Here is a 121,896-nt window from a genome sequence, read left to right as displayed (position 1 = left end):
CCCTTCCTTACACCTTATGCAAAAATTAACTCAAGATGGATTAAAGACTTAAATGTAAAACCCCAAACCATAAAAGCCCTAGAAGAAAACCTAGGCAATACCATTCAGGGCTTAGGTATGGCCAAAGACTTCATGACTAAAACACCAAAAGCAATGGCAACAAAAGCCAAAATTGGCAAATGGGATCTAATTAAACTAAAGAGCTTCTGCAGAGCAAAAGAAACTATCATCAGAGTGAACAGGCAACCTACAGAATGGGAGAAAAATGTTGCAATCTATCCATCTGACAAAGTTCTAATATCCAGAATCTACAAAGAACTTCAACAAATTTGCAAGAAAAAAAACAACCCCATTAAAAAGTGGGCAAAGGATATGAACAGACACTTCTCAAAAGAAGACATTCATGAAGCCAACAAGCATATGAAAAAAAGCTCATCATCACTGGTCATTAGAGAAATGCAAATCAAAACCACAATGAGATACCATCTCACGCCAGTTAGAATGGCGATCATTAAAAAGTCAGGAAACAACAGATGCCGGAGAGGATGTGGAGAAATAGGAACACTTTTACACTGTTGGTGGGAGTGTAAACTAGTTCAACCACTGTGGAAGACAGTGTGCCTATTCTTCAAGGATCTAGAACCAGAAATACCATTTGACCCAGCAATCCCATTACTGAGTATATACCCAACGGATTATAAAATTTTCTACTATAAAGACACATGCACACGTACGTTTATTGCAGCACTATTTACAATAGCAAAGACTTGAAACCAACCCAAATGTCCATCAGTGATAGAATGGATAAAGAAAATGTGGCACATATATACAATGGAATACTATTCAGCAACAAAAAGAATGAGTTCATGTTCTTTGCAGGGACATGGATGAAACTGGAAACCATCATTCTCAGCAAACTAACACAGGAACAAGAAAACAAACACCACATCTTGTCACCCATAAGTGGAAGTCGAACAATGAGAACACATGGACACAGGGAGGGAAACATCATACAATGGGGCCTGTCAGGAGGTGGGAGGGGGGGGTAAGGGGAGAGAGAGCATTAGGACAAATAACTAACGCATGTGGGGCTTAAAACCTAGGTAATGTGTTAACAGGTGCAGTAAACCACCATGACACATGTATACCTATGTAACCTGCACGTTCTGCACATGTATCAAAGAACGTAAAATATAATAATAATAATAATAATAAAGAGCCATCCATTGAATGAACAGGAAGGAGAAGCAGGGTTGGGGGAGGCGACGGTTCAGGAACTTGTCCAGAGCATCGTATGTCTTCACTGGTTTATGGCAAAGTAGAAACATCTCAGAAGCACAGGGTGGTTGAGCTGAGGCAAGGTGCCAATTCAGGAAAGTCAGCTGACTTGACAGATAGTCAAAGTTAATGGCTTAGACCCAATCCAGGTCAAGGTTGCCGTATCGGTGGGCATTTAAGGCATAGAAGACTTATTGTGGAACCAGCTCTTGGCATCTCAGCTAGAGTCTGAGGGTGACTGAGGAATTTTATACTTTGGTCAATGCTTCCTAATTGACTCTAAATATTTTAGAATATGCCTTTATTTTATTGGTCTCCACCTCAGTCTATGGACTGTGTATAAGAGTCATGTTTTCTGATCCAACTGGAAATGTTCAATAGTAGATTTCTTCTTGAGGTCTAGCAGGTTCATCTTGGAGACCTCATTGTATTCCTCCTTCCTCATCTTCTAAGGGATTTGTCTGGTTTGAGCCATCAGTGAGGCTTGGTCAAGGCTAGTTACAGACTCCAACCTCAACCTTCCTATTTACTCATAGAGTCTCTTCTATCAAGTTGGAAGAAGAGACCTCACAGAGAATAGAACAATAATCCAATAGAGCCAGTTTTACTAATTCCAGCATTGGTCCAAGGAATGCTGCTCAAGGATATAAAGTCCCAATTTTTCTACACAGTGTTTTTGCCTCCTGCCAATCTGACAACTCGGACTTTTTAAAAATATTGTGATTCTCTTTTTTAATGAGTAAAGGAGTAGAGCTCAAGCTATACAATCACCTAATTAAAAATGATCCTCCCTATTGCCACTACATACACATATAATAGCACTATCTATACGACTTCCATCCTTTGTTTTCCTCCATGGCACTTACCACCATCTGCTACAGTGCACTGATAATTACATGTTTTACTAATTTATTTCTTTATTATCTGTCTCTTCCCACTAAAATATAAGCTCCAAGAGGGCAAGAATTTTTCTCTATTTTGTTCACTGTTATATCTTCAGCTGCTTAGAAAAGTGGCTGGTGCATAATAGATACACACCATAAATATTTATTGAATAAAGACATTGTTCAGCAACTCAGTAGTAAGGAGAAGGAAGAGGGAAAGAAGCTCAGTTGTCTACCTTGCATGTAGCATGATTTATTTTCATATGGCATATTTCATCTGTTTCTTTGCCCATCCACAGAATGTGATGGATAGAGATTAGCATCAACTGAAAAAAAGGTGGAAAAATTTTCTACAAGATGAGATTTGGAAGCTATGATTCAAGTTACTATGGTAAGAGACATGAGAGAAAAACAGCATGATTATTGTAAGTCAGGCATTGGGCTAAATGCCTTATATGTGTTGTCACTGAATCCACCAAATGACCCTGTAAAAAGGGTATTGTTACTACCTTCTTATAGATGAAGAAAATGAAAGGCCAGGTGTGGTGGCTCATTGCTGTAATCCCAGCACATTGGGAGGCTGAGGTGGGTGGATCACCTGAGGTCAGGAGTTCAAGACCAGCCTGGTCAATATGGTGAAACCCTGTGTCTACTAAAAATACAAAAATTAGCCAGGTGTGATGGCACACACCTGTAGTCCCAGCTACTCAGGAGGCTGAGGCAGGAGAATCACTTGTACCCGGGAGGCGGAGGTTGCAGTGAGCTGAGAACACGCCACTGCACTCCAGCCTGGGTGACAGAGCGAGACTCCATCTCAAAACAAAACAAAAAATAGGGGCGGAAATTAAAGCAAAAAAAAAAAGTAGGGGCCTCAATCAAGCTGCTTCTTCTCCCAAGGTCATGCTATTATTTACTAAGTAGCAAAGGCAAATGTTGAACACTGATTAGTCTTTTCCCTGACCCAGATATTTCAGCCCACAATTAATGTTTTAGGCAACAGGAGAAATGAGGACACTCCAGCATTGTATGAAAAGAACCATCTTTATGTTGCAACTACCATGATGCCAAAGCTCATTGATGACTGAAAGTGGGTGTCAAGGAATGAGGTAACAGCAATGGAAATCTCTCCAGTTGGTTTCATTAATAATTTTTATTTTAGGCCAGGTGCGGTGGCTCATGCCTGTAATCCTAGCACTTTGGGAGGCCGAGAAGGGCAGATCACCTGAGGTCAGGAGTTCAAGACCAGCCTGACCAACAGGGAGAAACCCCACGTCTACTAAAAATATGAAATTAGCTAAGCATGGTGGTGCATGCCTGTAATCCCAGCTACTCGGAAGGCTGAGGCAGGAGAATTGCTTGAATCCGGGAGGTGGAGGTTGCAGTGAGCCAAGATCACACCATTGCACTCCAGCCTGGGCAACAAGAGTGAAACCGTCTCAAAAAAGAATATTTTATAAAAACGTATTATGAAATTTATTCATCTATTTCTTACTTTAATACCACATCAATTCTTCACTCCTACCCAATGCTGGCCCATCTGTGGCCATAAGGTAGCACTGATTTTCCCATAGCTGTGGTTATCAGAATCCCTAGATGGTGAGATGGAGGATATTGTTCTAATCGGGATAGCAAAATGGAATATTCCATAAAATAATAGTATTCTAGGATATAAATATATACTAACATATAAAAATAAGTATTGTGGATCAAGAGTCAGGAGATGTAAACACTCTTTAAAATGGGTCAGCAAAACACAGAGCTGGTAATTCTAGCATTGCTAATTTATTCCACAGTCTGGAGGGCTCTGAACTCAAGAGATTAGAATGCTATCAAGAGTCCATGTCATTCCTTGAGGAGCTGCTATTTCTTAAGTGTGGTCCTAATAACTAGCCATTAACTTCAGCAAAGATGAGATAGTCAAGTAGTCACAGACACATGCAAAGAGGCCAGAATACTGGCTAAACAGAGAAGCTGTTTTGGCAGCCATGTTGGATGCATTTTTTTCCTAAACAATGTATCAAGAGAATTAGGATGAGATGATTATGACTTGGAGTTCTCAGACGTGCCACACGTGTTAACAAGTCATCACATTAGTACATCACAAAAATAATATACCTAAAGTCCTGAGACAGAAAAATAATGATTGCAAAGACAGAATGGCGTGGCAGAATATATGATAATTATTTTACAAGGTATAAAATTCTCTTTCCATTTGTGCCCCTCTATGACACCCAATGTCCCAGATAAGAACTTATTAACACCAGTGGTGCATGATTGTAAGCTTCAAGGCTAGGGACTACTTTGGAGAGATCAGATCTCTGGAAAGGTAGAAGGACCAAAGTGAGGCTCAGAGGGAATCTTGCTGGTCTGGTCTATAGTAAGAGAAGGGATCTTAACTGGGGCTTTGAAGTTTTGCTCTAGATTATTCTATAAGACTGGTCCCATGCCCACGGATGCTGATATTTATTTGATTGAAGGACTCCTTTTCTGTCTCTATATATAGAACCTAAGCAAGTGGTTAGTGAGGGAGATCGGGGGGAAGATATGAGAGGTAACAGAACCATCTCATTTCAAAAAATTACAGACATAGGGAATGGGTAAGTTATTTAGCAAATTTTCAGGTGCTTAATATCTGAGCTTCAGAGAGGACCAATCTAGAAGTCAAAAGTTGAAGGGTAAGGGCTTCAATTTCATGCCGCATGAATACAGGCACTTGAAATTATAAGAACTTTTCTGAGACCTTATAGTTTATCACATTTTAAATAAGAATGCCTTGGTTTTTTATGATGCCATAGAAGTAATATCACAATGAATATATAGAAAGTAGAAGCTAAGTTGTGTAAGAGCTTCACTCCTGCTTCATTCTTTGCCACCAAAGACCCTCCTAAGATTTATCAACCTGTCTTCAATGTCATCAGGAGTCTTCTTTGGCTGCAAAATATCTTCAGTGCCTAGAAATTACACAGCGCAAATTCTAGAGAAGCCTTGCATCTTTTCTGAGGACAGTTAAAATGTGGAAGATGTTAATAATATTAATTTGGATTCCATCCAGAAAGGAATTGGGGCCCTGTTGCCTTGAAATTTGGATATTGCCATCATGCTACAAGATGTTATTTTTATATCTCAGTGATTACCAATGGTTTTCAACATTGGCTGAAAGACAGACAAGGCCTCAGCAACGTCTACAAGGATGAAGTCATGAAGCAATTATAAAAATTGGAAATTTGAGAACATTCCTGGAGGAACTCTCATAGTGAGTGTCTTTCTCTGCTTAGCCTTTTCACTGGATTTGGCAGTTGGCATTGTCCAAAGGTTTTTTTTTTCCTAGTTCAACGTGGGAATAACCCTAAAATTAGCTGGAGAGCAGGAGTAAGTTACAGCTCACTGGGTAGCTTGATTATGTCTGAAATCTCACTCAGAATCTTACCTGAATTTATTTGGTCAAGAGGTCCTTACCCAAGTTCCATATAAATTCAATATGAACCTGAAATTCACAGATAGCTTCAATACATTCATAAATTGTTTCTGGAAGACCCAGGATATTTGGGAGCATAGGTCACTATGGAGATATTTTTGGTAGTGTGAATTTATGCCTGAAAGTAATACTCCCCTTTGAAAACTGGAGAAATAACGACAAAGTGAAAAACTCTTCATATATTTATTTCTCAGCTGGGATTTCAACTCTGGCAGTCTTCTAAGGAGAAAGCTGCTGATAATTTTTTTAAAATTTCTTAAGTGAGCCCAGACAAAACTGCCAACCCATAAAATCTGAGCTAAATAATTGGCTGTTGTTTCAACCCATGCAGTTTTGAGGTTATTTGTTATGTAGCAAAAAGCTACCTGATGATATCTTAATAACTTCAACAACCTCTTTCCAAATTGTCTATTCAGTAAAAATGCCTTTGAGCTGCAAGTAAGAAAATACTCTGACCCAACTGGCTTAAACAATGAAGAAAACTGATTAACTCACATTAATAAAAGAGGATGGTACTGGCACAATGTATACCTACGTAACAAACCTGCACATTCTGCACATGTATCCCCAAACTTAAAGTAGAAGAAAGAAGAAAGAAAGAAAGAAAGAAGAAAGAAAGAAAGAAAGAAAGAAGGAAGGAAGGAAGGAAAGAAAGAAAGAAAAGAAAGAGAGGAACAGAGCTTAGGAAATTTAGGACTGACAGACATGAAATCTGAAGTAAAACATAAGGTAATTGTATATCTCAGGTGTCATCTATAAAATGTGCTAGAGACCTATGCAGTAGACATTTGGCTGTCCATATGTACATATATATTCTTCTAGAGTCCCAGCATTAGGTCTACTGAAGAGACAAACTTTGAATTTCTAGCATTGCTGTTTATATTTCACACAGAGATAGGTGATTTTTTTTCTCAAAATAAGATACCAGAAACATTCTCTAAATCATTTGGTTTTAAAAATTGTTTAAAAAGTAAAATATAGTTTTGTCCTCTCAAAAAAATAAATATTAAAAAAAGACCATGGTACATTAAATGGGGTATTGGTTGATTTAATGCCGTTAAGAAATCAAAGACTCAGTTTTCTTCTCTTTCCACTGTGCCACCCTCAGCATGTTGACTTCTGCACTGATGAAAGATACTCTCATGGTTACAAGATAGTTGCATTCATTTCAGACATCACATCTAGAAATGACAACATAGAAAAAGAGAAAATATTTCTTCCCATAAATTTTTCTCTTTGAAAATGCATTTTAAGAGCAAGGAAAGTTTCCCAGGGGACTACAATAATTAGCTTAGACTAATCAAGATTTATATCTGACCCATAATAAAAAGTGATAGATATCCAACTAAACTTGGTTCTACCTTAAGAACGTAGAGGGGATGTCTTTCATACAGTCAACAAAAGTAGTGCTTGTTCTACCCACTGCAGAAGGGGCTTTTAGGGAGACATTTTCTGTAGAGACTTCATTCCAACCACGAAGTTCAGGTTCTTAAGAACTTCAGACACAGAAGATAGAACCTGTGAGATCAACTTTAAGAATTTTGCCTCGGTCATTGGGGGAGCTTCCACGTTAGTATCAATATCATGCTGATGTCTCTACCTACTGACTACACATGAAATAACCAGATAAGAAAGGACAAGACGTGGAGGAAATTCTGAAAGGAGAGATAGTTCCCCAAACCACTACCCAATTTTGTACAGGTATATAGAGTACCCCAAATGGTGTTAACAACTACTTGCCCAATTTATGAGGTGAATGAGAAAATGCAAATCATGTAGAACATGTAATTTATGGCTAATACATCCTTGTGCTATTGAGAAATTTTATTCAGATGGCACAGATACAACATAATGTGAATAAGCTTTGATTTGAATTATAAGACCTTTTATGATTTCAGAGATAAAAGAGGTCAAAGTGGGCTCAAGGAGACAGGCAGGCTTTCTGACAGAGATGAGACTGAATTATACAGACTACTACTACTTCTAGCAATAATAATATCCAAACTTTGTTGAGTGCTTATTATGTGACAAACAAAGTTTAACTGCTTTACATGTGCTCTCTTACTAAATCCTCACAAAACTCTATGAGGTAAGTAATAGTATCATTCTCATTTTTAGATGAGGAAACTGAGGCACAGAATAAAGTTCACAAAGCTGGAAATGAATGGAAATGGGATTTGAACCTTAGCAATCTGGCCTCTACCCAGACTCTTTGTAGTCAGAAAGGGTGTTTTGAGAGAATTCTTATCAGAGGCATGAAAGAGAGGGACAGTTAAGCCATAAGGAAACATGAAAATCTTTGGTTCCATGTGACATCAAACTTGCATGAATTCCAAACATAATTTGGCCTTGCATTTCTTATACTGCATTTTTCTTCTTGATTTTTCACTGAAAGGAGACAACTGGTGCTCTATTCTATCCTGGTAATAAGTTATGTTTTTCTCAGTAGAGTCAGAATGTTTAGGATAGAGAGTAATCAGAGATCACAGACTCACAGATGACAACCTCAGTTGGTATGGCAGTAATTTGTTCTCTTCAAAGTGCTGTATCAGCGATATAGAACAGTGGTTCTCAACCAGGGTGATTTTGTCTCCCAAGAGACATGTTTGGTTGTCACACTGAGGAGAGGGTACTACTGCATCTATTTGGTAGAGACCAGGGATTCCATTAAACATTATACAGTATGCTCGACAGACTCCCACAACCAAGAATTACTTGGCCCCAAATGTGAAGTACCAAGATTGAGGAACTCTGATCTACATACTGTTATGAACATAGTGTTCTCAGGAACTAACATGTGTGCATGATTCCACCTCCCCACATCTCAGTGGGGCAAGGGGAATAGTAAATCACCTATTCCTAGTAGCAAAGCTGCCAAGGCATTCAAGCACAAAATATCTAATCCTTTCAGACACATGATATACATTTATAAGCTGTGGTCTCGATAACAAGTAGAAGAAATCAGAAATAGGCCGGTCATGGTGGCTCACTCCTATAATCCCAGCACTTTGGGAGGCCAAGGTGGGCGGATCACTTGAGGTCAGGAGTTCAAGACCAGCCTGGCCAACACGGCAAAACCCTGTCTCTGCTAAAAATATGAAAATGAGCCGGGCATGGTGGTGGGTGTCTGTAATCCCAGCTACTTAGGAGGCCGAGGCATGAGAATCGCTTGAACCTGGGAGGCGGAGGTTGCAGTAAGCTGGGATTGCACCACTGCACTCCGTCCAGCCTGAGCAACAGAGTGACACAAGAAAGAAAGAAAGAAAGAGAGAGAGAGAGGGGGAGGGAGGGAAGGAAGGAAGGAAAGAAGGAAGGAAGGAAGGAAGGAAGGAAGGAAGGAAGGAAGGAAAATATCAGTCCAGATAATGAGCCCTGGCTAGAACAACACAGTGGGGATAACTAAAACTTCAATTATTTACTATGTGCAGGGAACAAATGTACCTTACCTCACTGAGTGCTCACAACCACATTAGAGGAAGTTGTTATTTTTCAAATCCTTAGCTAGGTTAGTAACTATCTCTGTGTCATCCAGTAAGAGAACTGGGGTTTAATCTGTCAGTGTGTTTTCAATTGCAACCCCTGCCTCTTTCTATGGGATGTGGTAAAGGTTCAGAAGAACTAGTAAGGTTGTTAAAGAAAAAAATAATTACCATTTTTAAAAATAGATGAATTTGTTGACCACATAAATGTCTTCTTTTGAGAAGTGTCTGTTCATAACCACCATGGCACGTGTATACTTATTAACAAACCTGCACGTTCTGCACATGTACCCTAGAACTTAATGTATAATTTTTTTGAAAAAAGAACTCACTTGAACAACAATAAAAAAAGAAATAGATGCTGCTTAAAATAACTATTCCCTGCCAAAGCAAATTATAATTGACAATTATTTGAAGAGATTTTACACATGTAAGTAAAGTAAATCTAAGTACAAAAAAAAATAGATGCAAATGACAGAAGTACTTTTGCCTTGAAATTTGTTGACCTCAATACATAGGAGATATTTTTGCCCAGATAGCTGTTTCTTGCAAGAAAAGAACAGGAGGAAATGTACTGAAAGAACACAGTGAAAACTCATGTTTAGTCTTCAGGGAGAGTCGCTTCACAGTTTGATACATTGACGCAGACTATTGAAGGCGGTTGTGTAATCTGCGTCTCTGGAGGGTTTACAGAATAGATGCTCTGCAGAGGAGGGTTTGAGTGTGGCCCTAATCAAGGACAAGGACATGGGCTGCCAGGGTTCCACTCAGCCGCTTCTCTGGGAATGATCCCTAACCATAGCCTAGTGTGGCCTCTTCCCCCGCCCCTCCACCATGCCCACTCCCACTCCATGAGGACCTCAGTTCAATAGGCAGTCTAGCCCAACTTGCATTCCACCTCTAACCATCTGGCCTGGTGGGTCCTCTCTCTTTTCATTCCCAACTCTCCCAGGACTCCATCTCTCCAAGCCCTTTATAATGTTAGTTTTGAATTGTTAGATCAAATTGGTAGATACAAGGTTGTTCATTGTACTATTCATCTAACTTCTCTTTATGTATGACAACTTTTATAATGAAAAATAGTAGGGGGTTCACAGGGGTTGAGAAAATATTGTGTGGGGCCTGGTTACCATTTGGAGACTTTGGCTTTTACCCTGGGAGAGGCGAGGAGTCATGGAGAAGTTTGAGTAAAGGAATGATATGGTCTGGTTTTCTGTTTTAACATGATATGTCAGGGCTTTCTTTCTCTACTTAAACCAGGATCAATACCAGGAGGATGAGGAGTGTTGTAGTTCTGGACACAGTCTTGCCAGACTCTGAAATATGCCCTGAATTACTCACAAGAAAAGCAGAAACAGCTGGGCACAGTGGCTCACGCCTGTAATCCCAGCACTTTGAGAGGCCAAGGCAGGTGGATCACCTGAGGTCAGGAGTTCAAAACCAACCTGGCCAACATGGTAAAACCCCGTCCCTACTAAAAATACAAAAATTAGCCAGGCATAGTGGCACATGCCTGTAATCCCAGCTACTCAGGAGGCTGAGGCAGGAGAATCACTTGAACCCAGGAGGCAGAGGCTGCAGTGAGCTGAGATCGCGCCATTGCATTCCAGCCTGGGCAACCAGAGTGAAACTCTAACTCAAATAAAAAAAAGAAAAAAAACAGAAAAGCATAAACAACATATGGCTTAAATCAAGGTATAGCACAGGAATAGCCAAAAAGCAATTGACCAGAGTGGTACGTAAATGCTAAAGCACAACTTTAATCCTCATTTTAAAATGTCTAGTTGTGAAATACACCCAAATTGTCTAAGATTCTGACTTCTCTCTATACCACTGCCCATGGTTCTGTTTGGTTTGGATAAAGACTCACTCTGGCGACCACACTGCACATTATTCAGTCATGAGTTTGCATACATTTCAATCCCAGTTCTTATTCTCCATTGAGTATACATTTGGCATGGTGAAGACGACATTTTCAAGTTAGTCCAGGAAGAGGAGTTGATGACTGCTCTAGTCCATTTGCATTTCTATGAAGGATTACCTGAGGCTGAGTGATTTATAAAGAAAAGAGGTTTTGTTGGCTCATGGTTCTGTAGACTGTGCAAGCATGGCAACAGCATCTGCTTCTGGCCAGGATCTCAGGAAGTAAAAGCTTTTTGGATCCCGACCCAAATGGTGAAAGGGGAGGGTGAGCATGAGTGTCACATGGGAAGAGAGGGAGCAAGAAAGAGGAGGAGGAGAGATGCCAGGCTCTTTTTAATAACCAGATCTTGCATGAACTCATTACCATGCGGGAAGGCACCAAGCCATTCATGAGGGATCTGACCCCATGACCAAAACACCTCCTACTAGGCCCCACCTCCAACGTCGAGGATCATATTTCAACATGAGATTTGGAAGGGACAAGCATCCAAACCATGTAAATGACAAAGTATTTTTTAAATGGGCATAAGGTAAAAATAGAACAATAATAATTTAAAATACATACAAAAACAATCAATCACTACGAATCCTATAACACAACCTATGAACGTTTTTAAATGCTCTATGATTTCAGGCAAGATATTTAAATTCACTTAGCCTCTGTTTTTTGTTTTGTTGAATACAATTAGTAGTACTTTCCTTATCCCTTTGGATGGATATCATATCTCTTTGGAGCTCCATCCAAAGGGATAAGGCAATATTCTGAATTGCAGTGAGAGTTAAATGAAATAATGAAAAACAGTAAGAATTAATGAATAAAATGAGACCTGTGAACATAATTTTTACATAATTGATACAGTGATATTGAAACTACTCAAGTCCACAAAATAAAGGAAAAAAAGATTTAGGAAAAATATTTTACTTTATATATAAATATTCATATCCTCAATGACTAAACCTTGGAAGTTAGATAACCTATCCATCTGGAAAGACACATAGATCTGGCAGGAAGATGGTAGAAGGGAATACATAGATATATAAGGTATCTATTTGAATTCTCAGCACAAAGATAAAAAGAACTATGAAACTATGAGAAAAACTGCCATGTACATTGATTTCTAACCCCCACAATATGCTCAACTTCCCACCTCTTTCCCCACAAAAGGACTCTAGCATAATGCTTGGGGAGGTTTTGTAAATTGTGTTTTGTTTGCTGCTCTATTGAAATGTGCTGTGTCAAAGCAATGTGTTCAAAACTGTAACCTGAGGCTTTCTGCAATCATTGCACTACTAAAATGAACCTTGGTATTCCCCCTTTATAGCTGTGCAGATGATAATCTAGCAAGCAAATATAACATGTGATGAGAATTTAATATAAGCCTTGATCACTCTTGCAATGATGGCAGAGATATTAACATTGGCAAACCTTTACCACTTTTGAGCAAGCAGATTTTAGTTCTTACATTCATTGGTTTAAATTTTCTTTAGATCTAAAAAGAGCACATCATGTCACCTGGAATTGTCCCAAATGAAAGCCAAAAGGCTTACTATAGCAATACATGTTCTACTGCTGGCTTATGACTCTGTCCTCTCAAGGACCTTTGAGTTCTTACTTGTAGAAGCCCCAAACAGTGAAGAAATAGAACACGTGATTCATCCCCCATATACCTGGCAAATAAGTCAGAGGCACCAATCTTCAATGTAAGAGAGTCTAAGTAGCATTAGAATTTGACCAATGCACAAAGTTTTACCATATTGACTACTTAATTTAACAAAATAGCTTGTCCATCCACCAGATAAACTTTTTTAACTAAATTGATTGGGAAGCCAGTTGATTCAATAAATGTCAACTGGTGCAATGATAGTCCTGGTCAGAAAAAAAAGTAATCATTTTAAAACGGTCATCATTACCTGATTGGATGGAAGTTAATACTGGTGTAATTCGCTTTTCAGTCTCCCTCGCACATGCGCCCTCCCCCTCTCTCTCTCTCTCTCTCTCTGCAGTTTGTTCTTTGTAAGTATACTAGTAGAGTTTTGCAGTGTCTTGTTTAATTTATTTATGTTGAAAATTGAAATAGATACATTATCTACACTCCCTAGCAGAGCAGATCTATGTGTGGTTGCATTTTTCCAGATGGATAGGTTATCCTACTTCTAAATATTTAGCCATCATAGGAACAATCATATATTCATATAGCAAAATTCTTCCCTTAAGTAAACCCTTTCCTTACTTCTTTATGGCCTCAGATTGAATAATTTCAATATCAATTTTAATAAAGAAAAATTTCGCTTACAGAGCACATTTTCTTCACTAATTTTACAGTTTAATATTATTTCATACTACTCTCACAATAAGTCTTTGGGAATATAGAACAAGTATTAGTTCCCTTCTGAAGAGAGTCTATTTATATCAAGTGGAAACTAGTTCTTTCACTAGATTGCCTCCTCTCCACTTTTATAAAACCTTGCTCTCCTGGGGCCACTCAGTTAGTAAATGGTAGTGTTAGGATTCGAATTCAGGCAGTGCAAGGTAATGCCGTACATATGCTGCATATTCATCTACTCCCAGTGGGATCTGGGATAGCATCCCATCACCAAACACTTGAATATTTCTGCATTCAATAATATGATGGTCTCATTAAGCACAATAAATAAAGACCATTACACATAATAAATGAAGATCATAAAGATCATTATGTCTGCTCAGGTCAGGTGTTGCCACCAAAAAGTTTTCAGAGGTTTTTGGATTTTAGAGTTGCATATAAGGGATTGTGGATATGTTTTCCTCTGGCCCTCATGCTCTTTTTCACTATATGAAGCAACAAATCATTTAATGTTCAAATAACTACCTACACACTTTTTTTCTCTTACTTCAAAGCTTCTCTGGATAGCAATCAAGCTATTGGTGGTCAGCAGACAGAACCATGAACCCCAAGTATTTTTTCCATTGTCTTCATTATGCACAAAATGCAATTCTCTTCTTTCTTTCACTGCTCAGAGCTCAGCTACACTTTACACAATATTACTCATATTTTTTCACCTGTTTCTTTCTTTCTCTTTCAACTTTTTCCCTAGCTTCTTTAGAAATGCTCCGACAGACAGAGAAGAAATGAAAGGATGAGGCCATATCGCAGAAGCCAAGAAGGCAGATTGTGTCAAAGAAGTTGACAGGGTGCCCTACGCTGCAAAATGCTTCAAAGAGATTTAGGAGAGTGAGGACCAAAAAGCTGTGACCTTAACAACCAGAAATTCACAGTGACCTTTGAGGAAACAGTTTTCTCAAGGTGTGGAATGGAAGTCAGAATGCAAAGGGTTGATGAGCAAGTGGTTGGTGGTGAAGCCAACAGCAAATATAGACCTATTTTTTAATTAACCAGGGTCAATGTCCTTTAAAAGTCTTCAAAATGCCTGTAAGTTTCCTTTACTAGTTCCATGTACTTTCTTGTTTTCCCATAAAAATCTATTTTTTTGGCAGAAGAGGATGGAAAAAAAATTAAAAATTAAAAACGCTGCTTTTCCTTAAGCACTGACAAAATACAAGCAAAGCTGAGTCTTATTAAATTGTGTTCTCTTTGCTTGTTTTCATTACACTGCTGGCATTATAACAGTTTGTATTCTAATATTTTATGTATAGATGTGCAATATTTCAGCTATATTGTGGGATAATATGCTACTGTGATTTGGCCTGATGGCTGTATCATCATCAACCTATTTATATAGGGAAATATCTTTCCTAAATTCCAAAGGATTGATCAGCAAACTAATAGCTTGAAGCATACAAAATTGCCATTTTGTGGGTCAAAGTGATTATAGAGCAGTAATTTCATATGGTTCTACCTCACAAGTTTTCAAATGCAAACTTGATACAAACTGAATATTATCAAATACTTCATTATTCATAAAATGTGGCAGGCTATAAGCCACTGGAAAATGGAGTCCAGGGGACTCCAAGAACCATTAAGACATGAATCTTAATTCAACTTTTGCTAAATTTTGCAAATAAGGGCCACCTGTTCATTGTAGCAAGGCTCTGGACAATGGCACCTTCCAGGCTTGCTTGCCTCTGGTGGCTAGTGCTCACCTCTGGTCTATGTCATGCCCAAGAGCTCTTGTTCCACCCTTTCCAGTGGTCTTGGGTATGACCTACCTCTATTGTTCTGGGATCCTACTGCCAGACTGGGTCACAAGACATCAGACACTTGAAAAAGTACTCTCTCTGGATCTGATTAAATGTCTTCTTTCATCCAACACCCACACTCATATTTACTTTATGTATTCACCAGTTTTAAAAATATATAAGTGACATCAAGGGGTAATTATGGAAAAATTACATCTAGAGACACAATTGATCATTTTTTAATTGACCAAACTCTCCCCTACTGCCCAGTACCACTATAAAGACTTGCACCAACTACTTGCCTGCCCCTACTGCCCCTAGTGTGTTACAATAGTTTTTAAAAGATGGATGTTTTGCATTATAAATTGGCTCTTATTCTGTGCCCGTAACTGATAAAAAGTCCTTTTAGAACAATGTTATGAAAATAAAGAGCAGAATGATTTAATAAATAACACCTAAAAATTATTCATTCAAGCCAAAATTTTCTTAAAAATAATGATATTCTTAGTAATGAACTTAATTTTATCATAATTAATGAATGGGTCCCTTAAAGGACATTCTTTCTCTGTTTATATTATCTAAATCTAGCATGGTATCTTCAATAAAGTAGTGGGACATTCAATAAATTTTTAAGGAAGGGAAGAAGAAAGTAAAGAAAATGTGCATTTCCTTATGTAATTGATGTAACTAAACTTGAGAATATTTTATACAGGAAAATAAGATGCAAAATGGGAAACAAAATATTATGTTAAGGGGCCTCATGAATTGAAATAAGGACTGAAAATTTGGACTCTGGGTTTCCTTTTGCTTTTCAGTTTTTAATCTGTGTCCTCTCCTATTCCCTATTTCTCATCCAGGAATGATGATAAATGTACATAATCTATGAATGATATCTGGAATCTGATCATTATCATTCTGTATGCAAAAACTTGCTTAATTCTTTTCTATTATAATATTTTCTAATGGTTAATTCTTGTGAAAAACATAGATGATGAAACTACACCAAAAAAAAAAAAGTTACCTGCATTTACATTTCTTCTGTGAAGCAAGTCCAGATATCACTATCCCAGAGCATTTTTTTTTTCCTGTAGTGAATTGGTTTTCAGACAGTTCTGTCCTTCCAGTTTCATCCAGTAGTTTTTGCTAGGAACTTGGAAACTGGAATGACAGCTATATTTCCACTTCCTTTAAAACATTTTGTTTCCAGTACATATCACCTCACAATGTGTTCCCTCATGGCACATTACAGGATCATTAAATTAAAAGTGAGAGGTGTGGTTGATGATTGACTGCTCTCTAATTACCCAGAGTGTTTGTCAAAGGCAGTAGGCAGGAGATATAAGCTCTATTTTGCTGTTGCATTGATCGTCAAGGTTACAGAACATCTCCGCTAGCATAGAAAACTTTCCCAACAAGGATGTTTAGTGGAACAGACCGTCCCCAGTGGAACAAATTCCCTCCCCATCAGAATAAACAGTGAAGAAAATCGTCTTGTATCAAAATGGGTTTGTCCCATCCCTTCAAAATAAGAAACATCAAGAATCAGTGTTTCTTGACCTTCTTTTCATTATTGTAGCCTTTTAGACCTTTTTCATAATAGCTAGCCCATGAAACTATAATACCTTAGATATACTGTTTATCTGCTTATGTACTGCGATCCTTTGGAGAACTACTGATATGATCTAGACCTATGTCTCATCAAATGTCATGTTGAATTGTAGTCTCCAATGTTGGAGGTAGAGCCTGGTAGGAGGTGGATGGAACATAGGGGTGGAATCTCATGAATAATTTAGCACCATCTTCTTGGTCCTGTTCTCATGATAGTGGGTAAATTCTCATAAGATCTGGTTGTTTAAAAGTGTGCAGCACCTACCCCTTGGTTTCTCTTTCTCTTTCTCCTGCCATGTGAGACACCTGGCTCCCTTTGCCTTGCACCATGATTGGAAGTTTCCTGAGGCCTCCCCAGAAGCAGAAGTAGCTATGCTTCCTTTGCAGCCTGCAGAACTGTGAGCCAATTAAACCTCTTTTCTTTTTAAATTACCCAGTCCCAGGTATTTCTTTATAATAGTGTGAGGATGGACTAATACAACTACAAACCACTGTAATATCTCAAATTTTTTCTCACCACCAAGAACAATTTGCACCCTGTTGAGAATGCATATCTTGAATTATGCTTCCTAGCACATGCTGATTGAATTCAGGTGATGTTTCACCAGTTAAAGACTTCTATATGCGAAGCCACACTATTCTCCTGAAGTATACAACTCAAAAGAGCATAAGATAGAAAATAATTATTTAGTAAGTCACATATTGTCAACCAACAGGTCAAATCTCATTCATTTTCTAAAAATAAGGAAGCCTACTGTAATATTAAGTAGCATATGGTTCCCAAGTCAAAATGGTCTTCAACTCAAAAATATCCTACCTACATATTCAAACTCCACTTACAGAGAGAGCAGCAGGCTTTGCTCCCAGAAGGGATGAAACTATGAGCTTGCAACAGCTACCACTTCATGAGCTTGTTTATTAGCACACATTTATTGAGCTCTGACTACATAGACTTTCAGCTTCACAAGAGCATGGATTATGTTTGGTTTTGCTCCATGCTGTAGGATAAAGGAAAGAAAGAAGGAAGTGAGAAAATAAGGAAACAGAGATAAGGCACTATGCTAAGTGACTTGAACACTACCTCTAAAAATATTTTATTTAGTGTGAAGATACAAATATATAAACAAGTAAATAAAATGAAGTGTTACAATCATTATAAATAAAAATGTATAGATATAATCAAATTACAAAGCAATAGTTAATTCTATCTGGTTGGAGGTCAAGGGCAAAGTGAAGTGGGTTACAAAAATGTTTATGGAGACAAGACTGCATTAGGACTTTTGTGAGTCTTAAAACACTTTTGCCTTTGTGGTCCCCTTCCTCCATAGAAAACATGTTTAAAAATAATAATTATAGTACAATGAGATGAGTATAATTATTTGGGTGTTCTAGAAGCACACAGCCTGGATGTTTGGCAAAGACTTCCTGAGATCAAAATGTTCACATGACAAAGACCCTAAGAACAAGTTACAAGAGTGGCTGAGAGGTAGTGTAGAGAAAACAGACTGTTCAAAAGCTGGGAAGTGAGAGATCTATGTATGATTGGCTGGAAAAGAGAGAGAACTTGTGAAAGATGAAGTTAGGGAGGGAGGTGGAGGCGGAGTGGGCGTCAAACTTTAGCAGGCCCTGTGTTAAGGGGTCTAGCTTCAGCCTAAGGATAATGAGAAGCCATTTAAAAATGTCTACATTAGGAACTAACAGGACCAGGTTTATATCTGTCTAATCCTACTCTATTTGTTATCTGTTGCTGCGACAAACTTAACAGCTGAAAAAAACATGCATTTATCATCTCACAGTGTCCAGGGTCAACAGTCTGCGCACAGCCTAACTGGTTCTTCTGCTCAGGCTGCAAAATGTAGGTCAGACTGCATTCTTATCTGGAGATTTGAATGGGGAAAATATCTGCTTTCAAGCTTACTCCAGTTCTTGTCAGAATTCATTTCCTTGTTGTCAGACTGAGGATCCCAGCTTCTTGATAGCTGTTGGCTGGAGACTGTCCTTGGTGCCTAGAGGTCACCAGCAATTCCTAGAGCAAGCCTGTCTAACCTGTGACCTGCAGGCCGCTTGCAGCCCAGGACAGCTTTGAATGTGGCCCAACACAGATTTGTAAACACTTTCGGGAATTTTTTTTTTTAGCTCATCAGCTATTGCTAGTGTTAGCATATTTTATGTACAACCCAAGACAATTCTTCCAGTTTGGCCCAGGGAAGCCAAAAGATTGGACACCCCTGTCCTAGAGACTGACCACATTTTCTTTCACATGGACTTTTCCAACATGGCCACTTATTGAATCAAGCCAGCAAAGAGTCTCAAAAACAAATCTGCTAGCAAGACAGACTCAGATACAATATAAAGAAGTAATTGCAGGAGTGTGACATATCATCACTTTTATTGTATTCCATTCATTAGAAGCAAGCCACAGGTACCATACTTACTGAAGGGGAGGGGGTTATATGAAGGTGCGAACACCAGGACATGGGAATGATGGGGGCCACCTTAACGTCTGTCCATCACACTTTTCCTTCCTGACTACTTAAAGGTGTATCTCCTGAGAGCATGTCCCAATAAACCTGCTGTATGCAGCTAGAGTTTGTATGCAAGGAGGCACACTGGAGGCAGGGAAGTGAGTTAGAGACTACTGCCGTGATCTTAACTATGGGTGATAGCAGTGGGAAACTGAGTAGCAACTTTTATTTTCATTAATAAATGTATAATCATCATTCTTAGAATTTAGAATTATTCATGGCCTATCTGGAAATCGAATCAACCTAAAAACTACAAGGAGTCTTCAAACAAGGATACACAGAACAAAAACAATTCATTTCTAGGGCTGTAGAGCAGATTATAGATAACTAATAAAAACAAGACTATGTTCCACAGTGTGAAAATAAATTTCAGACCACAATCAGTCACATGATCAGAAAGACATGATTATTACTTTATTAAGTTAGCACAGATTGGACTTTTACAAATTATAGAAATGGTCAACAAATAGAATTGTCCTATTAGGGGCTGATATTCAGAAAACATATAAGCAATTGTTGGTGTGATAACAAGATAAAATTCTACCCTGTATACCAATACTTTCATTTTTATCCATCCGTTTATGATAATTACTTCTCACTTTTGCTTAGTCATATACAGAGTGATATATGTGATCATCAAAACGGATCCATTTTCAGTGATTTCTCCATCATATTATATGTATTCTCCACTGGAAAATGTATTTTCCCTTAGGTCTTTGAAGTGTGAAAAAATTTATATATAGGCCTGATCTTATTTCTGAAAATGCTTAAATCAATAACTACAAATACCGCATGACCACATTTATTTATACACTATATTGTCAGAAAAATATTTTAGATTTTGAGTCGTCAATAGCTTATGATTTCAATCGTCTTGGTGGGTATGATTGATTGCTTTTCACTTTCAAGCACATTCAAAATTTATTACAAAAGAAGAATGGTGAAACAAAATATATGATCTGCTCTTGGTATTTCAGGATGCTCAGCAGTCACACAGAAACAAATGTTTTAATTTCTTGAGGAAGCAGAACAATAGCCCTTCAGAGAGGGGTGAGCCTCTCATCCTCTGTCATGAAGGCATCATTAATGTGCCCTCCCTTCATGTCCAGGGGATCACAGGGGATGCCATTTTCAATTGTGATCATGTTTTCACACTTATCTTCAGCATCATCCACTTCAGATGGTTCTTTGTTCTTTCTAAAAGCACATAAAAAAGAGTGATTGGCATCCAGAAGGACCATAAGCATGGCTGCATATGGTCTTCTGTATGAACACAGAGAACAGGAAGGGGAATAGGAAGCTTAGAACAACGAAATAATTAATGATATTGTGTAATTTTCAAACAAATTTCAAAGACCATAAAGAGTTGGTAAGGTGAAAAGATACTACCAAGATAAGAAGTCTGTATAGATGATATATAATAGTGATCAAAACAAGTGGTCTTATTCAGAATATTAAAATTGATATAGATGAATATGTATATGAATGAACACGAGTAGATACACACACACAAACTGCATAAAATAATGTGAAGAAAACGTGTAGTAAATTGGCAAGTTTAAAACCCAGCTCTAGGAGAATAACTTAAAAACAACTGAATTGTTAAAAGTAATAAATTCCTCTCATGGGATTGGATAAATTAATGTTCTGAAAATGTTGAGAGAAAATCAAATAGAAATGAGCTACCAGAAAGCAAATTAACATTACTTTGTAGAAAGTAAGTGCTATAAACTTCAGATATTGCTGCTTGGCTCTACTCATTACAAAATAATTGTGTTCATTTGCAAGTCACGATTTTGGAACTCAGAACACATTTTTCCTAATTACAACTCAAATAGTTATAATTCCAGGTCATTCCAAAAATTCCATATGACAGGATAAATTTTTTAATTTCTCATAGTTTCACTCTTTGTAGACCTTGCTGACCCCAACCCAAGTAGTAGGCAGATCTATAATACTTCTTTGCAGTGTGGGAAACTGTAGACTCAAATTCAAAAGTTTTTCCTGTGTTTTGCGAAAGACTAAGACAATGAGAAAATTATGCTTGATATCATGCAGTAAAAGAAAAAAGAGGTGGGTGCCTCTGGCAACCAGAAGAAGGAGGGGTTTCCCTAAGGCTTATCACAGGTTGGATGTTGGAGCACCGCTCCATGGTGGCACCACGGAGGCATAATGATAGGCATGAGGCTCCTGGATTTGCAAAGGATTCTCTTGTCCCAGGAATGTGTGGAAATACCAAAATAGCAGACATGAGGAGATCATCTGGCTGAGATGCTGGGCACTGTAGTGGTGACCAGGGTAGAGTCCCACCACTATAAGAATCCCTCAGGACCTTGGTGAGTCTTTGACAGGTGAGGAGATGGTGAAGTTGCCCCAGTGATGATGGAGGTGGAATTTCCTATTAGTCCTGCATGAGAATGTGCTTTAAAGAATATGGTGGAAGAAAATGGAGAAAAGAGAAAGCTCTTTTTTATAAAAGAATGTCAACGAATATAGAAAGAGTAATAGGAACAGAAAATCACCACTATAGTAATAATTGATTCTGATGAGGATTATCGATGGATATTAAACCAGTGAAAGATGGTTGGAGAACAGGATATCGCATGGTCTCAAATTATTACCCCCATAAGCAAATACTAATTATAAAAAGACACTTGTATTTTGCCAAAAGAGAAATCTAGTGAAAATTTCCAACAATGAAAGAAACTGACAAGTCTGTCCTGATGTGATACACTGAGCAGATCACATGTATGTTTTTGACGTGTTCCAGCCCCACCCCCTCTAATTTGTTTTGACCTGAATCTCATAATGAGGAACCTGATCAGGAAAACCCAAATTTAAAAATGTTTTGCAAAACAGCTGACCTGGACTTAGCACAGAGTAGGCATTCAACTCTAAGGGTGGGTGAATCAATGAATGAAGATTAATGGCTGACTGGCTGGATAATAAATATACAGATGGATAGAAGATGGGTGGGTGGCTGAACAAATGATGAAAGGTGGATGGAGAGATGGAAAAAAGAATTAATCAATGAATGTAGTTCAATGGCTGGCTGGCTGGATGATAAATTAATGGCTGTCTGAATGGATTGACGGATGGATGGATAGACAAATAATAGATTGAACAATTAGGTGTATGTATGGATGGACTAATGTTGTAGGTAAAGTTACTCAGGCAGTAGCCCAAGGTAGACCTTGAATGGGCTTTACCACAAGAAATGAAAGAAGGAAGGAAGGGAATTTTGTGCACAAGAAATTTCTTATATGTCTTGTATTTTAGGCTTTGCTAATGGTTTATTAAATAATTTCAAATAGTTGTTCATTTAAAACAAAGGTAAAGTAGCATTCCAATTCTGTAGATCCAAGTGTCATCATCTGAAAGTATTTTATCATTGTATAGGCCACCATCAAATGTCACAATTAGTCACTATAGGCAATCACTGAATTGCAGTTGCCACATTTTAAACATTTATTCATAAAACTTCTGGCCCAATGCTGGGTTGTAAGTCAAGAGTTGTGGTCCGAGAGACCTAGGGAAAGACAGGCTGCTATATTTTTCCATCCTTGGGGTAAAGACACTGCACTGGCCATGGCAAGCATCAGCAATCAGCAAACAGCAATCAGCATGGGTTGGAGTGGATATAGATTTTAATGTGATGAGAGGATCCTCCCAGGTGAAATTATCCACCGGAGGATTAGAACACTTTGATTTCTCCTCCTGTGGATAAATGTATTGTTACTTCCCACATCCTCCAGAAAGCAAAGTAAAATGACATTCTATAACCATCAATCACATCACTTCCATTCATAGTATCCAACATTCACTAACAACTACATTTTGAGTGCCTACTGTGTTTATGGAAGAGACACCGTCCTTGTCCTAAAAATAGCTCAACAAAAAAGAAAACATTGTATGCACTCATCCTCCCTCTCCCCATTTTAATGCTTTATAAAAGAGAGGAATGATTCTTCTAAAGATGAATCTGTAAGTAGCAAGTGTCTATTTATATTATCATTAAAAATAGCTATCTCATGTAAATTCCCCCCAAATCCCTCCTCACTAGGCTTGGAGTGAGTAATAATTTTCCACAACAATAAATAGATTGTAGACAGCCAAGTCTTACCCTGATATTTTTGTATGTTAAGTATGAAACCTGTATTACAAACATTTTAGTAAAGGAAGCATTCTGAAGTAGGTGGCAATGCAATAGTAGTCTTAGAAATAATGATCGCCAGGGTCTATTTTCCAGTTTCTTCAGTTAAAAAAAAAAGTATTTATGGAGTTAGAAGAAAAATGACAAAGAGCTAGATGTATGTGATCATTACAAGGAATCTCGCTTCCCCCTCCCCAGCAACAAGGAAAAATAATTCCTCAGGCATCACAAAAGAATGGGGAAAAACTAAAAAGGAAGATGTGAACAAATGAGGACAAGTTTCTCTTCTTTAGAAGAAGAAGATCTCAATCAAAAAGATTCCAAGGGGAATTGCTGTGGAAATTCATCAAACTGAGCTGTGTCAGTGGCAAATTAGGTGCATATTGTTCTTTTATAACCTTAGATCCAGTTGTTCAGAGTCCTGGCATTGCTGGGCTTCACAAAATGCAATGTCAGGAACTTGCTGGTTGGTGGACATGATAAGCAGCCCAAAGGTTATCTAACAGTAATATATCACTTTGTCACATTTCACAGTGTTTGCTGTAATAAACTGACTCACTCACTACCTATGCATTGCTCTTACTAAGAATAATAAAACTTAACTATCTTTCTGGATCATTCTGATTTGATGTTTTGCTAAAAACATGAGTTCTTTTCCCTGAAAACTAAAATCGAGTGTTAATTACTTCCGCTGTTCCTGCAACGTCAGGAAGTTCAGGAACAGGATGAAAAAACCGTGATTAAAATACCTGGAATGAGCTCCTAGGAGCCTTGAGAGTGAGTAACTCTCATATATCTCATAAATTTACAGAGAACAGGGGCAAAAGAGGGAACAAAAGAAGTATCAGGTATGACCCTCAGAGCTAGGGAATGTTGAGGAATGGGGTTTGCTCTGTTCTGAGATAAAGTAATGGTGCCAAAAGCAGAAAGAGTATTTCTGTCCCCCTTCAAACAAAATAGAGCTGACGGCCGGGAGTGGTGGCTCACACCTGTAATCTCAGCACTTTGGGAGGCCGGGGCAGGCGGATCACCTGAGGTCAGGAGTTCAAGACCAGCCTGGCCAATGTGGTGAAACCCTGTCTCTACTAAAATACAAAAATTAGCCAGGTTTGGTGGCACATGCCTGTAGTCCTGGCTACTGCGGAGGGTGAGGTAGGAGAATTGCTTGAACCCAGGAGGCAGAGGTTGTAGTGAGTGGAGATTGCACCAATGCACTTCAGCCTGGGCAACAGAGCAAGACTCCATCTCAAAAAAAAAAAAAAAAAAAAAAAAAAGCTGAAGAGTCAAGACCCAAGAATAGCCAGAAAGACAGACAAATATGATTTTCAAACAGGACAGAATCAATTACTGGGGAATTGGGACTGTCCTCAGAATCTCTCTGGGTGATTCCTGGGGGCAATAGTGTTACTGGAATGATTGGGTGGGCATTGCAGCACAGCGAGATTGATGGACTTTGAAATCAAACCTATCCGGTTTTAAATCCTGTTACTATTACTTTTTAATCATGTGACTGTAGGCAAGTTGCTTTACATGTGCCATATAATAGCAGTGATAACGCTAATGATAATATTAACTATCTATTACATGGTAGAAATCAGACTAGGTGTTTTGTATGCACCATCTCACTTAATTCTTACTGTAATATTATGCATATTTTATAATCCCTGTTTTTCAAACCCACTGCCTTAACCACTCAGCCATGACTACATGCCTCATCCCTGTTTTCAGATGAAGGAACTGACACTCAAATATGTGGAGTAACTTGTCTTTCAGAATGAAACAAGATTGATGAAAGGAGTTGATCTAGAACTCTATGTACTCTCCCCAAGCTTTACTCAACACACTTACATTGGATTTTTATCAGGTATGTATGTTTAAGAACAGCAAAGAAAAACAATTGCTATATTCACTATGACATTTCTTATTTTATTTACATCTCTATTTTTAAGGTTATTTATTCATTTAATTAAGACTTCATAAGAATGTGAAGCTTCAGCATATAAAAGTATTGACTGAGCCACATCCCCTTGTACAAGAAACAAGATTTGTGGAAATCCAAATGTATTTTTATTTACTATTGACCTTATGGGAATAGAAGTATAACTAGAAACAAACCAAGCAAATTTACTAATGACTCTACTCAGCTAGGAGCATTAGCTAGGGTTCTATGTCCTAAGTCTTTGACCCAGCTTTGTTACTATAAGATTTAATCTCCTTCTAGGCAAGGACCATCCACGTTATCTATGTTTGTCTCATCCACAATACATACTATAGCTCCTATCACAGAAAGGATGGTCAATAAAGGAGTAAAATATTTTTACTTATCTGGGCTTTGGTTTCTGTAGGGGTGGATTTGGATCTTTGTTAAGGTCCCTTCCTAAGACCCAGTCGTGACCTTAGATCCAAGTAAGGTCTATTCAACATCAATTCTAGTATGTACATGTAAATCTGAAATTGTTCTGTGTCCATGACTCTCCCTGTAAACCACAAAGTGCCAGGTTATATCAAATTAGCACTTTACAACTGCTTTGTATGGTCATGCTAGTAAGTTAAATTGATATAGCACTTTCTAGCATATAAACCATGTATCTTCTCTGATTTTGTCTTCTTATCACTATACTATTTAACAAAGTATTATTATCATTTTCCTTATGTGACTTGCTCAAGGACACAGCTAAGGAATGCCAGAGCCTGAGACTGCAACCCAAAACCAAGAGTCTTAGTGCAGTGCTCTTCCCATGAAAACACACATCACATTATCAACTTCATCACCATCACCATCACCATCATAACCATTATCACTAACACCATCATCATTATCACTACCATCATAAAATTGACCATATAGCCAATACATCTACTTCTAGGCTGTGCTAGACACTAAATCTAGTAGAGACATTATTGTGAAGTATATGCAGTTCATCCTGGTTGCCTTCCCACTTGTTCTGCTCCCTAATTGTTGCCTCAAATTTTAAAAAATTACTTTTCCAACTTTTTTCCTTCAGCGAATCTCTCATTTCCACAAACTGCTATTCTTAACTAGAGGGCAATAGAGGAGCAACCTCTTCTAGGTATTTCACAAAGAGGTGGCAGATGTAGCAATGTACTAGATCTGGGTGGTACAGGTTTTCAAGGGCTGATTGCTAAATATTCAGAATCTTTCAGCCTTGATGAGAAATTGGCAAATACTACAAATCAGGGTATTTTTTAGAGAGAGAGCTGGTTAACCAATTCACCACTATTGTGGTGACCAGTAGACCTCACAGGATTATTTGCATTTTAAAACAAGTGTTTATTCAGCATCAAAATAGACACTTAGACCAATGGAACAGAGACACTTAGACCAATGGCACAGAATAGCAAGGATAGAAATAAATCCATGCACTTATGGTCAACAGATCTTCATCAAAGGTGGCAAGAACACACAATGAGGAAAGAACAATCTGTTCAATAAGAGGTGTTAGGAAAACTAGATATCTAGATGCAAAAGAATGAAACTGGATTGTCATCTCATACCAAATACAAAAATCAACTCAAAATAGATTAAAAACTTAAACATAAGACCTGAAACTGTAAAACTACTAGAAGAAAACATACGAGAGAAGCTCCATGACGTTGGTCTGGGCAGTGAGTTTTTGGATATGATCCCAAAAGCACAACTACAAATTCAAAAACAGACAAACGGAATTTACACCAAAGTAAAATGTTTCTGCACAGCAAAAGAGTTAACATCAAAAAATATATAAGAAACTCAAACAACTCAATAACAAGAAAACAAATAACCCAATTTAGAAATGGGCAAAGGATGTGAATAGAAAATTTTCAAAAGAAGACATACAAATGGCCAACGAGTATATGAAAAAAATGCTCAACATCACTAATCATCAGGGAAATGCAATTCAAAACCACAATGAGATATCACCTCACACCTGTTAGAATACCTATTATCAAAAAGACAAAACATAGCAAGTGTTGGTGAGGATATGGAGAAAAGGGAACCCTGGGACACTACTGCAGGGAATGTAAATTAGTACAGCCATTATGGAAAACAGTCTGGAAGTTCTTCAAAAAATAAAAAATAAACTACCATATGATCCAGAAATTCCACTTCTAGGTATATACCCAAAAGAATTGAAACCATTATGTCAAAGAGATTTCTGCACTCTCATGTTCAACCCAGTGCTATTCACAACAGCCAAGGTATGGAATCAACCTAAGTGTCCATCAATGAATGAATGGATAAAGAAAATGTGGTACAATGATATATTATTCAGCCTTTAAAAAAAAAGGAAATCCTGACATTTGTGACAATACGGATGAGCCTGAAGAACAGTACACTAAATGAAATAAGCCAAGCACAGAAAGACAAATGCCACATGGTCTCATTTATGTGTAGAATCTAAGATAGTTGAATCCACACAAGCAGAGAGTAGAATGGTGGTTGCCAGGGGCTGGCATGGGTAGGGGTAGATGTTGGTCAAAGGATACAAAGTTTCTGTTAGACAAGAGGAATAAGTTTGGGCAATCTACTGTACAGCATGATGACTACAGTTAATAATTATATATTACGTACTTGAAAATTGCTGAGAGTAGATCTTAAATGCTCACCCCCTAAATTAAGTATGTGATCTCATCCCCTAAAATAAGTATGTGAAGTAATGAATATGTTATTTGATTTAGCCATTTCAGTCAATTATTTGATTTAGGCATTTCATAATACATACATATATCAAAACATCAACTTACATGCCACAAATATATACAATTTTTATTTGTCAACAAAACCTTAATAAAATAAAACAAGCATTTAATAAAATCCCAAGCAATGAGTTGGTGAATTGGAGAAGTTTCTACAGTTTGGTGGAAAATACCAAGATACTTTCCACAATATCTTGGTGGAAAAGAGATCCTTTCCCAGCACCTCTTAATCATAGCAATAGGTTAAGCTGATCTTGGATAATAATAATTACTGTTTATTTAGTGCACACTATACCCTAGGTATTTTATACATATTTATGTCAGTCAGTCCTCATGAAAGCCCTGTGAAACATCATCTTCCTATTGCAGATGGAGAAACTGAGATTCCCTGGAAATCAGGTGACTCAACCAAGATTATACAGGTAAAGGGCATAACTGGTATTTGAGTTTACCTAGTTTGGGCTCCACTGCCACTCTCAGTGTCCCTGAATAATTAATATAATAGTGTTATTGGCAAAGATAACTGAATTGTTAAAGCTTTGCTGAGAAATTTCCTCAATAGTAAGTTTAAATATATATATGTTAGATGACTCTGGCATTCTTCTCCATAGAAGCAGAATGGTGACTTAGATAATCCCATGGTCCCTCCAGGTCTTCTAAGTTTATGATTTTGTACCACACAAACTATGTTCATTATTATCTAATGTATGGATTAGATTGTTGAACATTCCTTTGACCATCTTCCTCAAAACTAAAGGTTTTGGGGTCAATCCTATCTTTTCCATGATTAGAAAGGGCTTTTATTGTAATTTTCAGGGCTCTCCTCACTTCAAACTGCACCCTTTCCTTGCATTTGAAGCAACATTTTGTCCGGGAGAAACCCACCACAAATTGTGTCAAACTTAAAACACAACAAACAATTTATCTTCAGAAGGTTGTCTTAATTTTCCTGACTATATTTGCTAATTATTGATGCTCTCCCGGTTTACACAAGAGATTTGTCCATCTGCTTTCCCAGTTTGAACATGAAATAAATTTGTGAAGGCAAGGCTGTGACAACAGCCTCACCTCTCCCAGGCAACAGATTATAATGCTACACACCCAATTATTATATTACTGCAGAATCTGCTCAGAAGGAAAGAGATAGCTGATCCCAGCACAAACTAGCTGAAAGACCATAAAATAATAGTAACAGCTAACACTTATTGAGCACTCACTGTGTGCCAGATACCACTCTAAGCACTCTATGTATTAACTCTTTTTATCCCGCCAAGTTAATTATTTCCAGTACACCTCACTGTCACTCTAGAAAAGTTATCTATTTACAAACAGTAAAAATAAACTTAACCAGCTTGACTCTAGCACCACAAATTATATTCTCCTAAGTTTGGTTTCCCTGACTCATTATGCTTCCTGATATCCGTACAGTTAATGGATTATATACAAGGGCAGAATCTAAGAGATAAATACGTTGAAACCAAGCAATCTATCTCCAGAGTCCATTCTTCTAACTCCTACGCTACATTATACTAGTGAGGAAATTAGAAATCAAGTAGATGGAGTAAATTCACTAATGTTACAGTTGTTAGAAGACAGAATCACAGCATCTCAAGATTAATACAAAACAAAAATATTAAACATAGGTATTCAATCATTGCATGAGAATATTTCTTAATATTTTCAAAAGAAAAACCAAAACAAGCCAAAATCATCAAAAAAATCAGGCAAGTGTAACTTGATCCTAATCTCTGAATTTAATTTGAGGACTAGACAGAAAATTTATTTCATAGCATTTTACCTATCATTTGCGAATAAAATTACAAAGCCCAATAATTAAAATTATTACCTTCTGTTAGTTACTAGGTGAAACATATGGAAAGTAGTAAACTTCAAGAGGAGCATTTAGTCAAACACATACTTACTTGGTGAAACACATCCCACATGTCCCATGTAGGAACCAACACTTTTGAAAACCATGTCCTTGTTGTGTTCAAATGCATGACACTGTAATTATCACTTACCAGAATTCCTTTTCCATAGTATCACAAGGGAAGGTTAGAAGCATTAAAGTTTGTAGTGAAAAGCTGAGGATTTTTCTATCTTCCCCACTGGATTAGAGGTACTGGTAAACAAAATCATGCTGAGAAATCCTGTCTCCTCTTCTTCTCCACTACCTCAGTAACTTCCCTAGAGGTATTAAATTCCCTCTTGAAGCAGTATCAATAATTTAGACATCTAAGTTTGCAAGTGCCCCACAGAAGTTTTCAAGTGCCCCCAGAATCTAGGTAAACGAGCTCAAGAAGTGAAAATCTACCTATAGATTGTTAAATTGAAAGCTCTCAAATTCAATGAATTAGAATAATCTGGGTATTCATTAAAATGCATCCCTTCAGAGATTCTAATCTAGTGGGTCTGCAATAGGGCCAAGGAATCTATATGTTAAACAAATGTTCCAGGTGATTCTGATGCTGAGAGTTGATTTAAAGGCCATGAGAAACACAGCTCTTTTTAGTATCATAGGCACACTAGGGATGAGTGTCTATCAAAGGGAGGGAAGTATAAAAAGGCACAAAGACATCTGGGACAAGATGGTAGCCTGCATGCACTGGGCTAAGAAGAGGTAAGCCAAGGTAGGGAGGCATGGAACTATGAAACTGCTGGCATTTGGATGTGGATGACTACCAAAGATTAACTCTGCCTACCCAAAAAGTTTGTTTAGCTCCTTATATCCAGCTTACAAAATCACAACACAGATACTAAAGTCAAGTCTGGATATGAAACATTTATGTGGTACAGAATAGAGGGAAAGATAGTTGTGAAAGAAGCCTAGTTAAGTAACGGACATCGGACTCTAAAATATATCTAAAGACAAGAGCATAAGTGATACTTTTGAAAATCAATTTTTTCAAAGTTTCAAATTTAAGGCATTATCTTTAGCCAGAGGAAAATCCTCTCCTGATTTGTCCAAGTCATGAGAAAATAAGAAAATGCTCTTTCAATCACTCCCTTTAAATATCTTACCTTCTACGTTGCCGGATCCCTGATAAAATCAGTAGTGTAATTGCAACTATGACGATGCAAAATATCACACCAAATATAATAATCCAGATGGGCACAGATGGGTCCGTGGGTGGTGCAAGTGTGGAAGGAATTTTTAAAAATTCCAGAGTTTGGTCATTCAGAGAGAAGGCATTGTTGATCCGGTTCCTGTTCATTCTAAAATGCAGTGATAATTAAAAATGAACAAAATAAGACAGAAAAATCCTATTAAGACCAAGTACAAACCTGTTTCTCCATGATTATAAATATCTCTATAAACAAAGCATCCTCCTGGCAGGAGACTTCAAGTTGACTAGAAAGTTTGCTGAGGGCAATCATGTCAGTTTCTCTTAAGTTACAGTGCTGGCTGCCAGAGGGATGCCAATGTAACCACTGCTGCCCCCATTGTTGTGAATATCCAGATGTCCTGAGCTTTGAGCTCTGTCCACCATGTTTTATTTCCTGAGAGGTAGTAAGGTAGGAGGAGGGACTCGTCTCTGGAGGTAGGGCTCTGACCCTGGACCAAATTGAGGACTGACTAAAACGGAGCTGGGTTGGGGGAGTAGCTTTCCATCAGACATGCCCACCAGTGTGCCATGTCAGTTTACCATTGCCATGGCAACACCTGGGAGTTACCAACCCTTTCCATGGCAATGACCTGATGACCCCAAAGTTATTACACTTCCCTAGAAATTTCTGCATAAACTGCTCCTTAGTCTACATGTAATTAAAAGTGGGTATAAATATGACTGCAAAACTGCCCTGAGCTGCTACTCTCTGCCTACAGGGTAGTCCTGCTCTGCAGGAGCAGTCACAGAGCACTAACATCACTGGTGCTGTAATACCGCCTCTTCAATAAAGTTGGTTTCTTCTACTTCTGGCTCTCCCTTGAATTCTTTCCTGGGAAAAGTCCAGAACCCTCATGGGCTAGGCCCCACTTTGGGTTTCACCTGTCCTGTGTGAGTACCCTCTAGATTAGAATGACAAAGCTCTATTTAAGGTCACTTACATAAATATCACACGCCCCAAAAGTAAAATTACATGTAAAATATGGGTGATGAACATGAGAAGTAAAGAAAACCAGAAGCAAAAAAGAAAACATGAATCAGGAGTGGTTTCAAATCCATCAACTTGATCTTGATCTTTTTTATCATCAATTCAACAAACATTTGCCAAAAACTTACTAAATATCAAATACTGTGCTAGATGCTAGAGATAGAACATGAAATTAAAATACCAAAGAGCTTATAGTCTAGAAGAGTTACAGACTAGTAGATCCACAACTACAGTGTGGTGCAAAATATTCCGTGAAACAGGCAAATATGGGCACAGTATGAGCAGAGGGAAAGGCCAAGAACACCATAGAGAGAAGTCAGAGCTGCTTTGCTATGGAGGCCATTTTTGAGCTCTGTTTCGAGGGACAAGTATGAATTTTTTAGATCAAAGTATGTAGTGAGCATAGGAATGGAGACATGGTAAAGTAAGACTTGTTCAGCAGACTGCAAATAGTTCCATAGGACTAAAGGCAATAATAGTTTAGGAGTTCAAAAGCTTAGAAAAATGTTACTTTTCCTAGGAAATATGTACATTTTTAGTGGTGGTGGCAGTTAAGGAGAGGTTGGTAGCAAAGACTTATTTAATTAAAACAAAAGAAGTGAATTTCTAACTGGAATTTGTAAACTGGAGAGTCCTTGGAGATATTTTATGACCTTTATTGAATTCGTACTATGCAAGCTGACTTTATCTACCTCTAGAGCGGCCCTGGAAAACAGAAATATAATGCAGCCTCGTGTGACTTAAAATTTTTTAGTAGCTGCACTAAAAGAAACAGGTGAAACTAATTTTAATAATAAATTTTTTGTCTAATATATCCAAAAATATATAATTTCAACATGTAATCAGTATTGAGTTGGCTTTGCATATTTTATGTTTGTTTATTTGTTTGTTTGAGATAGCCATGATCATTGCCGGTCTCATTGCAGCCTCGAACTCCTGGACTCAAGCAATCCTCCTGTGTCAATCTCCCAAGTAGCTAAGCCTACAGTTGTGTACCAACACACCTGGCTCTGTGTGTGTGTGTATATGTGTGTGTTTAGACAAGGTCTCGCTATGTTGTCCAGGCTGGGGCTCCACATTTGATTTTGTACTATGTCTTTGAAATCTGGTTTATATTTTACACTGTGAGCACATTTAACTTTGGGCTAGCCACACTTCAACTGCTTTATAACCACATGTGGCTGGTGGCTACGGTACTGAATAGCCCAAGTCTACAGCCTGACAGTACAGCTTGAGAATCTCTGCAGGCCAGCACCAGGCTATCAGGAAAGACCTCCTTCAGTAAATAAAAATCTATGCTGAGGCATGATTATTCATGGATGTGAGAGCGAACTCTAGCCAAATAATCTACAGCAAGGGATAATTTAAAAGTCATTTTTATCAAACAATTGAATATTTCCCTTTGTCATAACCTAATATTGATCATCTGAGAACACAAACTTTTCCACAAAATAATGAAACCCACTGCTAAGATGTAACTCAGAGGAAAATGAAAAATTGCTCTGCATTCTCATTCTATCTTCCTGGTTCATTAACGCTTTGTTACTTTCTCACTCTAGGCTTGGAATGTATTCTATCACCTCTCAGACTGACTGGAAGTTCTAGCTCAGGTACATATTAAATCTGTTCCACCATTGGAATCATCAGTTGGCATCAAGCATCATGTATATCTTTCAGCCAAGAGTGGTGTTGAATTAGGCCAGGCCCTCACAAAAGAACTAAAACAGACATCTTGGAATTAGTTGGTCACTCTTTACCTCATACCATGTATACTCTGCATCAGTAAAAAGTCCAGTGCTCTGTTTTGCCCATTTCAAGTATTTTACTTGAATTCTGTAATTCTCTTTCTGTTGGCTATCCCCACTTCCTAAATAGCTTCTCCTGCTAGGACATTTGAAATAGACATTTCGTTGTGAACATATTCATGTACTTCCCAGACCTTCACCCTAAGCACTCTGTGTAAAGGAATGACCAACCAATTTTAAGATGTCTGTTTTAGTTCTTTGTGTACTCTGGTCAACAGGAAAAATCACTGGATATGGTGGCAGCATGCCTAGGTTCAAGTCCTCACTCTTTCTTTCTAGCATGGTGGCCTTAACAAATCAGTTAATCTCCCTGAGCCTCAGTTTCTTGATTTATAAAGGAGAGATAATAATAATTACTCAAAAAGTATTGGCGTTGGCTGGGTGTAGTAGCTCATGCCTATAACCCCAGCATTTTGAGAGTTTGAGGTGGGAGGATCGCCTGAAACCAGTTCAAGGCCAACCTGGGCAACATAGCAAGATCCCATCTCTACAAAAAAAATAAAAATAAAAATTAGCCAGGTGTAGTGGCACATCCCTGTAGTCCCAGCTACTCAGGAGGCTGAGAAAGGAGGATCACTTGAACCTCAGGAGTTCAAGGCTGCAGTGAGCTCACTCTCCTTTTTTTCACTCTATCTTTCTTTTGTGGCATTGTTTCCTTTATATTAACATTTCCCAGACTCCCCAAGCACTCACTCTTCCTCCTCCCATCAACTAAAGGCCTGGTTTAACCCAGTGCCTTCATTTTCCTTGTAGCCCCCATAGATCATAAGACATAAATAAACTTTTTTTAACGTAAATTATATTTATAATTCTTACTCCCTAAGTAGTTAAAGTCTTAACAGTCTTCTTAGTAGCAGTGAAGAAGCAATTTAGTTCAAACTTTCTTGTTAGGGCACATTCAACCATTCCTCACTGGCATAGATCTTCAGTGCCTTTGCTTCAGCAAAAGAAATAGATGATGTTCACAAAAACCTTTGGCATTGGTTATATACTCATTATCCCAAGTGTTAACATTTTACAAAGAGCTAAAATCCACTAGGTATTCCTCCTTGGTAAAAAGAATAATATGTACTTCAGTAACTTGTTTTTTTTTTTTTTTTTTTTACTTTAGGTTCTGGGGTACATGTGCAGGTCATGCAGGGTTGCTGTACAGGTGCATACTATATCCGGCATTTCTCCCCATGTTATCCCTCCCCACCCTTCCTACCCCCCATTGTCCCTCCCCTAGCCCCCACCAACTGCCCTCAGTGTGTGATGCTCCTCTCCCTGAGTCCACGTGTTCTCATTATTCAACACTCGCCTATGAGTGAGAACATGCGGTGTTTGGTTTTCTGTTCTTGTGTCAGTTTGCTGAGATGATGGTTTCTGGATTCATCCAAGTCCCTACAAAGGACAGGAACTTGTCGGTTTTTATGGCTGCATAGTATTTCATGGTGTATATGTGCCACATTTTCTTTGTCCAGTCTATCAGTGATGGGCACTTGGGTTGGTTCCAGGTCTTTGCTATTGTATACAGGGCTGCTATGAACATACGTGTGCCGTAACTTGTAAATTTTTTGTGGGGAGAGTTACTTTGTTTTATTCTAGTTTATTTCCTGAGCTAATTTTTCCAGTATACCTTTGCCCAACATCAATCACGTGTGGTATTTGAAGTTTTGATGCACACTAAATGCACAGTAATTAAAAGAAGTACAAGTTGCATCCTCCTAATTCTTGGAAGTCAAGAATTCATTTCACTTTTGAGTTTCTCATGATCAGAAGGAGGGGAGGAGTGCAACTGTTGGGAAAAAATGTAAAATACTTGAAATGGGCAAAACAGAATACTGGACTTTTTCCCGATTGTCCTACTGAAAGCACCTTTCTAGGCAATTTCCATCTCTTATGGTCTTTGAGCTATTTTACAAATCCATAAGTTCTTGAAAACTGACATAATGTAAATAATTCCTGTCCATACAAAATCAAATGAACTGTGTCTAGTGGAACGTAATTGGTTACTGTCTGAAAAATAGACTGATGCATCTTTATGTAAACGCATTTTGCCATTCTTCATTTTCTATATATGGGTGATTTCTTGAAGTCTCCTTGAAAATGATTTTAACATGTTACTAGTGTCCTCATTAACTAATGAGATAATAAAATTTTTACAGTAATCATGTTTAGTTTGTATGAGAGTCATGATTTTACCATTTAAAAAAAAAATTATGTCTTTTGGCCAAGTGCAGTGGCTCATGCCTATAATCCCAGCACTTTGGGAGGCCAAGGCAGGCAGATCATGAGGTCAGGAGCTTGAGACCACCTTGGCCAGCATGGTGAAACCATGCCTCTACTAAAAATACAAAAAATTAGCCAGGCATGGTGGTACGTGCCTATAATCCCAGCTACTTGGGAGGCTGGGGCAGAAGAATTGCTCAAACCCGGGAGGCAGAGGTTGCAGTGAGCCAAGATCGCGCCACTGCACTCCACCCTGGGCGACAGAGTGAGACTCCATCTCAATAAAAAAAAAAAATTATATTTTTAAAGTAAAGACTATATATTGACTGAAAAAGGGAAGCTATTGGGTTCCTACCTTCTGCTTACTCAATGCTGGTGGTACCACCACCCCTCCAGCTGTGACAATAAAAATGTCTCCAGACATTGCCAAATGTCTCCTTGAAGGTAAAATTGCCCCTGGACAAGAACCACTGATCTATATTCATCTCTTACAGAAATTAACAAAATGAAATCTTTGACATTTTAATAAATAACTCACATGTGAAACAGAGAAAACTCTTCAATATCTATTTTTAAAAACAGTTGAATTAATCAGCAAGTTGATTGACCATAGAAGGCATATTTAAGGGTGATTACCTTATGGCTAACTGCACCTCAACAGCAGGAAGGGTGTGATTTTTTGAAGGGTCTGTAACCACGAACCAGAATGATACCCTCTGGGTTACATTGCAAAGTAGGACATGGGAAATTCTGCAAACAGTGGAAAGAAAAAATATATTAGAAGAATATCATACCAAATGGTATTAAACCATTCACTCATTATGTCATTTCTACCATTATGAAGAATGATCTCAGTAAGAAGAAAATTATATAGAAAATTCCCATTGTTTCAAAAATCATATACTTGGGGATCATTCCTTACAGGGAATAATAGGGAATCTGCCAAAAAATAATAATAGTCAGTGGAGAGCATTAGGGATCTAATTCTCCATCACCGGTTGGTAACAGCCCCCGTTTTCCCAATGCTTGGCCCTCCCTGAACCACAGAAGCCTTTGGTATTTTCTCATTAAACTCTTTTTAGTGCCCTGCCCATTCAGCCTTTCACTTCTCAGATCCAGACAGAATCTGTGCCCCTTCATGATTCAATACTTGCTCTGTGTGCATCTACTGTCTCTCTTCCACCGCAGCACTGGGGCCAAGCCAAAAGGCACCTTCTGTGTGTACTTTTGAGGAAAAAGTTCTCAAAAACAGTTTCTTTTACATCGCCTTGAACAAACCTCCAAACTTAAGCACTATAATCAATTCACCAGCAATATTTGAGCTCTTTGTTTTGCAGTTACACTTTTCAACTGCAAATTGGAAATGTGACTCACTCTCCTCTGTATTACCATTAAAAGTGAAAGGGGAGAAATGATATTAGTGTTCAGAGAGAGATAATCTGTACATGGATGTACTCAGGAAATTAAAGGAAAGTCCACATAAAATCAACATTGCCAGTGCTAAAACAAAACCTGATGGCTTTCCCGGTTTGCCTAAGAGCAAAATTGCAAACAGCAACATTAACATCCATCCTAGAGAAACAGATATGAGTAAAGGATTTGTTTAGAGCATCCAAGTGTATTGTGATCATTTTCACACTAATCAAAGAGAGCACCCTTCTGTCAACAGGTATCTGCAGTTTTCAGGAAGTCTCTTTTTCTTTTGAGATGGAGTCTTGCTCTATTGCCAGGCTAAAGTGCAGCGATCCCGACTCACTGCAACTTCCGTTTTCCAGTTTCAAGGAATTCTCCTGCCTCAGGCTCCCGAGTAGCTGGGACTACAGGCACGCACCACCACGCCCGGCTAATTTTTTGTATTTTTAGTAGAGACGGGGTTTCACCATGTGGGCCAGGATGGTCTCGATCTCCTGACCTCGTGATCCGCCCGTCTCAGCCTCCCAAAGTGCTGGGATTAGAGGCATGAGCCAACGGACCTGGCAGAAATTCTTCTATGTTCTGCCTTTAAATGTCAGATTCAAAAGTAAAGGCAGCTGCCAGCCCCCTCTGCCCAGAGCTAAGTGTCTGGGACCATCAGTGGGAAGGACCGAGGCTTGAGCCGCCTTAGTCCTCCAGACGGCATGGGGCGCCACCCACCCCCACTGCATCTGCGCCCCATGAGGCTCTGGTGTGGGCGTGGTCTCTGCCCCGTGCGACACCTCGTGGCCAGACCTACCCCGCACACGGCGCCTCGTGCGCTTTCAGACATTTCTACGCCAACGGTCACCGGTCACTGAGCCCTGACACTTGGTCTCTGGCCCTGACCGCAGATTTCTGAAACTTCTGGCAGCCCAGTGTCTACTGGAAGGCCCGACCCACTGCCCCGCTCTCATGGGCAACTACCTGAGCCGCTTCCTGGGCTGGCCCTGGGCCCAGAAGCCGCGCCCAACTCGGAAGCACTGTTCCCAGCGGTCTAGACCCTTGATCCGCTCCCAGGCCCAGGAGCAGTGCAAGGTCATCTACTTCCATGGGAACCGCTGGGTCCGCACCCGGCCCCTCCCCACCGCTCCTCCTGGCCGGGACTACGCCCGCATCCGGAGGGAGATGGTCCCCGAGGCCTGGAGGCGCTTTCCCAACAGGCCGCAGCTGCTGAGCAACGTCTGGCCCGATTACTCCCAGGCTCACCTGGCCTTCATGAAGCGGTGGCTTTTGAATGCCCGCCACCCCCAGCCCGTCCGCAGCCTGGTGCCCGTGAAAATCGCCCCGCCGGAGCGCAGAGGTAACCCGGCACCCAGGCCATCTGCCTTCAGGGCTGTGATGAGAAACGGAGTGGCCCGTGCCTTTGTGCCCAGACCTGGGCTGCTGAGAAGATGCCCCCACTTTGAGCCAGCAGTGTCTCCGAAAAGATGCAGCATCGTCTCACTTCTCCCTGGCGGCCGCCTGCCCCGCTGCAGTAAGTGTGGCCGCCAGGTGCCCGGTCGCAGAGCCACCACAGGAGCGCTGGGCCTGCGGGCAGCACTGCCGCGAAGCCTCAGGCTTGCCTGCGCCCAGAAGGAGTTTCGCCTGCCGGCCATGCGCCTCTGAGCACACCCAGCTTGCTGCCCGGCTCCGAGAGCCAGGCCCCTGCCACCACCTCCTGAGCCTCCAGCCCTCAGCACCTTCAGCCTGCTGACCCCAGTTCCACCCCCACACCGGCCACCGGCCCCGCCAGAGCACTTCCCAGGGCTCCAGCCGACCACTCTGCGAGCCCCAGGCCCACCTCCCCTCTCCCCCAAAACCCTTCCCTTTCCCCTGCCAATTCACTCCTGCCTTCTCCCTCGGGACAGAAGGCATGCTTCTCCCCAGTTTCCCCAGTTTCTGCAATAAAATATCTGTCATTGTTAATAGGTGTCTTTATTACCATAGAGATTGTCACAGTCTTACTTTCAAAGACAACACTGGTTTCTCCAGCTTGGCATTATTACTTGGGCCAGATGGTTCTTTCTTGTTGGTGGAAAGAGGGGAGGAGGAGGGGAGAGGGGAGGAGGGGAGGGGGGAGGGGGGAGGGGGGAGGGGCAGGAAGAGGGGGAAGGGGAGGGGAGGGGGAAGGGGTTGGGGGAGGGGAGGAGGGAGGGGAGCGGGGAAGGGGAGGGGAGGGGGAACGGGTTGGGGGAGTGGAAAGGAGGGAGGAGAAAGGAGGAGGGGAGTGGGGAGGGGGAGGGGAGGGGGGAGGGGGTCGCAGTCCTGTGCATTGCAGGGCCTTAGCAACATCCCTGGCCTCTCACTTCTAGGGGCCAGCAGCACACTCACAGTCCTGACTATCAAACATGGCTCCAGGCCTTGCCAAATAATCCCTGGGAGAGTAGAGAGGTCAAAAGTCATACTGGTGGAGAACCACTGAGGGACAGTGACCTCTACTGGTGGAAACAGGCAAGCCTAGTCCCCTAAAATGTGCGGTTTTATAATACACATCAAAGACGTAGGGAAAAACCAAATGAAGTGGCTCGTGCTTGACAAAAAACATTTTCACCAGTTTTCTAGAATATTTGGGGTGTGAATGATTCCTATGGGCTGGTCTTACTAGCCATCAGGAAATGCAAAATTTTACAAATAATCTATTATTTTAAACTTCAAATTGGCAACAATGTGAAAGTTAAATAATACCAAGCGCTGGTAAAGACACATGGAATTGGAATCCCAGGTGATGCTGTGGAAGCAAAGAGTCCAGCCACTCTGGAGTGACATTTGGAAGTGATTCCTAGAACAGAAAACACAGCTACCAGAAACCCTGTGGCACACATACGCAGACACTGGTGAGGATGTTCTTTTCGACACTTGTCATCACAGCAGAGAATTGGAACAACCTAAATGTCCATCAGGACGGGAATGGAGAAAATAAATATGGTATATGCTGTCGAGGGGAGACTGTTCCACAGATTAAAGGAAAGAAATAGACCAGGGTTTCTCAACATCAGCATGATCTGGCCAGATAATTCTATATTGTGAGGATATTCTGTGCTTTCCAGGATAGTTAGCAGCAAACCTGGCCTCTATCTACCAGGTATCAGGACTACCTCCTGTCGTAACAATCAAAAATGGCTAGAGGTGTTCCCAAATATCCCCTGAAGGACAAAATCACCCCCTGGTGGCAACCATTGAGCTAGAGCTACATATTTTTTTAAACAAAAGAAAAAATCTCAGCCCAGTGCAGTGGCTCACGCCTGTAATCCCAACACTTTGGGAAAGAGACGGGAAACCCTGTCTCTACTAAATATACAAAAATTAGCTGAGCATGGTGATACGTGCCTGTAATCCCAGCTACCCGAGAGGCTGAGGCAGGAGAATCCCTTGAACCCAAGAGGAAGAGGTTGCAGTGAGCCAAGATCATGCCACTGCACTGCAGCCTGGACCACAGAGTGAGACTTGGGTCTCAAAAAAAAAAAAAATAATAATAATAATAAATCTCAAAAATACACCATCAAGTGAAAAAGAGGTAAAATATTATGTGTAGTACGTAACATTTATATAAATTAAACAAATACCAAATAGAATTTCAGGTATAAAAGGCCAGAAATCAGGTAAAGAGTCATTTAATTACTTTTCCTATATTATTCTTTCCATATAAAGCCTCTTTAAATACTGTTCAAATATGAATTTCATGGTATTCCCCATTAGAGAGTCACAGAATATAGCTGTAAACAAAGCAAAGTCCTTTCTCTCATGGAGCTTGCTAAGGAGGTGGAGACAAAAGATAAGTAAATAAACGGATACACTGTGGAGGTGTGGAATATGTACTATAAAAAAATAAAGGGGGGCATACAACTCCATCAACACAATTGTGGCCCAAAATACTTTCCTCTGTCCCCAACACCACGAAACTATACCATGAATTCAAGTTCTTTAAATGTATTCAAGTTTCCAATGGTGGCAATCCATACTTTAATATATTACTTCAGCAAATAAAATGAAAAATATTTTATCTACTTAGAAATAAAGATTTACAAAAGACTAAACTTGTTGCTGAAAATATTAAACCTTACATTTTCAATGGAGACAGTTATTGTTAGATAGAAAAAGTTCCTGGACTGAAACTCTAAAATTGAAGCTTTTATTTTGAAACTTACTACCTGCCAATTGCTGGTCTTGAGACAAGAAATTTCACTGTCTATGAGTTACTAGGAAGGGCTTGAGCTCTTAGTGCATCAATGGGGGTGTGCTGTTGGCATTTTGGGTGGGAGTGTTATGGGGGACTGTCTTGCACCATGCATCACACTGATTATCTCTCTTTCCCCACCCTCTAAATGCCACAGCACTCTCCAGTCACATATATAACCCACAAATAGATCCCATTTCCATATACTCCATGGGCTGGGGGGTAGGGGTGGGGCAGTCAGCTCCAAGTAAGAAACACTTCTAAATCTCTTCAAAAGTTTCAAGGTCATGAAAACAAAGGAAGACAGAGAAAGTGTCACAGAGTGTATCAGACTAAGGAGAAATAGATTCTGAAACAGAAAAAGAACATTAGTAGAAAAACTGAACCAACATGAATTTCTTTGTTTAGATAAGTCTACCATGGTTATTTAATATGTTATCATCAGAGAAATGGGGCTACAGCAGAGTTTCTCAACTCAAGGCACTATTAACATTTTAGCCTGGGTAATTCTAGGTTGTCAGGGACTGTCTATGGTTTTGTAAGATATGTAGCAGCATCCATAGCCTCTACATACTAGATGCCAGTAGCGCATCCAATTGTGAAAACCAAAAATGTCTCCAGAAATTGCCAGATATCCTTGGAAGCAACTGGGGGGAATCCCCCTGCCAAGTGTTGAGAACCACTGGTACACAGGGCCTCTCTGTATTAACTTTGGAAGTCTTTGGTAAATTTTTTTAATTAAATACACAGATACATATATATATACATACAAGAGCAAAGCAGTTATTTTAAAAGTTGCCTAGCCACAGTAAAAGTATCTACAAGAAAATAAACTAGGTAATGTTTTAATGCCCTTATTAGCTTCATTGATAAAGAGATAACAGATTAAAAAAAAACAAATTTTGAAATTAAGAAAGCTGTATTCAAATGATCAAAAGATACTAGTACCCACCAGCATAAGAATGGTATTAAGAGTTATCTGAAATTTTAAAAATTCTTTCTGTTATATATTCAGATGTAAAATTATTTATTATGCCTTCCATCATTTTTATCATTTCTCTAAGATTGATATAAAGAGAAAAAGTAAATAGTTTCAGCTGTTCGTGGTCTTCTTCAACAGGAGAATATTGTTTCCTTCCTACATGATGGTTCTGCTCAAATACATAACTCCTCAAGATTTTAAGCAAATAAAAAGGTAACCTAGTGTTCAACAAATGTCACCAACAGAAATGTAACTGTACAGATGTGTTTATATTTTGTTCACATACAAGCAGTTGAACTAAGAATTAATAAGCCCACTTCCCACAGTAGCAATGTTGTGAGAAGGGGGCCAGGGGAAAGCCTAGCCCTGCTCTGAAGACAGCAAAGACTGTATATGAAGATGGAGACACACTCTAGGCTGGTGCTTCCTACTTGCTTGGATGATGCTTTCATGAACCAACCGATGTCTTGGCCTCCTCAAGAGTAAGAAATCGAAGTCCAATAAGAGCTAACACCCAGGCAACGGGGAACTGCTTCTACTCTGCCCATTGTGTGCCAACTCCACCGTGGGAGCATCCTCCTGTGGGACTGAGGTGGAAAAAGAGGAAGAAATTGCAGGGATGGTGGGTGGGGACACTCTTTTCTTGCGTCCACTGCACCTCAATAGACAGCCCTCTAGTTTAAGAGCCAGGATGTTAAATATGCTTCATTCACTCACAAATATTTACTAAGAGCTAACCTTGATTAGCCAATATGGTTAGGGATATGGTTAGGAAAAGAGTTCCTACTATAGTGGCATTTAGATTCTGTGCCCCATCCAACACAGGAATTTAGTGATGCTACTTCTGAAGACCAACACCAGTGTCTTGAGCCCAACAGAGCATTCAATACCAAAGTGGAAGCCAGTAATCCCCACGGTGGTAGAATTTGCATATAGTTCCATGCCCTGTCTGAGAATAGACCCAGGATATGGGGAGGGCAAAGGGCTTCTAGATTTCACATAGCTGTCTGCATTCTTTGTCAGGAGGGTTTCTAATCTCTGCCCTGATTTAAACTTCATGATCTCCAAGCAAAGAGCACCAGTTTTAATTTGATCAATTGCAGGGTCACTAGGGAGACTATCAAATATTTTGTCCATTTGCAGCAGATTTCTCTGTGCCCTGGGACATGAGGACATGAGGCCCAAGTCTGTCCTGTGCTATAAGCCCCTATATTGCTGAAGCTTGGCCCACATGGACCATTCAGTAAGTGACTGGGGAAAAAAAATGGAAGGATGAAAGAAGGTTAACATCTCAGTGTTTCTGGCATTATTCGCAGAGGGACAAACTGAGGCAGTAAACTGGGCCAGGGCTGTAATAACAGAAAAGAGAGGCAGGAAAGGAAGGAGATTACTTTCCCTAAACTTTGCCTACTCACTTGCAAATACCCAGACAACAAAATAGCACACAGAACTCTCTGGTAAAAGAATAATCCTGAATATACTGTAGATAAATGTAGCCAAGAAGAACTGTAAATGTGAGGGAAAGTTGATGCTAAAAGGGAAGTAGCATGAAGAATGACCTCACATAGTTGAGTAATTTATGTACTAAGGAACCAAAGGATACAAATTTCTTCCAATTATAGATTATGTGCAACTAACATGACTTCTCCATGGCCTTTCCTCCAAATGTGACTACACTGGATGTCCTCCAAGATTTGTACAGAATGAAAAACTGATCAACCTACAAGCTTTGCTTGAGCTAAATATGTCTTTTTAAAGCATGTTTTGATGTAATAAATAAACTGAAATGCCATTAGCACAACTAAATAAAAATCCTACTTTTTCAAGATTTTAAATATGAATGAGTCCAACGGAATTTTTTTTTGTTAGAACAACTCAGCAAAACAAAATTCCAATTTATTGTTCACCATATTGTTTCACACATACATCAAAGAGGCCAAAAAATAAATAAACAGAAACTTCACAGACAAAAAAAAGGCAGGGAGGGGGTGAGAAATCTTTTATCTTTGGCCTTTTTAACCATCTCATACAAACTTATAGTATCTCTAAGTTCATACACAAAAAAAATTACTGGAATACTCAGAATAAGATTTGTTGTTGTTTTGTTTTTGCTTTTTTTCAAGGTTTTTTTTTCTTTAACATGTATCATGAACATGGTCATACCACAAGTAAAGTTAGAAGTAGGAGAGAGAAATCTCTGAAGGCTTGTTTGGTCATTTGAGAGCATTAAAAATGGCTGACTCCTAACAATATGTACAAAAATATACCATTAAAATAAAAAATATTGCCGGCACAGTGGCTCATGCCTCTAATCCCAGTACTCCCGTGGTCAAGGCAGGCAGATCATCTGAGGTCAGGAGTTTGAGACTAGCCTGGCCAACATGGTGAAACCCCGTCTCTACTAAAAATAAAAAAATTAGTCGGGCGTGGTGACAAGTGCCTGTAATCCTAGCTACTTGGGAGGCTGAGGCAGGAGAATCACTTTAACCTAGGAGGTGGAGGTTGCAGTGAGCCAAGATCGTGCCACCGCATTCTACCCTGGGTGACAGAGCAAGACTCCATCTCAAAAAATAATAATAATAAATAATGTAAATAAAAAATATGAACAAATTTCTTTCTAAAGTACTTTTAAGAAAAAAAGCTGGGCCTTGGAAGTTTTGGTTGTTTTCTCCTCCTCTGTTGCAAATTCTTGTGGTTTTGGTTGGGTAGTGAAGAGCGCTTGTCACCTGCAGGTGGCGCTGCCTGGCAGGCCTCCCTACTTGAAGATGACCACGCTTAGATTCTGAGACAGGGTGGAGGGTGAATGGGTCACGGTGACCTTTTCCCTGTTTTTCTTTTCTTTTAATTTAACTTTTCCTTTTTTGCTGTCATTGGTCTTCTGCTTCTTGATATCAACGTTGTCATCCTCAGCATCTTCAACTGCCCATTTGCCCATAGCAGCCTCAGCTGCCTCATCTTCATCTTCATCCTCTTCCTTACCATCACCTTCTTCCTCCTCCTTTTCCTGCCCACATTCTTCCTATTCTTCTTCTATCTCATTGTCAGCCTTCTGCTTCACATTTTCCTCATTAGCATTTCCGTTACCAGGACCATCTCTTCCCTTCTCTGCCTCCTCCACAACTTCTTTCTTCTCCTTTAAGCCTTTGGTGATGATCTTGGAGCTGGTGTCCACAATTGCATCTGACATAGTGGGGCACACCAGTGACCAATGCAGTGGACTAAAAAGAAACCGAGAGTTTGGGGACTGGCAAGAATGCAGAGTTCGAGAGGGGCAGGGTGGCTACAGCAAGGTGGAAGCCACACCCAGAAATAATGCAAGTATGGCTTTTTGGTGCAGCCAGTGGGCTGGCTGAATTATTTGAATTCACTTTAATAATAATTCTGACCAATTGTTTTCACCAAGAAATTGTATTAATTCATACATAAGTGACTTTTTAAAGCAAATCATGTAAAAGAGGTAAAAATGTTTACTTCTTTTCCTCAATTGTGGGAAGCCCTGGTCTGAAGTTTTCTCTAAGAATTGGCTCCACTGCCATTTTTTCATCAATGGCGCCAGACAGGGCCAACTGCCTCCAAAGAGTGGTAAGAATCTGGCTCTTGTTTCTGGAAATTAAAAGGAATAAATAGGCGCTGGGCTGCCGTTTTACAAGCACAAGACTGTTAATCCCCTTACCATGAATACAACAGCACGTTGTTCCTTTTTAGATCACAAGACTTATCCTTAAATAATTAGGCAGAGGAAGAAATCCATTATATGTCCAACGCCATTTAACTCAGAAAAAGAAAGCCTTGCCTGAGTTAGACTTTTACCTTTCTTGCTAAAAATGATAAATCATCTAAAAGTTGATGTTTGAGTAAACTAGGCATATTAAGTTTCCAGTTGACCTGGGAATTAGACTAAACTTTAGACTTAGATTATAGCTTCCTTAGAAATTCCTTTCAACATTTTAAAACTCCTGTGAAACTGTTTTAGTAAATCTGGCCTAAATCATATTGTAAATAGTTGAAAACACTTTGCCATCTTCATTTTGAAGATGGTTGCCATCTTCAATCCAAGTTCCAGGAAAACCTCAAGTAACCTCAACTAATGAAACCAGAGCTTTCTTTTTTTTTTTTTTTTTTGAGATGGAGTCTCACTCTGTCCCCCAGGCTGGAGTACAGTGGTGTGATCTCAGCTCACTGTAACCTCCACCTCCCAGGTTCAAGCAATTCTCCTGCCTCAGCCTCCCGCGTAGCTGGGATTACAGGCACACACAACCATGCCCAGCTAATTTTTTTGTATTTTTAGTAGAGACAGGGTTTTGCCATGTTAGTCAGGCTGGTCTCGAACTCCTGACGTCATGATCTGCTTGCCTCGGCCTCCCAAAGTGCTGGGATTACAGGCGTGAGCCACTGCATCTGGCCCAGAGCTTTCTCTTAACTTCATTTTTCCATCTATCTCCATTCTGCTTCTAAGAAAATACAGCAATAGTAAGAAAAGCATTTAGTATCAGAAATTGTGAATGATGATTCTGAAAGAGTTGTCTTCTTGCTGTTACATTTGGTCTATCTTTCTACAACGTCTACCAGGGCTAGGTTCTTGGGTGTGGGCCTGGTGCAGTGTGGGACCTGGTCTTAGCCCTCATTTGACTCTCAGTGCCCAGCCCATTGGAGACTTTCAGGAGAGGTCAGTTAATCCCTGGCTCTAATCACAGCAATATAGTTCCACGTGCTGGCCTTGTGGACCTCAGTGAAGGAAGAGGTTGATGTTGCTCACACTGTTCCCTTTGGGCACTCTGTCAGCTCCTTCTTCCTCTCCTCTTGACAGCATCTGGGGCAGATGGTGTGGCTTTCCTGTCACCTCCAGCTACTAAGGCATCCAGGCCAGTCTACCCAAAGCTGCCTTCCTGCCTCTCACCTACAGCTGCTCTCCTTCCAGCAGTTCTGGCCAGAGCAGGGGCCTGAGTGGCGGGCTCCAGCCATTTCCTCCGGGCTCCACTCCCTCCCTGCCTGTGCTCCCCTCCCCGATGCTTCATTCTCCTCACTTAGGGACAGGAAAGCAAGATGATGGGGGTGTGAGACAGACAAGGAAAAGCCAAATTCTTCTTCCCGGACCAGGGCCCTTGTGGCTCCCCCCGCTGTGAGGGGTCCTCTGTGGTGGTGGGCGTCCAGATGCTCTCCACTTAGAATGCTCCTGTGGGGCCTTCAGGAGCCACTCCAGGGACCTCTGCACTGCATCTTCCCCTGACATGGGTGACGTGCTCTGACCGACTTCCTCTGACCGACTTCCTCCACCCCACCTCAGCTCTGCCTCCAGGGGTGTACACCTCCAGCTTCACTCTGCTGCCTTGTCTTGCCCTGTCTCACTTAGGGACTTGGGCCCAACGGGCAATGACTCCATCCTGTTCCCTTCCAAAGCCTCTGCTTGGCCCCAAGAATGTATTCAAGTGCAGACTGCTCAGAAAGCTGCCTTTTCTCTCCGCAGTCACAGGGACTCAAGCCAGCCTTCCACCGTGAGACTTCTCCAACTAAGAGGCAGCCACCAGTTTCTGTCCTAGGTACATTCTCAGTGGCTAGGGGCACCACCATATTCTCTAGAGCTCCAGCTACTGCTACTCTGGTGGCAACTTGAAGGGGTCCTGAGAATGTCTGTAAGTTGGGGAGCATCCCACCAGAAAAGAATATACCAGTCTCCCCTCTTATAGAAAACTCTACCCTCTATGAGCACTTCTCTACCTGACTGGAGGTAGATAGGGACGTGAACAAGAATATTACTCCAAACCCATCCTAACTTGTAAGGAATGGGCACCAACCCATCAGCATGGACCCAGTTATCAACACTCTGACTGGCTGCACTGGCAAATCTGCACAGGAACCCATTCCCAGCCCTGTTCAAGTCCTAAGGGAGTGAAAATGCCATAGCCCTCTCTGTAAGCCCACACCCTCAGCCTCTCTGACCCTCTTAGGGAATCCCTGGCTTCTCTTCCACTGCCTGCCTGCGGTGATGGTAACTGGACCAGATCAGCTCTCCAGCAAGACATCACTTCTTTTTTTATAGCCAAGAAAGCTTCTACTGTAAGTATATGCCAATTGTAGGTTTCCAAATAGGAAGAGGCATGCTCAGGAGACAATGAACTCTGTGTCATTGCTGGTGATCAAACTGGATATGGGATGTTTTAGATATCCCCCTGGGTAAAAGGTGGGATGAAAGTGAGAATATTTATTATTCTCTTAATTACTTGACTATCTTTATTTTTAATTCATGTGATTTGGTTTATTCTTTGTGCTTCACAGTTTTCTGCAATATTAGTGGATAAACAATGGTCAAGGGGAAGACAATAAACAGCCAGCACCCAAGACTTGGATCCTGAAGCTATCCTGGAAAGGAATATTTGCCACACTCCTTCAGTCCGCCCACACTGGCACCAAAAGATCTCTGGAAGGTGCCTTTAAAACGTAACCCATTTGCCAAGCTACTGGTGTCTTCCATCCACCTGCCACACTGGAGAGAAGCAGTCTCTCCGCAAAGCTGTTTTCAGTTCAATCTTGCATTATGTGGTACCCTTTCCCATAGCTCTTCATGTAGGGATGCAGCTTCCAATATGGCAGCGCATGTGGAATCCAGGCCAGCAGCTGAATTGCATCTTAAACACATCCCACTCATCACTCATCCCCTTGATAGCAGTATTACCAGGACTCATACTGCCTGACTCTTTACAGAAAAATGTGTACTGACCCTCAGTCTAGTTTTGCAGCTTTGATTTTTACAACTGACACTGGAAACAAAAGCTTCTACTTTGTTGAAAGTGCCATTACTTTCAATGGCAAAAACCACAATTACTTTTGCACCAACCCAATATATATCCAGTGTGCCCAATTATTTTTTTCTTTTTATTTTTTTCTTTTCTTTTCTTTTTTTGAGACAAGATCTCACTCTGTTGCCCAGGCTGGAGTGCAGCAGCACCATCATAGTTCACTGCAGCCTCAAACTCCTGGGCTTAAGTGCTCCTCCCATCTCAGCCCCCCACGTAGCTGGGACTATAGGTGCGTGCCACCATGTCCAGCTAATTTTTGTATTTTTTGTAGAGACGAGCTTTTGCCATGTTGCCCAGGCTGGTCTCGAACTCCTGGGCTCAAGTGATTTTCCTGCCTCAGCCTCCCAAAGTTTGGGGATTGTAGGCGTGAGCCACTGTACCCAGCCCCAGTATGCCTAATTGTAAGTCAAACAACCTTTCAAATAAACTAGATCAGATATCCATAGACTCCTACAATGCTCCAGATTCTGAAGGAAGACATTTTAAAGGTAAACTCCCAAAAATTAATATGAAATGTTATATATATTTAAATTAATTTTTCCTAAGAATGGAAACACTTGATTTAACTTACTCATGTGGTAGGTGAAATGTGATCACTTAAAGGAACTAATAGTGCTATGAACACAGCAATGTATAAAACTCGCTTAAAAGAAGGGTTAGAAGAAAATACAAAGAGAATATTTAAGGGGTTACCATTGTGAGATAACCAGTGGATTTTCTTATTTTTTTTCATTTTCAATTTTTTGTAATGTAATCACCTTATTTTTATTGAAAAACCTTATTATAAATAGTTGTGGAAGAATGCTACAGCTTAATGGCATGAAATACAATATATATATAACTTTAAGATCTATAAAACAGGAAGAGAACTTACTTAGGGCCAAGTTTTGTTTTGTTATATACCTTCTTATAATTTTTTGAATTATGTTAATATATTATTTTTAAATAGATATGAAAAATATACATGTGTGTACACACAAATATATATGTGTTCATTTTGCTCCCTCAAATTCCACTCTTCTGTTTCATTCTTTATATTCATATCCCATGCATCAGACATTGTGGATATGAGGGAGACCAATTAATAGTAATCATCTACACCAGGCCTTGAATTACTATAAAATTAAGACAAAAAGATTGTACAGATGGGAGACTGAAATAAAAAGCTAGGTTGGAGGATATGACTTTAATCAGCAGGCAAATTTTCTTAGTTTAAAAAAAAACTCCTGAATGAAATATATTCCCCTCCATTGTCTGAAGTAGAGCATAACTGAGGCAGGTATTGTCCTATACTGCAGTAATGCACAAGACATTAACCCCTCATATAAAATGGCACCTACTAATCTAAATGCTCCTCAGCTGCAAACAGCAAGTATAACCTTAGAGTGTATGCACCTGCACATGCAGGGCCTGGTTCTGTACTTAGCTAGGGAGTTGCACGAGAGATGCCTGCTATCATTTGGGGAAAGCTACCTCCGAAGGAGAAAGGAACCCATGCCCAGGTTCTCCTTCCAGCTCACCAATCAGATAAGTCATTTTCCTCTCAAGGGGAGGAGTGAAGAAGGGAATAGAGAAAGACTAGGAATGTTACCCTCATCACAAATAGAGAAAGAAGGAAACATCATAGAGAAGATTCCTCCGGAAGACTAGACAAAAATGTAAAACTATTAAAAGTCATACTAACTGCTTTTAAGAAAATAAACAAGGTACTATGATAAATACCAAGAGTGGGAAGAACTCATACACACTTAGGTTATTTTCAAAATAAGAGTAAAATTCTTTAGTATCTATCTATCTGCAAGAAAAATTATATATACATATATATATATATACACACACAATAGAAATGTAGAAAGCTTAGCGTATGTAGCTGCAATTTTGAGGGATATTTATCCTCATATTGTCTATTAAACAAAGAACATTGTTGGAACATGATATAAACTGTAAATGAGCTGGATTACAAAAGTTATTTTTAAGTTTGTGAATCTCTTAGAAAAATTAGCTTAATAAATTATTTCCAAGATCAAGGTTTGAAATAATGCAGTATCTCAAATAATACTGCAAATAATCAGTTAAGATTTCCCATTGCTTGCTTACTCTGTTGCTTCTCTGTTGGGAACTTTTCTCATGGAGAAAGCTACCATGGCTTTGAAGAGATATTCTTCATTTGTATCCCAGGCATACTGAAAGAGAAGGAAAACAGAAAGTGTATGGAGGAAAACATGGTCCACTGGTTCTAATTGTACCCACAGTGGTTTTCTCTCTCTTTCTCTACACACACACACACACACACACACACACACACACACACACATCCCTTTCTCATACATTAGATACTGGAGACCATGATACATTATATCCCCATAATGTTTAGGGTAGGGTTTCTTGGCCATTCTAAGTTTGGTGTGTCTCCTGTTGCACTATCTTCCTAAGAACCTGCACATCAGTAGCCAGCCAACAAATAGGGCATTTGGATATTTTATCCTGGCCATATATGGTCTATTTCCATTTCCTTCCTCTCTTTCTCTTTTCCCTCATTAACTCTCTCCCAGTTTCCTTTATTAACATCAGCACAATTTTTAAAAAATTTGCTTAGGCAGAAACTTGAGTGTGTGTGTGCATATTATGGGCTGAATTTTGTCCTCACCAAAAAAATTTCATGTTGAAGTCCTAACTTGCAATACCTCAGAATGTAACTGTATTTGGAGATAGAGTCTTTGCAGAGGTGATTAAGTTAAAATGAAGTTGTTAGGGTGGGCCCTAATCCACTATGATTGATGTCCTTAGAAGAGTAAATTTGGACACAGAGGGAAGATGATATGAAGACACAGGGAGAAGATGGCCATCTATATACAGGCCAAAGAGAAAGGACTAGAACAGATCCTTCCCTCACAGCCCTCAGAAGGAACCAACCTTATTACATGTTGACTTCTGGAACTGAGAGAAAATAAATTTCTGTTGTGTAAGCCACCCAGTCTGTGGTACTTTGTTATGGCAACCCTAGCAAATTAATATAGTATATTTGACTCATTCTGCTCCTTAATGCAGCAAATGCAAAAAGCCTGAGGCAAAAAGAAACTGAGCCATTTAAGGACCAACAAGGAAGGTAGCAACTAAAGCAGAAGCAGGAAGGGAGAAAATAGAAAAGCTGAGGGGAGGGGAGGAACTTGATTAGGGTGGGGGTTGGTATATCACAAGGACATTGTCAGGATTGGGGTTTCACTCTGGGATGGGGAAACATATTTTACCGTTACTGCCTTTCTCCTCTTTGGTGGCAGGGGGGATAGTAAGTAAAAATAAATGACTCCTAAATAACAACAAAAAATGTATTACTCAGTTACCTTTTCTGGGTAAGGTTCATGACTGTGCTGTACTTCTTCCTTTCTCCTAAACATTTTTATAACATATTCTTTTTTGGGAGGGAGAAGGGATGGGGTCTTGCTGTGCTGTCCAGGCTGGTCTCAAACATGTGGCCTTAAGTGATGCTCCCACCTTGGCCTCTGTAACATAGAACCTTAAACTTCCTTCAGTTGCTACTTCACTTCACCCTTTTCTCCTTCAGTCCTACCTTATGTAACTTTGCTGTAAGATGTTACCAGAAAGAACACAAAAGGGGGACAAGAGTAGTGGCTAACGTCTATAATCTCAACACTTTGGGAGGTCAAGGTGGGTGGATCCCTTGAGCCCAGGAGCTTAAGACTAGCCTGGGCAACATAGTGAAACCCCATCTCTACCAAAAAAAAAAAAAAAAAAAAAAGCAAAAACACACAAAAAATGAAAAATTAGCCAAGCATGGTGGAATGCACCTGTGGTCCCAACTACTCAGGAGGCTGAGGCAGGAGGATTGCTTGAGCCTGGGAAGTGCTTGAGCCTGAGAAGTGGAGGTTGCAGTGAGCCAAGATCATGCCACTGCACTCTAGCCTGGATGACAGAGTAAGGCCCGGTCTCCAAAAAAAAAAAAAGAAAGAAAGAAAGAATGGAAATGGAAAAATAATTTTTCTCACATGTAAATATTAAATATTGAATTTTAATGTCAACTTTAGGTCTTATTTGAAGTGTTCCTTCAATCTTTTAACGTGAACTTTTCATTTGACATTATACTATGAAAGTTTGATAGTAACTGATTCATGGTATAGCTCTTTGTTTTTGATAATGCATTTGTTTCCAATATTATTTTTATTCAGAATAAGAGTAGCTATAATCTAACAATAATAATTGAATAAAACATGAAGAAGAAATGAGTCTGATTAAAAAATAGTGCAGAAACACTATTCAGACAGGGAAGGCTTATTAACAGAATGTGAACACGAGGAATAAGCCTGCTCAAGAACGAATGAGAATAATAAGCTCAGTGCAGAAAACGAAAATAAAGATGCTAGCCAGCTCTCCCTGGGACATGAATTTCAGTTGCTTTTAAGATCTTGGGGACAACTTGACCTGATCTCCTGTTCTTCCATTTGTTCATCTCAAAGAAAAAGAGCATAAGCTGGCCAGGTAGGAGTCTAATTTTGGTCACAGAACAAAGCCCCAAGCTATTTAGATCAGAACAGGATTGATGTAGTTCTAGATTGGGTTGGGTATCCTGCCAATGGAACCAACTTATCTTGGGCAAGTGTGAAAGGATTGAAAGCTTGCGCATTGGACATAGTAAATTTCTCCTAGGGCATTCAAACATTTCAAAGAGAGAGCCTCTGCTTATAAAAAGGAATTGAACACATATATTAATGAGAATATATACAACTTAAGAGAGGATAAGGTAAGAGTTACTAAAGCTAAACATTTCTATACTTTATGATCCATCAATCTACTCCTGGGTAAATACCCCCCAAAAAAGAAAGCATATGGAAAATACATGTGTAAGAATGTTCATAGCAGCTTAGCTACCTGTTAAGCAAATACTTGACACACAATAGGTGCTCAATGTGAACACAATGTGAACACATTTTTGAACACATCTTTATATCCCACATGTGGCTTCACAGACCAAGTGGTACAAATTAATTGCATATATTTATCTATTAATTCAGATGCCTTGGTTCATCATTTCAATAACATGTGCCAGGACTTTAAATGCCCCAGCTCACCTTGCTTTTTGCACACATCTAAGAACACTCAAATCATGGCTAATCCCACATTTTAGGTAAGTAATTGGTATAACTAGAGAAAATTACAAAACAGGGTTAGTTGATTTAACTCTAAATTCATGATGACCTACCCCCAAATTGCCTAGGAATCCCTAAAGTTTCACCATCAGTTCTCTTTCTCATGGGTCACATAACTATTTCAAACCTCTCTCTAGAGAGAGAAATGATGGTCAAAGCTTTACATCTCATCAATTTCAACTCTCCCATCCTCCTGACATCAAGATACAACACTTCCTCCATAGACACATGTCTTAGCTGCCTCCTCTCCTGAAGTTCCAGACAGGACTACGCCTATCAGTGGCCATTTCCTTCACTCATATTAGGAATGCTTCTCCTCTGCCCTTCTCAGATCTAAGCAACATCAGTTCCTCTCCATTCTGTGTATTCAACTCTGACTGGAGTCTGTTCACCATCTTTTAACCAAGCTCAAGATTTTCCCATCAAAGCAACAGCAAAGAGCTGTTGTTTTGCAGCAGCAAAAACAAATCACTTTACTCAGTCTTCCTTTCTTCTACCTACTGCTATCTCTTTCCTGCCCTTCACAGCCAAATTCTCCCAGTTGTCCACACATCTGTCTCCACATGCTCATCACTCATTTATTTTTTAACTCTCTACTATCTGTCTTCCAGCTCCTCCACCCCACAAAAACAGCTCTTTCTAAAATCACCATTGACCTCCACATTGCCTAACACAATGAGCATTTTTCAGTCGTCTACTGGCTTGGCCTCTCAACAGCATTTGATGCTCCTGAACACTCCTTTCATCTCAAAACAAAACTCCCTAACACAGTCCACATATTCCTTGGCCTGCCTGCTCCTCTCTCTCTAAGCTCATCATTTGCCATGTTCCTCCTCAGTACCCCAGTTCCAGATATTTCTGGCCTCTTTCTATCCTTTACTCTCACCAAGCTCCTGCCTGTGATAAGCCTTTGCACATGCTGTTCCCTCTGCCTTTCCTTCTTTCATTTCCTGGTTCACTGAAACTCAAGCTTCAGACATCACAGTAAGTGCCAGGTATTGTGGCCCTTGACAAAGCCAAAGTGCCCTTGTACTTCTTCCGTAATCCTTGTCGAGATTGCACGTTTGCATTTGGTTTACTGAATATTTAATAGATGGCCAATTTCATTACTACTACTACTATAAGCTCTGCAAGGGTAAGGACAAGCCTTAATCACCAATACATCCCAGCATTCAGCATGGTACCTGCCATTGGAGGATATACTGGGATGGCCAGCCTTGCACACTAGTAGAGATGGATTCTGCACTCAGACTGCCTGGGCTCAAATCTTACCTCTGCCACTTGCTGACTTGAAACATGGAGCATGTTACTTAATTTCTTTGCACCTTGGTTTTCTCATCCATCCAGTGAGAATAGGAATACCTGTACTACTACATTCCTCAAAGTGTTGTTGTGAAGGCTAAATGATTTGCTAGGAGTAAGGTGCTTAGAAGAGCCCCCGCTAACAAGTAAGCTAAGTTCTCAATAAATGCTGGCTGTTATAACAATCATTACTCTTGAGTAAATAATAAAATAACAAATTCATGAATTGGCCTGCAAACAGAATACCTCTAAGTTTCTTTAGCACTGTTTTTTCTGTTTCTAGCCTGAGGCATCTTAACCTTCTGCTGGGGGAAAAACCTTGCAGACCACACTGGGAAACTGAAACTAGAATTAGGCAATACTGTCTTATTAATTCAATGATCTTTACCATTCTTATAGCCAAATGGGCCCTATGGCCATTTTTTTAACTTCTATTTCATAAGCATATATTTCATATTGTTACTTTGATAACTGAGAATTGAAGAAACTTCATGTTCAAATTAGAAATTTTTTGTACTATGAAAGACTTTATGTGGGTAGAACCATCCCCTCTTTTCAATGAGTAGAAAATCGAGGCTAACAAAATTCAAATGACCAACAGTGAGAATCCAGACCCAGTCCAGACCTGAGTGACTGACTCAGGCCACTTGGCTCCACTATCCCAAGGTGAGATGCTGGTTTTTTAAGTTGTTTTGTGTGGCACAAAACTTCACATATTTTCTAGCATGCACTACTGATTAAATACTTTATGCAAACCTATTTTATTAAAAATTCATATTATTCTATAATCTATCTTTAAGAGAAGATTAGATTTGAGGTCTTTAGAAATAATTTATTGAAGATTAAGATAACTATGCAGACAGGCCCATTATTAAAGTACAGTGTTATTAGCAAACAAAACTGAAAATGAACACTAAGGTGCTCCACTTACTGCTTTATCTCCCAGAGCTGTTCTGATACTAAGTCTCACTTTAAAAGCATTTTCTGCACCTGCCAGAAAGAAAAAAGAAAGAGCAGTATATGATGATTAAGATCTGCCAAAACAGAGTCTGAAAAATCCTAATATGTAATGCAACTCAAACCAACGGAACACAGAGCTACAATTAAACTGCCCCAAATACTCCTGGAAGTGTAACCTAAATCATCTTAGATGGTTTAACATTTTCTTTCAAACTCATTAAACACAGCCCCAACTTTCAAGCCACAACATGTCTGCAGATTTAGGAAAATAAAGAGTTCTTTCAGTCAAAGACTTGTTAATCATGTAGAAAACTGTTCACCTATTTTTAAGTTTCAAGGCTACATACCTGGTTGACAGAGTTCAGCATGAATAGCGGTCACCAGAAAAAAGAGCAGCCACAACATTCTTTCAGAGTGGAAAACACAAGGCAAAGTGAGAAAAAAAAAATCCACGCTGCACTTAAAGCTGCCTTAGCCATTCTGTGACCCGGATTAGAGTATCAGAGAAACAAGCGAGCCACCACCTAAAAGGTTTAATGATTAACACCCATCATTTGGGTTAATACTTCCATAAAATCAGCCCATCTCCTGTCAGTTATTTATAAAAACCTGTTTGGAAAACAGATTAGTTGTTTTCCCCACGCCAACTCTACCTCAAAAGAATGTTTCCTTATCTGACTCAAAGGTGGAATCCTCCCCTGACCCCTTCTGCGATTCTCTGGTTAGGTGCATGGTGGGAAGAATTGAGTCCTGTCCAGAGGTTTTCTTGGCATGCACTTTCTACCTTTTCCAGGTTGAGACACCTGGTTCATAGACAGGCTATCTTCATTCAGGAAACAAACGTGACTGCTTTCTCTCTCTGGTAAACAAAGGGTGCCCTTCCGTCAAGGGCCTCACCTGACTCTCACCACAGCAGGTGAACATCCCAGGAGAGCTACGGAGCTTCCACTTCCAACACAGGGAACGATTGTGTTCAGCCCTGAGGTCTGACACTTGAGTTAAATCAAACTTAATGCTACAGAGCAGCACTGTCCGAGGGACATTCTGTGGCGATGGGAATGTTCTCTATCTGTGCTATCCAGTATGGCAGCCACTAGAGGTAAGGAGCCACTGAGCACTGGAAATGGAGCTAGTGTTGCTGAGAAAGGGAATTTTTCTTTAATTCAATTGAAGTAGGCACACGGGGCTACTGAGTAGTACTTTGAACAGTACAGCAATACAACAGTAATTAAGAGCTACCCACCCTGAAGTAGCTTCACTGGGTTATTTCTCTAATCCTCAGACAACACTTCACAATTGCTGTTATCACATGGGAGGAAACTCAGGCTCCAGCGTTGAAGTCATTGGCAGCAATGGGATGAGTGGGATGGGTGTCACTTTACCAGCTAGGTGGACTTACACTTGAACCCTGTCTCCACCACACCCAACTGCTCTGCGTCTCTGGTCATCATTGGTCAACACTGAAATTGACCAAATACCACATGGTCTCACTGGTAAGTGGGAGCTAAACATTGAGTACACATGGACACAAAGAAGGGACAACAGACACAGGGACCTACTTGAGAATAAAGGGTGGGAGGAGGGAGAGGATCAAAAAACTACCTATCGAATACTATGCTTATTATCTGGGTGACAAAATAATCTGTACACCAAAGTCCTTTGACACACAATTCACCTATATAACAAACCTCCACATGTACCCCTGAACCTAAACGTTAAAAAAAAAAACCTGAAGTTGCAAAAAACCTCAGAGGTGCTCTAAGAATTCAGATAATGAGTGTAAAAGAATCTTTCCACTGGTGGGCATTGCACAGATGCCAATCGACGCCCCACCCAGAGGTTGATGTCAGGGCTTTCCTCTCTACCATGCTGCCTCTTTATAAATTCAGTCCCCAAATTCCACCCCATTCCTCAAAAATTATGAATGGCAGAATTAGATTGGGTGACCCTGGTGTTAAATAGAAATATTGGATTTTCAAAGCAACAATGGGGAAAATATCAACAATGAGATTTCTGCAGCACTTTGAGAAACACATCATTTCTCCCTCCGTGTAAGGGTGGTATTTTATTGTAAAGGACCCATTTCTGTCAACTAAAGCCAGCTGAGGAAGTTTTTTCTCATCTCCTTCACCTTGATTGCAAGGACATAGAGTCAGGAAAAGCTGTACTAAAAGGAGAGGCAGCCACAAGTTAGCCCAGCCATTCTAGCAATGTCACTATATTAGGTGTGATGGAAATTTCCAGAAGGAAGAGGTCACCTAGCTAACCCCTGAAAGAAAACAAGGCAGACTAGATGAAGTCATCTTGGGAAATGTTAAACTAGATAAAGTCATCATTGGAAGGAAAAGTCAATATACATAGAGATAGAGATTGTAACAAAGCATTTTATTTGCATTAAGGAAGAAAGCTATGTGAAGAAGATAGAAATCTGCTTCAGCTTCTCTTTAGCCTTACACTACATAAAATATCTGGCCAGGCGCGGTGGCTCACGCCTGTAATATCAGCACTTTGGGAGGTCGAGGCGGGTGGATCACCTGAGGTCAGGACTTCAAGACCAGCATGACCAACGTGGAGAAACCCCGTCTCTACTAAAAACACAAAAATTAGCTGGGTGTGGTGGCACATGCCTGTAATCCCAGCTACTCGAGAGGCTGAGGCAGGAGAATTGCTTGAACCCAGGAGGCAGTTGCAGTGAGCTGAGATCACGCCATTGCACTCCAGCCTGGGCAACAAGAGTGAAACTGCATCTCAAAAAAAAAAAAAAAAAAAGTATCAAGTGGCTCTCTTGGCTTTTACTAGTCCTCTATGTAACTAGGTGGAAGACAGTAAAACAGAGTCTTAGTGTAAGTCATTCATTTGAGAAGACAATCTCTTTTGAATTATGGTTTCTCGATGTTTGTTGTACCATCTTTTAAAAAGAGCAATAGAAATTATTTTCAGAAAGTACAAAGCAGCACCAGGAGAAACATAAAAATCACCTGTAATTCCACCAGCATCAACGAATGATCAATGTTAATGTTTTCTAAATATTTGGAACATACCTTTCTGCCTTGTGTTTTCTTTTCTGTGTATATATGTAAAAACATGTATATTGTTTCTTAAAAGCAAAACTGGGATCATGCTATTATGCAGCTTTGTCATCTTTGTTGAACTTGTGTTTTGTTGTTGTTTGTTCTTGTTTTTATGGAGACAAGATCTTGCTCTGACGCCGACGCTGGAGTGCAGTGGCACCATCATAGCTCAGTGCAGCCTCGACCTTGTGGGCTCAAGCAACCCTCCTGCCTCAGCTCCCCGAGTAGAAACACAGAAATCTGCTTCAGCTTTCCTTTAGTCTTGCATTTCTTAAAAGTGAAAATTTTCTTCATAAGCTTTTACTTAGTCATCTGTGTAACTAGAATCGAAGACAGTAAAATACTGAGTTTTAGTCAGCATAAACCATTCATCTGAAAAGGGAAGACAATCTCTTCTTATTTCATTAAGATTTCTCAATATTTGTTTTCTCATTTTAAAAAGGATTGAGAAAAGCAATAGAAATTCTGTATAGACAATACAGAGAAGCAAAAAAAAAAAAAAAAAAAAAGTAGAAAACATCCATAATACTACCAGAATGAATGACCAATGCTAATATATTTTCATAGTTAGAAAGTGCCTTCCTTAGCCTTGGGTCTCTTTATATGTTCTTATGGGATGTTGTTTTTTCTCACTGCAGTGGCACTGTCAGAACAGAATAATATAATGATGGGAATAAGAAGCACCCTTGTCTTCTTCTTTACTCTATTAGGAATGATGCTACTCCATGGAACCTGGCAAGTGGCTTTAAAAATTATATGCCATGTGATAAAAGCATTATATTTATAATTACAAAAAATATTTTCCTCAGTAATTGGTGTTGCATTTTATTGACTGCCTTTTCACTATTAAAATTTTTACCATTTGATGTATTACATTAATACATTTCTTACATTGATTCAATTCTTAGATAAAACTTTTTTAATATTTATTTTTAGCATGCTGCTGGAATTAATTGATGGTTTTTCCCCTAGGATTTTAAAACCTATTTTCTTAAAAGAATATCATGCAGGTTCCTTTTCAAGTGCTGATTCTTTCAGGGTTTTTTTCCTAGCCTTTACTATCTTGAAAATGATATAGAAAGATTTCTAACATTGTCTATGTTTAGAAATACTTATAATGTATAAGAAATAAAGAGTTCACAGATGAAAAATCTGGACTATGTGTATTTTAGAGGAAGAGTTCTTCAAAATTTTTCATTTCTTACATTTATTTCAGGTTTTATACTTCTTTCTGAGACCATTTTGGCTGTTTACAATTTCCAAGAAAATATTCTGTTACGATTTTCTAGTATTCTCATGGACTTTACAGAATATTTCCCATAAAATAATCTACTTTTGTTGCTATGTTCTCTTTATATTTTCTAATATGTGTATTAATTTTCTCATTGCCCATTATTTTGTTGTTGTTTAATCAAAGAAGATCTTGAATATAATTTGCAATTTTTTGTTTCTTGATTCATAAATCTTATTTGTATTTTTCATATACTGTAACAAATTCATTGTTAAATAGTTTGATGGAGATCTCAGTAAAATAAATGGAAAACAGAACTAGATACTAGGGTTCTTGCCTCTCAACATACTGTATTTTCTTACACTTTTCAAAGTCTTGAACAAATGTAGTGCTTGTCTTGATGTACACCTTTTAAGTAATAAGTTTCCAGAGTCTTCATATCTGTGTAAATTGCTTCATAAACTGCTCATTTCAGCAATTTCACATATGGGAGCTTAATAACTTATTAGTAACCATAGTAACGATGACAAATAAAGCAGTTTCAATCATTTTGAATATGTTGCTATTTACTTCCAAATGTTCAGAGGTTAGAGCATATAGATTTAAAAGTTCAGATTACTGTTGCCATGAGCCACATAAAAAGGCATTGAGTCTCCTGAGATGGGAAAAAGAAATTGATTTCTCCATGTTTTTTATACTCCATGACGCTCTTGAAAAGCACTTTCTGGGCACATAACTATTGATCTACTTCTATGGGGTAAACAGAATATGAGATCACATGGAAAGAAAACATGTGTGGTTTTCTTTTAATTCATGCAAGATGCCTTGTTAAGTTCACTAGAGTCGTAAAAGCATGTGGGCATATGTAGGCTCCATTCACCTGCAATAAAGCAAGAGGTAGAGATGACCAATGTTTCTTTTTAAATTGACCCTGATTATTATCAGAAACAAAATTTCTGATTATTTTGTTTCATTATCAGACAGAAATTTAGTAAATATATAGCTCCTAAAATTAGTAAACTGTAAAACCATCTAAAATGTGATGTTACTCTGTATATTTTTATTGGGTTTTGAGAAATGAATCGGTGTGACATACTAAAAAAAATCAAATGAAACTTTTAATAATTGAACATAGAAACTTTGTGTAAGATTTTAAAACTTCACACTTTTTGCAGCTGGGTATGGTGGTTCATGCCTGTAATCCCAGCACTTTGAGAGGGCGAGGCAAGCAGATTGCTTGAGTCCAGGAGTTCAAGATAAGCCTGGACAACATGGCGAAACCCCATCTCTACAAAAAGTACAAAAATTATCCAGCTTGGTGGCATGCACCTGTGGTCCCAGCTACACAGGAGGCTGAGGCAGGAGGATCACCTGAGCCCAGGGGCGTTGAGGCTGCAGTGAGCCATGATTGTGCCACCACATTCCAGTCTGGGTGACAGAACAAGACTCTATCTCAAAAAGAAAAACAAGAAACAAAAAACGAAGCACACACATACTTTGGACTTTTTAATATCTTAATGAAATGGCTCTACTCAATGATTTTCTAAATGTTGTAGAATTTTAATAAATGAGATCCTTCCTTTTTTAAATTATAATGAAATTGATATACCATATGTACATAATAAACAATATCAAGATGTTTATATTATTAATTTTTACAGTGTTTTCAGTATAATTAGGTAACAAAAATAATTGTATTCTCTTTAAATTGTCAGTGTTAAGACGCATGGAGAGACAAGGTATTTTTGTCTATTGTGCATAAGTTCTATTTTAACTCAGTGGTTTTTGGTTGGGGGTGATTTTGCGCTCCAGAGACACTTGGCAACATCTGGAGACATTTTTAGATGAATGGCAGAAGAGAGGATTTCTACTGGCATCTAGTGGGTAGAGGCCAGGGATGCTGTGAAACACCCCCACAAACTTTAAATACATCATTTAGGTAACTCTTTTCTTCTTGTAGTTGAATTAATGGAAATAACCCACACAAGGAAGAACAGAAGAAAAAAGGGAGACGTGTGTGTGTGTGTGTGTGTGTGGTTTTTCTAAGGCTAAGAATGTAAAAAACATATATATTGCAATGAATTTCATGGTACTTAATTTCCAGTCACAAGCTTATTAGAACTTCAGTTTATGATTCAAATTAGTCAACTCAGTTTTCTTAAACTATCATATTCATGGGCTATGAGAAATGCAAAACTGAATCAAATATCGTCTCTGTCTTTCAGGAACTTAAAATTTGGTAGGACACAAAAGTAAACCATGATGGCAATAGATGCACGTACAATTGTGAACAAAATGCTATAGGAACACTGGAGAAAGAGAGGATAAAAAGTTACTGGATTTGACAAGTCAATTATAAAACTGGAACAAAAGAAAAATAAAAGAAAGGCTTCTCAATGATAATCAAGATAGACCTGTGACTATGGCAAGATGTTTAAAGGTAAAACATGAAAGTCCACAGGATCCAAGTTAAGGAAGTCTGAAAACAAACACAAAGGATAGATACAGGATATGGCCAACAGCAGGGACTTACTGGTTAGAGTGGCTCAGAGAAAGATAGGGGAGGGAGCATCAGTGTAGATGCATCTGAGAAACCAAGTTGGGTTCCGATCTTAGAGGAGAGAAAGTTTGGATTCTCTGACAATGGCCCTAAGAGGCTAATGAAAATTTCAATGTGGGAATAGCTTCTTTGTAAATGACATGGAGGACAATGGGAGATGGGAAGGAAATTCCCTGACGGTGAGTTTCCCTTTATTTACTAATCATAGGCTGTTGGACTGGCAGCCCACTATGTGCCCATGGCTACAAAAACCAGGAAATTAGCCATCTTAATAAAAAGATACATGAGCTTATTTTAATAATAATTTTGGAATATAGAACAGATGATGTTACAATGCTTAATTTTATGCACACACACACACACACACACACACAATTTCCAGTATCCTTGGTATGCAAGGATCTCTGTAATGTGGAATATTTTTGTCTCCATCCCATATCATATCCCCTTTTTAAGATGAGAAATCATATTAAGCAAGGATATTTAAAAAGCTCATCAAATTTTGTAGGTTAATCAGTAGCCATAATCATTATGAACTTTGTCTTATTCTTCACGAGTTAACATTTTTCTACTTCAGAAAAAGTTAATCACTACTGCTGGGAAATAAAAATTAATTCAGACCAACAGAGTGCGTATAATTCTGCCAACTTTATCTCCTAACATAGGAATTTAAAGGACAGTTTCTTAAATGGGATATATGTGTGTCTGTGTGTCTCACCTTGTGCATGGAGAGCAATATTTTATAATGGGTCTCATGTAGTAAAAGCAAGACATTTCTTTCAGAGGTTTAGCTGGTTCCACTGTTGCTCAGGTGTAAGAATTTTCTCATGATTTGGCACATCAATTTTCTTTTTTACCAGGCTAAAAGTACTGCAGCCATGCTCTATGAAATAGTATTTTCCATCCTTAATCATCAAGTTGTCTGCCAGTTGTAGGTCACCCAGTCACATTTAGCCCTGACAATAGATACTTCTTTTGCCAACCTCTATAAAGGTTGGGGGGATGGGATCAGACCACATAACTTTTAGGTTATATGCTCTCATCAATACTAAAGACGTATGAATTAATCAATATCTCAGAATTTCTGCTTCTAGGTTTTGGCCAGTGATGACCTTGAACCCTCTACTGCCTGAAATTTATCAAAAGTCTTAGGAGAAATGCTTTTGTGGACTGCCTAAAAGATGTGCACAAGAGATCCCTATTACTACAAATCAAAGATGACAGGTTGTTGTTTGCAGCCATTTGATTTGCTCATCCCACACCCATGACAAATATTTTTTATCTATTACAGAACTTTTTCCTTCTGTGCACGGACTCAGCCACTAAACTTCCCAAATGAGCTAATCAGTCAGCTAATATGAATAAATTGGAGTTGACATGTGAGTTGAAACTCATGTGCCATTATGGGAAAAGATTATCTAAATGCTACCCTGAATTAAACTAGACCATTTTTGGGGCTGGGTACTCAGTTGAATAGGAAATTTTGGATGATTCATGAAATTGATTCAGTGCCCTGTACTTTGTGATTATGCCAACAGTTTCCATTGAGGGAATGTGGGTGTAACAACTTATGACACTTTTTTAATTTCTGACAAAATTTTTTTTTAATTGCATTTTAGGTTTTGGGGTACATGTGAAGAACATGCAAGACTGTTGCCTAGGTACACACATGGCAGTGTGATTTGCTGCCTTCCTCCCCTTCACCTGTATCTAGCATTTCTCCCCATGCTATCTCTCCCTAACTCCCCACCCCACATAGCTCACACCGTCATCATGAGGAGGAACTGGGATTTGCCTTGGGGCTAAAAGTATGTTTTTTAAAAAATAGTGCTTCTCAAAAACAAACAAAATCCTAATTGGTTTTTATGAACACTGTAAAACCTTAAAATACTTGTTATCTCCTGTTTTCTACAGAAACTTAGAGTCAGATCTCTTGCGAACCTTCAACAACTGTTCTGGATCTGAAGGTGTGCATACCTGAGTGTTAATCTTACCATTGGCTACATTATTTAGTCTCCCTCCATGAATTTCCCCTCTGGTTCCTTAAACTATACTTCTTTTATACAGTGTTGCCTATGCTTTGGTGTGCTGCCTCAAATCATCTGGGAGAAAAGGTGAAGTATAAATAATGCTATAAAAATCAATGCAGTTAAGTTACAAAGGCTGCACTTGGTCCCATTTCCTGTGTTTAATTTTTCATGCAAAAAATGATTGGCATTAGAAACATTTTATATAAATGAGATAGGGTTATAAGAGCCAAGGTGAGCTTAATAAAAAATGTTTTGTTGAAAATTATCTTTTACTCTGTGCTCCTTCTAGCTCAATATTGTGAAAGTTCCCACTGTCTTCAAAGCGGAAACGAATGAAAGGTCGGAAGAGAAGGGAACTTTTACACTTTATGTGTGATCACAAAATCTTGATTGTTGGCATATGTAGAAGTATATATAGTAAATCTTACTGCCATGGAGGGAAAAACTGTAGTCCTCCAAACAAGTGAAAAGGGAATACTTTAAAAGAAGATTGAGAATTTACTGTGAAGGGAGCTGTAGTAAGTACTATGAAAGTGGCTTCCTATGCTTGCTGCCCCCAAATTCTCTTGCTAATTAGAACAACAAACCAGCACTTACCAAGTCCTATTACACCTATCAACTCCTTTATTACACCATCTTTAACTTTCTCAATTCTTGTGCCATCCAAACCTGAGTTGGGGAACCTCAGTCTGTAATGTCTTTGAGTCTTGTCTTATTTCTTAATGGAACATAGTACTTGATAAATCTGTTATGAATGAATGAATGGCTAATGGAAAGTGTCCATTCTCCAAGAGTGTCCATTCAGAAATTTCTGGACAGAAAAGAAAAGCTGGTAATAACCTCCTCACTTTTTTCCTGTGAACCCCGAATTGCGAATGGAGGGAGTAAAAAAGTGTAATCTTGGAGCACGGGACTGCAAGCAGAGGTATGAATGTGGTGGTGTCTCAACAGGACCTAGAGAGCATTAGGGCACCAGGTGCCTAGGAAAAGTCATCAGAGGACACAGCAGGAAGTAGAGGCGTGTGCTTACTCCAAGCATCTATATAGTCCGCTGAAGGGCTGGAAGGAATACGGTTCCAGTTTATCTCCAAGTGGGGTTAAAGGACATGAAACCTAGCTAGAAGGAACACCCTAGTAAGGGTGCTCCACCACTGGCCCACCAATTGTTTCCTATTCGGTTTTTGCTTAACGAGTTCTGGTGTTTAGAGTTGGGAGATACATAAAGAAAATCACTTTTTAGGAGAGGATCAGAGATCCGCAGGCTCATTTCACTATAAATGCCGCGGACATCTGGTTCCAGCACCTGGACATCTGGTTCCAGCCCTCCGGAGACCGGTGGGCCCCTTCAATTCCTCCGCGGTTTCCCGGAATCAAGTCTCGCACCTAAAAGAAGCGCAGAGGGCGTAGAACTGGCCGGAGAGGCTTGACCAAGAAAGTGGAACCAAAAGTGGGTGGCCTGGGAACCTAAGGCGTGGCCAGAGAGTAAGGTAAACGCGCATGCGCCGGATGAGCGTGGCCAATGAGGACCGTAGGATCGTGGCCTGTGGCCTGGGAGGACGGCCAGGACTGGCCAAACGGAGGGGTGTGGAATGCAGGAAGGGAAGTGATGCGTACAAGAGGGGTCTGGCCTATTCCGAGAGAAAGGAAAAGCTTAGCCAACGAGGGAATGGCCCCGCCAGTGAGGAGTGCATGCTGCAAAGCTTAGCGGAAGTGGCGTAGCCCAGGCGTACCGCAGGGGCGTGACCTGAACAAGTGGACCTTAGCCTTGACGTGTAGGGCGTAAAGTAGTCGCAAGGGTGTAAAAAAGATGGTCGAATCCGCGGGAGGGGCGGCCTCAGGCGGAGGAGAGTAGGGACGTGGGCCCAAGGGAGGGAGATGGGGGTAGGCGATCACTGGTATGTGAAACGAACTGCACTCAGAGGCGTGGACTGGGCGAAGAGTGCAAAAGTGGCCACAGTTGGAGAGGCGGGCCGCGGAATAGTGACCGGGAGGGGACGTAGCGCGAAAAGGAAAGTAAGGGCATGACGTAGGCGGAACGCAGAGACGTGCCTCGAACGTGGGGGCGCGGTCCTTACGTGTGGGCGTGCCTTGTTCTGAGGGGCGTAACAAAGGTGGTGGAGCAGGCGGAGGGCACAGGAGTGGGCAAGTTACCATGCAGGTGCGCGGCAGACAGGAGATGTGTAGCCAGAGCGGAGAGTAGGTCTGGGCTCCGACGCTGGGGAACCGTGGCCAGAGCGAGATTTGAGCCTGGGTCGGGGACGGAAGCGGAACTGAAAGGGGTGTAGCCTGGAATGACGAAATGACGTTTGCTGCGTAGGGGACGTGGCTAAAGGTGAGGGGGCGTGGCCAAGATGGCCGCCTGCAGGAGCCTTGGGTCCCAGGAGAGAACAAAGAGGTTGTGGCTCAGGCAAGTCGTTCGGGTAAGGGCGGGAAACAATGAGGAGCGTGGTCAGCAGCGGGGCGTGGTATGCCTGAAAGGGCAGGAACTGCCCCCCTTGCCGCCAACATGATTGGGTGCCGCTATGGGCCCTGGAGGCAGAAAAGCTTTTGGTTCCGCGAGGCTGGCCCGGGTCCCGACGGGGCTTCTCTGAGGAATGGGAGTGGGAGGGTGGCCGCGGGGGAATTGCCACTTCCCCACTCTAGCTCTCTTTCTCCACAAAGGGGGTCACCAGACACCCTTTTAGGATTCTATTAAAAGGTAGAACAGCTTTACCAGAGACTTTGCGGGATGAGAGGAGTGCATTTCCAGAAACCGAGGAGCAGGAAGATGGGACTCCCTCGGGTCTACATTGTTGATGTTCCCACCTGACAATGCCAGGGACTATGGACATACACAGCCACCCCCAGAGTAGATCAGAAGCACAGTTGTGTCCCGTGGACAAATCTGAGTTTTTCTGATGTGCCCTGCCCCAGAGCTGGAGGAGAGGAACCTCCAAAATAAAGACATTTTTGGTGGCTGGGATTCTGTGTGATATTCAACGTTAAATGCTACTGCTCTGAGGCTGCTGGAAACGCGTTAGTATTAATATCAGTGTACTTCCCTCACATTTACTTTTGCTGGAAAAGCTTGGGAAAGGAGTTAACGAAGATGCATACACCTCAATTTGTTTATATGCTCTGTGTTAGCTATTAAAAACGCGCTCTTTGAATGACGAGATCCTCCAGACAGGCTTTGTGTGAGCAACATAGCTGTTTATTCACCTGGGTGCAGGTGGGCTAAGGCCAAAAAGGGCGTTAGCAAAGGACAGTGGGATAGGAGTTGGTTTTATAGGTTTGGGATGGGCAGTGGAAAGTTACAGAGTAAGATCAGTTACAGTGGTGGGGGTAGGGGCAGGGATTATACATTACCATAAGTTCAGTTACAGTGGCGGATGGGGTAAGGTGTAATAGTAGTTAAGATGGCAGGGTTGGGTGAGGAGTATTCACATTATCATAGTAACAGTTAAGATGGCAGGGTGGGGTGAGGGGAAGCTTATGTATGGGGAAGCTCTGCAGGGTGATCAGGGATAATGGCGAATGCAGGCAGGCAGTGGGGGGTGATCAGCCGAGGCTGGCAGGACTTTAGACTTTCTGGGTACGGGCTTGCACATGGAGGCCTGACATTAGCCACTGAATACCACATTGCTTTCTGCTTCCCCTTCTTCCTTTACTGATAATCTGACCATTTCCACTTTGCACTTTGAAAGTCTTGCTGAAGTATGGAGAATAGTCAGAAATCTCTGGTGAGAAAAGTTGCCCCTGTGCATCTCACAGAGGAGTCGCTGTTCGCAGCCTGCATTAGAGTCCCCAGTGAACCAGAGTTCACCCTACCTCCCCTGTCTTCAGGGACTTAGTGAAAAACTGCACTATTCTTGAATATTTTGGAAATGAAAAACTTTCTGGGTTATTTTAAATCAGTACCTGGACTGGAATTAACCGAAAGGCCAAAACAGCAAGGGCACCATTCTCAGTGCCTATACGTAGCTGCCCTGTTCATGGAGCCAGGCAGAAAGGCTGCCACGGCTCACAGTTGGAATACAATAAAGGTTGAGTGCCTTCTGAGTGCGTATGAATATTAGGAAAATCTGGTGGAAAAAGGGAAATTAATCACATCACTGGCCACACTGGGGCAGTTAGTTGCAACACACAAATCAAGTATTAGAAATATATTTTGAAACCTTTGGCAACCTCAGATTGGGATCACGCTCTCAAGGAAGAAGTGAGTGACAGGAGGAAGCTAAGCTTTCTTAAGACATAGCAGCGTAATCTCTAATTTAAATTTCAGGAAATTGCAAAAGGCAGGCTTTCTTTTGAAATCAGGAGTTGAGAAAATGAAGAGTCAGTCTGATGCCAATCAAGGAATTTTTCAATATAATTGTAACCTTTTGTTAGTACTTTTGCTGTCTATTTTGTGTAAGTCGCTTAATCAGGCAGAGTTCAAGCTATGAGGCATTTAATAAATACATTGCTTATGAATGACATTTAAAGACTTTTAGAATCTTTTTTTCACACATTTCTAAGGCTGCAAAACAACAGAAAAAGAATATGTTAGTAATATCCAAGGCATACATGACTAATCAGTGATAGCACAGAAGGCTTAGCTCTCCTAGGCCCTATCCAGCCACAAACTGGTAATTGTTGAAATAGAGTATTGGATGTATAGGTGATTTATTCTCACCTTTTTTGGTACAAGTTTGAAGTTTGCCGTAGTAAGGGGAAAACAGATTGTAAATTCAGTTGACCCATGGTCTATTGCTGTTTAAACCTGCTAAGTGAATTCAGATAGTGAAGTTATTTAAAAACTAGATGCTCTTACCTGGCTCCAGGTACTATCAAGGTAAGATATTTAAAGCTTATTGGCAGTCTGTCTTTTAAATCCTGAGCCAGACTTTTACATGGCTTCAGCAAGGTAATTTCTCATCTCCTTAGACATTTTGGCATCCACGCTCTCACTAAAAACTGTATTTACACAAACACAGATAAAACTAAACAAAAGTGATTTTTACTTTGAGAATTGTCAACACCTTTTAGGCAATGCAGACATACTTTAGGTGTCACTGGCTGTTACGAGTTGAATTGCACCCTCCCATTTCAAATTCATACGTTTAAGTCTTAAGCCCCAGTACCTCAGAATGTGACCTCATGTGAAGATTGGGTCTTTATTGAGGTAATGACAGTCATTAGGGTGGCCTCTAGTCCAATATAGCTGGTGTCCTTAATTAAAGGGGAAATTTGGACACAGATGAGATGAGAAAGGCTTATGAAAATTGGACTTAATGCTGACACAAGCCAAGGAATTACCAAAAGCAAAGTTTATTAAGTGTGTGTATGTATGTGTGTGTTTAGAGAGATTTATTTTTAAAAACTGGTTTGTGAATGTAGGGGTTGACAAATCTGAAATTTGCAGTACAGGCCATCATGCTAGAAACCAGGGAACGTTCATATTACAGCCTGTCTTATTCTGTTTTGTGCTATAACAGAATACCTGACACTGGATAATTTATAATGAACAGAAATTTATGTGGCTCATGATTCTGGAGGCTGGGAAGTCTAAGGGCAAGGTGCAGCATCTGCTCAGCATCTAGTGAGGGCCCTCTTGCATCATCCCATAGCACAAGGCAGAAGGGCAAGAGCATGTGCATGTGAGGGGTGGGAGTGGTTGGGGGTGAAGAAGGAGGGAGGGAGGGGAAGGAGGCCAAGTTTGTCCTTTTATCAGGAACCCACTACCTCAGAAACTAATCAGCTCCCCCCAGTAATGGTATTAATCCATTCATGAGGGGAGAGCCCTCATGATTTAATCACCTCTCGACACTCACATTGCGGATTAAGTTTCCAACACATGAACTTTGGGGACACATTCAGACTGGATTGTGAGCACAAACTGGTGCACAGCTCCAGTCCAAAGGCAGTCCGGAGGTAGAATTTCCTCTTCCTCAGGGGACCTGTCTTTTTTTCACTGAAGACTGATTGGGTAGGGCCCACCCACATGAAGGGTAATCAGCTTTATTCCAAGTCTACTGATTTAAATGTTAATCTTATCTAAAAAATACATTCACAGTGACATTTAAAGTGCTATTTGACCAAATATCTGGGTACTATGACCTAGCCAAGTTGGCACATAAAGTTATCCAAGTAGAAAGGCCTGGAACAGATCTTTCATTGCTCTCGGAAGGAACCCTGCAAAGAACTTGGACCTCAGATTTCTAGATTTTGGCCTTCAAAACCATGAGACAACAAATTGTGTGTGTGTGTGTGTGTGTGTGTGTGTGTGTGTGTGTGTGTTTTTAGATGAAGTCTCACTCTGTTGCCCAAGCTGGAGTGCAGTGGCGCAATCTCGGCTCACTGCAACCTCCATCTCCCGGGTTCAAGCACTTCTCTTGCCTCAGCCTCCTGAGTAGCTGAGACCACAGGCACTCGCCACCATGCCTGGCTAATTTTTGTATTTTTAGTAGAGGCTTGGTTTCACTATGTTGGCCAGGCTAGTCTTGAACTCCTGACTTCATGATCTGCCCACCGCGTCCTCCCAAAATGCTAGGATTACAGGCGTAAACCACTGCACCCAGCCAAGACAACAAAAATGTTTAAGCCACCCAGTCTATAGTACTTTATAACAGGCTAATACATTGGCCTAAAGACCTCAGGCAGGGAGTTAGGCCTAGAGATAAGGAACCTCCATGGGATTCACTGACTTCCAACCAGTCCCCTTTAATGTAATGGCCGCACATCTCTGGCTCCCTGAGTTCAGCACACATTAGCAAAGTGATGCGTACGCAAAGCAAAGCTCATGGCACTGTGCTGAAAGACTGGCTTCTCACCCTGCTGTGCTTCATTTCACAATGCACACAGAGATGATTCTCCCACCTTTCACATAGGTGTAGCCTCCTCTCTAGCTCGGATGGAGGAAGGTCAAGGACAGCAGTACAGAGGAGAAGAGCTAGTTCACAGCCAATTACTAGCAGGAATGTGCACAAAGAGGGGAGGGTGAAAGCACAATATTTGCCTCCTTGCTCAGCATCACTGGGGACCATGATGTGGGTTTTGTATCTTACACTCTTCTTGGAAAGATGGTATGAAGAAATAAAGTTCAGATTTGTAAGAGAAATGTGACTCTAGTGCCCCTCAACTCCTATGTTTGTGCCTTTTGACACCACCTGTTCCCACCTACCCCAACCCCCACCACCACCCCAGCATGGCCATACTGCTGAGAGCCCTTCTTTTGGCAAGAGAAGGCAGAATCTGAGGTGGCAAAAACACCCTGCTGTGATTTGCTCTGTGTTTTTCTTATCCATAGTATGTGCATTTCAAGAGGCTCCTAAGGGAGAAATTAGGTACCTGGAAGATAGAGTTCAAGCCTTGGTCATCTTTGCATCATAGCACCACCACTGTGCTTGGAGCAAAAGAAATGACAATATAGTTTGAAATGAAAGTGCTAACTGGCAGAATCCCAGCCCTGTGAGACTAGATGAGGTTCATATTCAGGGAGGGTCCTCTTTTAGATCAGGCAGGATTTGGGGGGGTCCTTTGGATCTTTTAGATAGGGATATGAGACCCTCCTCTCAAAGGAGAAATATTTAAAAGTGTTTTAAAAGTATAAACATCCCAGCACTTTGGGAGGCCGAGGCGGGTGGATCACGAGGTCAAGAGATCGAGACCATCCTGGTCAACATGGTGAAACCCCGTCTCTACTAAAAAAAAAAAATACAAAAAATTAGCGGGGCATGGTGGCGCGTGTATGTAATCCCAGCTACTCAGGAGGCTGAGGCAGGAGAATTGCCTGAACCCAGGAGGCGGAGGTTGCAGTGAGCCAAGATCGCGTCATTGCACTCCAGCCTGGGTAACAAGAGCGAAACTCCGTCTCAAAAAAAAAAAAAAGTATAAACACCCCTACAAATGGGTGATGGCGGCGTTTGAGAAAAGGAAAGACCCCTAGTACTGTCTCAGAGTGTGCTGGCAGCATGGCACAGTTCTTGGTTCTTGAAGTTAGGACCAACGCCTTTGTCACCAAGGGAGCCTGCTTAGGTCACTCGGCTAGTACTCCCAGCACCTATTTTGAATGAGGCACTGTGTCCGTAAGAGATGCAGCTCTGATCAAGGCAGACGTGGTCCCTACCACTGTGGGACTTAGATACTGGAGAGGATGCAGTCTTAAAGTACATTCCTGGTCAGATATTAATTCAACTACCATAAGCACTGGGACCACGAGGCAGGTTCTGGGCTGACCTGGTGAGCACTTGGTTGGGGAAGCTTTGAGGAAGTGATGGTGGTGTCAGTCACCTGAAGTGGGGGTAGGGATTCACCAGGCACAGATGGAGGAAGAGTCCAGGAAAGGAAGAGCATCTGCACAGGCTGGAGGGAAAGACAGGAATTGGAAGAACAAGTCCATATGGCTGGTGGGTGGGCAGGAGCACCAAGTGAATGTGAGGGAAAGCAAATGGGTTTGTCATCTTGGGTGACCAATGAGTTTGAGGAACAGAAGGGATAACTGACTCCCATTTGCCCTCCCCTCCACGTAAGGGTATGTATTACTAGTCTGAATATTGTCCTACTTAGAAGTTTTCCCATGATCTTAAGTCTCTATTGTTTATAGCTTTTGCTCCTCTGCCCTCTTCCCTCTAGGTTATTGGATTCCTGCAAGTTGTTTGGGAACTGATCAAGGTTTCAGGGTAAAGATTCTGGTGATTAACAGCCTGAGGGTCATTCGTCCTGTGTCTCCATGCAAATTGCTGTGGAGAACCTTCCAGATTCCAAGACCCAGGCCATCCTGCAGCCTCTGTACTTGCACTTACAGAATCCAGAAATAAGCCTGTGAGTACACTATTTCATTAAAGAGAGGAGAAAAGCCTTGTTGGTTTTATAAAAATCACGTGTTAAGCATTTGTAGCTGTGATGTCATTGACATTCCAGTGTAAGATTATATGCCTTATGGACTGTGAGAATAACTGTTTCTCTATCCAGTAAAATAAATGTGGAACCTTCTTTCTTGGCAAATGTTAAAATGTTAAAATGATGTCATGCAGAAACTAGAGAAGATTTCAGATATTCTGGAACCTGTTCTTTATTATTTCTTGTTAGCAGTTGTCTTTTTACTAAGGTTGATCCACAAACTGCAAATTATTTCTGTGAATCTTAAATTGCTGGAAGCTGCACATGAGTGTTGACAAGCAGTTCAGTGGCTTCATGCTTGAGAATATTCTGTCCAGAGTTAAGAATTGCAGAGTTAATTCTAGCTGACTGGTTTGCAAGTGTGTGCTCTGCTGTAAACACAGAAGATCATGTGACGCAGCAGATGGTCTTCCTCAAGTCTTTCTCATCTCATTCCCCTCCTGGAAATACAAGGTACTATCCGCGTCTGGATGTTGCAGGGATTCTGCACTGTGGCACGATGGCCACTGGGGATGGATCATTCTGTGGTGTGGGGGTGCTCTTTGCTCACTAGATGTTGAATGGCATCCCTGATCTCTTGCCAGTAGCACTCCCCAAATGATCACATTGAGATACATATCAAGACATTGCTAAATGTTCCCCCGGAGGGAGGGCAAAATGACCCTGGGAGAGAACCACTGAGATGACAGGAGAGATGTCTGTGATGTTGGAGAGATGTGTTTAATGAATTGGCTAAGTATATCTTTTAGTTTTTTAAATATATTTTCTACTCTTCACAATGAATTTACATCATTTTCAAATATTGGCCTGTTTCAGGATCTGAGAACCTCCGTGCACAGAAGAAAAGGAATTCCATTAATAATGTTGTTCTAGCTGGATACATTGCCTTAAAACTGCTTCAGAAATATTTTTTATTATAATTTTTATTTTTTATTTATATTATTTTGTTTTCTCCCAACATTGAAACGAGTTGGCCGGGTTCATAACAAATTTATGGTTGCTGGATGTGCCCACATCCTACCCAAACTGGCTTATTCCAACCCCTGGCACTGTACATTCTAAGGCTTAACATGGAAAAAATTTAGTCATGTTTATCTAGTTACTAACGTTTTGTGTGAGTGTGGGGTTTTTGCCTTGATCTTTAGTTTGTTTGTCTTTATTTACAGAAAGTTGAAAGTTAAATGCCTAAAGTCCAGTCAGCCTATGTCATTAGGATAGTTTGCTGCTTTTAAAAGTGCCAACAGAAACCAAACAGTGGTCCCCCGAGGAGGTGGGGTTCCCTTGATTAATTAGCTATATTATATGACGTGTCCTTGTTTCTAACTTACTAGAAAAAACAGGTGCCAGTCAACATTTGATTTTGTTTGTGGTGTATTTCACTGTTCCAACCTGTTTGCCCCATGAAGAATAGTGTGGTCTTTGTTCCCCTGGGCTTTTGAACAGGTCCTATTCCTATATTCTGGACCCTCATCTGCTCAGTTGCAAATACAATTCTCATTGTTTCTGAAAGCTCAGTACCCCAGTGGAAGGTTAGCGTACACCTGTGACCAAGAATGACCCGAGATTCTTGACGGTTACAAACTCAGTTGTGAGGCCAGGTACGGTGGCTCATCCGGGAGGCCTAGGAGGGCAGATCACCTGAGGTCTGGAGTTGGAGACCAGCCTGGCCAACGTAGTGAAACCTCATCTCTACTAAAAATACAAAAATTAGCCAGGCATGGTGGTGCATGCCTGTAGTCTCAGCTACTCAGGAGGCTGAGGCAGGAGAATCACTTGAACCTGGGAGGCACAGGTTGCAGTGAGCCGGAACCTGTACTCCATCCAGCCTAGGCAACAGAGTGAGACTCTGTCTCAAAAAGGAAAGAAAAAGAAAGAAAAGAAACTCAGTTGTTCTTTTCTTTATAGTACTACGATTGTTATCATCATCATAGGCTCAGTGCCTGCCTCAGATGTCTAAGTCTGACCATTTTAAGAGGAGGCAAAACAGAATAAAGAGTGAATGAAAGTAGGAGGTTGGTGACAAATTCCAGAAAGCAGCATTTCAGGTCAGCCCTGTGCCCTGTGCTCATATCTTTGCTCCCAGTGCTCCCTACAGATAATCTTTAGCTGTCAACTCAGATTGCTGTTTGCTGTTATCTCAAGTAGCAGACAGTAACTGTTGATAGTCCTAACTTTGGGGACTTGTAATATAACAAGATAAAGATAAAGGCCTATACCTGTTATCCAATATGAAAATAAAATCAGTTTCACTTAGTGTATCATCTAATGAAATTTAGCATAATGATCACATGAAAAGATTTAGGCGTCTGGGCACGGTGTCTCACGCCTGTAATTCCAGCACTTTGGGAGTCTAAGGCAGGCAGATCACGAGGTCAGGAGGTCAAGATCATCCTGGCCAACATGGTGAACCCCATCTCTACTAAAATACAAAAAATTAGCCAGGCTTGGTGGTACGCACCTGTAGTCCCAGCTCTTTGGGTGACTGAGGCAGGGGAATCGCTTGAACCCGGAAGGCGGAGGTTGCAGTGAGCTGAGATTATACCACTGCACTCCAGCCTGGTGACAAAGCAAGACTTAGTCTCAAAAAAAAAAAAAAGATTTAAGCATGAGATCTTGGACCATAGGGAAATTAATTTGATAATGTTAATTCTTAATTTAATTACATATAAAGAGTATCAGCTATAATGTAAATAGTACAAATTTAATATTTATTCCAATGATTCTTAATGTTTGTGATCTCCCTACTTTTAGAAAAGAAACATTTCCTTTTAGGATAACTTGGACTAGAATGCCTCTGTCTAAAATGTAGCCATAATTAAATGTAGCCATTGTGGGTATTTACATGTAAATTTAAATGCATTAACATTTTATAGCCTCATGTGCCTACAACTTACCATACTGGACATTTTCATCTATAGAGAAAGTTGTATTTGACAGCACTGTGATCTATATTATAACTGAACTGCGTTATAAAGTTCTATTATTTTTCCAATTAATTTTGAAGAACCAAAGCCTGGAGAACAATAGTTTGTTTTTTTTTTTTTAATTTAACTTTTATTTTAAGTTCAGGGGTATGTGTGCAGGTTTGTAATATAGGTAAACTGGTCACGGGGGTTTGTACAGATGAGGACAGTCGATTTAAAAGGCTTGTCTTGCAGTATCTTCCTAAGGACCCCTGGTAGAGGCTGGGATGCCTCAGACTGTGTTGTCTTTCATTAACTTTCAAGAGAAGCAATGGGAGGATTAGGAGCCTGGGACTGACCATTAGCCCTGGAACTGACCACCAGGAAATGTGGGCTTTTAGGATATCCTGTGTATCCTGGGGCTAATGTACTCGGCATCCAAGTGCCTTTTACAGTTCCGATGATGCTCTAACAAGGCAATTTGTGATTCTGCGATCATCCTCAGCCAAGTCATACGGAGGTTCCCTGTGTATCCCATCACTGCACAAGGCCTACACAGATGGTCTTCAGTTACATGAGGAAATAGCACATCCCTCATAAGAAGGGCAGTACATAGCAAGGGACCAGATAAAAAGCACATGAGGGTATAGGGCAGCATTGTCCTATAGACATATAATGCGAGCCACATATGTAATTCTCAGTTTTCTAATAGTCACATTAGAAAGGGGGAAAAGAAAATCGGCAAAATTAATTTCAATAACATTTTATTTAACCCAGTATATCCAGGATATTATCACTTTAACATGTGATCCATATAACAATTATTACTGAGTTTACATTCTTTACTTTGTACCACATCTTCAAAGCCTGTTGGGTGTTTTACAGCACCACTCGTTTAGGATTGACCAAGGGGGCATCATGGGAACACCAGGGTTTGGAAAGAATGAGGAGAAATGATTAGATGAGTGAGGGGTGTACTAATAGAAAAAAACACAGGCACTTGGACACAGAAGTTTCCACTTGATGTACTGTCTTTAGCACAGGAGCACCCTGACAAAGCTGGTAATTTGGGAAAACTGCTGAGTGGCTGAACTCAGGGGGTACAGGGAAGTGAGAAAAGAGGACAAGTGACCAAGAAGCTTTGTGTGAAGTCTGCGGCATAGAGTTCTGAACTAGGCTAGTGGTCTGGGCAAGGCGAGGAAGAGATAAATCTGAACGATTGTTAAAGAAAAATACTGTGATCCGTGAGGGTAATGGGAAATAAAGCAAAAAGAAGCAAACTTCTTCAGTGATACACTTCATCTAATTAATTCGATCCACTGTAGTAGTTGAAAGCCAGCTTGCTTGCAGAGCAGTGGGGGAGGCCTATGACTAAGCGCGTATGCATATAATTATAACTATACCCATGTAATAATGTTGTGAAGGACAAAACCAGAGTCCTATCATGTTATAAGAGGGTAGTCAAAGAGGAGAGGAGGTGAAAAGGCAACAGGAGCCAGCACCAAGTGGAATGAGGGGAAATTGATTCCAGCAGAGGAGGAGAATCAGAAACTGAGGGGCTTGAGGCAGAAATGAGCTTTCTACATTTGAACAGCCCAGGGACACACAACAGGCTAGAGAAATAGGTGGTGCAAGCATAAAATAAATCAAACCCAGGACTAGGCATATAAATAAGAACTAAGACCAAGTGCATCCTCATCATGAAATCTAAAGGAGTTTTGTGGCTCATCAGTGACGGATTATTGACACCTTTTTAATGACAGAGTGCCCTTTGCTCACTTAAACCATGATTGCAATAGTCACAATTTCATTTTCTACATATAAGAAAAACCTGAAAATGAAGCCTTTGTTAGAATGCTTTGTCATCATCTTCCTGTTTTGAAGGAAAGTATGACAACTGCCAAGAAACCATTCTATCTGTATTTTTGTTAAAATGGTAGAAGGGAAGAGGAGAGGAAAAGTGTGAGCTTATCATTAGCAAAACAAGCCCTTGGCAAAAAGTTGGCTTCAATTGGAGGATAGTGACCAAGGACCGCCTCCCTCCACAGTGGTTTGGATGGTCTAGCCTAGATGGTCTTTGTTTAAAAAAGGGGAGGTGAATATGAGGAAAGAAAACCTTCTGGAAACTGAACTTGTAAACTCAAGGGCATAAATTGATCGTAGCATTATGGCCATTAAAGAGCGATTGAGGCATTTGAATGGGTGTGAATGTTGATACTTCCTATTTCATGAATAAGATGGGGGACAATTAAAGGTGACCAAGGCATCGTCTTAGGGACCTGATCACCACTCCAGTTCTTCCCTGTTTTTCACAGGAGACCCTCATTGAATGGCTTTGAAGAGTGTGAATTCTGAAATTATCAACCACAGTCTGAGTGTTTCAGAGGCGAAGAGGTGTAGTCTCTTTGTTTCAGGAATCTTTAAAAATAGAATCAGGGCCTTTCAAGGGCTTTCTAGAAGGAATCTGCATTCTGATCAGATTATAATATTGAAATATTGTGCCAGTTCAAATGCATTTTTAATTTTTGGCTCCTAAAACAGAAAATTCTTGTTCTTCTGCAAGGAATTCTTTCATACTAAGAAAAATAAAAACACTAGGTTCAACCTGTTGGGTACTATGCTCACTAGCTAGGGCGACAGGACCATTGGGACCCCAAGCCTCAGTGTCACTTCATATACCAAACCTGCATGTGTACCCTTTAGTCTATAGTAAAAGTTGAAGTTAATTTTTAAAATTAGGTTCAGATCTCTTTGGAGATAAGAGAATACTGTGTTACAGGGAGAAATAGGAAAAAAGAAAAGAAGAATATTCGGAGTTTCTGTAGACTGGGATTCTCAACTGGGGCACATTTGGGGATGGATAATTCTTCGCAGTGTTGGCTTCCTCCTGTGCTTTGTAGAGTGTTTAGCAGCATCCCTGGCATCTGTCCACTAGATGGCACTAGCACCCTTTTCCAGTTGTGACGATCCAAAATGTCTCCAGGCATTGCCAAATATCCTCTGGGGCTATAGGCACTCTCCTTGTGGAGATCACTGGTCTGGACACTCCCAAGAGAGCTCATTGTCTATATTGCCAGGACACTTTTGCCTACCCCTACACACACACACACAAAAAAAACCCAAAGCTAAGATTTTAGACTTCTATCTTTGGGTTGCTACTGAACAGGAGAACTATCGCTCCTGTCAGAGTAAACCAGAAGCAGGTTTCTGGTTTTTTATGGAAACAAGAGGGTGTCCCTGCTGTATTCCGGGGATTAGACTGGGTAGGAGCTGCCTAGTTATTTCTCAAATCCAGAGACCCATTCTTAGTGGTGGGGCGAGATGCAGAGGGTCGTTGGCGGTGATTTCTCTCAATTCATGTTTCTCCCAGTTTTCCTGTTGTTCTTGATTCTACCCATCCATGGTACTTCTAAGGACAGGGAACTGGACCACTCCAAACTGATATACACTGGTTCTGCTTATCACACATGGGGGTCTCAACAGGCCTATCTGTGTTATCAGCAAGTCTGCTGATACTTAACAGGGGCTTGCTCCAGAAACCTGGTTCTTGACTCTGTGGAAGAAAATCAGCATCAGCAATGTCATCAGTGCCTGTGGGGAATGAATTGTATGTGTACACCTTAATAGATAATCTCCACATCCCTGTGACACACTGCGACCTCCAGGGACCTTAGCGATGCTCATATTCTACCCAGGTTTTGCAGGATGGCTGCCTGGTCCTCAGAGTTTGCTTACATAGGAGGTGGACTCAACTCAGCACCCACAATTATGTGGGGTGAGCATCTTACAGGATGCAGGCTATGCAAGCCTTTATTTCTACCAGCCAACTAAACACTGACAATACTTGATTGAATGTTTCCTTTCTCAAAGTTCTTCCCTCATTTATTTTTTTTTTTTTACATAAGTCTACATGTGTTAGAATGTACAGGGTGAAAAAAAAGAACTCTGTTAATTGAAAATTGAATTAATTTGTATTTAGAGCTAGTTTGAGGGTTTAGGGCTTGGGAAATTCTCAATGAAGAAAAGAAACTCATTTATGAATACCTATTTCCACATGGCACTAATCTCCATGCATTTTACTATTATCACGGGACTGATTGCACTTGGTTTAGGTGAGCCTAGTAGGCAGACTGAGACGAGTTAGATTTTCAAGATGGCAGAATGCTGTTCCTCTGCACAGTGCTTTCTGATTTGTCTTTAGCCTTTGCTTTGTTCAACTGATTAAGGCCTTGAATGGCTAATTGCTAAAGCTCTTAGTTTCCATTAGCCTTGACAGGGTCTCCAGAAGTGGAATTGTCTCGTGTGTGCTGCTAGATAGTGGACAGTCTTGATAAAAGCCTGACCTGCTTTCTCCTAGTGCATCCACTCTGGGAGAGCATGGACCTGGTTCCTGCAGGTGATCGACAGTCACCCATCAACATCCGGTGGAGGGACAGTGTTTATGATCCCGGCTTAAAACCACTCACCATCTCTTATGACCCAGCCACCTGCCTCCACATCTGGAATAACGGGTACTCTTTCCTTGTGGAATTTGAAGATTCTACAGATAAATCAGGTGAGAGCAAGATCTGGTGGTCTTGGAAGGAGTTAAAGAAACAGTGTCATGTTAACATGGACACATCAAACTGTCTTCATGATAGTATTGACCTCTTTGTGAGCAATGGCATGGAACTCATTGGAATTTTAAAAAATTGTGGTAAAATATACATAATATGAAATGTATCATATTAACCATTTTTAAGAATACAGATAGTATTATATTAAGTACATTACCATTATTATACAATCATCACCACCATCTATCTCCAGAAATTCTTTCATCTTGCAAAACTGAAATTTTACCTGTTAAACAGTAGTGCCCCATTCACCCTCCCTCCAACTCCTGGCAATCAGTATTCTGCTTTCTTTTTTTTTTCTTTTTTTTTTTTTTTTGAGACGGAGTCTTGCTCTGTCACTCAGACTGGTGTACAGTGGTGCAGTCTCAGCTCACTGCACCCTCCACCTCCTGGGTTCAAGCGATCCTCAACCTTAGCCTCCTGAGAAGCTGGGATTACAGGCACCCACCATCACGCCTGGCTAATTTTTGTATTTTTTTAAGTAGAGACGGGGTTTTCACCATGTTGGCCAGGCTAGTCTCGATCTCTTGACCTCAAGTGATCCACTGGCCTTGGCCTCCCAAAGTGCAGGGATTACAGGTGTGAGCCACCGTGCCTGACCTGTCTTCAACTCTTGTCTAATTCCCATAAGGAGAATTTATTTGTCTGTATATAAACATTTTCTCTCATTTAGATAATAAATGGATTTTGGCTGTTAGTATTTCATGCAAATCAGAATGGGAATGAGTAAATGTTGATCCCTTACTGAAATATGACTCAGTTTCCCATATGAATTTTACTTTATTTTTTTCCAATCCTTTTATTCCAAATAAATATTAATTGCCGTTCTTGCCTAAATTTCTCCCTGATCTTTGTTTCTATCTCATTTTGGATTGTCATATGCTTTTCTTAGTGGCTTGACTTTGGGTGAGGAAACATGTTTAAATGTCATAGGTTGACTGAGGCTGGGCTTTATTCTAGAGAGATCCTGTGTAGTCACGTGTTAACCCTCTTTTCATGGTGTTTCAGCTGCACTTAGTGCATTGGAATGCAGTCAAATTTGAAAACTTTGAGGATGCAGCACTGGAAGAAAATGGTTTGGCTGTGATAGGAGTATTTTTAAAGGTAAAAAAATCTCACCAACTTTAAATAATGTGTTGTATTCTAGAATGCAGAGATAGAACATTATAATACTGTTATTTACTTTAGAATATTAGGATCCATACACTGGTAAGATAAATAGTGCCTGAAATACAGGATTGTTAAGAATTTATTTTAAATGGCATGAAACTGTGCCATCCAGTATAGTGGTCACAAGCCACACGTGACAGTTGAGCACTTGAAATGTGGCTGGTGTAACTTAGAAAATGAGGATTTAATTTTCTTCTTATTCATTTAAATTTCAATTTAAAAAACTACTATTCAATTCAGTTATTGAAAAACTTTTGGGGCAGGCATGATGGCTCACGCCTGTAATCCCAGTTCTTTGGAAGGCCGAAGCAGGCGGATCACTTGAGGCCAGGAGTTTGAAGCAGCCTGGCCAACATGGTGAAAACCCATCTCCACCAAAAATACAAAAATTAGCCAGGCATGGTGGCGGGCGCCTGTAATCTCAGCTTCTTGGGAGACTGAGGCACAAGAATTGCTTGAACCCAGGAGGTGGAGGTTGTAGTGAGCCAAAATCATGCCACTCCACTCCAGCCTAGGCGACAAAGCAAGACTCTATCTCCAAAAAAAAAAGCAGCAAAACTTTTAAGAATGTTTGCAACCACTTGGGTTTGTGTATATATGTTTTCAAGTATAAATTTTTTGAAATCTAAATGTAGATCAAGTATTTTGGATGAAAAGGTAGCATAGAAATTGAGATGTGCTGAGTGTAAAATACACAACAGATTCTTAAAAATTAATATGGAAAAAATATAAACCATCTCAATTTTTATATTGATTGCATGTTGAAGTGATAATATTTTGAATATATTTGATAAAATAAAATATTAAAAAGGATTTCATCTATTTCTTTTTACTTTTTAAATATGGCTACTAGAAAATTAATTACTTCTGTGACTTGTATCATACATCTATTTTTAAGCACCAGTATAAAAGGATAAAGGCAAATAAGTAAATAATGGTTAAAATGTAAAATTAATGTATTTTAGGCCAGGTGTGGTGGCTCCCGCCTGTAATCCCAGCATTTTGGGAGGCCGAAGTGGGCAGATTACCTGAGTCCACAAGTTCAAGACCAGCCTGGCCCACCATGGCGAGACCCCATCTCTACTAAAAATACAAAAATTAGCTGGGTTTGGTGGTGGGCACCTGTAGTCCCAGCTGCTCGGGAGGCTGAGGCAAGATCACTTGAACCTGGGAGGCAGAGGCTGCAGTGAGCTGAGATCCCGCCACTGTACTCCAGCATGCGTGACAGAGCAAGACTCTGTCTCAAAAAATTTTAAAAAAGAGTATATTTTAAACAGAATAATATTCTTTAAACAGAATAGAAAGATAAAGGCAAATAACTGGAAAATCCTCATGAAGGGAACTAATATTTATGAGTGCTAAGTGACTCCACATTTGCCAAGTGCTTAGTTTATCTTCCCAAGAACTCTCTGATGGCAATATTATTGTCTCCATTTTTCAGATGAAGAAAGTGAAGCTCAACGAAGTTAAGTGCTTTCCTGCTAGGTCACACAGCTAACTAATGGAGGACTGGGGTTAAAAATCCACAGACCACACTTTCATGGGGCCCCTGAGCTCTTGCAGGTTCAGCAGCTACAGGCTTCTCGCATGCTCCCAGCTTTAGTCTGCTGTGGAGGCTGAGTGTTTTAAGGGTACCTGGGATTTGTTTTAATCAGGTATACTAAGACATGCAGACATGGGAATGACTGTCATGAAGGAAGAAGTTGATGCTATTCCTTAGAAGCTAGAGGCATGGCACACCGTGCAGAGCCACATGGGGAAGCACCAGGGTTGGTCAAGAGGCAGAGAAAGTGAGGAGAGAATGTGGGCAAGAGCTTTTATTGTGGTTTCAGTGGGAAGAAACAGGCAAGGCAGGGTAAGCAGGCTTGGCATTGGCTAGTTTGAATCATTTCAGAGTGTTCTGGGGCCTAGAGGGCTGTCCCCACTTGCCTGTTACCTGACCGTGGAGTGATTGGTGCAGGAGAACAGTGGCCCCAGTAGAAGAGCCTAATAAAGGAGATGGTGGAGCTGTAAGCTCTGGATTGCACAGGAAAGGCGCTCTTGCGATTGTCTGTTCTCTCTAGGAATTAGCCAACCTTGGGAGGGACAGTCCTTGTGGTGTCAACAAGTACCAAGATGTCAAAGCATTAAATACAAAAGCTATTAATAGAAAACATGCTTTATATACTGAGGCTCCTGGGATGTATCCTTGAGGACTTAGGGGCCTGCACCAAAAGCCTGGCTTTCATGTGCTGTAGCCTGTTTGAAGAGCTTCAGCCTCCAGAGTCCCTGTGGGCCAAGGCTTAGAAAGGCCCAGGGAGGTGCGTGGAGCAGGGGCACCTTTCCCTGCGGACTGCAGGCACAGCTTTGAACAGCCTGCTCATGTGTTCTCTGTCCAGTTTAATTCAGCAATGTTTGTAACATTCTAAATTGCCAGTGTAAGCGGTTTCAAACTGATTTGTTTTCAGGTAATCACCAGATGGTCTTTTTAATTCATATTTCATTCCAATTCTACAGTGAGATGTCCATTGTGTTTAATGTTTTTTCATTTGTTTTTCTTAAGCTAGGCAAACATATTTTTTTAATTCATATTTCATTCCAATTCTACAGTGAGATGTCCATTGTTTTTAATGTTTTCTTATTTGTTGTTCTTAAGCTAGGCAAACATCATAAAGAGCTATAGAAATTGGTGGATACCATGCCATCAACTAAGCATGGGTGGTATTTTTTCCTAAATTGCTTGAAATATATTTTATGTTTCAATCTCAGAGTGGACACATTACAGAGGCACTTTGAATCAGGAAGTTTAACTAGGTGAACTATATTCTGGTTCTCTTTGAACATTGCCTTAGGAGGAGGCCTGTAATTTATGAATGACCCTGGCCTTGGGTCACATTGCAGGGGATAGAAGTGATCATTTGGTTAGGCAGTGAGCTTTCTGGTTTTGCTGCAGTGCCGCTGAGGACTTGGGGCCTCAGAGACATATGGCTGTCCCTGCCTCTGTTCCCGACACCGGCTCCTTCTAAGTCCTTGTGAACACACCCAGAGCAGTCTTCTTTTCTCTAGCCGCCCTCCCACAGGCAGGGAGCAGAGATCAATTCTACAGAAACTTGCCTTGTCCAGCTGGAAAGAACAGTAATCCACATCCTTCAGGTCGGATGCCTTTGTCTAGTCCCCAAGATTAATTCTTCAATATTCAGAATCTCAAAGGGCTGCTCTCTGGAGGCCCATATAGTCTCTCCCTCTCCTTCTCATCCCCCACTGTATCCCTATGGTCCCCACCTCTTTCCCTCTCCTTTCCTCTCCATTTCCCTCTTTTTCCCTCTCTCCCCTTTTAGTACAGGATTTCAGCTCCTCCTGATCTGCGTTTCATTATCTGATTGTTTCTATCAACTTTTATTTTACATATGGGGGTAGCATGTGCAGGTTTGTTACATAAGTATGTTGCATGATGCTGAAGTTTGGGGTATGGATCCCATCACTCAGGTAGTGAGCACAGTACCCAATGGGTAGTTTTTTAAACCCACTCCCCACTTCAGTAATCTCCAGTGTCTGTTGTTCCCATTTTTATATCTATGTGCTCAATGTTTAGTTCTCTCAAGAACATGCAGCATTTGGTTTTCTGTTCCTGCATTAATTCGCTTAGGATGGTGGCGTCTAGCTGCATCCATGTTGCTGCAAAGGACATTATTTCATTTTTTATGACTGTGTAGTATTCCATAGTGCATATATTACCACATTTTCTTTATACAGTCCACCATTGATGGGCACTTACGTTGATTCCATGTCTTCACTATTGTGAATAGTGTGACAGTGAACATATGAGTACATGCGTCTTTTTGGCAGAATGATTTATTTTCCTCTGGGTTTGTACCCAATAATGGTATTGCTGCATTAAATGGTAGCTATGTTTTTAGTTCTTTGAGAAATCTCCAAACTGCTTTCCACAGTGGCTGAACTAATTTATATTCCCACCAACAGTGTATATGCATTCCCTTTTTTTCCACAGCCTCACCAACATCTGTTGTTTTTTGACTTTTTAATAATAATCGCCATTCTGACTGTTGTAAGATGGTATCTCATTGCAGTTTTGATTTACACTTTTCTGATGATTAGTGATCATGAGCATTTTTCATGTTTGTTGGCCACTTGTATGTGTTGAGAATTATCTGTTCATGTCCTTTGTCCATTTTCTAATGGGGTTATTTGTTTTTCTGCATTTCATTTTTAAAGGACAATTCTCAGTCTCCCTTAAAGAAGTGAAGCCTCCTTGTTTGTGCACTGGCCACTGTCTAAAACCTCCCAGCAATACTGAGGAGACTACCTGCTGGATCCTCACTAGAATTGAGAGATCAAATAGTTTTGGCTGTTTTCCCGCTGGAGAATATAAATAATACACAGTTAATTGCAGAAACAAAGCCTGGGCATGATTCCATCCTAAGAAGCGATTCTTCAAGTAGCTACCCAGAAGGGCCTGGAGCTCCTCTGGACCACTGCTGAGATACTCCCTGAGAACCATCACCTCGTCGTTGGATTCCTGAGTGGTTTTCACTTCTAGATAATGACTCGGTGACCCAGTCTCTTGGCCAGGGCGCTCTCATGGAATTTGGGTCGTTTGGCACTTCCTGCCTGGTGCCCATCTGTCTAGATTACTAGACACAAGTAGATCCAGTATCACTCTTGTCCGCCCCGACTGAGTCCATGACCTGGATCATTAAGAAGCAGCCAGTAGAGGTTGATCATGATCAGGTACGTTCTCTCCACAATTTTCATCTAAGGAAATCCTCGTTTCCCCCTTTAAAACAAGGCTGGGCTCAGACTGTGGCATCAGTTTTAACATCTTGTAATGCTTATACATTTTTATTGAAGTGTACCAACGTCTTGTCTCAGTTTGGACATGAATTTAGAGATATTTCAAATTAGCTAGAGAGGAGTAAAACATAGAAGAACATAAGCTTTTTATATCTATATTTGACAGTGACATATGTTTTTATTATACATGCATTGTGTAGATTCTCTATAAAAATTAAGACCCTTTTACATCAAAAAAGGAAGGCTGGAAATGGGTGTATTCAAAATCCTTTAAAATCCTTAAGGAAGTTTTGCTATAGAATCTCAGGATGAAGACAGAATCCAACAATATTCATCCAGAAATTTTCATGTAAGTCAGTCGTTTGAAACTTGGGATTTATTTTTCTCTTAGAAACTAAGTCTAAGTGGTGGTTACTACATCAGCATACAAAATCCTGTTTAATTCGTAAACTAAACTGTAATAATAACTGTGTTTACTTGTTCATATTGGATTTTTATTGACTAAAAGCTTCCAACCTCTTTTTTATGCAGCTAGGATAACAGTGATACTAAAACCCATCATAGATTAGACCATTCTACCCAAAAAGGTAACAATAGGCCAGTATCTCTGAAAAATATTTAACAAAAAAAAGCTTAATAAAATACTAGATATAGAATCTAGCAGTGCTTTAGAAGAAATATATACTTTGTCCAGGTAGGGTTTATTCCAATAATCCAAAAATTGTTCAGTACTAAGAACTATATACATACGATTAATGGATTTCATCCCATCAATGAATCTAAAGTGAAAAAATATATGATCATTTCCATAGATTTCCCAGAATACATTAGATAAAACTCACCATCTCTTTTAAAAAATTTTTTAATAGAATCGAAATGGAGAATTCCCTAACTGGATAAAGTAGATTTATCTCAGCTCAAAAATAAATAGCATGTTTAATGTGGAAAGGATATCATTAACTGCATTATTATTAGCATACTAAATATTAAATTTAATTGAATTAACCTCTGGCAGGAGCCAATAAGGTTAGACCAAAAAAGATAAAGAACATTAGAGAAACACTAAAAACTCCTACAAAGATAAGATAATTCAGCAATTAGTAGAGTACCATGTTAATCTATAGAAATCAATTCCTTTGACATATATAACTCACAATTAGAAGACATAACAGAAGAAATAGAAACTAAAAAACTAAAATACTGTGAATAAACAACATAAAATGTTAACATGAAAACTATAAAACATTTCTGAGGGACACAGAAGACTTAAAATTTATAAAATTCATACTCTGTTTTTAAATAGGAAAATACCATAAAGGCACCTTTGATGTCAATTCTCCTTAAGTTGTGATTCCATAAATTTAATATGGTTTTAATAAAAATACCAACAGAATTTTAAAACTAGATATAGTACTTCTAGAGTTCATGTGGAAAAGCAAATAAACATGAATAGCTAGAAAAATTCTAAAGGAAAAAATTAAGAATGATTAGACCCATAAGACTTTAAAGCCACAATAATTAAATAGTATGACACTAGCACATGAATAGAAAGATAAATCAAGGGAAGAAAATTGTTCAGAAAAATGGCCAAGTACATGAGAATTTACTTTATGATAAAGATAGCATCTCAGCTCAATGCAGGAAAAGATAAATCCAGTAAATGGTATTGCGGGACAACTGAGCAGACATTTAGGAGAAAAAGTTGGATCCGTCGTTCAATCCTGACAAAAATATATTCCAGATGGAACAAAACCTTAAAGGTAAAAAAATGCCATAAAAGTACAAGAATAAGCATAGGAAGATTCTTTCATACATCCAACTGGAGGAAGCTTTTTCTAACTATAAATCAAACCCAGAGGTAATCAAGAAAACAACTAGTAATTAAACTGCATACAAAAATTTTAAAATCCTTTCTGATGAAAATCACCATAAACAAAAGATAGATGACAAACAGGGAAAGCATTTGCAATTCTATTCACTCATTTAACTACTATTTATTGAATGCTTACTATATGCCAGCTACTCTTCTAGGTGTTTGAGACATTATAGTGAACAAAACAGAGAGTTAATTGCCCTAATATGTAAAGAGTTTCTAGAAATTAGTTTTTAATTACTCAACAGCAAATGGTATAAACAGACAGTTTACAGTTAAGGAAACAAGAAGCCCAAAACCATGTGAAAAAATTTTCAACCTTGCTGAACGAAGCAATGAAACAAGATGAAACTACACTGAAATACGAATTTTCACTTATCAAATTAGCAGAAACCCCAAAATTTTATTGCCCACAGTGCTGGTACAAGTGTGGAGCATGGGCAGCCTCATGTGTTAGGTAGGTGGTAGTGACACATGAATAAAGATATAATAAACTAAAAAGTATGTTGTTTTACTAACAGTTAATTACAATATCAAAGGAAGATAAAACGCTGTTAGTACTATTATAGTAGCTATCAGAGTGCAATTTACCAAACAGAATTTATCCTACACATAAACTGCAGACCTAAACAATAATACATATGCATAGTTATTCTTTGCACCATTGTTTGCAAACAACCTAAATACCAGTCACCTCTATGGCATTCCTCCTCCAAAATTTGTATCCCCCATCTAAATCTTGAGAAAAGACAAAACCAAAATGAAAAAGGACTTCTACAAAATACCTAACCAGCCCTCTTCAAAAGCATCAAGGTCATGAAAAACAAGGCAGAAAAACTCAAGGGTGAAGGAGACCAAGGAGGAGTAGGTTCTGGAACAAAAGATACTAGTAGGAAAACTGGGGTAATCTAAAGTCTGGAGTTTACTTAATAGTATTGACCCAATGTTAATTTCTTAGTTTGATGAATGCATCATGATTACATAAGATAACATTAGAGGAAGCTGGGTGAAGGGTCTCAACCTTAGCACCACTGACATTCGGGGCAGATCATTCTTGGTTGTGGGGACTGTCCTGTGCATTGCAGGATGTTTAGTTGCATCGCTGGCCTCAACTCACTGGCTGCCTATAGTACCAACTCCCCAGGTCATGACGACCAAAAATGTCTCCAGACATTCTTCCCTCTCCATTGCAAACTCACCCCTTATTGAACACCACTGATACACGCTAATCCCTAATATCAACTAACCATTAAAATGCTGTATCTCTTGGTGTATGAAAAGAAGAAACCGACATCTTCAATGTCTATGAGAATGGTTTTTAACTAATCAACACCTTACTTAACCAGTAGAAGGCATATTTAGTGGCAATTAACTTATAACTCCCTATACCTCACCAGAACAAAACTGTGGTTTGTCAGAGAGTCTTTAGCCACAAACAATAATAACCACTGGCTTGTATTTTTAAAAGGATATGGGGAATTCTATAGACACTGGAAAGAAAAATACATTATAAGAAGGCTAGGCCGGGCATGGTGACTCACGCTGTAATCCCAGCACTTTGGGAGGCCAAGGCGGGCAGATCACCTGATGTTAGGAGTTCAAGACCAGCCTTGCCAAAATGGTGAAACCCTGTCTCTATTAAAAATACAAAAATTGGCTGGGCGTGGTGGTGGGCACCTGTAATCCCAGCTACGTGGGAGGCTAAGGCAGGAGAATCGCTTGAACCCGGGAGGCGGAGGTTGCAGTGAACAGAGATCACACCATTGCACTCCAACCTGGGCAACAAGACTGAAACTCTGTCTCAAAAGAAAAGAAAAGAAATCTATACCCACTCTGATGCCATTATCTTCAGACGTATTAGATATGAATGAAAAGTCATTTCAATCATTATGATAATTGTCTTTAGAAGAAAATTATACCATAAGAATATCTCTAGGTTTTCAAAATCATATACCTAGAAATCATTCCATAAATAAGGAGTGAGGCAAAACAAAGGAATTCATCAGTGAGAGGAGAAGGTTAGGGATCTCATTCCCCCGCAACTACTGGCTGACCCCAACCCTGCATTGCAAAACACTTGGCCCCCTCTGACCTCTAAAAGCATTTAAAGGTGCTTCCTAATTAAGCTCTATTTAGTGTCTTTACTGTTCACCCATCTGCCTCAGTCTGGACCAGATCTATTGCCCGATCTTCAATTGGTTGCTGACTTTTTTGTTTCTTCCCGATTCTGGGATTCCAGAGGCTCAATATGTTCCTTCTGCACATGCTTTTGAGGGAAATGTCCTCAAAAAAAGATTGTTTCACGCCACCTTGAACAGACTCCAAACTTATGCACTACAATTTCTAAGCAGCCTTTGGATTCTTTGTTTTTGAAGTTAGATCTTTTCAGCTATTAGTGGAAAATGTGCTTCACTCTACTCCAGGACTACCAATAGAAATGGAAGGACAGAAATGGCATTAGTGTTCAGAGAAGATTATCTATACATGGATGTATGAACACTGAAAATTATATGAGGATCAACATAAAACCAGCATTACAGGTACTGAAACATAAATCCTGATAGCTTTCACCATTTTCATAACAGCAAAATTGCAAAAAGTGATATTAACAGCCATCCTAGAAAAATATGGGTGAATGATTTGTTTTTCCTTAAAAGAGCATCCACGTGTATTGTGATCATTTTCACACAGATCAAAGAGAGCACCCTTCTGTCAACAGGTATCTGCACTTTTCAGGACCTGGCAGAAATTCTTCTATGTTCTGCCTTTAAATGTCAGATTCAAAAGTAAAGGCAGCTGCCAGGCCCCTCTGCCCAGAGCTAAGTGTCTGGGACCATCAGTGGGAAGGACCGAGGCTTGAGCCGCCTTAGTCCTCCAGACGGCATGGGGCGCCACCCACCCCCACTGCATCTGCGCCCCATGAGGCTCTGGTGTGGGCGTGGTCTCTGCCCCGTGCGACGCCTCGTGGCCAGACCTACCCCGCACACGGCGCCTCGTGCGCTTTCAGACATTTCTACGCCAACGGTCACCGGTCACTGAGCCCTGACACGTGGTCTCTGGCCCTGACCGCAGATTTCTGAAACTTCTGGCAGCCCAGTGTCTACTGGAAGGCCCGACCCACTGCCCCGCTCTCATGGGCAACTACCTGAGCCGCTTCCTGGGCTGGCCCTGGGCCCAGAAGCCGCGCCCAACTCGGAAGCACTGTTCCCAGCGGCCTAGACCCTTGATCCGCTCCCAGGCCCAGGAGCAGTGCAAGGTCATCTACTTCCATGGGAACCGCTGGGTCCGCACCCGGCCCCTCCCCACCGCTCCTCCTGGCCGGGACTACGCCCGCGTCCGGAGGGTGATGGTCCCCGAGGCCTGGAGGCGCTTTCCCAACAGGCCGCAGCTGCTGAGCAACGTCTGACCCGATTACTCCCAGGCTCACCTGGCCTTCATGAAGCGGTGGCTTTTGAATGCCCACCACCCCCAGCCCGTCCGCAGCCTGGTGCCCGTGAAAATCGCCCCGCCGGAGCGCAGAGGTAACCCGGCACCCAGGCCATCTGCCTTCAGGGCTGTGATGAGAAACGGAGTGGCCCGTGCCTTTGTGCCCAGACCTGGGCTGCTGAGAAGATGCCCCCACTTTGAGCCAGCAGTGTCTCCGAAAAGATGCAGCATCGTCTCACTTCTCCCTGGCGGCCGCTTGCCCCGCTGCAGTAAGTGTGGCCGCCAGGTGCCCGGTCGCAGAGCCACCACAGGAGCGCTGGGCCTGCGGGCAGCACTGCCGCGAAGCCTCAGGCTTGCCTGCGCCCAGAAGGAGTTTCGCCTGCGGGCCATGCGCCTCTGAGCACACCCAGCTTGCTGCCCGGCTCCGAGAGCCAGGCCCCTGCCACCACCTCCTGAGCCTCCAGCCCTCAGCACCTTCAGCCTGCTCACCCCAGTTCCACCCCCACACCAGCCACCGGCCCCGCCAGAGCACTTCCCACGGCTCCAGCCGACCACTCTGCGAGCCCCAGGCCCACCTCCCCTCTCCCCCAAAAGCCTTCCCTTTCCCCTGCCAATTCACTCCTGCCTTCTCCCTCGGGACAGAAGGCATGCTTCTCCCCAGTTTCCCCAGTTTCTGCAATAAAATATCTGTCATTGTTAATAGGTGTCTTTATTACCATAGAGATTGTCACAGTCTTACTTTCAAAGACAACACTGGTTTCTCCAGCTTGGCATTATTACTTGGGCCAGATGGTTCTTTCTTGTTGGTGGAGAGAGGGGAGGAGGAGGGGGAGAGGGGAGGAGGGGAGGGGGGAGGAGGGGAGGGGGGGAGGAGGGGAGGGGGGAGGGGGGAGGGGGGAGGGGCAGGAAGAGGGGGAAGGGGAGGGGAGGGGGAAGGGGTTGGGGGAGTGGAAAGGAGGGAGGAGAAAGGAGGAGGGGAGTGGGGAGGGGGGAGGGGAGGGGGGGAGGGGGGAGGGGAGGGGGGAGGGGGGTCGCAGTCCTGTGCATTGCAGGGCCTTAGCAACATCCCTGGCCTCTCACTTCTAGGGGCCAGCAGCACACTCACAGTCCTGACTATCAAACATGGCTCCAGGCCTTGCCAAATAATCCCTGGGAGAGTAGAGAGGTCAAAAGTCATACTGGTGGAGAACCACTGAGGGACAGTGACCTCTACTGGCGGAAACAGGCAAGCCTAGTCCCCTAAAATGTGCGGTTTTATAATACACATCAAAGACGTAGGGAAAAACCAAATGAAGTGGCTCGTGCTTGACAAAAAACATTTTCACCAGTTTTCTAGAATATTTGGGGTGTGAATGATTCCTATGGGCTGGTCTTACTAGCCATCAGGAAATGCAAAATTTTACAAATAATCTATTATTTTAAACTTCAAATTGGCAACAATGTGAAAGTTAAATAATACCAAGCGCTGGTAAAGACACATGGAATTGGAATCCCAGGTGATGCTGTGGAAGCAAAGAGTCCAGCCACTCTGGAGTGACATTTGGAAGTGATTCCTAGAACAGAAAACACAGCTACCAGAAACCCTGTGGCACACATACGCAGACACTGGTGAGGATGTTCTTTTCGACACTTGTCATCACAGCAGAGAATTGGAACAACCTAAATGTCCATCAGGACGGGAATGGAGAAAATAAATATGGTATATGCTGTCGAGGGGAGACTGTTCCACAGATTAAAGGAAAGAAGCCCGGTACGGTGTCTCACACCTGTAATCCCAACCCTTTGGGAGGCTGAGGTGGGCAGATCACTGAGTTTAGGAGTTTGAGACCAGCCCAGGAGACAGAGGTCGCAGTGAGCTGAGATCACGACACTGCACTCCAGCCTGGGTTACAGAATGAGGCTGTTTCAAAAAAATAAATAAAAGGAAAGAAATAGCCCAGGGTTTCTCAACATCAGCACAATCAGACCAGATAACTCTATGTTGTGAGGATACTCTGTGCATTGTAGAATGTTTACCAGAGACCATTAAGACTACCAACAGTTGTGACAATCAAAAATGACTTCCAGCCTGTAATCCCCGCAATTTGGGAGGCCAAGGCAGGCGGATCACTTGAGGCCAAGGACTTCGAGACCAGTCTGGTAACATGGTGAAATCCTGTCTCTACTAAAAATGTAAAAATTAGCCGGGTGTGGTGTCTCATGCCTGTAATCCCAGTTACTCAAGAGGCTGAGGCAGGAAAATCACTTGAACCCAGGAAGTGGAGGTTGCAGTGAGCTGAGATTGTGCTGCTGCACTCCAGCCTGAGTGGCAGAGCGAGACTCTGTCTCAAAAAAAAAAAAAAAAAACCCAAACAAACAGAAATTGCTCTAGGAATTGCCAAATATCCCCTGAATGACAATGTCACCTACTGGTGGCAACCACTGAGCTAAGAGCTACATTTTTTTAAAAAAAGGATAAATCTTAAAAAAGCATTTTCAAATGAAAAAGATTAGAAGTAGAGTATTTTGTGTAGCACAATGTCATTTGTTCAAATAATTTATTACATAATTATATAGTGCTTATAATTTAATTCATGTTTATATTTTATGTCTATGTTTATATAGCAATTGTTCATTAAATATAAATTAAAATATTGATAAAAATGAGCTATTTTGAAATATTAGTATGATATATTCTGTATTAAGTTTAATATAACTATTTCATCATATAAATTATATAAAAAGAAATACAAAATAATATTTCTGGCAAAATAGAGGAGGCCAGAAACCGGGTAAGAGGTAATTTGGATGCCTTACCCATATTGTTATTTTTATCTAAAGCCTCTTTAAATACTGTTCAAACATGAATTACATAGTATTCCCCATTAGAGAGTCATAGAATATAGTCGTAAACTAAAGCAAATTTCCTTCTCATGGAGCTTGCTCTGTAAAGGGTTGGAGACAGAAGGTAAACAAGTAAATAAATGCATACACTGCACACTGGTAGAGGGCAGGAAGGCAAGCACTATAAAGAAAAATAGGGAGGGATGCTTTAAACTCTCTCAACCCAACTGGGACCCCAGATACCCTCCTCATCCCAATCACCAAGGAACGACACTCTCTTACTATGTATGCAAGTTCATCAAATGTTTCAGTGTTTTCTTTGGTGGCAACTCATACTTTAATAGAGTACCTCACAAATAAAATGAAGATATTTTATCTACTTAGAAATAGATTCCCACAAGATTTAAATTGTTGCTGAAAATATTAAACCTTACATTTTCAATGGAGACACTTTGGGTTATACATAAAAAGTTCTGGACCGCAGCTCTAAAAGTCTAGCTTTTAGTCTGAAATTTTCCACTCCCTCATCTCTGGGATTGACAAGGCATTGCAATGTGAATGAGGTACAAGAAGGGGCTTCGGCTTAGTGTGCCTCATTGGTGACACTTTTGGCATTTTGGGTAGGATATTCCTTGTTATGTGGGACTGTCCTGAGCCTTAGACAACATTAATTATTTCTAATCCCCACCCTCTAAAGGCCACAGCACTCTCCAGTCATTAACATAGCTCCAAAACAACCCCTCAACATTTCTGGATGCTGAGGCGAGAAAGACTTCTAAATCTTCAACATTTATTTTCAGACTCCACTTGCCTACTTCTTGCCAAAAATTCTCTAACAACCATCTATAGTTACTCAGCAAGAGCTGGGAATTACTCATTCATTCATTTATTTGTGCTTCATATTACTTTCTTCTTGTGAATTACTTCACTTTTAGAAATTTTATTCTTTGTATAACTTTAGAATTTATAGAATGATTAGTTCTTGGAAATGCTGCCTTGCTCATTTGATGTGGGCGTTTGTGGGCATTGACCCCAAAGCTACATTCCACAAGAAGCATCTCAGCTGTCAGTTATATTAAAATATAATAGTGAGTGTGTGATAACAGAGGTCCATAAATTGCTTGACATTCCTACCTCCAGGAGTGAAGCTTAAGTCCCCTCACCTGAGTATAAGGGTTTAGAGATTCCCTTCTAACAGTTGTGGTTTAGAAAGAGAAACTTGCAGGCACCACATGATCCAAGGGATCAAGGTGAACTTAACAGTGATGTCTTGTGTATCACGGACCCTGACACCATATGCTGAGACGGGCACTTCACCTGATTTTCTTCTCTAATAATCCCTATGTTCTGACTAAATTATGAGAAAACAGCAGATGATATCCAGTTGAGAACTTTTACGAAACACCCAACAAGCCCTCTTCAGAAGCATCAAGGTCATGAAAAATAAGAAAGACTGAGGGACACAGAGTTGGGGAGACTAAGGAGGAGAAGATCTAATCTCTTGTAATGGATGCATCGTGGTTAGGTCTAATAATAGCATTAGGGGAACTGGGTGAAGGAGCCAGAGCAGGCTTTCACAGCCTTGACATTTGGGGTCACCTCATTGCTGAGGGAACCATCCCGTGCTTTGCAGGAAGTTTGCCAGCATCTCTGGCCTGCACATGCCAGCAGTATGTCCCTTTCACCATAACCCCCTACCTGGCCAAATAGTGAAACCCAACAGTAAATACCTCTGTATAGTTCCAAATGTTCTGGGTTAGGGAAGGGACACAAATTGCCTCAGGTTCAGAACTGTGATTACACAGGAACGCTATCTCTGCAACTATTTTTTTAATCTAAAATTATTTTAAATTATGACATATTTACGTATATGTATTGATATGTTTTGGCTTTGTGTTCCCACCCAAATCTCATCTCAAATTGTAATCCCCATGTGTCAAGGGAGAGACTGGGTGGGGGGTGATTGGATTATGGGGACAGTTTCCCCCATGCTGTTCTCATAATAGTGAGTTCTCATGAGATCTGATAGGTTTTTTATTTGTTTGTTTGTTTTTTGAGACGGTGTCTCAGTCTCACTCTGCCACCCAGGCTGGAGTGCAGTGGTATGATCTTGGTTCACTGCAACCTCCACCTCCAGGTTCAAGCAATTCTCCTGCCTCAACCTCCCAAGTAGCTGGGACTACAAGTGCATGCCACCATGTCCTGCTAATTTTTGTATTTTTAGTAGAAACAGGGTTTCACCATGTTGGTCAGGCTGGTCTCAAACTCCTGACCTCAGGTGATCCACCCAGCTCGGCCTCCCAGAGTAATGGCATTACAGGCGTGAGCCATCCCGCCTGGCCAGATCCAGTGGTTTTACAAGGAGCTCTTCCCCCTTCACTCACCACTCACTCTTGCCTGCCACCATGTAAAAACATGGCTTTGCTTCCCTCTTGCCTTCCACCACAATTGTAAGTTTCCTGAGGCTTCCCCAGCCATGTGGAACTGTGAGTCAATTAAACCTCCTTCCTTTATAAAATACCCAGTTTCAAGTAGTTCTTTATAGCAGTCTGAGAATGGACTAATACATGTGTATATCTATAAATTGATATATAGATATATTTTACCAAGAGCTAAGCAGTTATTGAGAAAGTTGCCTAGGCACTATAAATTAAACTATAGATATGACATAAAGCACTGAATAAATTACAAGTTCTGATTGGCATCATTGATAATGATGTAACAGCTAGAAATGTACTTTGAAAATAGTAAGATATATTCAAATACAAGATTTTGGCACCTGTCAGGTGCAGTGGCTCATGTCTGTAATCCCAACAGTTTGGGAGGCTGAGGCAGGAGGATTGCTTGAGCCCAGCAGCTTGAGACCAGCCTGGGCAACACAGTGAGACCCTATCTCTCAAAAAAAATTTTTTTTAATTAGCTGGGTGTGATGACATGCACCCATAGTCTCAGCTACTCGGGAGGCTGAGGCAGGAGGATTGCTTGAACCAAGGAGCTTGAGGCTATAGTGAGCCATGACTGCACCACTGCACTCCAGCCTGGGTGACAGAATAAGACTCTGTCTCAAAAAAAAAAAATGTTTTAAAGATGTTGGCACCCATATGTTAGAAGAATCGTCTTAGTAATTATTCAAAATTTTTTAAACTTAGCTTTTTTCTAGAGGTTCAATGCACCATCCATTGCACAACAGAGCCAAAACTTAGCTTTTTTTGTATCTTCACATTTCATATGTTTGTTATTATGCCATCGACTATACTAAGTAGCACCATTTCTGGTTGGCATTAGGAAAAAAGGTGAATTGTTTTACTTGTTTAGAGTCTTCTTTCACGAAAGAATACTAAGCATCCCTCCTACATGATGGTGTTGCCGAGAGAAGTAAAATCTCATATTTTAAGAAAACAAAAAAGTTATCTTGGGCTCAATAAATATCAGCCATAGAAATATACCTGTAGAGATGTGTTTATATTTTGTTCACATACATGCAGTTGAACTAAGAATTAATAAGCCCACTTCCTAGTTCACAGTAGCAATGTTGTGGGAAGGGGGCCAGGGGAAAGCCTAGCCCTCCCTACTCTGAAGACAGCAAAGACTATATATGAATATGGAGACACACTCTGAGCTGGTGCTTCCTACTTGCTTGGATGATGCTTTCAGAAGCTAACTGATGTCTTGGCCACCGTAAGAGTAAGAAACCAAGGTCCAACAAGAGCTAACACCCAGGCAACGGGGAACTGCTTCTACTCTGGCCACTGTGTGCCAACTCCACCGTGGGAGCATCCTCCTGTGGGACTGAGGTGGAAAAAGAGGAAGAAATTGGGGTGTGGGGGGACAGTGTTTTCTTGCATCCACTGCACCTCAATAGACAGCCCTCTGGTTTAAGAGCCAGGATGTTAAACATGTTTCATTCACTCACGAATATTTACTAAGAACTAACCTTGATTAGCCCAATGTGGTTAGGGATATGGTTAGGAAAAGAGTTCCTACTACAGCGGCATTTAGATTCTGTGCCCCATCCCATGCAGGAATTTAGTGATGCTAAGACTCTTGAAGACCAAGACCTGTGTCTTGAGCCTAACAGAGCGTTCAATACCAAAGTAGAAGCCAGTAACCCCCACGGTGGCAGAATTTGCACATAGTTCCATGCAAATAACAAGAAAACCATTTAATAGAAAGATTTGTAAATAATCACTTCAAAAGAAGTGCCTTGTTGCTGTCACATTTAGTCCATCTTCATATAATTCTTTTCTGGGCCAGTTTGTTGGGCATGACAATAGACCCAGAACATGGGAAGGGCAAAGGGCTTCTAGATTTCACATGACTTGTCTGCATTCTTCATCAGGAGGGTCTCTAATCCCTGCTCTGATTTGAACTTCATGATCTCCAAGCAAAGAGCACCAGTTTTAATTTGATCAGTTGCAGGGTTACTAGGGAGACTATCAAATACTTTGTCCACCAGCAACAGATAGATTTCTCTGTGCCCTGGGACATGAGGATATGAGGCCCAAGTCTTTCCTGTGCAGTAAGCCTCTGTAATCCTCAAGTTCTTGGCCCATGTGGGCCATTCAGTAAGTGATTGTGAAATGAGTGGATAGATGACAAAAGGTTAACATCTCACTGTTTCTGGAATTTTTCCCCAAGTGACCCTATCAAACATTTAGTTGCATAGGAGCTGCATTAATAAATAAAGGAGGGAAGGAGGAAGAGAGATTACTTCCTTGAAACTTCCCCTACCCTGATACAAATATTCAGAGACACATTATAGCACAAAAACTGTAGTGAAAGAAGAATCCTAAATATACTGTAGATTGAGGTAGCCAAAAGGAATTATAAACATAAAGAGAGAAAATTTGTGCTAAAAGAGAAGTCACATGAAGAGCACAGCTCAGTACTTAACTTCTTTAGCTATCAAAGGATAGACATTTCTTCTGATTATAAATTTTGTACAACTAGTGACTTCTCCGTGGTCTTTCTTCCAAATGTCACTACACTGAATGTCCGCCAAGATTTTCACAGAATGAAAAATTAATCAACCAACAAGCACTTATCCAGCTGGACATGTCTTTAATAAACAAACTAAAATACCATTAGTGCAACTAAATAGAAATCCTGCATTTTCAAGGTGTTAAATATAGATAGGTCTGATGAATTCACTTTAGTAATCATTTTGACCAGTTGTTTTTACAGAGAAATTATATTAACTCAACACAAGTGTCTTCTTTAAGCAAATCACGAAAAAGAGGTAAAAGTGTTTACTCCCCTTCCTCAAGTATGGGAAGCCCTGGTCTGAAGTTTTCTCTAAGAATTGGCTTCACTGCCATTTTTCATCAATGGCGCCAGACAGGCCAACTGCCTCCAAAGAGTAGTAAGAATTGGGCTCTTGTTTCTGGAAATCAAAAGGACTAAATAGGCGCTGGGCTGCTGTTTTACAAGCACAAGACTGTTAATCTCCTTAGCGTGGATACAACAGCACGTTGTTCCTTTTTAGATCGCAAGATTCATCCTTGAATAATTAGAGGAAGAAATCCATTATATATTCTACACCATTTAACTCAGAAAAAGAAAGCTCTGCCTGAGCTAGACCTCTACTTCTTTTGCTTAAAATGATAAATTATCTAAAAGCCGATATTTGAGTAAACTAAGCAGATGAATTTCCTAGTTGACCTGAGAAATTGTCAGGGGCTGTAGGTAAATAAGAGAAGGAATGAGTGAGAAAATTTCCCAGTTGACCTGGGAAATGGAGTAAACTTTAATGATAGCTTCCTTAGAAATTGCTTTCAATATTTTAAAATCCTTGTGCCATCATTTTAGTAGATCTGGCCTAAATCTTATTATAATTAGTTGAACCCCCTCCCCCACCACCAATTTTTCAACCAACAACTGCAGAGTTGACATTTTCTATGTAAGTCCCAAGAAAACCTCAAGTAGAATAACCTATAGATATTAGAGCCTTCTTCTACCAACTAAATTTTTTCATCTATCTTCCATTCTACTTTTGTTGTTGGTTTTTTTTTTTCTTTTTTTTTTTTGAGACAGAGTCTCGCTCTTGTCACCCAGGCTGGAGTGCAGAGGTGTGGTCTTGGCTCACTGCAACCTCAGCTTCCCAGGTTCAGGCGATTCTCCTGCCTCAGCCTCCTGAGTAGCTGGGATTACATGTGCATGCCAGCACGCCCAGCTAATTTCTGTATTTTTAGTAGAGATAAGGTTTTACCATGTTGGCCAGGCTGGTCTCAAACTTTTGACCTCAGGTGATCCACCCACCTCAGCCTCTGAAAGTGCTGGGATTACAGGCATGAGCCACCGTGCCTGGCCTATCTTCCATTCTACTTTTAAGGAAAACCAGCAAATAACAAGAAAACCATTTAATATAAATATTTGTAAATAATCACTTCAAAAGAAGTGCCTTGTTGCTGTTACATTTAGTCCATCTTCATATAATTCTTTTCTGGGTCAGTTTGTTGGGCCTGAGACATGTGCAGTTACACGAGCCTGTGCCCTTAAGAGGGCCCTACTCTTGGTTTAATGTTCTGCTGTCGTAGTCTTGAAATTCTTAATGGTTTAACAAGGGGTCCTCCATTTTCATTTTGCACTGGGCCCTGCAAATTACATAGTACATGTTGATTTCTACAACTATAGAATAACACAATGGGAATTCCATATGGATTAATAATATGTGACACTCATGACTTTTTCTATACGCTTCCAAGTACTTCACATAAATTACTTCGTTCCATTCAATGGTGAAATTGGTAGATTCTTAACTTTAAATGAAAGACGAAATCAGATTCAATCTAAGGACTAAAAAATATATATAACATTACATTTTAAAAATTTTCAAAAACATAATTTGTTGTGAAAATGAATTATTGTCATGAGGTATCCCCCACTAGATGGACTTCCTGTAGGGGCCCTACTCTGCTGTAGGGGTAAGCAAGCTTTTCTGAAGGGTCAGGTGCCAAGTATTTCAGGCTTTGTCTGTCAGGAATACCCAACTCTGCTGTCCTTAGCAAGAACACAGCCTGTAAGCAATAGATATTCAAATGACGGCAAGTGTATTCCAATGACACTTGGTGTGTGGACACTGAAATTGGAATTGCAGATAATTTTCAGGCATCACAGATCTTTCCCATTTTCCAACTATTTAAAAATGTAAAAAAATCATTGTTAGCTTGTGAGCTGTACAAAAGCAGGCAACAGGCTGAATTTGGCCCACAGGCCATGGTTTGCCGACTGCTGCTGATCTTAGCCCTCATTTGACTCTCAGTGCCCAGCCCATTGGAGACTTTCAGTAGAGGTCACTTGATTCAGTGACTCCAGTCACAGCAATATAGTTCCACACACTGGCCTCGTGGACATCAGTGAAGGAAGAGGTTGATGTTGCTCACACTGTTCCCTTTGGGCACTCTGTCAGCTCCTTCTTCCTCTCCTCTTGACAGCATCTGGGGCAGATGGTGTGGCTTTCCTGTCACCTCCAGCTACTAAGGCATCCAGGCCAGTCTACCCAAAGCTGCCTTCCTGCCTCTCACCTACAACTGCTCTCCTTCCAGCAGTTCTGGCCAGAGCAGGGGCCTGAGTGGCGGGCTCCAGCCATTTCCTCCGGGCTCCACTCCCTCCCTGCCTGTGCTCCCCTCCCCGATGCTTCATTCTCCTCACTTAGGGACAGGAAAGCAAGATGATGGGGGTGTGAGACAGACAAGGAAAAGCCAAATTCTTCTTCCCGGACCAGGGCCCTTGTGGCTCCCCCCGCTGTGAGGGGTCCTCTGTGGTGGTGGGCGTCCAGATGCTCTCCACTTAGAATGCTCCTGTGGGGCCTTCAGGAGCCACTCCAGGGACCTCTGCACTGCATCTTCCCCTGACATGGGTGACGTGCTCTGACCGACTTCCTCTGACCGACTTCCTCCACCCCACCTCAGCTCTGCCTCCAGGGGTGTACACCTCCAGCTTCACTCTGCTGCCTTGTCTTGCCCTGTCTCACTTAGGGACTTGGGCCCAACGGGCAATGACTCCATCCTGTTCCCTTCCAAAGCCTCTGCTTGGCCCCAAGAATGTATTCAAGTGCAGACTGCTCAGAAAGCTGCCTTTTCTCTCCGCAGTCACAGGGACTCAAGCCAGCCTTCCACTGTGAGACTTCTCCAACTAAGAGGCAGCCGCCAGCTTCAGAGTATCTTCAAGTTTTCTGAAATAATCATAGAATAAGGAATGAGAAAAAAATAAACAGTCAATGTCTAAGACTCCTGAATCCATCTTTGGAAAGGATAATTCTATGTTAGTTTCCTATGGCTGCCATAACAAATACCACAGACTAAATGGCTTAAACAACGGAAGTTAATTTTCTCATAGTCTGGATGCTGGAAGTCCGAGATCAAGGTAGCAGAGTTGGTTTCTTCTGAAGCCTCTCTTTTTGGCCTGTAGTACCTGTTCTCTCCCTACTTTCATGTGATCTTCTTCTGTGCACATCTGTGTCCTAACCTCCTTTTCTTAAAAAGTCAATAGTCAGATTGGATTAACGCTCACTCTTATGACCTCATCTTCCCTTAATTAACTTTTTGAAGACCCTATCTCCAAATACAGTCATATTTTAAGGTACTGGGGTTTGGAACTTCGATATATGAATTTGGGAGGGTGGAGGACAAGATTCAGCCCGTAACAGCTACCCTCCAGAATTTATAATTCACTCAGTCTCACATTGGAACCAAAAGACTTCTGGAAGGCAGATTTAAAAACTAACCCATTTGCCAAGCTAGTGATGTTTTCCATCTACCCACCACACTGGAGAGAGATAGTCTCTTTGCAAAGTTGTTTTAAATCCATCTTGCATTATGTGGTGCCCTTTCCCATAGGAAAATGGTATTCATGTAGGAGTGCAGCTTTCTTTATGTCAGCGCATGTAGAATCCAGCCCAGCACCTGAATTGCATCTTAAACACATCCTGCTTCATTAAGCTGGCTTCATCACTTATCACCCTGACAGCCAGTATTGCTTGAACACATACTGCCTGGCAGCAAGATGAGCATGTCCCTCCATGCAGGACGCCTGGCCAAGAACCAACTCTTCCTGCCTGGAATATGTTTCCCCTGGCAGTCTCCTTCTTGTTAATTCAGTCCCAGCTTAAATGGCACTTCCTCAGAGAGGCCTTCTTCTGACCACCCAAGGTAAAGAAGTCCCCCCATCCCACCCCACCATATCATATCATTATCATGGTAGTTAGTAGTTCTTTTCCTTTGTAACATGTATTTACCATCAATCTCTCCATGGGTCTACAGATACCATGAAGAGCATTTCCTAGGGACACTCACAGTTGTCACTTGTGTTGTTCCAATTTTGGCTTGGGAAGTTTTGTGCACCAAAGACCTAACAGCCATCATTTATGTCACTGTGACATAAATGCAAGTGGTGCAAGTATGTAGGCAGTGGTGGCCCCAGGGGATGGTTTGGGGAAAATTTAGCCCACGGTAAGTTCCATGAGTACTTCTCTCATAGTCACTCCATATAAATGTGAGATCTCAGTGAAAGGGGAGCTTCCTGCCAAAATGTAGTTTCAACACAGGTCCTGTATAATCTCTCCACCTGTCAACAAAGAAAATCTGAAGCCCCCACTGTCTGTGAGGATAAGCATTCTCATTGACTACTGTAAACTAGAAGTAATATCTCATATGTCATTAATGGCTATTTTGCTCATGGGACGGATTTTTTTTTAGGATGGATTTTTTTTTTAAGACAGGGTTTTTCTATGTCACCCAGGCTGGAGTGCAGTGATGTGAACATAGGTCATTGCTGCCTTGAACTCCTGGCTCAAGCGATTCTCCCAACTCAGACTCCCAAGTAGGTGGGACAACAGGTGCACGCCACCGTGCCCAGTTAATTTTTTCAATGTTTTGTAGAGACGGGGTCTCACTTTGTACTCAGACTGGTATTGAATTATTGGTTTCAAGTGATCCTCCTGCCTCGGCCTCCCAAAGTATTGGGATTACAGGTGTGAGCCACTGTGCCCAGCCAGGATGGATTTCAAACTAGTTTACATTGCAGTGAAACAACTCCCTTGGGCATGAAGGAACAACTGGCTTTAAATTTCCCCTTGTACTATCTGTAGTAACTTCAGACAGGAAAAGAAAAACTTGGTGAAATACAAATAGGATCCAAATCCTCACTTTGGTGAAGGATTAGAGGATTATCTTTCCTCAAAGTTACTTTCATAAATATAAGGAAAAATAAGTTTGAGTTTTACTCTCCCCTTGGTTCCTTTCCCTGCTTAAGTAGCAGACAGAAAGACCTCAGATCTACAAACTTGTAAATCAAGAAAGGCTATTGTTGATTAGGGGTTGGTACATGCTGTTTAGATAGGGAAGGCTTATTAACACAATGTAGAGATGATGGATGAGCCTGTTCAAGTGTAGATAACCATCATAAGCTCAATGTAGCAGATAAAAATGAAGATCCTACCTCCAAGGATTGCATCTGGAGAGTGGATAGTATTCTGTCAGCTTTGGAAAATGGATGAAAAGCAAATCTTGCAGACGTACCCATTCTGTTCCCAGGTTGCTCAGTAGCTGGTGGTTGGAAGAAACTCTGCAACAATGTTCAATCCCTGGACAGGAAAACCTCCTTCCAGGATTCTTCTTTAACATGGGTCTGAGAAGAAGAGAAATATAATATTTTTTTAAATGAAGATGCTAGCCAACTCTCACCAAAACACATATTTAAAATGTTTTTCAGATCTTGAGGATGATTTAACCTGATCTGTCCTTTCACTGATTCCTCTTAAAACCAAGAGCTTGGCCGGGCGCGGTGGCTCACCCCTGTGATCCCAGCACTTTGGGAGGCCGAGGCGGGTGGATCACGAGGTCAAGACATCGAGACCATCCTGGTCAACATGGTGAAATCCCGTCTCTACTAAAAATACAAAAAATTAGCCGGGCACGGTGGTGCGTGCCTGTAATCCCAGCTACTCAAGAGGCTGAGGCAGGAGAATTGCTTGAACCCAGGAGGCGGAGGTTGCGGTGAGCCGAGATCGCGCCATTGCACTCCAGCCTGGGTAACAAGAGCGAAACTCCGTCTCAAAAAAAAAAAACAAAAAAAAACCAAGAGCTTGAGCTGACCGGATAGGGGTCCAGTTTTGGTCACAGAAGAAAGCCCCAAGCTATTTAGATCAGAACAGGATTGATGTAGTTCTAGATTGGGTTGGTATCCTGCCAGTGGAACCAACTTATCTTGAGCAAGTGTGAAAAGACTGAAAGCTTCTGCATTGAAATACATAGCGTATTTCTCCTAGGGCATTCAAAACACTTCAAAGAAAGAGCTTCCATGCATAAGTGAGATTGAGCACATATAATAATGAGAAGGTGTACAACTTGCAAGGGGATAAGGAAAGAGATAATAACTCCCAACATATGTGTACTCTGTGACCCCAATTTCTACTCCTAAGTAAATACCCAAGAAAAAGAAAACATACAGAAAAAAACATGTGTAAGAATGTCCATAGCAGTTTAGCTACCTGTTGTGCAAATATCTGGCACATAATAGGTGCTCAATAAATGTGTAAAATTGAACATATCTTTATATCCCACATATGGCTTCACAGACCACGTGACACATACTAGTTGTATCATCAGTTCATATTTCTAGCATGTACTGTAAATACCTTAATAAAAAACATTTTATTAACAATTTTCATTTTAGTCTATTGTTGCTTTAATAAAACATTAGAATGAGGTCTTTAGGAATGATTTACTCAAGCTTAAGATAACGATGCAGAAGGGCCCAGCCATAAAGAAAGTGTTATTAGGAAGCAACTTTTTTAAATGAACACTCAGGTACTTCTCTTACTATTTTAGTTCCCAGAGCTGCTCTGTCTCACTCTAAAAACATTTTCTTGCAAAGGGATTGGTTTTGATCACCCCCAAAATCTGGTAGCTGTGAAAATCAAAGTTAATGCTATAGAACAGTGTTGTCCAATGGAGCATTCTGTGATGATGGAAATGTTCTGTGTCTGTGCTGTCCAGTATGGCAGCCTGTACACATAGATGGCTACTGAGCACTCGAAAGAGTGGCAATCATGACAAAATGTGTCAAACAGAGCCCAGCGAGTCCTAATATTTCATGCAACTGGAATGAACAGAAAACAGATCTACAACTAAATGATTCCAAATTATTCCTGAAAGTTTACCCTCTGTCATTTTAGGTGGTTTAATATTTTGTTTTGAAACTCGTAAAACAGTCACAGGCTCAAATTTCAAGCCTCAACGCATCTGCAAATTTAGAAAAATAACAAGTCCTTCAAGTCAAAGATGCACTCAAACAACAGAAAACTGGTTTGTTTTTGTTTATGTTTTTTTCTTTTTGCTTGGAACAGAGCTGGATGCAAAGTTAATTAGGTTTTTCATTGCTCTTTTGACAATGGTTATTGTCCAGCCTTTTCTCTTACTGGCCCATGTTAATGTATTTTTAAGTTTCAAGACTAGCTATGTGGTTGACAGTTCCGCCTCAATAGCAGTTACTGGCCAGGCACGATGACTAATGCCTGTAATCCCAGCACTTTGGGAGGCCGATGCAGGTGGATCACTTGAGGTCAGGAGTTTGAGACCAGCCTGGCCAAGATGGTGAAAACCCATCTCCACTAAAAACACAAAAGTTAGCCGAGTGTGATGGTGGGTGTCTGTAATCCCAGCTACTTGGGAGGTTGAGGCAGGAGAATTGCTTGAACCTAATCTCACCACTGCGCTCCACCCTGGGCCACAGAGTGAAACTTCATCTCAAAAAAATATGTAAATAAATAATGAATAGGAGTTACCAGGAACAGAGGTCACAACGTCCTTTTGGAATAGAAAACAAAAGGCAAACAGAAAAGGAAGTAAAACCCACTCTGCACTTAAAGCTGCCTGAGCCATTCCGTGACCCAGATTAAAATATCAGAAAAAGAACAAAGCCACCACCTGAAAGGTTTAATGATTAACACCCATCATTTGGGTTAATATTTTCAAAGAAGTCATCCGTCTCCTGTCAGTTATTTATGGAAATCTACAGATTAGTTGTTTTTTCCAGACTCTACCTCAAAAGAACGTTTCCTTATCTGACTCAAAGGTGGAATCCTCCCCTGACCCCTTCTGCGATTCTCTGGTTAGGTGCATGGTGGGAAGAATTGAGTCCTGTCCAGAGGTTTTCTTGGCATGCACTTTCTACCTTTTCCAGGTTGAGACACCTGGTTCATAGACAGGCTATCTTCATTCAGGAAACAAACGTGACTGCTTTCTCTCTCTGGTAAACAAAGGGTGCCCTTCCGTCAAGGGCCTCACCTGACTCTCACCACAGCAGGTGAACATCCCAGGAGAGCTACGGAGCTTCCACTTCCAACACAGGGAACGATTGTGTTCAGCCCTGAGGTCTGACACTTGAGTTAAATCAAACTTAATGCTACAGAGCAGCACTGTCCGAGGGACATTCTGTGGCGATGGGAATGTTCTCTATCTGTGCTATCCAGTATGGCAGCCACTAGAGGTAAGGGGCCACTGAGCACTGGAAATGGAGCTAGTGTTGCTGAGAAAGGGAATTTTTCTTTAATTCAATTGAAGTAGGCACACGGGGCTACTGAGTAGTACTTTGAACAGTACAGCAATACAACAGTAATTAAGAGCTACCCACCCTGAAGTAGCTTCACTGGGTTATTTCTCTAATCCTCAGACAACACTTCACAATTGCTGTTATCACATGGGAGGAAACTCAGGCTCCAGCGTTGAAGTCATTGGCAGCAATGGGATGAGTGGGATGGGTGTCACTTTACCAGCTAGGTGGACTTACACTTGAACCCTGTCTCCACCACACCCAACTGCTCTGCGTCTCTAGTCATCATTGGTCAACACTGAAATTGACCACATACCACATGGTCTCACTGGTAAGTGGGAGCTAAACATTGAGTACACATGGACACAAAGAAGGGACAACAGACACAGGGACCTACTTGAGAATAAAGGGTGGGAGGAGGGAGAGGATCGAAAAACTACCTATCGAATACTATGCTTATTATCTGGGTGACAAAATAATCTGTACACCAAAGTCCTTTGACACACAATTCACCTATATAACAAACCTCCACATGTACCCCTGAACCTAAACGTTAAAAAAAAAAACCTGAAGTTGCAACAAAACCTCAGAGATGCTCTAAGAATTCAGATAATGAGTGTAAAAGAATCTTTCCACTGGTGGGCATTGCACAGATGCCCATCGACGCCCCACCCAGAGGTTGATGTCAGGGCTTTCCTCTCTACCATGCTGCCTCTTTATAAATTCAGTCCCCAAATTCCACCCCATTCCTCAAAAATTATGAATGGCAGAATTAGATTGGGTGACCCTGGTGTTAAATAGAAATATTGGATTTTCAAAGCAACAATGGGGAAAATATCAACAATGAGATTTCTGCAGCACTTTGAGAAACACATCATTTCTCCCTCCGTGTAAGGGTGGTATTTTATTGTAAAGGACCCATTTCTGTCAACTAAAGCCAGCTGAGGAAGTTTTTTCTCATCTCCTTCACCTTGATTGCAAGGACATAGAGTCAGGAAAAGCTGTACTAAAAGGAGAGGCAGCCACAAGTTAGCCCAGCCATTCTAGCAATGTCACTATATTAGGTGTGATGGAAATTTCCAGAAGGAAGAGGTCACCTAGCTAACCCCTGAAAGAAAACAAGGCAGACTAGATGAAGTCATCTTGGGAAATGTTAAACTAGATAAAGTCATCATTGGAAGGAAAAGTCAATATACATAGAGATAGAGATTGTAACAAAGCATTTTATTTGCATCAAGGAAGAAAGCTATGTGAAGAAGATAGAAATCTGCTTCAGCTTCTCTTTAGCCTTTCACTACATAAAAGTATCAAGTGGCTCTCTTGGCTTTTACTAGTCCTCTATGTAACTAGGTGGAAGACAGTAAAACAGAGTCTTAGTGTAAGTCATTCATTTGAGAAGACAATCTCTTTTGAATTATGGTTTCTCGATGTTTGTTGTACCATCTTTTTAAAAAGAGCAATAGAAATTCTTTTTAGAAAGTACAAAGAAGCACAAGGAGAAACGTAAAAATCACCTGTAATTCCACCAGCGTCAACGAATGACCAATGTTAATGTTTTCTAAAGATTTGGAACATACCTTTCCGCCTTGTGTTTTCTTTTGTATGTATGTGTGTAAATACACGTACATTTCTTCTTAAAAACAAAACAGGGATCATGCTCTTATACAGCTTTGTCATCCTTTTTTGTTGAACTTAACTGTGTTTTGTTTTTGTTGTGTTGTTGTTGTTTTTATAGAGACAGAATCTTGCTCTGTTGCACAGGCTGGAGTGCAGTGGCACCATCATAGCTTAGTGTAGCCTCAACCTCCTGGATTCAACCAACCCTCCTACCTCAGCCACCCTCCATCCCCCCACCCTGTAGCTACGAGTATAGGCACATGCTACCGTGCCCTGCTAATTTTAAATTTGTTTTTTGAATAGATGGGGTCTTGCTTATATTGCCCAGGCTGGTCTCAAATTCCTGGGCTCAAGCAATCCTCCTGTCTCGGCCTTCTAAAGTGCTGGAATTGTAGGCCTGAGCACTGCATCTGGTCCACAGTGTTACTTTGAGTGCATTCCCACATCTTTTAATGACTGTCTAATATTGCATTCATTTTATGAATCTATTATATGCTTTAAAAAATTTTTTTTAACTACAACAAACAATGCTATAATAAATATTCTGGAAATGGACAAATTATTCACTTCTATTAATATCTTTGGTGTAAATTTAAATTTTGGAGTCAAAAGGTATAGAAACATGTAAGGTTTTAGTACACGTTCATTTCCTTTCAAAAGGGTTATGTCAGTGTACAGATATTTTTGCAGTGTATGACTGTCCGTTTTCCAGAATCCTGCACCATATATTATTGGTTCGCAAAACACTTTTTTTTTTTTTTTTTTTTTGAGGCGGAGTCTCGCTCTTGATACCCAGGCTGGAGTGCAATGGCGCGATCTCGGCTCACCGCAACCTCCGCCTCCTGGGTTCAGGCAATTCTCCTGCCTCAGCCTCCTGAGTAGCTGGGATTACAGGCACGCGCCACCGTGCCCAGCTAATTTTTTTGTATTAGTAGAGACGGGGTTTCACCATGTTGACCAGGATGGTCTCGATCTCTTGACCTCGTGATCCACCCGCCTCGGCCTCCCAAAGTGCTGGGATTACAGGCTTGAGCCACCGCGCCCGGCCCACTTTTGGCAAAACAAATGGTATAGCCGCATATAAATACTGCTTTGATTTGCAATTCTTTGTGTCATAGTAAAACTGAACATATTTAGATGTTGAGTGGTCATTTGTATTTCTTTTTCTGCTTATTTCATCCTTTGCCAATTTTTTGCCAAAATTTTCATTATTCTCAATTTTTTTGGATGAACTTGTATGTGCACAGACATTGCTTTTTTTTTTCTTTTTGAGACAGAGTCATGCGCTGTTGCCCAGGCTGGAGTGCAGTGGTGCAGTCTCCACTCACTGCAACCTCCACCTCCCAGGTTCAAGCGATTCTCCTTCCTCAGCCCCCTGAGTAGCTGGAATTACAGGCACACCACCATGCCTGGCTAATTTTTGTATTTTTAGTAGACACGGGGGTTTCACCGTATTGGCCAGGCTGGTCTCAAACTCCTGACCTCAGGTGATTCACCCACCTTGGCCTCCCAAAGTGCTGGGATTACAGGCGTGAGCCTCCCCACCCCGTCGCACATTGTTTCCCAGTAGTTAGTTCCCCTTTCAGTTGGGTATGCGATTATTTTCTTCCATTTTCCCAGAAAGCAATCCTGTATTTCATGTCACCTGCATATACTTTAAAATTTCTCTCCTACTTTTTAGTAGCAGTACCTAGCTGTTGATGTTGATTTGTCTCATTGTAGTGACACTATCAGAACAGAGTGAATAATGGTGAGATAACATGAACACTTGTCTTCTTCTTTACTGTAATGGGACTGTTTCTACTCCACATAATCTGGTGAGTCACTGTTACATATGATGTGTTTTGTGATAAAAGTATCCTTTATTTACAGTTTACTAAAAATTATTTTAATCAATAATCGATTTTGAAATTTATCTTTTCGGTATGTGTTATTATCATCATTGGGTTTTTTTAAAAATCATTTAGTTCATTATACTGATACATTTCTTTACATTGATCTAACCTTTACCCAAACCAATTTTTATTTTGATTTTTCATTACTTGATTCGACTATTTTATTTTTGACAGGCTACCGGATGTATTTTGCTAGTTTTTTTCTGAAGATTTTCAGGTGTATTTTCATGAAGACGAGCATATAGGTTTCTTTTCAGGTGCTAATTCTTGAAGATTTTTTCTTTTTATTGCCACCTTGAATATGGTATAGAAATATTTATAGGATTTTCTGTGTTTTGAAATACTTTTAAAAGCATATGAAATAAAAACTTTCTGGATAAATAATCTGAATCATGCATATTTGTGGTGAGAAGTTCTCTGGAAACTTTCCATTTTTTCCACGGTCATTTATATCAGATTTTATGAGTCTTTCTAAATTCATTTAGACTCTACAATTTCCAAGAAAATCCTTTGATTTATTCAGATTTTTCAGTATTCTCATGAGCATTATAGGGTATTTTCCATAAAATACCTGTCTTTGTTGCTATGTTCTCTTCATATTTGCTAGTGAATACATTAATTTTTTCTCAGTTTCCCATTAGACATGCCAGAAGTTTTGCTAGTTTTTGTTGTTATTTTTTCAAAGAACGTGCTCTTGGATTAATTTTCGCTTTTATTCTGTTTTCTGATTCAGTCATCTTAGTTCATTGATTAAATTCATTTTCCAGTTGTTGTTATACTTGTTTTGCTGTTCTGTTTATAACTCTTGCGTTGACTAATAAGCTTGTTTATTTTTGGTCTTAGTTAATAATGAAAACATCTGTGGCTATGGATTTTCCTCAGAGTACTACTCTGGCTACATGACATAAAAAATATGGATGTATAGTAATCTCATTATCATTAATTTTCAGAATAGTCTATAATTACAGTTTTCATTTTTTTTATAACCCAGTTACTACGTTTAAAAGTATTTTCTAAATTTCTAAGTTCTTTTCAGATTTAACTATATATGTGTATATGTCGTATTTTAAATATTGTTCTTATTAATCTCAAGCACATTAATACATATTTAATCTTGGAGCTTATGGGAGGAAATCTGTGCAGTTTACTTGTTAATCTCCAATATATTTTGTAAATAACTTCAAATAAGCATCTAACAATATTCTTTTATTATTGTTATTTGCTCTGGTATGTCTCCTTTTTTTCTTTTTTTAAATTTCAACTTTTATTTTAGATTTTGGGGCACATGTACAGGTTTGTTACAAGGGTATATTGTGTGATGCTGAGCTTTGGGGTATGATTGAACCCATCACCCAGTAAGCACAGTACTCAACAGGTGATTTTCCAACCCTTGTCCCCCTCCTCTAGTCATCCCAGTGTCTATTGTTGACAATATTCTTTTTAAAGGAATTATGAGTTAATATTGCACTGTTAAATTTCTGTTTTCAAAATAAAAGCATTGTCTTGACTTTCACATTATTTTAAAACCGATCTATCGTATTAATATAATGCTGATCTATCATATTAATACAATTAAAGGGCATGAAGTGGAAACTGTCTTAAGATCGTAAGATTTTTTGTATCAGGGTAAAGCTAATTCCTTCCAATGGGCTGATGTGCTCATATGTTTATATCTGTTTGACCACAGCAAAAAAATTGCTAAATGTGCAGCCCAAAGTGGCGAGATTTCAATTAATTACTTGTATAGGTCCTATCAGATGAATAAACAGACAAAAACTCAAATAACATATTTGCTACACTGCCAATAACTTGATTTCATAAATGAAGACACCACAGTTGACATGTCACATAGAAGGTACAAAAAATAAATTCATTGTTAAATAGCTTGATGGAGACATCAGTAAAATAAATGGATAACAGAGCTAGATACTAGGATTCTTGCCTCTCAAGATATTATCTTTATTTTCTTACACCTTTCAAAATCTTGCACGAATTTAGTGCTTGTCTTGATGTACAAGTTTTTTTTTTTTGTTTGTTTGTTTTTGAGACAGAGTGTCGCTCCATCACCCAGGCTGGAGTGCAGTGGTGCAATCTCCACTCACTGCATCCTCTGCCTCCTGAGTTCAAGCAATTCTTGTGCCTCAGACTCCCAAGTAGCTGGGACTACAGGTGCACTCCACCATATCCAGCTGATTTTTGTATTTTTAGTAGAGACAGGGTTTCACCATGTTGGCCAGGCTTGTCTTGACCTCCTGACCTCAAGTGATCTGCCCATCTCAGCCTCCCAAAGTGCTAGGATTACAGGTGTGAGCCACCATATACAAGTTTTAAGTAGTAAGTTTCCAGAATCTTCATATCTGTGTAAAGTGCTTCATAAACTGCTCATTTCAGCAATTTCACATGTGGGAGCTTGCTAACTTATTTGTAACCATGGTAATGATGACAAATAAAGTAGTTCCAATCATTCTAAATATGTTACTATTTACTTCCAAATGTTTAGAGTTTAGAGCATGTAGATTAAAAAGTTCAGATTACTGTTGCCATGAGCCACACAAAAGGGCACTGAGTCTCCTGAGATGGGAAAGAGAAATTGATTTCTCCATGTTTTTTATACTCCATGACGCTCTTGAGAAGCACTTTCTGGGCACTTAACTATTGATCTACTGTTCTGGGGTAAATAAAATATGAGATCACATGAAAATAGAACACATGTGTCGTTCTTTTCATTCATGCAAGATGCCTTTTAAAGTTCATCAGAGTCATAAAAGCATATGGGCATATGTAGGCTCCATTCACCTGCAATAAAGCAGGAAGTAGGGAGGGCTGATGTTCCTTTTAAATTTGATTCGGAGTATTCTGTTTCATTACCACAGAAATGTAGTAAACATATAATGCCTAAAACTAGCTTTGTAAATTGTGAAACCATTTCAAATGTGACATTACTCTGCAAATTTTTATTGGGTTTTGGAAAATTGATCTGGCTGTGACACATTAAAAGAAATCAAATAAAACCTTTAATGGCTGAATATGGAAACGGTTTATAAGATTTTAAAATCTTGCATTTTTAAAACTAGCATCTAAATTATTTAGCACCATTCAGAAATTTTCTAGAAGTTGTAGATTTTTAATCAAATGTGATCCTTCATAGTTTAATTGCAAAGAAATTGATGTCTACATAATAAACAATTTTAAGAGGTGTATAATCATTAGCCCAATACTTTCTGAATAATTAAGAGGTAACAAAATGATTCTAGTCTCTCTTTTTTTTTTTTGTCACATATATCTTTTTTTTTTATTACTTTTTTTTATTGTATTTTAGGTTTTGGTTTTTTTTAGGTTTTATTGTATTTTAGGTTTTTAGACCTAAAAAGTCTCTTAGGTTTTTGTTGTATTTTAGGTTTTGTTGGTTTAAAGTCTATTTTATCAGAGACTAGGACTGCAACTCTTGCTTTCTTTGGCTCTCCATTTGCTTGATAAATCTTCCTCCATCCCTCTATTTTGAGACTATGTGTATCCTTGCACACGAGATGGGTTTCCTGGATATAGCACACTGATGGGTTTTGACTTTTTATCCAATTTGCCAGTCTGTGTCTTTTGATTGAGGCATTTAGCCTGTTTACATTTAAAGGTTAATATTATTAGGTGTGAATTTGATCCTGCCATTTTGATGCTAGCTGGTTGTTTTGCCCATTAGTTGATGCGGTTTCTTCATTGCGTCAATGCTCTTTACCATTTGGTATGTTTTTGGAGTGGCTGGTACTGGTTGTTCCTTTCTATGTGTAGTGCTTCTTTCAGAAGCTCTTGTAAGGCAGGCCTGGTGGTGATGAAATCTCTGAGCAATTGCTTGTTTGTAAAGGATTTTATTTCTCCTTCGCTTATGAAGCTTAGTTTGGCTGGATATGAAATTCTAGGTTGAAAGTTCTTTTCTTTAAGGATGTTGAATATGGGCCTCCACCCACTTCTGGCTTGTAGGGTTTCTGCTGAGAGATCCACTGTGAGTCCGATGGGCTTCCCTTTGAGGGTAACCCAACCTTTCTCTCTGGTTGCCCTTCGCATTTTTTCCTTCATTTCAACCCTGGTGAATCTGATGATTATGCGCCTTGGGGTTGCTCTTCTTGAGGAATATCTTTGTGGTGTTCTCCGTATTTCCTGGACTTGAATATTGGCCTGCCTTTTTAGGTTGGGGAAGTTCTCCTGGATAATATCCTGAAGAGTGTTTTCCAGCGTGGCTTCATTCTCTCTGTCACATTCTGGTACACCTATCAAACATAGATTAGGTCTTTTCACATAGTCCCATATTTCTTGGAGGCTTTGTTCATTTCTTTTTACTCTTTTTTCTCTAATCTTGCCTTCCGGTTTTATTTCATTGAGTTGATCTTCTATCTCTGATATCCTTTCTTCTGCTTGGTCAATTCGCCTATTGAACTTGTGTATGCTTCGCAAAGTTCTCATGTTATGTTTTTGAGCTCCATCAATTCATTTATATTCTTCTCTAAGCTGTTTATTCTTGTTAGCATTTTATCAAACCTTTTTTCAAGGTTCTTAGTTTATTTGCATTGGGTTAGAACATGGTCTTTTAGCTCAGAGAAGTTTGTTACTAACCACTTTCTGAAGGCTGTTTCTGTTAATTCATCAGACTCATTCTCCATCCAGCCTTGTTCCCTTGCTGGTGAGGAGTTGTGATCCCTTGGAGGAGGAGAGGCATTCTGGTTTTGGGTGTTTTCATCCTTTTTGCACTGGTTTATTCCCATCTTTGTGGATTTATCTACCTGTGGTCTTTGTAGTTGGTGACTTTCGGATGGAGTCTCTGAGTGGACATCCTTTTTGTTGATGATGAAATTATTTCCTTTTGGTTTTCAGTTTTCCTTCTACCAGTCAGGCCCCTCTGCTGTAGGGCTGCTCGAGGTCCACTCCAGACCCTGCTGGAGTCCTAGTCTCTGATAAAATAGACTTTAAACCAACAAAACCTAAAATACAATAAAAACCTGGAGACTTTTTTGGTTGTCACAATTGCAGTGGGCAGGGATGGGGATGCTACTGACATCTAGTGGATAGAGACCAGGGACACTGCTGAACATCCTGCAATGTGTAGTGTGGCTCCACCACAGAGTCATCTGGGTCCCCAAGGACAATAGTGCTGAGGTGGAGAAACCTTGTTTCAAACTAATGTTGCTACTTTCTTTATTATTATTATTGTTGTTGTTATTTTCTTTATTATCATTTTTATATATATTTTATTGCATTTTAGGTTCTGGAGTACATGTGCAGAACATACAGGATTGTTACATAGGTACATACATGGCAATGTGGTTTGCTGCCTCCATCCTGGTCACCTATATCTGGCATTTCTCCCCGTGTCATCCCTCCCCAACTCCCTACCCGCTGCTGTCCCTCCTCTATTCCCCCGCAACAGACTTCAGTGTGTGATGCTTCCCTCTCTGTGTCCATGTGTTCTCATTGTTCAACACCCGCCTATGAGTGAGAACATGCGGTGTTTGATTTTCTGTTCTTGTGTCAGTTTGCTGAGAATGATGGTTTCCAGGTTCATCCATGTACCTACAAAGGACACAAACTCATCGTTTTTTATGGCCGCATAGTATTCCATGGTGTATATGTGCCACATTTTCCTTGTCCAGTCTATCATTGATGAGCATTTGGGTTGGTTCCAGGTCTTTGCTCTTGTAAACAGTGCCGCAATGAACATACGTGTGCATGTGTCTTTATAATAGAATGATTTATAATCCTTTGGATATATACCCAGTGATGGGATTGCTGGGTCAAATGGAATTTCTATTTCTAGGTCCTTGAGGAATCGCCACACTGTCTTCCACAATGGTTGAACTAATTTACACTCCTACCAACAGTGTAAAAGTGTTCCTATTTCTCCACATCCTCACCAGCATCTGTTGTCTCCAGATTTTTTAATGATCGCCGTTCTAACTGGCAGGAGATGGTATCTCAATGTGATTTTCATTTGCATTTCTCTAATAATCAGTGATGATGAGCATTTTTTCATATGTTTGTTGGCCTCATATATGTCTTCTTTTGAAAAGTGTCTGTTCATATCCTTCGCCCACTTTTGAATGGATTTGTTTTTTTTTTTCTTGTAAATCTGTTTTAGTTCTTCGTAGATTCTGGATATTAGCCCTTTGTCAGATGGGTAGATTGCAAAAAATGTTTTCCAATCTGTTGGTTGCCAGTTCACTCTAATGATTGTTTCTTTTGCTGTACAGAAGCTCTGGAGTTTAATTAGATCCCATTTGTCTATTTTGGCTTTTGTTGCCAATGCTTTTTGTGTTTTAGTCATGAAGTCCTTGCCTATGCCTATGTCCTGAATGGTTTTGCCTAGGTTTTCTTCTAGGGTTTTTATGGTGTTAGGTCTTATGTTTAGGTCTTTAATCCATCTGGAGTTAATTTTAGTGTGAGGTGTCAGGAAGGGGTCCAGTTTCTGCTTTCTGCACATGGCTAGCCAGTTTTCCTGACACCATTTATTAAACAGGGAATCGTTTCCCTATTGCTTGTTTTTGTCAGGTTTGTCAAAGATCAGATGGTGGTAGATGTGTGGTGTTGCCTCCAAGGCCTCTGTTCTGTTCCATTGGTCTATATCTCTGTTTTGGTACCAGTACCATGCTGTTTTGATTACTGTAGCCTTGTAGTATAGTTTGAAGTCAGGTAGCATGGTGCCTTCAGCTTTGTTCTTTTTGCTTAGGATTGTCTTGGCTATGCAGGCAATTCTCCCAACTCAGCCTCCCAAGTAGGTGGGACAACAGGTGCACGCCACTGTGCCCAGTTAATTTTTTAAATGTTTTGTAAAGACGGGGTCTCACTTTGTACTTAGACTGGTATTGAATTATTTGTTTCAAGTGATCCTCCTGCCTTGGCCACCCAAAGTGCTGGAATCACAGGTGTGAGCCACCAAATCCAGTAATTTTTTTGTCCTTTCCTTCTCCTGTGCTCCCATAGCATTTTGTTCACATTTGTATGTGCATCTATTGCCAACATGATTTACTTTTATGTCCTACAAATTGTAAGTTTCTGGAGGACAGGGACTATATTTTGTTCATTTTTGCATTTTTCATAGCCCATGAATATTTGATTGTTGAATATAACTGAATTGACTATAATTTTTTGTAGAGATGGGGTTTTGCCATGTTGCTTAGGCTGGAATGCCCTATTTTAAGATGAGAAAATATATGTATATTTTTTTCTGAGATGGAGTCTCACTCTGTCACCCAGGTTGGAGTGCAGTGGCACTATCTTGGCTCACTGCAATCTCTGCCTCCCAGGTTCAAGCGATTCTTCTGGCTCAGCTTCCCAAGTAGCTGGGACTACAGGTACATGCCACCACACTTGGCTAATTTTTGTATTTTTAGTAGAGATGAGGTTTCACCGTATTGGTCAGGCTGATCTCAAACTCCTGAACTCGTGATCTACCCACCTTGGCCTCCCAAAGTGCTAGGATTACAGGTGTGAGCCACTATGCCCAGCGGAGAAAATCTCATTAAACTAGCATATTCAAAAGGCTCATCAAATTTTGTAGGTTTATTAAGAACCATAACTGTTATGAACTTTGACTGATTTTTCACAGGCTAACCTTTTTTTACTTCAGAGAATGCTAATTGCTACTGTTCGGAAATAAAAATTAACTCAGACAAACTGAGTGAGTGTCATTTTGCCAGCATTATATTTATAAATTGGGAATTTAAAGGACAGTTTCTTAAACAGAATGCATGAGCATCTGTCTTTTTGTGTCTCATTCTGTGAATGATTCCCAATAAGTAATAATGAATCCTATGTAGTGAAAGCAAGGCTGTATTGACTCTTCTGATATTTTCTCCTAGATGTTCAATTGTTTACACTGCTTCTTGAAAGTTTTTCACAGTCTTGGCACATAATGATTATTTTTCTGGGCTAAAAACTCATGCAGCCATGCATGGAGTTAGGATTTTCAGTCTTTTATCACTTATTTGACTGCCTGGTTGGAGTTTACACTAAAGTGTTTAGCCCTACCCATACATACTTCCTATGGCAGCCTTTAGAAAGAGGTAGAGGAGGCGAGGAGTAGTGGTTCATGCCTGTAATCCCAGCACTTTGGGAGGCTGAGGCAGGTGGATCATCTGAGGTCAGGAGTACATGACCAGCCTGGCCAACATGGTGAAATCCTGTCTCTACTAAACATAGAAAAAATTAGCTAGGTGTGGTGGCAGACGTCTGAAATCCCACTACTTGGGAGGCTAAAGCAGGAGAATTGCTTGAACCTGGGAGGCGGAGGTTGCAGTGAGCAGAGATCGTGCCAATGCAGTCCAACCTGAGTGACAGAGTGAGACTGTCTCAGAAAAAAAAACGAAAAGAAAAGAAAGAAAGAGGTAGAAGGGGAATGAGATGATGTGCTACTTTGTTTAGATGCTGTCATTTTCA

At 40.4% G+C, this 121,896-nt stretch overlaps 3 protein-coding genes, 1 long non-coding RNA gene, 1 other non-coding gene and 1 pseudogene across 7 annotated transcripts; 4 read left to right on the top strand and 2 right to left on the bottom strand.

Annotated features, from left to right (window-relative positions):
- Positions 1–19,673: 19,673 nt before the first annotated feature.
- Positions 19,674–60,404, bottom strand: CLTRN (collectrin, amino acid transport regulator). Of its 2 annotated transcripts, none has more exons than XM_064364507.1 (6): positions 60,101–60,404; positions 57,031–57,089; positions 51,733–51,818; positions 36,888–37,001; positions 31,162–31,356; positions 19,674–20,486 (listed from the first exon to the last, which is right to left on the bottom strand). In XM_064364507.1, the coding sequence occupies exons 1-6, from the start codon at positions 60,294–60,296 to the stop codon at positions 20,330–20,332; spliced, it is 807 nt and encodes a 268-aa protein (XP_064220577.1). In that variant the 5' UTR covers positions 60,297–60,404; the 3' UTR covers positions 19,674–20,329. The 2 variants fall into 2 exon arrangements, with proteins under 2 accessions (XP_064220577.1, XP_012290082.1); XM_012434659.2 differs by lacking the exon at positions 60,101–60,404 and adding an exon at positions 57,407–57,548.
- LOC110569123 (POM121-like protein 2) lies at positions 38,236–39,311 on the top strand. Its single transcript, XM_021674822.2, has one exon. The coding sequence runs from the start codon at positions 38,619–38,621 to the stop codon at positions 39,309–39,311; it is 693 nt and encodes a 230-aa protein (XP_021530497.1). The 5' UTR covers positions 38,236–38,618.
- Positions 45,491–46,041, bottom strand: LOC105705070 (prothymosin alpha-like; annotated as a pseudogene).
- A 7,872-nt stretch (positions 60,405–68,276) lies between the features above and the next one.
- On the top strand, positions 68,277–82,188 carry LOC105705061 (uncharacterized). Its single transcript, XR_010338166.1, has 3 exons — positions 68,277–68,358; positions 74,547–74,735; positions 82,074–82,188. It is a non-coding gene; the product is annotated as an uncharacterized LOC105705061 (long non-coding RNA).
- A 5,570-nt stretch (positions 82,189–87,758) lies between these two features.
- LOC105705052 (putative inactive carbonic anhydrase 5B-like protein) lies at positions 87,759–94,285 on the top strand. 2 transcript variants are annotated; one of them, XM_064364508.1, is made up of 2 exons: positions 87,759–88,230; positions 93,239–94,285. In XM_064364508.1, exon 2 carries the CDS (start codon positions 93,603–93,605, stop codon positions 93,990–93,992), a length of 390 nt encoding a protein of 129 aa, XP_064220578.1. In that variant the 5' UTR covers positions 87,759–88,230; positions 93,239–93,602; the 3' UTR covers positions 93,993–94,285. The 2 variants fall into 2 exon arrangements, with proteins under 2 accessions (XP_064220578.1, XP_012290059.2); XM_012434636.3 differs by having other exon boundaries at positions 93,239–93,927.
- Positions 94,286–106,849: 12,564 nt separating this feature from the next.
- LOC135269991 (small nucleolar RNA SNORA7) lies at positions 106,850–106,989 on the top strand. Its single transcript, XR_010338221.1, has one exon. It is a non-coding gene; the product is annotated as a small nucleolar RNA SNORA7 (small nucleolar RNA).
- The last annotated feature ends 14,907 nt before the right edge of the window (positions 106,990–121,896 follow it).

Source organism: Aotus nancymaae, unplaced genomic scaffold (genome assembly GCF_030222135.1).
Source record: "Aotus nancymaae isolate 86718 unplaced genomic scaffold, 86718_ANA_hifiasm-v0.15.2.pri h1tg000058l, whole genome shotgun sequence".
Lineage (NCBI taxonomy): Eukaryota > Metazoa > Chordata > Mammalia > Primates > Aotidae > Aotus > Aotus nancymaae.
The sequence above is the reverse complement of the archived record's forward strand: the minus strand, read 5'-3'. Positions and strand labels throughout refer to the sequence as shown.

Coding starts and splice junctions, on each gene's coding strand:
- CLTRN (XM_064364507.1), bottom strand. CDS start 60,296: ATGATGGTGCCACTGCACTCCAGCGTCGGCGTCAGAGCAAGATCTTGT. Junction 37,002..51,732: donor CCCAACAGAGAAGCAACAGA/GTAAGCAAGCAA, acceptor CACTGTTTGCAG/AATTTCCCATGTCCTACTTT. Junction 20,487..31,161: donor GGGATCCGGCAACGTAGAAG/GTAAGATATTTA, acceptor ATGTGCTTTTAG/AAAGAACAAAGAACCATCTG.
- LOC105705052 (XM_064364508.1), top strand. CDS start 93,603: ATGAAGCGGTGGCTTTTGAATGCCCACCACCCCCAGCCCGTCCGCAGC.
- LOC110569123 (XM_021674822.2), top strand. CDS start 38,619: ATGGGCAACTACCTGAGCCGCTTCCTGGGCTGGCCCTGGGCCCAGAAG.